At 44.7% G+C, this 144,179-nt stretch overlaps 1 protein-coding gene and 1 pseudogene across 1 annotated transcript; both read right to left on the bottom strand.

The window, feature by feature from the left end:
* Nucleotides 1-11,789: 11,789 nt before the first annotated feature.
* LOC130283113 (ovostatin-like) lies at nt 11,790-109,885 on the bottom strand. Its single transcript, XM_056532299.1, has 32 exons — nt 109,880-109,885; nt 109,608-109,776; nt 109,281-109,365; nt 109,049-109,172; nt 104,834-104,948; nt 101,171-101,286; nt 99,754-99,915; nt 96,005-96,235; nt 93,901-93,958; nt 92,567-92,709; nt 87,618-87,767; nt 81,256-81,423; nt 79,243-79,321; nt 77,587-77,725; nt 75,881-76,112; nt 65,695-65,818; nt 53,461-53,579; nt 51,694-51,745; nt 51,020-51,112; nt 50,196-50,372; nt 48,639-48,720; nt 41,972-42,125; nt 40,550-40,627; nt 38,995-39,157; nt 37,634-37,854; nt 36,382-36,591; nt 33,559-33,683; nt 33,390-33,480; nt 31,101-31,169; nt 26,108-26,210; nt 13,215-13,291; nt 11,790-11,920 (listed from the first exon to the last, which is right to left on the bottom strand). The coding sequence occupies exons 1-31, from the start codon at nt 109,883-109,885 to the stop codon at nt 13,251-13,253; spliced, it is 3,879 nt and encodes a 1,292-aa protein (XP_056388274.1). The 3' UTR covers nt 11,790-11,920; nt 13,215-13,250.
* Nucleotides 109,886-142,055: 32,170 nt separating this feature from the next.
* On the bottom strand, nt 142,056-142,754 carry LOC130283114 (putative olfactory receptor 8G3; annotated as a pseudogene).
* Between the last annotated feature and the right edge of the window lie 1,425 nt (nt 142,755-144,179).

Raw genomic sequence — 144,179 nt, forward strand, 5'->3', positions numbered from 1 at the left:
TTCCAGAGAGAGGAAATCCTGTTAAAGGTAGGGTATGTTCACACAACTGAAATTCTTGTGGATACTACGGAAATATTGGTGCAAAAGCCTCCCGTTGTCTTCAATGGATTCTGCTGCACTGTGCACCCGAAATTTCTCCAGGTTAATATTCCATAATGTAAATGCACCCTTAGAATTAAAACTGGAGTTAGGCAGTGTTAGATTTTAGCAGCAGTCTCTGTGTCTCCATCCAAGTACAATAGAAATAAGGGTGCTGTAAATGGGTGTCTGCGGCCACAGGAGATATCCATAGCCTGGGGCGCCCAACAGGTCTGTGGTATATGGCGTACAAAGTTATACTCATTCAGTGACTGCCGTCTGTTAAATGATCATCTAATCTAACTGTAAGGCAACATAGATACCTGGACAGTGTATATTGAGTTGCCTTAAAGGGGTATTCCGCTGCTCAGCGTTTGGAACAAACCGTTCCGAACACTGGAGGCGGGAGCTCATGGCATCATAGTCCCGCCCCCCTGATTACATCACGCCCCACCCCCTCAATGCAAGTCTATAGAAGGGGGCTGCCCCCTCCCATAGACTTGCATTGAGAGGGCAGGGTGGAGTGTGACGTCATGAGATGGCGAGGCTATGACATCACGAGCTCCCAGTGCCGGCTCCAGCATTCGGAACAGTTTGTCCAAACAGGGGGCAAGTCCTGGGGAAAAAAAAGTGTGGGAACTCACCCAAGATTTCCACTCAAGGCTGGACTCCTGATAATGGGAACAGTGTTCCTGTTGGGGAAAAAGTACAGGAACTTTGTTCCCATGCGTTCCTGCAGGACTTGAGCCCTGGTTCCAAATACTGAGCAGCAGAGTACCCCTTTAATTCAGCATCCTCCGTTAGGTTTCAATAAATCAGCTAATAATTGATAATTGATTATTGATTTAAACTATTGTGGTACTCACACACATCGTGTCACTAATTTGTCACTATATCAGTTATCCATTTTAGAAGCATATTAATAAAAGTTATGAAAGGCAAGCAAGAGAAATAGGGCCAGGCACTGCAAGGGTTAATGCACTAGGTATGATAGCGTAATAAGCCACTGAAAAGCTGAAGTGGTTTAATACTGCAGGTCTCGGGGGGGGGGGGGGGGGGTTCAGTGTCATCGATAGAAGCAATACATGTCCATCAATAAAAAGAGAGAAAAGACACGGCAACTCACCCAGAAGACTTCTGTAACTGGTAAGATTTATTCCGGCATCGGAGCAAAATCAAGAGTGGATAGACAAGCTACAGCATGGGACAGGAGGAGAGTGGGGCAGGTGCAGGGACTGGCAACGTTTCACGTCAATTGACGCTTCTTCCGGCCACAGCGTCAATTGACGTGAAACGTTGCCAGTCCCTGCCAGTCTTTTGGGTGAGTTGTCATGTCTTTTCTTTCTTTTTATTAATAAAAGTAAAATGTTATGTTTTTTTTGGCTGGGGTTTCTAGTTTAGGGTACCCCTTTGGGGGTTTTCCCCTAAAGTTGTTGTTATATTTAGTTATTACCCTTTAACCCCTTGAGGTTTGTTGTTATTGTTGCACCAAGCAGCACACCAATTACTTTGGCCTGCATGTACCCCACAGTCTCCCGCTTCTTCTGACTCCTGGACCCCACATCAATTCTGTCCTGATACCCACCCACATTGGTGTTTTGTGCTCTCTGGTCCCTAAGGCTGCATTCACACCACGTTTTTGCAATACAGTTCCTGTGTCAGGTTTTTGATGAAAAACTGATTCCTCAAAACCGGACTAAACTGTATTAAAACGTGTGTACAAATTTTAACCCATATACAGTTTGAAAAATTATGTTGCATCCATTTTTTAAGAAAAAAACTCATTTTTAACTTTTCACTCCATTATAAATAAAGTTTCACTTGTTTGAGTGAAATTCCAAGAAAAAAAACTGTGCAAAGTCAAAAAACGCATGGTGCAAACCGGATGGAACCGTACGCACATACAGTTCTGTACGGTTCCCATTTACTCCCATGTTAAAAAAAAAATGTATACGGTTTAATACAGTTTTTCACCCGGACCAAAAACCGTAGTAGTCTATGGTTTTGGATATGGGAAATAAAATGGACAAAACCATACAAGACACAAAACGGATGCAACCGGATGCATCTTTTGGCATACGATTTTCAATGGAGAGTCAATGTATTTGGTTTTCAATACAGTTCCGTACGGTTTTCACATTGAAAGCTGTGTTGCTAAAAGGTGGTGTGAATGCACCCTAAGAACGGCCGTCAGGGGTTAATCGGCTCCTAAACCCCTTAAGGACCAAGGACGTACCGATACGTCCTTGGTCCTGCTCTCCTGATATAACGCGGGGTTACACAGTAACCCCACGTCATATCACGGCGGGCCCGGCGTCATAGTGAAGCCGGGACCCGCCTCTAATAACGTGCAGCGCCGATCGCGGCGCCGCGCGCTATTAACCCTTTAGCCGCACGCTCAGAGCTGAGCCGCGCGGCTAAAAGTGAAAGTGAAAGTTCCCGGCTATCTCAGTCGGGCTGTTCGGGATAGCCGCAGCTAATCGCGGCATCCCGAACAGCTGACAGGACAGCGGGTGGGCCCCTACCTGCCTCCTCACTGTCCGATCGCCGAATGACTGCTCAGTGCCTGAAATCCAGGCATGAGCAGTCATGCGGCAGAATCGTTGATCACTGGTTTCTTATGAGAAACCAGTGATCAATGATGAAGATCAGTGTGTGCAGTGTTATAGGTCCCTATGGGAGCATAAGAGATCAGTATAAGAGATCAGTGTGTGCAGTGTTATAGGTCCCTATGGGAGCTATAAAACTGCAAAAAAAAAGTGAAAAAAAAAAAGTGAATAAAGATCATTTAACTCCTCCCCTATTAAAAGTTGGAATCACCCCCATTTTCCAATAAAAAATAAATAAACTGTGTAAATAAAAATAAAAATAAACATATATGGTATCGCCGCGTGCGGAAATGTCCGAATTATAAAAATATATCATTAATTAAACCGCTCGGTCAATGGCGTGCGCGCATTTTTTTTTTAAATTGAATAAAAAGCGATCAATAAGTCCTATCAATGCAAAAATGGTACCGATAAAAACTTCAGATCACGGCGCAAAAAATGAGTCCTCATACCGCCCCATACACGGAAAAATAAAAAAGTTATAGGGGTCAGAAGATGACAATTTTAAACGTATTAATTTTCCTGCATGTAGTTATGATTTTTTCCAGAAGTACAACAAAATCAAACCTATATAAGTAGGGGATCATTTTAATCGTATGGACCTACAGAATAAAGATAAGGTGTCATTTTTACCGAAAAATGTACTACGTAGAAACGGAAGCCCCCAAAAGTTACAAAACGGCGTTTTTTTTTCAATTTTGTCGCACAATGATTTTTTTTCCGTTTCACCGTAGATTTTTGGGTAAAATGACTGACGTCATTACAAAGTAGAATTGGTGGCGCAAAAAATAAGCCTTCATATGGATTTTTAGGTGCAAAATTGAAAGAGTTACGATTTTTTAAAGGCAAGGAGCAAAAAACGAAAATGCAAAAACGGAAAAAACCCCGGTCCTTAAGGGGTTAATATACCTCTCTGTTCCTCACAACCATTTCTCTCATCTCTCTGTATAATTGGTCTGCACAGCATTCATTATCTGCCCTATACTGTCACTTAGTGACAAGGCCATGTAACTGCTCCTAAAAATACAGAACATACCACTGGTGGCTTACAAAACCATTAGGTTCACACCACTTTTTGCAACACAGTTCCCGTATACGTTTTCAATTTAAAAACCATATGCATTGACTCTCCATTGAAAACCGTATGCCAAAAGATGCATCCGGTTGTGTCAGTTTTGCATCCTGTCAGTTTTTTTTCCCCGTGCCCAACCACGGTTTTTGGTCTGGGTGAAAAACCGTATTGAAACATATACGTTTTTTTAATTAAAGATGGGAGTCACTGGGAACCGGACAGAACCGTATGTGCGTACAGTTCCATCCGGTTTGCACCTTACGGTTTTTGACTTTGCACAGTTTTTTTTCTTGGAATTTCAATCAAACAAGTGAAACTTTATTCATAATGGAGTGAAAAGTTAAAAACGTATGTGATTTTTTCTTAAAAAAAAGATGCAACCGGACATAATTTTTCAAACCGTACACGGATTCAAATTTGTACACACATTCTGATACAGTTGGCTGTCCGTGCATGCTGGGAGTTGTAGTTTTACAACAGCTGGAGGCACCCCTGTTTGGGAAACACTGACCTATGCTATATACTACTATATAGTCTAACATGTTGGGAGTTGTAGTTTTTTTGGGGGGCAGCTGCTGAGCCACAGGCTGTATCAGGGCATGCTGGGAGTTGTAGTTAGTAACTAACTGCAACTACCAAATTTAATAAAAAAAAAAAAAACATGAAAAAGTCCCATTAAAACAACAATGGTACTGTTAAAAACTACAGATTGGGGCGCAAAAAATTACACAGGCCCGTATAAGGAGAAATAAAAGTTATAGGGGGTCAAAATAGGACAACATTTCCTTCGCTCATGTGTATCCTGTGATGTTACGCATATATAATTATGCAAATGAACATGGCCTGTATTTTGTAAACAGATTTGTAAATTCCAGATTTGTAAATTACTTCTATTAAAAAAATCTTAATCCTTCCAGTACTTATCAGGTGCTGTATAAAGCAGAGCCAGTTCATTTAAATTTTTTTTTTCTGCCTGACGACAGTGCTCTCTGCTGACACCTCTGTCCATGTCAGGAACTGTCCAGAGCAGGAACAATTCCCCATAGCAAACCTCTCCTACTCTGGACAGCAGTTCCTGACATGGACAGATGTGTCAGTAGAGAGCACTGTGGTCAGACAGAAGAGAAATTCAAAAAGAAACTAACTTCCTCTGTGCTGTACAGCAGCTGATAAGTACTGGAAGGATTAAGATTTTAATTTTTTTATTTATTTATTTATTTTATTTTAAAAATATTTTTTATTTTATTTACAAATCTGTTTAACTTTCTGGCACAAGTTGATTTAAAAAATAAAAATAAAATGTTTTTCATCGGTGTACCCATTTAAACCCCAGCATCCAGAAGGAGGGAGTGGCTGTTCAACAGTTCTCTTCTAGGCTGCAAGGTTTTTGGGATAAATGGACCAAGAGAGACTTGGATGGGTGTGCAGCTAATTCTACCTACCTAATGTAGAATGAATGAGTAAAGACCAGTACATAGGCTGGCATACAATGGGCCATGTAGGACGTGAGTTGATGGAACGATCATATTTGACGAGGTTGTCCAAGAAGTAGGAAATCATCAGCAAGACACATAAAGACACAACAAGCTCTGGTGACCCAGTACAGGATGTTGTCCTGTCCGGTATAAGTTGCTTCGGGCACTTTCAGTGTCTCTGTTCTTGGCCCACTTCTCCAGGGTAAATTGTATTTTGTTATGTTGCCATTTTGTATAATGCACATGTTTATTAGTGTTACTGTACTGTAAGTGATGCAGAGTAAACCAGGTGATCCTGATTCCCCAATGGGATTCCTCCACCTTAAAGGGGTACTCCGCTGCTCAGTGTTTGGAACAAACTGTTCCAAACGCTGGAGCCAGGAGCTTGTGGTGTCATAGCCCCGCCCCCTCATGATGTCATGCCCCACCCCCTCAATACAAGTCTATGGGAGGGGACTTGACAGCCATCACGTTTCCATACCAATTCCGCTTCCTTGGGTTGTTTCTGGCTTGTGCAGAATTGGTGCTGAATTGGTGTGGAATTTCTGCATGCAGAAATTCAGTAGTGTGGAATCCCACAGAAGTCTATTGAGCTTTCATTTGAGGCGGAAATTCCACCCGTGTGAATAGACCCTTATGTAGTGTAGGGGGGGGGGGGAGGAGTTGTTCAGTCTCAGTCTAGTTCCAGCCAGTGCGAGCTGAGGTACAGTGTGGAGAGGAGCTGGGAGAAGATTGTGATAATCTGAGGAGGCCTGAGGAAAAAGTCTACAATCTACAGCCATGCAATTTCCAAGAACCCCATCGCACAGATACAGTCTCAAGCCTGGTGATAAGCTAGATGCTCCGGGGGAATATTTTTCAGTCAGTCAAATGTCATCGCAGGTTGTCACAAATCTAAAGCTAAAGTATAAAGTCTGCAGCAACCATAATACAGTCAAGCGAAGGTAACTACAAGGCAAGGTCCCAACAAGGCAACAGACTCTCAAGGGTTACTCCACACTTCCCCTGTTCTAGTATGTACTGTAAAGAATTTTACCATCATTACTGCTTCAGTAAAAGATAGTTTTCCGTAACCCTGCATCTGTGGTCATTATTGTCCCCAGCGCTTTGCCCAGGAGAACTGTCTAAGCCTTGGATCGTGGTGGTTAATGTTACCCTGGCGTCCCAAATTGTGCATTACATCATCCACACTGTAGGCACCACAAAGCAGATCCATCAAAATTGTCCACAGTGCATTCTTTGCCATAATAGACTTTAGGGCTTTTAAGAATTACACGGCAGAGACTACTCACTCTCATGGAGTCATCTCTTGGACGTAATCCACTTTTATTTTCATTACTCATTCATATTTCATCATGTCATCCACAGAGGTGTTACAGCAGTTGACTCGGACTTTCCTAGGAATCTTATCATGTAGGGTTTCAGGAATCCATGATCCCTTCCTCATGCATGGAGATAAGTATCACCTGGCAGAATATTAGGCCTAATTTACACCATCACACATAACACCATAGCCAATAGCTTAATTCTTCTTATAACAAATTCAATTACCATGAATATGCAAATAGTGGTGTACAAATATAAAGTATTAAATGCTGATTTAGGCTGTGAATTTAGCATGTTAGAACCTTTGTCGAAAGGATTTGAGCTGGAACTTTTTAAAGTCCCAAACATTATTGATCATGTCTGTTACCTCACCATCTATAAATGGCCTTTGTTTTTACTCTATGGTTTCTCTATGACTACGTCATGTAAAACAGCTCCTGTTATTTTCACTTCAATAAATTGTGTGTTATTGATGGATGTGGCTGAGAGGTAAACCGATGTGCCACTTAAATGGGGTACTCAGGCGCTAAGACATCTTATCCCCTATCCTTTGGATAGGGGATAAGATGCCTGATCGTGGGGATCTTGCCGCTGGGGACCTACGTGATCTTGCACACAGCACCTCTTTATAATCAATCCCCAGAGCATGTTCGCTCCGGGTCTGAATACTCACAATCACAGGGGCCGGAGCATTGTGATGTCACGGCCCCGCCCCCATGTGATGTCATGATCTGTCCCCTCAATGCAAGCCTATGGGAGGGGGCGTGACAGGTGTCACACGGGGCGGGGCTGTGATGACACAATGCTCCGACTCCCGTGATATTGACAAGGACTTAGACTGAGGCTGTGTGACCACTTGATGGTCTGGGACTGTGGTAACAGGATGGTTAGGAGCAATTTCCATAAAGGCAGAGGCTTCACAAATTAAAGGGGTTATCCAGCCAAAGACATCTTATCCCCTATCTAAAGAATAGGGAATAAGATGTCTGATCGCAGCGGGCCCGCCGCTGGGACCCACCGCGATCTCTGTGCAGCACCCGCATTTTATGCAGGCTGCGTCTCCAGTCTTGGAAAGCTCTTTGTTTCCGGGACTTTGGACGTGACGTAATGCCACGCCCCTGGCGTGACGGCCTAGGTGTGGCAAGCTATGGCAGGGAATAGCGTACCAAAGACCCACAACACCACTATAAGTTGGGTGTAAGCCAGCAGCCACCACAGGCACAACCTGACCTTTGCAAGGTATTATAAGGTCCTCTCACTTCTTGTAAAGGACCGCTTTAACTGGAGTAAATAGTTCTGCAACATTCAAGTATAACATCTAATCTAGTGTTACCACCAACCATCAAGCTAGCTGTGCTATTCTGAGTGGTACTAACCATAGACATGAATGGAGGGGGCGTGGCGTGACATCACATCCCAAGTCCCGGAAACCTGGAGGTTTACGAAACTGGAGACGCAGCTCCCGCATAGAATGCGGGTGCTGCAGGTAGGGGGGGGGGTTCCCAGCAGGGGGCCTCCCGCGATCAGACATCTTATTCCCTATCTTTTGGATAGGGGATAAAATGTTTTTGCCCGGAATACCCCTTTAACTGTCTTTCACACTGCCGTAATGTCCTGGCAGTACACTGGCCGTTGTAAAATGATAGGAGTATAACGGGAGAAAAATTAGTGCATGCACCGCCTTTTTCTCACACTATACTCCTTTAACACGCTATTATAATCAATGGGATCTGTCGGTACCCTGCCTAATAACGGCTGTTAAAGGCCAAAAAAAAAAGAGCTTAACGGACACATTACGGGCGGGTCACAATGACAGTGTGAAAGTAGCCTAACAAATACATTCCGCAACCATTCCTATAGGGGAACCCACTAAGCACCCCTTACAGGTCAATGTTGTGCAGAAATAAATGTGAAATGTAATATTGTAAAAATAAAAGCACCCCTGATATGGTTTAGATTAGTGTAGTTTTGTCTTTAAAGCCCAATCCTCAGTAAATCTTTAGTAAATCTAATGTCATCCAGATAAGAAAAAGCTATGAAAAGGTCAATTAGCCTTTTTCACCCTATTAACCCCTTAAGGACTCAACCCATTTTCACCATAAGGACTCAAAACAATCTTCGTTTTCGCACATTTGTTTTTTCTTCCTCAACTTCTAAAAATCATAACGCATTAAATTTGGCACCTACAGACCCATGTAAGGGCGTGTTTTTTGTGTCATCAATTGTACTTTGTAATGACATTACTTATATTATAACATAATCTGCGGTGAAACAAAAATAAAATTATTTGTGGGGGGGGGAATAAAAAAAAAAAAGCAATTTTGCTACATTTTAGGGCTTCCGTTTCGATGTAGTGCACTTTTAGGTAAAATGACACCTTATCTTCATTCTGTAGGTCCATACAGTTACAGTGATACCCAATTTATGTACGTTTTATTTTACTGCTATAAAAAAAATTATAACGATATGCACCAAAATTAGTATGTTGACAATTGTCATCTTCTGATCCCTATAACTTTTTAATTTTTTTGCGTATGGGGCGGTATGAGGGCTTATTTTTTGTGTCGTGGTCTGTAGATTTTTTCAGTATCATTTTTGTTTTTATGGGACTCTTTGATCGCTTTTTATTAATATTTTTATGGTATATGAAGTGACCAAAAATTCACAATTTTTTTATGTGGAAGCCATTGACTGTGCGGTTTAGCTAACCGCATGCGGAGGTGCAACATACAATTTTTTTTTATTACATTATTTTATTTAGAAAATAGGAAAAGGGGGGTGATTTAAACTTTTATTAGGTGGTTCTTATTCACATTTATTCTGTTATTTTTTTCCCCCTTTTTACTTTTTTTTAGCACCCTTAGGAGGCTATACCATGCAATCTTTTGATTGCATACACTGTTCAATCCTATGCCATAGCATAGCATTGATCAGTGTTACAGTGAGAACACTTTAAACTCTGTTAGCGGGACTCAGGACGTACAGGTACGCCCAGCGCCCTTAAGGGGTTAAGGTAAGAAAGTTATGCTGGAACTCAAAAATACTGAATTTTTTTTTCTATTAGTTTGTTTATTTATTTTTTAGGTAGCACAAGTACAGCAGGGAAAAACAAGTATACCTAAACTATGAGAGACAGAATGAGGGGAAAGAATACAGGAAATTACATTGTAGGATTTCTAATGAATTCATTGGTAAATTCCTTGATAAAATAAGTATTTGGTCACCTACAAACAAGCAAGATTTCTGACTCTCACAGACCTGTAACTTCTTCTTTAAGAGTCTCCTCTGTCGTCCACTCGTTACTGTATTAATGGTACCTGTTTGAATTTGTCATCAGTATAAAAGAAACCTGTCCACAACCTCAAACAGTCACACTCCAAACTCCACTATGGCCAAGAATAGAGATGATTGAATTTTTGAAAAAATCGGTTTGTCGAATTCACCGAATTTTCCGCAAAAAATTCGGTTTGGTCCGAATTTATTTGTGGGGAATCTCTATTAAAAATGGCTATTTCTGGCCTACAGAGAGCCTCAGTAGTGTAGAACACTTTGCATTGCTGTAACACGCAAAGGGTGTGTGCTGGGTTAGTGAAATAATACTGTTATTCAGTATGACATGCAGATTAGAGGCATCGCTATTAGAATCACTGCTGCAGAGCAGCACAATGACAGAGCCTAGAGGTGGCATCAGTATGAGGAGACCATATAGTGGCTGAATGACACAGCGTGGAGTTGGCTGCAGCATGAGGATACAATATAGTGGCTGTATGACACAGCATGGAGGTGGCAGCAGCATGAGGAGACCATATAGTGGCTGAATGACAGCGTGGAGGTGGTGGCAGCATGAGGAGACCATATAGTGGCAGAATGACCCAGCCTGGAGGTGGCAACAGCCTGACGAGACCATAGGGCCACACAAATGAAAAGATTAAAGATATTATTTAACATTAAAACTGAAGATTTCAAATACATGAACGGAAAAAGTTTTATTTAATGTGCCAGCAGCATGAGGAGACCACATGGCGGTACAGTGACACAGCCTGGAGGTGGTGGAAGCATGATGAGACAATATAGTGGCTGAATGGCACACCCTGGAGTTGGCGACAGCAAGAGGAGACCATATAGCGGCTTAATGACACAGCCTGGAGTTGGCAGCAGCATGAGGAGACAATATACTGGTTGAATTACACAGCCTGGAGTTGGCGGCAGCAAGAGGAGACCATATAGTGGCTGAATGACACAGCCTGAAGGTGGTGGAAGCATGAGGAGACTAGTGGCAGAATGAGCTCAGGCCTCTCGCTGCGATCTCTGCCTGCGCCTGATTAATTTAGGCCTCTGCCACTCCTCTGTACATGTCCTGACACTTTTCTGTCTGACATACTTAGTGCTTATATGAGGGGAGGACAATACTCTCTACTACGTTTAAAACAGTATTTGTCTACAACACCAGCAGGTGTGTGCTTATTATTTGTACTGTGAATATTTTGTATTTTTTTTTTTCATAATAAATCATTTGTCTGGTAAAACAAACCATATACTGTATTGTTCCTGAATAGAAGTGCGAGACTATAGATTTGGGTTAATATTTTTCCTATTTTTAAGATACTGAGAATATTAGATTATTTTTGGAAATTGTATTACAGTGTTTCCCAACTGGTGTTTTGCCACTGGTTATGGATACTAGACTTATGGGGATAGAACATTCATCTAGGGATTTATTCTGATGCCATATTGGGGTTGAGAAAGGATTTTTACTCATAAGTCATGGGGCAATTGGCATCAGCCTCATGAGTTATTTTGCCTTCCTCTGAATCCACACAGTAGGGTTTTTGGTTGAACTTGATGGACTCCAAGAATAAAATAACATTAATGTACAGAATGTAGAAATATAGAATCCCGTCCCCTTCATCCTCCTGTACCCCTTCCCTTCACCTCCTTGGTTTAACTTGATGCACATGTATATTTTTCAACCATATTATGTAACCATAAGTGGGTACCCTAAAAATTGGGGTCTTATCCCCTTTAGCATGTAACCACAGCCGTTCTTTGCTTAGTGGCAATCTCATTGGAGTTTTTTTGTCATTTCCAGTGGATGTGTCAAAAACTGATTATTTTGGTCGCCACCAGTGAATGTTACACCAAGTGTTTTTGACCAATGAAAAGTTCACAGGTTCTTAGTAGAATTAGAGGAAAAACAATAAATAAATGACAAAAGACATAAGATTATGAGATAACATTCAAAGTTTATTCCAAGGGAAGAGGACGTCCTCACAAAGGTGAGAATACTCTGAAAAGAATGTGGAGGATGTGAAGGTGACCATTTGGGAAGTCTGGAAATATCGCTGATCACATGGTTCAACCTAGTAGAAAGAATGGTAAAAGTTATTACAATAGTGGAATCAAAAAGGCATCAAGGATAAGCAAATTAATGAATGAATGGAAAGTCCTAAAATGGGTACTCCGTCCCTAGACATCTTATCCCCTATCCAAAGGATAGAAGATAAGATGTCTGATCGCGGGGTCCGGCACGGCACCTCAGAGCGAACTTCACCCCATGCCGGATGACTGGCGATACGGGGCGGAAGCTCGTGATGTCAAGGCCACGCTCCACTCGTGAAGTCACGGCCGCACCCCCTCAATGCAAGTCTATGGGTGGGGGCGTGACAGCTGTCATGCCCCCTCCCAAAGGCTTGCATTGAGGGGGCTTGGCCGTGACGTCACGAGCGGGCGTGACCATGATGTCACGAGCCACTGGCGCTGCACCCAATGCTCTAAACGAACGCCGAGTGCAGCAGGGAGATCGAGGGGGTCCCCAGTGGCGGGACCCCTGCGATCAGACATCTTATCCCCTATCCTTTGTATAGGAGATAAGATGACTAGTGGCGGAGTTCCCCTTTAAGATGTTTGGGTACTGGGATAGTTCTATATGGTCAAATGTATATGACACCACCCACCCTCTAAATATGGGATTTGGCCATTTCAGACTCATGTGTTTAAATATGCCTTCAATCAAGTATACTGCCCTGAAGTCTTCATAGACGACCAATAGCAGTAGAATGCGCCATACGAAACACTAGTGACTTTCATCATGGAATAGTCATAATATGCCACCCTACCAAAACTCTTTAGCAGGTGTCTGTCCCAGTAGAGCATCCCTGGTTACCTGGACATGCTGGTACTAGTGTTTGGCGCGAATACATTCGCTATATATTCTAAATTATGAATATTCCCTTTTTTCTGCATATTCGCATGTTCCTTCTTTTCACTTGTGGGCCAATTAGAATGATTCAAATACACTTGTCAGAGGTTATCAACAACATCCCTAGCAACCAATAGTAAAGTTGCCCACCCCCTCATTATTTTCTTCCTTGAATATGCGAATATAACGAATATAGGACAAATATTCATCTATATATTCGCAAAATATCGCAAATTCGAATATGGTCAATGCCGCTCATCACTAGCTGTTATTGAAACATAAGAGTAGTAACAATACTATCTTACAGTAATGGACTGAGGACTTTATCTATTCTGGGGGCCTCCCTCACTGCAGTGCACCTTTAGTTTTCTCACAGAGGTTTTACTGTATATTTTCTATACACATTGCACTTAAAAAAAAGTGATTTTGGCTATTGATAAATGAGTTCTTCTGACCAATGTTTCTGAGTGACGAGTCTTTCGTTTTCCCTGCTAGGCACATGGGTGGCGGTAGGAGGCATAGCCATTTTCAGCTGTAGAAATAAAATCAGAGATGTTAACCCAAGATGATACCAAAGTCTATATTCATTTCAAAGCAATAACCCATGAATATTCCTATTCTCGGTAAATGTCTACCCTTTAACGTCATGACATTTTTGGATACAACTTTTTGGTTCATGTGTTACTATATCTTTGTAGTGCTTGGGGCTCCATTTCTCTTATACTGAGCAGAAAGAAGATAGAAGATTGGGCGACCAGATGGAGCCAAGGTTAGGTAAGTAAGCCCCAGCCCCATCTTAATTATTATGTAATGTTGGAATATCCCTTTAAAGGGGTACTCCACTGCTTAGCATTTGGAACAAACTGTTCCAAACGTTGGAGCCGGCGCTGGGAGATCGTGACTTCATAAAATCGCCCCCTCATGATGTCATGTCCCGCCCCTCAATACAGGTCTATGGGAGGGAGCGTGACAGCCATCGAGTAAGGAAATACCTCATATGCGTATGTAAAGTGTTCGGCGAGCGCAGTAGAGGGCTCAGAAGGGAAGGAGCGACAATGGGATTTTGGAGAGTGAGTTTTTCTGAAAGGGTTTTTGGGGGGCATGTCCCATTTAGGAAGCCCCTATGGTGCCAGAACAGTGGACCCCCCCACATGTGACCCCATTTTGGAAACTATACACCTCATGGAATTTAATAAGGGGTGCAGTGAGCATTTACACCCCACTGGCGTTTGACAGATATTTGAAACAGTGGACTGTGCAAATCAAAAATTTCATTTTTCATTTTCACAGACCACTGTTCCAAAAATCTGTCAGACACCAGTGGGGTAATAATCTATCAAAAATTGCACCAAACAAAAGATAAATGAAGTAACAAATTTTATTAAACAAGTAATAATAAATAAAAAACATAAATAGTGAGATCAGCAATAGCCAGAAAGATATATATGAGGATCCAATATAAAAAGGCTCCTAGAACATTGCCATTATTCGTAAAGCATATAAGGCAGTAGAATTACTGTCACAATGTGCATACATGAAAGAGGCAAAAAATATAATTAAAACTAGGAGAAAGGAGACAACGTGGATATATGATCACGAAGGTGTACTATGAGAGCCTGGAAGCCTGGAGGCAGTAATGTAAACCTTTCCCACTAAGGGGAAAGAAATATGTTAAAACCAGGCTCCCACAAGACATCCATGATCACCGCATCATACTCACAGGGAGGATCACCCACAACCCCTACGCCGTTTCGCTACTGTCACGATGCCGGCTGGCAGGTAGTGGACCCTCTGTGCCAGAGAGGGATTGGCGTGGACCGTGCTAGTGGACCGGTTCTAAGCCACTACTGGTTTTCACCAGAGCCCGCCGCAAAGCGGGATGGTCTTGCTGCGGCGGTAGTGACCAGGTCGTATCCACTAGCAACGGCTCACCTCTCTGGCTGCTGAAGATAGGCGCGGTACAAGGGAGTAGGCAGAAGCAAGGTCGGACGTAGCAGAAGGTCGGGGCAGGCAGCAAGGATCGTAGTCAGGGGCAACGGCAGAAGGTCTGGAAACACAGGCAAGGAACACACAAGGAACGCTTTCACTGGCACTAAGGCAACAAGATCCGGCAAGGGAGTGCAAGGGAAGTGAGGTAATATAGGGAAGTGCACAGGTGAAAACCCTAATTGGAACCACTGCGCCAATCAGCGGCGCAGTGGCCCTTTAAATCGCAGAGACCCGGCGCGCGCGCGCCCTAGGGAGCGGGGCCGCGCGCGCCGGGACAGAACAGACGGGGAGCGAGTCAGGTAGGGGAGCCGGGGTGCGCATCGCGAGCGGGCGCTACCCGCATCGCGAATCGCATCCCGGCTGGCAGCAGGATCGCAGCGCCCCGGGTCAGAGGACGTGACCGGAGCGCTGCAGCGGAGGGAGTGAAGCGAGCGCTCCGGGGAGGAGCGGGGACCCGGAGCGCTCGGCGTAACAGTACCCCCCCCCTTGGGTCTCCCCCTCTTCTTGGAGCCTGAGAACCTGAGGAGCAGACTTTTGTCAAGGATGTTGTCCTCAGGTTCCCAGGATCTCTCTTCAGGACCACAACCCTCCCAGTCTACTAAAAAAAAATTTTTCCCTCTGACCTTTTTGGCAGCCAAAATTTCCTTGACCGAGAAGACGTCCGAGGAGCCGGAAACAGGAGTGGGAGGAACAGATTTGGGAGAAAAACGGTTGAGGATGAGTGGTTTGAGAAGAGAGACGTGAAAGGCATTAGGGATACGAAGAGAAGGAGGAAGAAGAAGTTTATAAGAGACAGGATTAATTTGACACAAAATTTTGAAAGGACCAAGATAGCGTGGTCCCAACTTGTAGCTAGGGACACGGAAGCGGACATATTTAGCGGAGAGCCATACCTTGTCTCCAGGGGAAAAAACGGGGGGAGCTCTTCTTTTCTTATCCGCGAACCTCTTCATGCGTGAAGAAGCCTGTAAGAGAGAATTTTGGGTCTCTCTCCATATAATGGAAAGGTCACGAGAAATTTCATCCACAGCGGGCAGACCAGAGGGCAAGGGGGTAGGGAGGGGGGGAAGAGGGTGACGGCCGTACACCACGAAAAATGGGGATTTGGAGGAAGATTCAGAGACCCTGAAGTTATACGAAAATTCGGCCCATGGAAGGAGATCTGCCCAGTCATCCTGGCGGGAGGAAACAAAATGTCGCAAATAATCACCCAGGATCTGGTTAATTCTTTCTACTTGTCCATTGGACTGGGGATGATATGCAGAGGAAAAATTTAATTTAATCTTGAGTTGTTTACAGAGAGCCCTCCAGAATTTAGACACGAATTGGACCCCTCTATCCGAGACAATCTGCGTAGGCAACCCGTGAAGACGAAAAATGTGTACAAAAAATTGTTTAGCCAACTGAGGCGCAGAAGGAAGACCAGGAAGAGGGATGAAATGTGCCATTTTGGAGAATCGATCAACGACCACCCAAATAACGGTGTTGCCACGGGAAGGGGGTAAATCAGTAATAAAATCCATACCAATCAGAGACCAAGGCTGTTCGGGGACAGGCAGAGGATGAAGAAAACCAGCGGGCTTCTGGCGAGGAGTCTTATCCCGGGCACAGATAGTGCAGGCTCGCACAAAGTCCCCAACATCCGTCTCCAGAGTCGGCCACCAATAGAAGCGGGAGATGAGTTGCACAGATTTCTTGATGCCCGCATGACCTGCGAGATGGGAGGAGTGACCCCATTTGAGGATTCCGAGGCGTTGGCGTGGAGAAACAAAGGTCTTTCCTGGAGGAGTCTGCCTGATGGAGGCAGGAGAAGTGGAGATCAGGCAGTCAGGTGGAATGATGTGTTGCGGAGGGAGATCAACTTCTGAGGCATCCGAGGAACGAGAGAGAGCATCGGCCCTAATGTTCTTATCGGCAGGACGAAAGTGAATCTCAAAATTAAATCGGGCAAAGAACAGAGACCACCGGGCCTGGCGAGGATTCAGCCGTTGGGCCGACTGGAGGTAGGAGAGGTTCTTGTGGTCGGTGTAGATAATAACAGGAAATCTTGATCCCTCCAGCAGATGCCTCCATTCCTCAAGTGCTAATTTAATGGCTAGAAGCTCTCGATCCCCGATGGAGTAGTTCCTCTCCGCTGGAGAGAAGGTCCTAGAGAAAAAACCACAAGTGACAGCATGCCCGGAAGGATTTTTTTGTAGAAGAACAGCTCCAGCTCCTACTGAGGAGGCATCAACCTCCAATAGGAAGGGTTTGGAAGGGTCAGGTCTGGAGAGCACGGGAGCCGAAGAAAAGGCAGACTTGAGTCGTTTAAAGGAGTCTTCTGCTTGAGGAGGCCAGGACTTGGGATCAGCATTTTTCTTGGTTAAAGCCACGATAGGAGCCACAATGGTAGAAAAATGTGGAATAAATTGCCTGTAATAATTGGCGAACCCCAAAAAGCGTTGGATAGCACGGAGTCCGGAGGGGCGTGGCCAATTTAAGACGGCAGAGAGTTTGTCTGGATCCATCTGTAGTCCCTGGCCAGAGACCAAATATCCTAGAAAAGGAAGAGATTGGCATTCAAACAGACATTTCTCAATTTTGGCATAGAGTTGGTTGTCACGAAGTCTCTGAAGAACCATACGGACATGCTGGCGGTGTTCTTCTAGATTGGCAGAAAAAATTAGGATATCGTCCAGATATACCACAACACAGGAGTATAACAGATCACGAAAAATTTCATTGACAAAGTCTTGGAAGACGGCAGGGGCATTGCACAGTCCAAAGGGCATGACCAGATACTCAAAGTGTCCATCTCTGGTGTTAAATGCCGTTTTCCACTCGTCCCCCTCTCTGATGCGGATGAGGTTATAGGCGCCTCTTAAGTCCAATTTAGTGAAGATGTGGGCACCTTGGAGGCGATCAAAGAGTTCAGAGATGAGGGGTAAGGGGTAGCGGTTCTTAACCGTGATTTTATTAAGACCGCGGTAGTCAATGCAAGGACGTAGGGAGCCATCTTTTTTGGACACAAAGAAAAATCCGGCTCCGGCAGGAGAGGAGGATTTACGGATAAAGCCCTTTTTTAGATTCTCCTGGACGTATTCGGACATGGCAAGAGTCTCTGGGGCAGAGAGAGGATAAATTCTGCCCCGGGGTGGAGTAGTACCCGGGAGGAGGTCGATAGGGCAATCATAAGGCCTGTGAGGAGGTAGAGTCTCAGCTTGTTTTTTGCAGAAAACATCCGCGAAGTCCATATAGGCCTTAGGGAGACCGGTTACTGGAGGAACCACAGAGTTACGGCAAGGGTTACTGGGAACCGGTTTTAGACAGTTCTTGGAACAAGAGGACCCCCAACTCTTGATCTCCCCAGTGGACCAATCCAGGGTTGGGGAATGAAGTTGAAGCCAGGGAAGTCCAAGGAGAATCTCCGAGGTGCAATTGGGGAGGACCAAAAGTTCAATCCTCTCATGATGAGATCCGATGCTCATAAGAAGGGGCTCCGTGCGGAAACGTATGGTACAGTCCAATCTTTCATTATTTACACAATTGATGTAGAGGGGTCTGGCGAGACTGGTCACTGGGATGTTGAACCTGTTGACGAGAGAGGCCAAAATAAAATTTCCTGCAGATCCAGAGTCCAAGAAGGCCACTGTAGAGAAGGAGAAGGCAGAGGCAGACATCCGCACAGGCACAGTAAGACGTGGAGAAGCAGAGTAGACATCAAGGACTGTCTCACCTTTGTGCGGAGTCAGCGTACGTCTTTCCAGGCGGGGAGGACGGATAGGACAATCCCTCAGGAAGTGTTCGGTACTAGCACAGTACAGGCAGAGGTTCTCCATACGGCGTCGTGTCCTCTCTTGAGGTGTCAGGCGAGACCGGTCGACCTGCATAGCCTCCACGGCGGGAGGCACAGGAACAGATTGCAGGGGACCAGAGGAGAGAGGAGCCGAGGAGACGAAACGCCTCGTGCGAACAGAGTCCATATCTTGGCGGAGTTCCTGACGCCTTTCAGAAAAACGCATGTCAATGCGAGTGGCTAGGTGAATAAGTTCATGTAGATTAGCAGGAATTTCTCGTGCGGCCAGAACATCTTTAATGTTGCTGGATAGGCCTTTTTTGAAGGTCGCGCAGAGGGCCTCATTATTCCAGGACAATTCTGAAGCAAGTGTACGGAATTGTACGGCATACTCGCCAACGGAAGAATTACCCTGGACCAGGTTCAACAGGGCAGTCTCAGCAGAAGAGGCTCGGGCAGGTTCCTCAAAGACACTTCGGATTTCCGAGAAGAAGGAGTGTACAGAGGCAGTGACGGGGTCATTGCGGTCCCAGAGCGGTGTGGCCCATGACAGGGCTTTTCCGGACAGAAGACTGACTACGAAAGCCACCTTAGACCTTTCAGTGGGAAACAGGTCCGACATCATCTCCAGATGCAGGGAACATTGGGAAAGAAAGCCACGGCAAAACTTAGAGTCCCCATCAAATTTATCCGGCAAGGATAAGCGTATCCCAGGAGCGGCCACTCGCTGCGGAGGAGGTGCAGGAGCTGGCGGAGGAGATGACTGCTGAAGCTGTGGTAGCAACTGTTGTAGCATAACGGTCAGTTGAGACAGCTGTTGGCCTTGTTGCGCTATCTGTTGTGACTGCTGGGCGACCACCGTGGTGAGGTCAGCGACAACTGGCAGAGGAACTTCAGCGGGATCCATGGCCGGATCTACTGTCACGATGCCGGCTGGCAGGTAGTGGACCCTCTGTGCCAGAGAGGGATTGGCGTGGACCGTGCTAGTGGACCGGTTCTAAGCCACTACTGGTTTTCACCAGAGCCCGCCGCAAAGCGGGATGGTCTTGCTGCGGCGGTAGTGACCAGGTCGTATCCACTAGCAACGGCTCACCTCTCTGGCTGCTGAAGATAGGCGCGGTACAAGGGAGTAGGCAGAAGCAAGGTCGGACGTAGCAGAAGGTCGGGGCAGGCAGCAAGGATCGTAGTCAGGGGCAACGGCAGAAGGTCTGGAAACACAGGCAAGGAACACACAAGGAACGCTTTCACTGGCACTAAGGCAACAAGATCCGGCAAGGGAGTGCAAGGGAAGTGAGGTAATATAGGGAAGTGCACAGGTGAAAACCCTAATTGGAACCACTGCGCCAATCAGCGGCGCAGTGGCCCTTTAAATCGCAGAGACCCGGCGCGCGCGCGCCCTAGGGAGCGGGGCCGCGCGCGCCGGGACAGAACAGACGGGGAGCGAGTCAGGTAGGGGAGCCGGGGTGCGCATCGCGAGCGGGCGCTACCCGCATCGCGAATCGCATCCCGGCTGGCAGCAGGATCGCAGCGCCCCGGGTCAGAGGACGTGACCGGAGCGCTGCAGCGGAGGGAGTGAAGCGAGCGCTCCGGGGAGGAGCGGGGACCCGGAGCGCTCGGCGTAACAGCTACCCACTTCGTCAGGCTTCCAGGCTCTCATAGTACACCTTCGTGACCATATATCCACGTTGTCTCCTTTCTCCTAGTTTTAATTATATTTTTTGCCTCTTTCATGTATGCACATTGTGACAGTAATTCTACTGCCTTATATGCTTTACGAATAATGGCAATGTTCTAGGAGCCTTTTTATATTGGATCCTCATATATATCTTTCTGGCTATTGCTGATCTCACTATTTATGTTTTTTATTTATTATTACTTGTTTAATAAAATTTGTTACTTCATTTATCTTTTGTTTGGTGCAATTTTTGATAGGAGATTATACTAAAGTGTTTAGCACCAAACGCAATATACTTTTCTGATTGAAAAGCTACTTTGGTCATATATCTTTGGATACACCAGTGGGGTGTAAATTCTCACTGCACCCCTTATTACATTCCGTGAGGGGTGTAGTTTCCAAAATGGGGTCACATATGGATATTTATTGTTTTGCGTTTGTCAGAACTGCTGTAACAATCAGCCACCCCTGTGCAAATCGCCTCAAATGTACATGGTGCACTCTCCCTTCTGGGCCTTGTTGTGCGCCCCAAGAGCACTTTGCGCCCACATATGGGGTATCTCCGTACTCGGGAGAAATTGCATTACAAATTTAGAGGGTCTTTTTTCCCTTTTACCTCTTGTCAAAATGAAAAGTATAGGGCAACACCAGCATGTCAGTTTAAAAAAATTATTTTTTTACACTAACATGCTGGTGTAGACCCCAACTTCACCTTTTCATAAGGGGTTAAAGAAAAAAAGCCCCCCAAAATTTGTAAGGCAATTTCTCCCGAGTACGGCGATACCCCATATGTGTCCCAAAACTGTTGCCCTGAAATACGACAGGGCTCCAAAGTGAGAGAGCGCCATGCGCATTTGAGGCCTGAATTAGGGATTTGCATAGGGGTGGACATAGGGGTATTCTATGCCAATGATTCCCAAACAGGGTGCCTCCAGCTGTTGCAAAACTCCCAGCATGCCTGGACAGTCAATGGCTGTCCGGCAATACTGGGAGTTATTATTTTGCAACAGCTGGAGGCTCCGTTTTGGAAACAGTAGCGTACCAGACGTTTTTCATTTTTTTGGGGAGGGGGGCTGTGTAGGGGTATGTGTATATGTAGTGTTTTTTACTTTTTATTTTAGGTTAGTGTCAGTGTAGTGTAGTGTTTTTAGGGTACAGTCACATGGGCAGAGGTTCACAGCAAGTTTGCCGCTGGAAGTTTGAGCTGCAGCGCAAAATTTGCGCCATCTCAAACTTGCAGCACTCACTGTAAACTTCCGCCCATGTGAGTGTACCCTGTACATTCACATTGGGGGGAGGGGGCAAACATCCAGCTGTTGCAAACTCCGAGCATGCCCTTTGGCTATCCGTGCATGCTGGGAGTTGTAGTTTTGCAACAGCTGGAGGAACACTGGTTTGGAAACACTAAGTTAAGTAATAAACTTTCAAGTGTTTTGCAACCAAACTTAGTGTTTCCAAACCAGTGTGCCTCCAGCTGTTGCAAAACTACAACTCCCAGCATGCATGGTCTGTCAGTGCATGCTGGGAGTTATAGTTTTGCAACAACTGCAACAGCTGGAGGCACTGAGGTAGGAAACGGACAATGTTTCCCAACTAGTGTGCCTCCAGTTGTTGCAAAACTACAACTCCCAGCATGCCCAGACTGCCCAGGCATGCTGGAAGTTGTAGTTCGGCAATATCTGAAGGATCAGATGTTGCCGAACTACAACTTCCAGCATGCTTGGGCAGTCTGGGCATGCTGGGAGTTGTAGTTTTGCAACATCTGGAGGTCCACAGTTTGGAGACCACTGTATAATTGTCTCCAATCTGTGCTCTTCCAGATGTTAGAGAACTACAACTCCCAGCATGCCTGGACAGACTGAGCATGCTGAGATTTGTAGTTTTGCAACATCTGGAAGGGCACAGATTGGAGACCATTATACAGTGGTCTCCAAACTGAGGACCTCCAGATGTTGCAAAACTACAACTCCCAGCATGCCCAGAAAGCCAAAGGCTGTCTGGGCATGCTGGGAGTTGCAGTTTTGAAACTCCCAGAGGCAGCAGTGAGATCGCTTTACGGCGATCTCACTGCTGCCAATGAAGATGCCGCACTGCTGCCGGAAACTCACCGCTGGGACGCATCACCTCCGGGACCGCCTGGAGGACGCCGCTCGCGCCGGGACCGCTCGGGACACCGCATGGCCGGGTAAGTGACGCCGGGGGACGGGTCTGGGACACTTAGCAGAGTGGTGTGTGTCCCGATCCCCGTGATCCGGACTCACACACCGCGCTTCTAAGTATTTTCATAGCGAAACGCTGCTATCAGCTAGTCAGATTTGACCAGCTGATAGCAGCGATAGCTGGGGGGGGGGATGAAACCCCCCGTGGTCGCACGGTAAGATGGCTGGCTATCAGTGATAGCCACCATCTTACCGGGCGCTGCGGGATGCCACGAGTAGCGGCAAAAATGTTCATGACGTACCTGTATGTCATGGGTCGGGAACACCTTGCCACCCATGACGTACAGGTATGTCATAGGTCGGGAAGGGGTTAAGGCTAGGTTTCCATTAAAGGGGCACTCCGGTGGAAAACTATTTTTTTTTTTTTAAATATCAACTGGCTCCATATAGTTAAACAGATTTGTAAATGACTTCTATTAAAAAATGTTAATCCCTCCAGTACTTATCCGCTGCTGTATAATACATTGGAAGTTGAGTTGTTGTATTCAGTCTGACCACAGTGCTCTCTGTTGACACCTCTGTCTGTGTCAGGAACTGTCCAGAGTAGGAACAAATCCTCATAGCAAACCTATCCTGCTCTGGAAAGTTCCTGACACGGACAGAGGTGTCAGCAGAGAGCACTGTGGACAAACAGAAATGAACTATGCAACTTCCTCTGTAGTATTCAGCAGGTGATAAGTACTGGAAGGATTAAGATTTTTTAATAGAAGTAATATACAAATCTGTTTAACTTTCTACCAACTGTTGATTTGAAAAAAATTATTTTCCACTGAAGTACCCCTTTAAGTTTTTCCCATATGCACGGGTACACATTGACAACTTCTCAAAAACGGTTGCCAACGCATTTACTGAGAGTGGGCCCATTGAGTTTGATGTGCTGAATTTAAATATAAATGTATACGCTCAGAAAATGGACCGAACGTATTCACTATTTGATTACGTTCAGGCCATTAAAGGGGTACTCATCCGCTCAGCGTTTGGAACAAAATGTCCCGAATGCTTAGAGCCAGCGTTGGGAGCTCGTGATGGCATAGCCCTGCCCCCCCATGATGTCAAACCTCCAGCTGTTGCAAAACGACAACTCCAAGCATGCACTGACATACCATACATGCTGGGAGTTGTAGTTATGCAACAGCTGGGGGCACATTGGTTGGGAAATACTGAGAGTTTGTTTCTTAACTCAGTGTTTCGCAACCAGTGTGCCTCCAGCTGTTGCAAAACTAGAACTCCCAGCATGTACAGTCTCTCACTGCATCCTGGGAGTTGTATTTTTGCAACAGCTGGAGGAACACTGGTTGCAAAACACTGAGTTAGGTAACAAACTCTGTTTCACAACCAATGTGTCTCCAGCTGTTGCAAAACTGCAACAATCAGCATGCATTGACAGCCGAAGGGCATGCTGAGAGTTGTAGTTTTGCCACAGCTGGAGGCACACTGCTACAACTCCCAGCATACCCTTTGGTAGTCTGTGCATGCTGGGAGTTGTAGTTATGCAACAGCTGGCTGCACACTTTTTCATAGAAAAAAAGTGCCTCCAGCTGTTGCAAAACTACAACCCCCAGCATGCACAGACTAGCAAAGGGCATGCTGGGAGTTGCAGTTGGAACTCCAGCAGTTGCAAAACTACAACTCCCAGCATGCCCTTTGGCTTTTGCATGCCGAGAGTTGTTGCTAAGCAACAGCAGGAAGTGAAGAGGCCTTACCTCCTGCTGTGTATCCTGCCCCGGGCCGCTGCCGCTGCTGCAGCCGATACTGCTGCTCCTGTCGCCGTGACGGCACCAAAGGGGACCCCCGCCGGACGATGGCAAGGTAGGAAACCCCCTCTGGCGCCGATCTCCGCTCCGATCGCTGTCCCCAGCAGGTCCGTGACTGATCGGTCGTTCTGACCGATCAATCACGTGATCGTGAGGTGGCACCTGTACCACCTCACTCCTGGTGGGTAAGGGTGAATGGGGCTGTATTGGACAGCCCCATTCACCCTTTTTTTCCGGGTCACCGGGTCACCAGAGACCCGATTGACCCGGAATAACCGCAAATTGCACGTCTGAATTGACGCGTGATTTGCGGCAATCGCCGATATGGGGGGACCTCAGGACCTCCCTGGGCGATATGCCGGGATGCCTGCTGAACGATATCAACAGGCATCCCGTTCCGGTCCCCGCCCGGTGAGCAGGAGGGGCTGGAAGAACGCAGGGCGTATCCATACGCCCTGAGTCCTTAAGGACTCGGAAACGGGGGTGTATGCATACACCCTGCGTCCTTAAGGGGTTAAGCATCTGTATGCTACAGAGGAAATTCTTTTATTTTTGAATTTCTTTTTTGTCTTGTCCACAGTGCTCTCTGCTGACACCTCTGTCCATGTCAGGAACTGTCCAGAGCAGCATTGGTTTGCTATGGGGATTTTCTCCTGCTCTGGACAGTTCCTGATACGGGCATCAGGTGTCAGCAGAGAGCACTGATGGACAAGACAAAAAATGTTAATTAAAAAAGAAAATAATTTCCTCTGTAGCATACATCTGCTAAAAGGTACTGGAAGGGTAAAGATTTTTTAATAGAAGTCATTTATAAATCCCTTTAACTGTCTGGCATGTTTTCCACCGGAGTACCCCTTTAATATGTAGTTTTTTTGTGAAAATGTCGGGGTCGTGCCCCCTTTTCGGCAGCCACACCCACTATCTCCGGCAGTTTTCTTAGTAAAATCGAGAGTTAGTTTGTTTTTTTTCAATTCTGGCGCAAATTGTGGCACTAATTTTGGCGCTGACAGAATTTCTGGTGCAAAGCGTGTCGGGTTTACAATAGTAAATGTGTACTTCCCAACATTTATCAAAGAGGCGCACGCTTTTCATAAATAGCAAAGTAGCTTATATGTTAACATGTTGATAAATGTGGTCTGGGCTGGCGTGAGATTGCGCAAAAAAAAGCTACTTTTTCACCCAATGTGCAAAAAATTGGGAGATTTTACTACCAAAAAAGAGGGTAAAACCATTGATAAATTCCCTCCATAGTACATACCGTATTTTTCGCCCTATAGGACGCACCGGCGTATAAGACGCACCCAATTTATAGGTGCAAAATCTAAAAAAATTTAAGATTTTGAACCCAATAGTGGTCTTCAACCTGCGGACCTCCAGATGTTGCAAAACTACAACGTGATGACGAGGAAGGAGAGCGCCGGCCATACAGGGGATCCCTGAACGGAGAAGACACCGAGGAGGCTGGTAAGGTCCCTCCCGGTGTCCTGTAAGTACTAACCCGGCTATTCAGTCAGGCTGTTCGGGACCGCCGCAGTGAAATTGCGGCGGTCCCGAACAGCCCGACTGAACAGCCGGGTTAGTGTCACTTTCCCTTCAGACGCGGCGGTCTGAAGGGTTAATACAGGGCATCACTGCGATCGGTGATGTCCTGTATTAGCCGCAGGTCCCGGCCGTTGATGGCCGCAGGGACCACCGCGATAGGGGTGTATTCGCCGTATAAGACGCACCGACTTTCCCCCCCAGTTTTGGGGAAGAAAAAGTGTGTCTTATACGGCGAAAAATACGGTAGCCATCTATTATGCAAGAAATCTTGAGGAAACATGAATTCTGGTGCCGAGATGTTACACAAAAACTCAGGCTGCCTCCTTCTTCAGCACACATCAATGTCCTACGTTCCATTGAGATGGTCTTTGGTATGACAGCTATATATATTTACCTGTTTCATAGTAGTCATACACATAGATGGAGCCGGTCTTCACATTTAGAACCCTATTGCCCATTATAACATTGAACAATAGGTAGGTTGATTCTTTAGAAACCTAGAGGAGATACGGATAAAAGAATATACTCAGCAGAGAACCAGAGACACATGTAGAGGTGGTTCCAGAGAACTCAAGTATTCTGACTTTGCTTTAGATGACATTTCTCTTTGTCACACTGGGCCTCATGTATCAGTCACTAGTGTTGAGCGGCATAGGCCATATTCGAATTCGCGAATATTCGCATATAATATTCTTGTTTTATTTTCGCATATGCAAAAAATTTGCGTATGCGAAAATTAGCATATACAAAAATTTACATAAGCGGAAATTCGCATATGCAAATGTTCGCATATGCGAAAATTCGCACGCCAGTCTCACACAGTAGTATTAGAGCCTTCCTTACACCACACAAGCTGGAAGCAGAGAGGGATGATCACTGTGATGTGTACTGTGATAAAAAAAACAAATATTCGTAATTACGAATATATAGTGCTATATTCGCGAATATTCGCGAATTCGCGAATATGCGAAATTCGCGAATAAAATTCGCTTTGCGAATATTCGCGAGCAACACTATCAGTCACTATATCAGTACCCTCCTAAATGGAAGGTCCTCACATCACCTAACGTTGCAATAACTTGAAGTGCATGGTTGCTTAGTGGTTGAAAGGGGCACTCTGGACCTAAAAAAAAGTTTTTCAATCAACTGGTGCCAGAAACATAAACAGATTTGTAAATTACTTCTTAAACCTTAAACCTTCCAGTACTTATAAGCTGCTGTATGCTTCAGAGGAAGTTGTGTCGTTCTTTCCAGTCTGACCACAGTGCTCTCTGCTGCCACCTCTGTCCGTGTCAGGAACTGGCCAGAGCAGGAGCAAATCCCCAGAGCAAACCCCTCCTGCTCTGGACAGTTCCTGAAACAGACAGAGGTGTCAGCAGAGAGCACTGTGGTCAGACTGGAAAGAACTACACAACTTCCTCTATAGTACACAGCAGCTGAAAAGTACAGGAAGGGTTAAGATTTTTAAATACATGTAATTTACAAATCTGTTTAACTTTCCATTGCCAGATAATTTGAAAATATCTTTCTTTCTCCGGAGTATTCAAAGGTTTTGATAGTTCTGGATCTCAATGTTCAGACGGGCTAGTGCCGTAGCGGGGGGGAGGGGGGTTAATGGGCTAGCAAAAAAAAATAGGATGGTGGGAGCTACCCTTTAAATGAGTACTGTAGCCTAATACAACTTATCCCCTATCAGCAGGATAGGAGATAAGTGTCTGATCTCAGGGGGTCCGAACCCTGAGACCCCCCCCCCAGGTCTCCTGTATGGGGTGTGGCTTGCAAGCCGGACTGACACATTCACCAGGAGATGCAGAGCGGAGCTTGTGGAGTAAGGTACTGAAAGTCCCATATACTTGCATGGGACTTGAAACAAAAACCCATCTTTTATAAGGGTGTAGGTAAGGGTTAATTTAACATATATTTTTATTTGACATATAAGTAATATGTGTACCAGGTATTATTGAAATATCTCCAGCCGTACGGAAGTTATGCGAGAACATACATTTCCCATAGATTTGCATGGGACTTTAAAGGGGTATTCTAGGATTTTTATTTTTATTTTACTATGCTACAGTGGCTGTAAAGTTAGTGTAGTTCATAATATAGTGTCTGTACCTGTGTGTGACAGTTTTCTCACAATTCTTGTGATTTTCACATCAAATATTTATTTTTAACAGCATACAAAATGACTGTTGTCTCAGATTTTTCCCAGGTTGCAATGCGGCCGAGACCTGACTCACTAGTCAGCTGATGACGGGGAGCCTGTCTGCTTCAATGGGTAGAGGGATCAATCTGCAACTAATGCAACAGCTGTAGGCACCCTGATTGAAAACCACAGGACTTTTGAATGGATGCAGCTCATTTATGTTTCAATGGGTGAGGTGGCTGATGTGTGGGAGCGAGGAAAATGGAATTATGGGATTTGTAGTCAAAAAAGAAAAAGTCAAAACGGAAATACCAGTTCACAAAAAGCTAGCCACAGTGTTATGGTAATCTCATAACATAGCCATTTAGCCCCAAGACAAGCGCAGATCCTTCCTAATGTCCATTACTGTCTGCAAGGTACGTGCTAAAATCACCTTATGGTGGATAATCCCTTTAAACAAAAACCCTGACCCTCACAAATGGGGGTAGTTAAGGGTTAAATTAACTATCCTATATTTTAAGTGGACATGTAATTAACATGTGACCAAGTATTATCGAAATATCTCCAGCCGTTTGGAAGTTATGCAGTAACATATATTCCCCATAGACTTGTAAGGCAAATGGGGGTGAGTAAGGGTTAAATTACCTATCCTATGTTTGTTGTTGACATATAAGTAACATGTGGCCAAGTTTCAGGTTAATATCTTTAGCCGTTTGGAAGTGATGCTGGAACATACAACAAAGAACGTGGTCTCAAATGGCTGGAGGTGCTCAACCCCAAATGCGGTTGTGCATTTATACTGGGGGAGCAGATCCTGCCCTTGTAGTCCGTTGCTAGGGGCGATCCCCAGCATAAAAATGCATACAATGGAGGATGCCTGCAGCGGACTACAAGTGCCACAATAGAATCCTACACCAGATAAACGGTGTTGATGTGTAAGAATTAGAACAATACAATACAGGAATTTAGGTGCACTACTGTTGTAGATGTATACAGTGCCATTGGCTATCCCTCAAAGCGGATGTTAAAACTGAGACATTTGCCAGTATATCCTTATATGAAGGACACACCAGAGCCCGCACACCAACGCCAAGGTTTCTCAAATGGCGCGGGACCTAACGCTAAACCTACCTGTGCGTGATAAGCAAATCAGGGGCCAGTGGGCAATTACGGCAGCATTTGGTCGACTCACGGGGGCCTTCCAGGTACCCTCCAGCGTGGCTACAAGCACACACAAACAATGGGAGGAGAGAGGCAAGTTGCAAGCCCCACCTAAGTTGGCTAATATAGGTGCATGGCCTCACAGGTGCTACCCTAATGCTGCCTGCTGCCTAAAGATATTTAAACTCCATATGTTAATGCACCTTGAATATCTTCCAGGCAGCATTAGGGTAGCACCTGTGAGGCCATGCACCTATATTAGCCAACTTAGGTGGGGCTTGCAACTTGCCTCTCTCCTCCCATTGTTTGTGTGTGCTTGTAGCCACGCAGTGTTAAGGGATAGCCAATGTCATTGTATACATCTACCACAGTAGTGCACCCATATTCCTGTATTGTATGATGCTGGAACATACATACATACACACACACATACATACACACATACACACAAACATACACATGCATACACACACACACACAAACATACACACACACTTACATACACACACACACATACACATACATACACACATACATACACACATATACACACATACATACACACACACATACACACACATATGTACACACACACATACACATATACATACACACACATACATACACACAATATACACATACATGCACACACACACATTGAGTTTTTATATATATATATATATATATATATATATATATATATATATATATATATAAACCAGACACAGGCGCAGCACTCCAACAAAATAAGTGATTTAATATCTCATGTCAGCATTACAATGTTTCAGCTCCTCCTGGAGCCTTTTTCAAGCATAGTGATACACAAACCTATGAGGGCTTTTATGCCCATACAAATCATTAGTGCCAAACAATTTCATAAAGTGATCATTAATACAAATCAAATAAAAACTACATAAGTGTAAATATAAATTCATGTAGAAAATAGTGCATACTGGTATATAAAGTGCGCTAGTGCATACTGTGCAGAGTAATAGTAAAAATATTAAAAACACAGCTTGAAAAATACAATTCATAGTTAAATTACATATAACAAGAAGATATGCAACACATGTGTACACAAAACGATTCATAGAAATCCATACATGCTGATACTGAATGCCTCCCCTTCATTGTTCAGCATGTATGGATTTCTATGAATCGTTTTGTGTACACATGTGTTGCATATCTTCTTGTTATATGTAATTTAACTATGAATTGTATTTTTCAAGCTGTGTTTTTAATATTTTTACTATTACTCTGCACAGTATGCACTAGCGCACTTTATATACCAGTATGCACTATTTTCTACATGAATTTATATTTACACTTATGTAGTTTTTATTTGATTTGTATTAATGATCACTTTATGAAATTGTTTGGCACTAATGATTTGTATGGGCATAAAAGCCCTCATAGGTTTGTGTATCACTATGCTTGAAAAAGGCTCCAGGAGGAGCTGAAACGTTGTAATGCTAACGTGAGATATTAAATCACTTATTTTGTTGGAGTGCTGCGCCTGTGTCTGGTTTTTATCTTGGATGGACTCTGATCAAGTCCTTTGGGACGCTGGCACCAATTTTTTGGTTGGACTGGATAAGTAGTGCTGCTTTATTTTTGGGATTATATATATATATATATATATATATATATATATATATATATATATTGTCTAATTTGCATTTATGTTAATAAAATAAATTTTTTATTCAAATACGCTTTTTCTCTTGGTTGCCTCTGTACAGTTCTTCGTCACAATGGGAGAGAAGAAAGGGGGAGGGAATTTTATCATGACCATTGCCAGTATGGGATGAGATAGAGACCTTCCTCTACAGCTCGTAGGGATGGAATACCTTCCCTGCTCAGTATATCTGCTCATTGAATTGTACAGGTTCGCACTATTCTTTTAAAAGATAACCAGCTTGGGGGAAGATGGAGTCTGTGCTCCACATTATAGGCTTCCAATGAAATTGGCCCTAGTCCCTGACATAGGAAATAAGATTCTGGGCCCCATTGGGGACATAGACTGATGTGAATGGTGCTTGGGATATGAGCAATAGGGAATAAGTAAGTGTCTACTCACCGTGTTCAGATACAGGTACAGATGATTGTTCTTGGTTACAGTGTTGGAAACCACTTTTGCATTCACCAACTGTGAAAAAAGGAAACAGGATTATTCATTTTCCCAAATTTTCGACAATTACCAAGAGAGTCACATAAATGGAAGGTACAGGACAAATATATTATACCTTACTTAGGGGTAAGATTAAATGGGTGCATCCGGATCTGGTGCCTACAGGGGGGGGGGGGGGTCACATGGTTAAAGGGGTACTGCACTGCTCAGAGTTTGTAACAAACTGTTCTGAACGCTGGAGCCTGCGCTGGGAGCTTGTGACGTCATAGCCCCGCCCCTCATGAAGTCATGCCCCGCCCACTCAACGCAAGTCTATGGGAGGGGGCGTGACGGCCGTCACGCCCCCTCCCGTAGACTTGCATTGAGGGGGCGGGGTTTGATGTCATGAATGGGGCAGGGCTATGATGTCATGAGCTCCCGGCGCCGGCTCCAGCGTTCGGAACAGTTTGTTCCAAACGCTGAGCAGCGGAGTACCCCTTTAAGTTTTAATTCCAATTCTAGATTACACAGCCAGGAATGGATCTGAAAATAGGACAAGTCTTAGGGCCCTTTTACACGGGCCGATTATCAGCTGAATAGGTGTTTGCAGGAAAGTTGCTGATAATTAGTATAATGAGTCAATGAACATGAAAACGCTCATTTGTTGGGTGCATCCTATTGGGCATCGAATAGAATCATTACATCGAATAGAATCATGTGCTTCCCAGAGGTAGCCTGACTACCATTAGGTACCGAGATGAGATCCTCAGACCCCTTGTGAGACTATATGCTGGTGGGGTTGACCCTGGGTTCCTCCTAATGCAAGACAATGCTAGAACCCATGTGGCTGGAGTGTGTCAGCAGTTCCTGCAAGAGGAAGACATTGATGCTATGGAATGTCCCGCCCGTTCCCCAGACCTGAATCCGATTGAGCACATCTGGGACATCATGTCTCTCTCCATCCACTACAGACTGTCCAGGTGCTTTTGTCCAGGTCTGGGAGGACATCCATCAGGAGACCATCCGCCACCTCATCAGGAGCATGCCCAGGCATTGTAGGGAGGTCATAAGGGCACGTGGAGGCCACATAAACTACTGAGCCTCATTGTGACTTGTTTTAAGGACATTACATAAAGTTGGATCAGCCTGTAGTGTGCCTTTCCACTGTGATTTTGAGTGTGACTCCATATCCAGACCTCCATGGGTTGATAAATTTGATTTCCATTGATAATTTTTGCGTGATTTTGTTGTCAGCACATTCAACTATGTAAAGACGAAAGTATTTCATACGATTAGTTCATTCATTCAGATCTAGGATGTGTTATCTTAGTGTTGCCTTTATTTTTTTGAGCAATGTATAAAATACACAATAGTTAGTGGTTCATTGTACAAATTACACCTTGTATATTCTATTATCACAGCCTGGAAGACTGAAGCCCCCCCTACTGAAGTCCCTGTAATAAAACTTCCCTACTTTCAGGTTTGGATTGCACCAGCTGAATGGCCATCCATATCAATGTCTACATTCTACTCAGATTCAATAGGGTAGTTATGGTTGTGTATAGGTATACACACGGATCTGCTTTGGATCCACACAATATCCCTATGATGATAAGACTACACCAGAAGACCCACAGGAAGTGTAGTCATGAAGAAACTGGAGAAGAGAAGTTGTGGTCTTCTGGTCTGTAACTTAAAAAGGTATTTCCTTTTCTTTCCACAGGATATACTATATACATCTTATAAATGTGAGTTCCACCTTTTGGGACCAGCACCTATTTAAAGAATGCAATTGTCTATAGAGGGGAGGAGGGATCTCAAGGCAAGCAATACAAATCTATGGAGGGGGAGAAGGGATCTCACGACAAGCAATACAAGTCTATGGAGGGGGGAGAAGGGAGCTCAAGACAAGCAATACAAGTCAATAGAGGGGAGAGGAAGGAGCTCAAGACAGCAAAATAAGTCTTTGGAAGGAACTCCACCCACCATTTCTGAAAGAACTGCGAATAAAGCATGCAGAGCAGAAATCTGCTAAATATGCCATATACAAGTCTTATAATGGCCATAAATAGTGCTGCCCCTCATGTACACACACAGAGCAGCCTATCTTGAAAAGTCAACTGAAATGGTCACTTTAGTATAAATTCCTGAAACATGTAATTTGTATAACTCAAGGTAGCAATATATCTGGAACCAACCCATTCAAGACTCAAATGCAGCAATAACAGGTAGTAATAGGCAGGGACTAATATAATGTACCTCTTGTACCGACCAGTAATCTGCTTGGTACCCTGAAAGCATTGTAATATCGATAACCACCATGTTGGTTTGATTTCTATTTCCTCTATAGCTGAGAGAGAGAAAAAAAATTCAAGAGGTAAACATAACATAGTCCAAAATCCAGATATTCTATTAGGGTTAGTAGTACCTGACATTCATCCCAATAGAGAAGGTGTAGGCCACTTTATCCACACAGCTCGAGGAAGAGGTCTTCACCGACACAAGGAAAGAGGAGTTATCCTTCGGCACAGGGACATTGTACTGAATAGTGGTCTGCAAAGAAATGAGGAAAGCATATAACTCTGATCTGGTGCACTGGTCTGTATTCATTGTGCTGCACTATACTCTATGTTGGTGCTATGTCCATTTTATTATTATACATGTGTTTTCTGAGTTTACTGATTAACTAGCTGAGTACCCGGAATTGCCCGTTTTTTCCCATCTTATCCTTGTTGGGGAGGAAAAACAACAAAGAAGGAAGCTTTTGTCCTCATATCCCGTCCTCATATTCCGTCTTTATATCCCATCCTCATATCCTGTCCTCATATTCTGTATTTATATCCCGTCCTCATATCCTGTCCCCCTATCCTCTCCTCATATTTCATCCTCATATCCTGTCCTCATATGCCGTCCTCATATCCCATCCTCATATTCAGTCCCCTTATCCTGTCCTCATATTTTATCCTCATATCCTGTCCCCTTATCCCATCCTCATATCACGTCCTCATGTCCCATCCTTATATCCCATTCTCATACCCCATCCTCATATCCTGTCTCCTTATCCTATCCTCAAAACCCATCCTCATATTCCATCCTCATATCCTGTCCCCTTATCCTGTTCTCATATTTCATCTTCATATCCCGTCCTCATATCCTGTCCTCACATCTCGTCCTCATATCCCATCCGCAGGTGGGGCTGAAGAGTTGTGATGAAGAGATTGTAAGGGAAAAATAGAAGGGGACATGACTGTGGGAGTGGGCATGATTTGCAATGCACAAAAGGGTAAAAAATAAAAGGAGTGTGGCTTAAAAAGTGGGTGTGGCTTTGAAAGATGGGGCGTGTCATTCAGGAAGGGTGTAGCTTGCCAGCCAGACTGACACACTCACCAGGAGGTGTAGAGAGTGTTGAGTAAGGTAAAGGAAGTCCCATATACTTGCATGAGACTTGAAACAAAAACCCCATCCTTCACGTAAGGGGGTTGGTTTGGGTTAATTTAACTATCTTATATTTTTATTTGACAAATAAGTAACATGTTACCAAGTATTACTCAAATATCTCCAGCTGTACAGATGTTATGATGGAACATACCTTTCCCATAGACTTGCATGGAACTTTAAACAAAACCCTGACCCTCACAAATGAGGATTGGTAAGGGTTAAATTAACTATCCTATATTTATAGTGGGCATATAAGTAACATGTGAACCAAATATTATTGAAATATCTCCAGCCATTTGGAAGTTATGCAGTAATATATATTTCACATAGACCTGTATGAAACTTTAAGCAAAAACCCCCAACCCTGCAAATGGGGATGGGTAAGAGTTAATTCATCGATCCTATATTTTTAGCTGACATATATGTAACATATGTGCCACGTATTATCGAAATATCTTTAGCCGTTTGGAAGTGATGCTGGAACATACACACATGCACACATACATACACTGTTATATAGCTATATATATAAAACTCAACATGTGTGTGTGTGTGTGTGTGTATGTATGTGTGTGTATGTATGTATATATGTGTATGTATGTATGTATGTATGTATATATGTGTATGTATGTATGTATGTGTGTGTATGTATGTATGTGTGTGTATGTATATATGTGTATGTATGTATGTATATATGTGTATGTATGTATGTTCCACAAAAACTTTCAAACGGCTAAAGATATTAACATGAAACTTGGCACACATATTACTTATATGTCAACATAGTATAGGTGATTTAACCCTTACTCCCCCCCCCCCCCATTTGCCAGGGGCGGGGCTTATGTTTAAAGTCCCATGCAAGTCAATGGGAAATATGTGTTACTGCATAACTTCCAAACTGCTGGAGATATTTCGATAATACTTGGTCACATGTTACTTATATGTCCACATAAAATATAGGATTGTTAATTTAACCCTTAACTACCCCAATTTGTGAGGGTCAGGGTTTTTGTTTAAAGTCCCATGCAAATCAATGGGAAATGTATGTTCCCATATAATTTCCGTACGGCAGGAGCTATTTCAATACCTGGTACACATATTACGAGTCGAGATATGAGGACGGGATGTGAGGTCGGGATAGGAGGTCGGGTAGGAGGTCGGGATAGGAGGACGGGATAGGAGGTCGGGATAGGAGGTCGGGATAGGAGGTCGGGATAGGAGGTCGGGATAGGAGGTCGAGATAGGTGGACGAGATAGGAGGACGGGATAGGAGGTTGAGATAGGCGGTCGAGATAGGAGGACAGGATAGGAGGTCGGGATAGGAGGTCCAGATTGGAGGACAGGATAGGAGGTCGGGATAGGAGGTTGAGATAGGAGGACTGGATTGGAGGACGGGATAGGAGGACGGGATAGGAGGTCGGATAGGAGGACGGGATAGGAGGACGGGATAGGAGGACGGGATAGGAGGACGGGATAGGAGGTCGGGATAGGAGGTCGAGATAGGAGGACGGTATAGGAGGACGGGATAGGAGGACAGGATAGGAGGACGGGATAGGAGGATGGGATAGGAGGACGGTATAGGAGGTCGGGATAGGAGGTCGAGATAGGAGGACGGGATGTGGGGTTGGGATATGACAACAATATATGAGGACTGCATATAAAGTCAATAGCTTCCTCCTTTGTTTATTTTCCTCCCCAAAAAGGATTTGGAAGGAAAAACCGGGCAACGCCGGGTACTCAGCTAGTATTAAATATAGATGCATTTTCTTATATATTATGTGTGGTTCTATACTTTATTTCTACAAGTTCTTACCTGTGTAAGACAACAGCCTGTCCCATTGATCCCTACAGTGTATTCAGCGGGAACACTGAGCGGTTGTCTCTGGACTAGAAGTCTGTTGTTCTTATTAACTGTTATTTGTGTTTGCTTGTTTTGTGTTGACAATCGTATAATGTGCTGAGCATTGGGGTCAAAAATCAATTTTCCAAAGGTAGAAAGAGCCTGAAGAGCCACAACAGTGTCCTGCAAGAGACAAAAATACATAGATAGATGCATGGATAGATAATATGAGATAGGTGATAGATATATGTGAGGTAGACAGATAGATAGATTCAACCAAAGAATAAGTTGGCCAGCACTATTGATTCCAAACTATTGTAAAAACCTTGCTTGCAGGTGCAGGCTGCTGGGCTAAATATACAGCAACAAGAGAATACAGCAGCACACTGCTAGCACAAAGATATAGATGAAACATGAGTATATAGATAAAACATGAGTATATAGATAGAACATGAAAAGCTATACAGCTGTAATGCAATAGATGAAGATATGAAACTATGAAATTATATAGTTTTGAATTAATAGTGCTGGCCAACTTTATTCTTTGGTTGTATTACACATACAGGGGAGTGGCTACCTCCATGTTGGCTCCTGCACCCCACCCACCTCTATTAGGTGTATATTAGGTGCCTTGGATTTTTCAGACCTTGCAATGCCTGCTGTACTGTTCACACAGAGGCATATTCACAGTGTAGGGTCCGTCCCAGAATGAGGTCACCTTACCGTGGTGGGACGGTCCACGCTATTTGGCGCCAAATTTGCAAGCTAAGTACCTCATAATTTCATAGTTTCATATCTTCATTTATTGCATTACAGCTGAATAGCTTTTCATGTTATATCTATATACTCATGTTTTATCTATATACTCATGTTTCATCTATATATTTGTGCTAGCAGTGTGCTGCTGTATTCTCTTGTTGCAGATAGATAGATAGATATGAGATAGATAGATATGAAATAGAAATTAGATAGATAGATATGAGATAGATAGATAGATAGATATGAATTAGATGGATACATAGATAGATATGAAATAGATATGAGATAGATATGAGATAGATAGAAAGATAGATAGTAGATAGATAGATAGATATTAGATGGAGATAGATAGATATGAGATAGATGGATATGAAATAGATATATATGAAATAGATAGATAGATAATATGAGATAGATTGGTTTACTTATCTCTACTTCTGGATAGCAATAAAATAATACATCTTACCTGTGTAGACCGGAATCCCCCCCATGAATTCTGTTGTCTGATCAGCCAGACTGAGATTTGCGCCATGAATGTCATTTCCTCTTGGGTAACATTGGGACCTTTAGCAATGCTCATTAATATGTAAGCTGTCATCTCCACTTCAGCTGGAGAATATGGGGGGTAGAAGAAGTCAACTGGCTGCACAGGGGGGTTGCCTTCACGTTCCCAGTGGATCATCCCACCTAAGGTTGAGAAGGTTATGGTATGGTATTTCTTGGCTATACAAGCTGCATAAACATGACTGTGCAATATACTTGGAAGTTAATGAGAGTTTATAAGATGTGTAGCAAATAAAAGTGTGGTATCCCAGTGCGGAACACTCTTGCCCACCTGTCCCATCAGGTGGATGTCCCTATATAATGTCTGCTTCGGCCCCCAGCTCCAGGTTTAAATGTAAAGCATTTTGTCGTTTATTCTGAATGTATTCTTCATTGTAAACTGTATTTATATTTCCTGTCATGTAAGATTTAACTGTGTCTTTGAAGGAGGATGCATGGGGAATCACATGTGCACTTTGGCCATTCAGGGCCTCCTGCCTTGCTCCACCCAGGTCTGCCTCAATAGGGAGGAGTTAGTTAGCTAATCAGTATAGTCCAGTCAGAGCTATGTTAGGGATCTCTGTAGCATACCTGCCCCATACCTTTATTGAGGACAGGTTTCATGTCTGCCTTCTAGTCTACCCTTCTAGTGGTTGTCCACCCGCACACAGATCCCGCTGACCAGGTAGTTAGCCAGGTTCAAGTCAGCTTTGGGGACAAGTGCAAAAGAGCTGTCGGGCCCTATAGCAACCAAAGTAATAAAGTGAGTGAAGATTCTCCGGCCACTCCTGTCCATACAAGTTCACCCGTGTGTAAAATGCCATTGGCAGCGACTCTCTTTCTCTGAAGTTTCCTACTTTGTCTCAAGTCAAGTCTAAGTCAGCTCAAGTCTAGTCACGTCAAGGCTAGCTAGTCAAGTCTGTCTATGTCAAGTTCAGACACAAGTCCAAGTCACATCTTAGTTGAGAAGGACTACAAGTCTCAGTGTGCCATTAAGCAACTGTGGTTCCCTGCTGAATCCTTCAGCTAAAGTGCATTCAAATTGAACTGAACTGTCTGTACTATCTTACTGCAATTCCTGAAGTATAGTTACAAGTGGTTTCCCTAAGCTTGCATTTGTGGTATTCCTTACCCAGCGCTGGCACCGGCAACTGCTTTATCCTTGGAGTGTGATGGGTTAACACACCTGGTGTCATGAACTCTTACCATAGTCACAACACCCACCAGTCTACATACACGCCATTAACCCCAGCTCTCCACAAATGTCTACCATAATAAGCTCACCTTCCGTGATGGCCTTTGGTCTTAAAGCCTTGAGAAGACTACATCTACTGTGCCAATCCCGAGCTAGAGTAAAAGCATAGACCATGAGGGCCTGGTTGTACACACTTTGGTTGGTCTTAAGGGCATTCTGAAGACAAGTCAAGGAACCATTCAACAAAGTCGACTGGGGAAATAGAAAACACAATGTTCTAAGACTCTATTATCCAGGAAATTAAAGAGGTACTCCGCCCCAAGACATCTTATCCCCTATCCAAAGTATAGGGGATAAAATGTCTGAACACGGGGGTTACGCCACTGGGGACCCCCGCGATCTCCCTGCTGCAACCGGCGTTCATTTAGAGCATTGGGTGCAGTGCCGGAGGCTTGTGATGTCACAGTCTCGCCCCGCTCGTGACGTCATGGCCAGGCCCCCTCCCATTAAGGGGGGAGTGACCGTGACATCATGAGTGGGGCGTGGCTATAATGTCACAAGCATCTGCCCGTATCGACAGTCACCTGGCACGGATCAAAGTTCACTCCGTGCATCGGATGTCTGGGGTGCCGCAGCCGAGATTGCGGGGGTCTCCATTCGTTTTCTAAAGAGCCTGAATTACTGAGTAGTTTTAATGCAGGCAGACCCTCTGGCATGCAGCTCATCACAGTGGGCACAACGAACAGGTCACCTTTGCTCCATCCTGTGTGGACCGTGCTCCCCCATAATACTGTGCACAATGCCTGGCTGCTGCTGGGTCTGCCCATAGGTTGCATGCACACTCCCTTCCGGCAGGGCCAGCACATGCAACCAAATCCTTTCTCAGCCTACCCCTATTGCCACCATCTAGGATCTAAGCTTGTCATGTCAAAGTGTTATATTGCATGCAAGGGATCTATTACTGTGTCTGACTATGGCTTGTAGCAAGACCTCATCCCTTATCATATGTAAATCACCCTGGATCCAAGGGCACTATAAAAAAAATTAATAATAATTGTAATAATCTTTGTTTTCTTCCCTGTACTCTGTTGCTGTATTTCTTGTGTCTTATCTCAGGCTATTCCAGACCAAAGAAACTCTGCTACTTTTCCTGATGTTGCTCTGTCTCCTGACTAACTCTTCCATTCCTGAGATCTGCCTGTACCCAGACTCCTCTCTTGCCTTATTCCTCGGTGCTTAGCACCAGTGTCTCTTGGTTCGAAAGGCCAAATGTCACTCATACCAGGACCTGGTTGCCCAAAATCCTGATCCCTGTGTAGGGATAAAAGGATTAAAACAAGGGGACCACCCTGTCAGGAGCGGACCAAAGTCAAACCGGTAAGGAGACACAGTCCACAACTGTTGGTTGTTACAGTCGTATTCCTATAAAGCAACATTACGGGCAAACTAAGACCCTGTATTTTGCTTAGCACTTGAGGGGGGTGTAGTTTGGCTTTGCAATAATTTTATTATGTGCATCCTTGTGTGCTCCACTTCATCAGGCTTTGTACTAAGCAGAGCACAGTGTGTTTCCCAAAGTGATTTTTTTTCCTCTGAAAAAAGTATAAACATTTTTTAAATTAAAAGCAGAATAGTCTAAGTTACCCCAAGAGTGTAGTTAGACTCCAGGAGAGCAATGGAAAGGTAAGCCGTGTAGCTGATATCATCCTCCGCGCCTCCTTTCTGTGAAATAAAAACAGAAATTTACAATCTCTTCCAATGATGCAAGACAAAAAGCGGAAGCTTGTATTGTCACTGCAGAATTATTCATTGACTAGCTATTGTCTGTGGCTTCGCTCGCATTGAATTTGGGGTAACAGATCTACTACAAACTTTGAACCCCCGTTTCACCCCTTCAGGGGTGGAATTTTAGAAAACATTAAAACACGTGTTTCTTTATCTCTAATTGTTAGCCTAAAAATAAAGTTTCATGCTTCTAGCTTCAATAATGACGGACTTCCATACAAACTTTCAACCCCTTTTTCACCCCTTTAAGAGTCGAATTTCGAAAAATCCTTTCTTATTCCTCGTCTACGTCTTAAAAACAACACCTGTGAAAAAATTCAGCTTTCTAGGTCCAAGGGTTTAGGCTCGTTGATGAGTCAGTGAGTCAGGCCTTCTCTTTATATATATATATATAGATATCAAACCTGCCCCCCCCCCCCCCATTATAGAGCTGGCTTTTACAACCAAGAACAGAAGGACATCTTCCCATCCCCTAACCATGCCACTCCTCTGTAGAAAGGAGTCCTTTATAGGTTACATGCCAACTAGGATGGGACTAATCTGGTCTGGACCTTCTCTCTCTAAGGGGACTGTAGCAGCCATGGGGCTGTCTCTACGGTATGTATTCCCTTGCCTATGAACCCAATCAGCCATTTGTTTTATAATGTTGGAGGGAGAATTATGTATCACTGCTTCAGATGAGCGAATCCCCAGAAATGGCTGTCAAATTCAGTTCAGATTTGACAGTATGTTATAGAGAAGGGGCTTGTGCAAACAACGAACAAAGATATTCCAGCTCACCACCTCGTAGCCGTGCTCGGATCCCATGTCCAGCAGGACATTCCAATGCGAAAAAAACTATCGATGATCCATCACTTGCAAAACAAAAACAGCTTCATTGAAGATCACTGGACACAGATAAAACCAACCATACCACAGACGCGTTTCGAGCGCATGCGCTCGAAACGCGTCTGATGGTATGGTTGGTTTTACCTGTGTCCAGTGATCTTCAATAAAGCTGTTTTCGTTTTGCAAGTGATGGATCATCGCTTGTTTGTTTCGCTCTAGAGACGGGATACCTGTCAAATGTAGGAGTCCCTGCTCCTGTGCACCGATTGGGGAATTATACACTTTATGTTAACATTCGCTTGACCAGGTGCAGAGTACAATAGCTCCTATCTAATCACTGTCTGTAAAGGCAAATTTGTCATTTAGGATCTGTTATTGTTCGGTGACTTGTCTAAAATACTGCAGTCTATATGACAGATATGAACCAATATGGCAGTCAGTGGTGACTCTTACCAATCTCATGAAGGGATCCCCTGTGGCACTGAAGCAGCCGCTGTCTAGTTTCTGGGAGTTTTCCAGCCAGATCAATGCTTGCTGTTGAATGTTATCATCAATGAAAATGTATTTCTTGCATTTTTCAAAAGTCTTGAAGACATAAGCGGTCAACCTGTAATGTAGAAGGTGTGAACAGATACCATTACTTGTTCTCATGCATTCTGTTACTTTGAAAAGGACGATTTAAATAAGTACTCTAATAGCACTCAGGTCTTTCACCATCTGGTAAAACTGATGGGCCCTTTGGCCCCTTTATCACAGTACCTAAAATATTTAAAGTATATATAGTACTTTAACCCAGCCAACAAAAGTGAATGAGGGTGAAAAAGATTCCCCCCCCCAAACACACATTGATGGCCAATATTAACCATATGCTAAAATATCTTCACTGGTAATATTATTCTGGATAACATTTTAAAGGGGTATACCTGATTTCAAAACTTTATTCTCTATCTACAGGATGGAGAAAACAAGATGATCAGTGGGGCTCCAATCACTGGGACCCCTCAATCTCAAAGCTCAGTGTTCAGCAATAGAAGCCCCATAGATAATAAATGATGCACTTGGGCACACGGTGTAGGTAGAAGTTTTTTGTAGATCATTTTGGTTGGTCTGAATTTGGTGCAATTGTTCCAATTTACCATACTTGATTTACATGATAAATTTGTGCAAAATATTTGTGCAAAATTCTAAATCTCCACACAGTTCTATTTGTACACCTGATCTACACCTCACAGGATTAGTGAACACAGGGATTTTGTTCTATTGCTTTAAAGCTCGGATTCCATTGAGGTTTTTTTGTCCACCTGCAAAAACGCCAGAAAAACTGTCAAAGCTTTTTCCTGCATTTTGTCAGTTTTTCTTGAATTTTTTCTTGCGTTTTTGCTGGTGTGTGGAAACAGTAATTTTTGTACCCTGTGGCAATTTTTTTCACTGCCTTCAGGTACCACACCATGGGTACCACTCACTACTTACCTCTGCAGGCTGTATAGTATACAGGGGAGCATAGTGTACAGTTGTATACTATACAGGAGCCCAGCAAGGAAAGAGTTAACCCATGCTGCTGTTGAGCAGTTCTGTGTTAAGTCTTTCTGCGCTATCCTATATATACAGCTGTCTATAGATGACTGTATATACAGGATACAGTAGGCAGATGTCAACAATTGGAGGCTCCCTGTTTAGAAAATGTACTAACCATTTTTTTTTTCTTCTCATTTTAGATACGTGAATGCGGAGGACTTGTCAGATTCGGTGGATTGCGACGATGAACAGCGTTTTTTTTAAATGTCAATAAAAGGGTTAACCAGGGCTATGGGGGAGTGCTTTAAAAAAAATTTTTTTCAATATGTTGTGATTTTTGCAATTGAATTTTCAGGCTTAGTAGTGGAAGCCGACTTGTAGACAGAATCCATTACTAAGCCGGGGCTTAGCGTTAGCCCCAAAATCAGTTAGCGCTAACCCCCAATAATTACCCCGGTACCCACTGCAACAGGGGTTCAGGGAAGAGCCGGTACCAACAGGCCCGGAACATCAAAAATGGCGCTCCTGGGCCTAGACGACAACAGGCTGGCGTTATTCAGGCTAGGGAGAGCCAGTAACAATGGACCTCGCCCACCCTGGTAACATCAGGCTGTTGCTGCTTGGTTGGTGTGTGGCTGATACTGAAAAAACCACACACTCTTTTTAATTTATTTATAAAAAAAAAAAAAAAAAAGGACAGGGTTCCCCCTATTTTCAGCCAGACACCAACCAAGCAGCAACAGCCTAACGTTACCAGGGTGGGTGAGGACCATTGTTACTGGCCCTCCCCAGCATAAATAATGCCAGCCTGTTACCGTCTAGGCCCAGGAGTGCCATTTTTTATGCTCAGGGCCTGTTGGTATCAGCTCTTCCCAGCAACCCTGTGGTGGTGGGTACCGGGGTAATTATTGGAGGTTAGCGCTAGCTGATTTTGGGGCAAACGCTAAGCTCCGGCTTAGTAATGGATTCCGTCTATAAGACAGCTTCCACTGCTTAGCCTGAAAATTCAATTGTAAAAAATAGGCTGTATACAGGAGCCTGGAGCCGACGGGGAGCGCAGTAGAGCCGAAATGTGCCGCAGGCTTTTACAGTTAATAAATGCGGATCGCAGCAGGTCTCTGGAGAATGACCTGGTTCGATATGCCCATCAGCCCCTTTACTTTAACTCCCATCATGGGCATAGTCTGTCCATGATGGGAGTAGTAGTCTTTACTGTTCCAAAATAGTCACGCAGCCTGGGGGGATGTGCAAGTGCCCTCTCACAGGGCTGCGGTACTACAACTACAGACTCTGTCCCATGATGGGAGTAGTTGTAGTTTAGCAGTGTTGAGGGACGGCTCCTGAATCCCCAGTCTGTCTCGGTAGAACACTTTCCTACATGCCCTTTTTGATAGTGTATTTTTGCTTTAAAAATAAAAACGTATTTGCGCAAAAAAATGTGTCTAAACAAAAATAATGATAAATTAGTATCCACTGTAAATGTGTTCCTGTTACGCCTAGCGCTCCGGGTCCCCGCTCCTCCCCGGAGCGCTCACGGCGTCCTTCTCCCTGCAGCTCCCCGGTCAGCGCTGACCGGGAGCGCTGCTCTGCCATGGCCGTTGGGGATGCGATTCGCACAGCGGGACGCGCCCGCTTGCGAGTCGCATCCCAGGTCACTTACCCGTTCCCGTCTCCTGCGGTCATGTGCTGGCGCGCGCGGCTCCGCTCTCTAGGGCGCGCGCGCGCCAGCTCCCTGAGACTTAAAGGGCCAGTGCACCAATGATTGGTGCCTGGCCCAATTAGCTTAATTGGTTCCCACCTGTTCCCTGCTTATATCTAGTCTCCTCCCTTGCACTCCCTTGCCGGATCTTGTTGCCTTAGTGCCAGTGAAAGCGTTCTTTGTGTGTTATACCCTGTGTACCAGAACTATTGCTATCTCCCCTGACTACGAACCTTGCCGCCTGCCCCCGACCTTCTGCTACGTCCGACTTTGCTTCTGCCTACTCCCTTGTACCTCGCCTATCTTCAGCAGCCAGAGAGGTGCCGTTGCTAGTGGATACGACCTGGTCACTACCGCCGCAGCAAGACCATCCCGCTTTGCGGCGGGCTCTGGTGAAAACCAGTAGTGTCTTAGAACCGGTCCACTAGCACGGTCCTCGCCATCCCTCTCTGGCACAGAGGATCCACCTCCTGCCAGCCGGCATCGTGACAGTAGATCCGGCCATGGATCCCGCTGAAGTTCCTCTGCCTGTTGTCGCCGACCTCCCCACACTGGTCGCCCAGCAAGCCCGACAAATTGCCCAACAAGATCACCAGCTGTCGTACTTGACCACCATGACTCAGCAACTCCAGTCGCAGCTACAGCAGATTCAGTCTCAGCTACAGCAGCAGCAACCATCTCCTCCGCCAGCTCCTGCACCTCTTCCGCAGCGAGTGGCCACTCCTAGCCTCCGCCTGTCTTTGCCGGACAAATTTAATGGGGACTCTAAGTTTTGCCGTGGCTTCCTTTCCCAATGTTCCCTGCATCTGGAGATGATGTCGGATCAGTTTCCTACTGAAAGGTCTAAGGTGGCTTTCGTAGTCAGCCTTCTGTCTGGAAAAGCCCTGTCATGGGCCACACCGCTCTGGGACCGCGATGACCCTGTCACTGCCTCTGTACACTCCTTCTTCTCGGAAATTCGAAGTGTCTTTGAGGAACCTGCCCGAGCCTCTTCTGCTGAGACTGCCCTGCTGAACCTGGTCCAGGGTAATTCCTCCGTTGGCGAGTACGCCATACAATTCCGTACTCTTGCTTCTGAACTATCCTGGAATAATGAGGCTCTCTGCGCGACCTTTAAAAAAGGCCTATCCAGCAACATTAAGGATGTTCTGGCCGCACGAGAGACTCCTGCTAACCTGCATGAACTCATTCATCTAGCCACTCGCATTGACATGCGTTTTTCTGAGAGGCATCAAGAGCTCCGCCAGGAAAAGGACTTAGATCTCTGGACACCTCTCCCACAGTCTCCACTGCAATCTGCGCCTAGGCCTCCCGCCGAGGAGGCCATGCAAGTGGATCGGTCTCGCCTGACCCTGGAAGAGAGGAATCGCCGTAAGGAAGAGAATCTTTGTTTGTACTGTGCCAGTACTGAACATTTTCTGGTGGATTGCCCAATCCGTCCTCCACGTCTGGGAAACGCACGCTCGCACTCAGCTCTCGTGGGTGTGGCGTCTCTTGATGCCAAGTCGGCTTCTCCACGTCTCACGGTACCTGTTCGGATTTCCACTTCAGCCAGCTCTCCCCTCTCAGCCGTGGCCTGCCTGGACTCTGGAGCTTCTGGGAATTTTGTTCGGGACTCCTTTGTGAATAAATTCCGGATTCCGGTGACCCGTCTTGTCAAGCCACTCCACATTTCCGCGGTCAACGGAGCCAGGGTGGACTGTACCATACGTTTCCGCACGGAGCCCCTTCTTATGAGCATCGGATCTCACCACGAGAGGATTGAACTTTTGGTCCTCCCCAATTGCACCTCGGAAATTCTCCTTGGACTTCCCTGGCTTCAACTTCATTCCCCAACCCTGGATTGGTCCACTGGGGAGATCAAGAGTTGGGGGTCCTCTTGTTCCAAGAACTGTCTAAAACCGGTTCCCAGTAACCCTTGCCGTAACTCTGTGGTTCCTCCTGTATCTGGTCCCCCTAAGGTCATTAAGGACTCTGCCTGCCACAGGAAATGCCCCTCCCCCCCTCCCAGTTCCATCAGGCAAGCTTCTGTGTCCCCTCATGGCCCTCGTCCTGGTGTCACACTGCCCCGTGCCAGGTCCCGCCCTCTGCCCTCTCTCCCCATTCCTACTCCTGCGGTTCTGCCTGCCGTTGAGGAATCCCTCCATCCTTTCCCGGTGTCCTCATCCCAGGGGAGGCAGTTACCCGATAAAGAGAAGGGGAGACCTAAGGGGGGGGGTACTGTTACGCCTAGCGCTCCGGGTCCCCGCTCCTCCCCGGAGCGCTCACGGCGTCCTTCTCCCTGCAGCTCCCCGGTCAGCGCTGACCGGGAGCGCTGCTCTGCCATGGCCGTTGGGGATGCGATTCGCACAGCGGGACGCGCCCGCTTGCGAGTCGCATCCCAGGTCACTTACCCGTTCCCGTCTCCTGCGGTCATGTGCTGGCGCGCGCGGCTCCGCTCTCTAGGGCGCGCGCGCGCCAGCTCCCTGAGACTTAAAGGGCCAGTGCACCAATGATTGGTGCCTGGCCCAATTAGCTTAATTGGTTCCCACCTGTTCCCTGCTTATATCTAGTCTCCTCCCTTGCACTCCCTTGCCGGATCTTGTTGCCTTAGTGCCAGTGAAAGCGTTCTTTGTGTGTTATACCCTGTGTACCAGAACTATTGCTATCTCCCCTGACTACGAACCTTGCCGCCTGCCCCCGACCTTCTGCTACGTCCGACTTTGCTTCTGCCTACTCCCTTGTACCTCGCCTATCTTCAGCAGCCAGAGAGGTGCCGTTGCTAGTGGATACGACCTGGTCACTACCGCCGCAGCAAGACCATCCCGCTTTGCGGCGGGCTCTGGTGAAAACCAGTAGTGTCTTAGAACCGGTCCACTAGCACGGTCCTCGCCATCCCTCTCTGGCACAGAGGATCCACCTCCTGCCAGCCGGCATCGTGACAGTTCCACAATACACAAAAAAATAAATAGAAAGTGCAGTGCTCTATCAAAAAGGATGCAATGAAAGTCACTGCACAAATCTTTGCGCAAAAAAATACGCAAGAAAAAGGGGTAAATCTCTCCCATGGTCACTACTCTTCATTCATTGTGAGGACAATTTTATTCTGTTCTTGGTATAAGTGGTGTCCCAGCAGACAGAACTCTACCGATCAGCTTGTTACCCACTGACAATGTGAAAGGAATCCCTTAAAGGGGTACTTCGCTGAAAACATATTATCCTCTATCCAAAGGATAGAGGATAAGATGATAGATTGCGGGGGCCCCACAGCTGGGGATCCCGAAATTTCTGGGCCAGCAGCGAGCGGCGGCGTCTGGAACACCTAAGCTTACTGCTTCCATGTTTTTGACGTCACGCCATGCCACGCCCTCTCCATTCATGTCTGAAGACCCAATGACATCCACACATTTAATGGGAACTCTGTAATGCTTCATTGTCCCGATGGTGGCGCTGCAGGAATTCTAAACACTAAATTCTTTCATGGATTATAGCTGATCACTGGAATACTGTCTCACCCGTGCCTCCCCTGCGAAACAGGGGATGTGAGGCCAATAATGATGAATTTAAATGGCTGCACAAACAATCAAGCAATTGCCCGACTGTTTGAACCATCAAAAGGCTCTGTAAATAACAAATAACCAATCACAGGGACCGGTGCTCATTATCGGAAGCCTGTCAGCTCTGTCATCCTGCTGATACAAACCAGAATATTGCAGTGGAACTGAGCATTTATTTCTCTATTTCTCTATATATCTCTCAAACAGGACATTTTTACAAATGCTTGTACATTGGAAATGTTTAATTTCACATAATGCAGCATGGGACATGGGACATTACATATGGACTACTACAACATTAACAATTATAAAATAATAGCAATAAAATAACACATGGTTTCCCTCAATAAAAGAGCCAAGTAGAACTTACCATGAATTATTTTCACTATACAATCCTCCAAATAGGCCGTAGGCTCCTGACCATACTCGATATCTGAGCTGCCTGTAATAACCTTAAAGACAAATATTATTGAGATGACTGGAGTCTATATCAGTGTTCTCCAACCTATGGCCCACTGGATGTTGCAGAATTACAAGACCCAGCATGCTCTGCCATGGTTGGAGAACAGTAATCTACATAAAAAGGAGCTGATTAATACACTGCTCAAAAAAATTAAGGGAACACTTAAACAACACAATGTAACGCCAAGTCAATGACACTTCTGTGAAATCACACTGTCCACTCAGGAAGCAACACTGATTGACAATCAATTTCACATGCTGTTGTGCAAATGGAACAGACAACAGGTGGAAATTATAGGCAATTAGCAAGACACCCCGAATAAAGGAGTGATTCTGCAGGTGGTGATTACAGACCACTTCTCAGTTCCTATGCTTCCTGGCAGATGTTTTGGTCACTTTTGAATGCTGGCGGTGCTTTCACTCTAGAATCCTGTTCTGAGCCTTGTGCTATTCCGTCTATCTAGGAGTGAGTAAGTCTTGTGTCTGTACCTGGTTTTTTTTTGTATTTAAGATTTTGTCTCCTCCTAGGCTAGTATCCTGATGACTTGGTGGAGAGTATCCGCTGGCTAGGAGCCTATTTGGCTTTTGTATTGATGTCCCTCCATGCTTGGAGGGGGGTGTCTAGTGTGTTACTTGTTCTGAGTCCAGTATGAACAGTGCTCTGTTTTTTTTTTTTTTTTGACCCCTTTGGTTTTCTGGCATTCAGTTTACTTCTTAATATATAGTTTTGTTCATATCATATCTGCCGTTAATCTTGATTCTGGTTTCTGCACGGTATGTTAGTATGCTATATCCTGCTTTGTTTGTATTTATATATCTGTCTGCTGGTTATTGTATTTCCATTATGTTCCTGACTTGTTCCCCGACATGTACAGTTCCGTTTGTTTTGTTAACTTTGACGTCCATGCACTAGGTATTCTATCTTCCCACTAGGGTTATTTACATGTACACTGGTGCTAGGATGTCTTTGTACTCTGTCTGATAGTGTTCTCTTTATGTGATCTGTCCTTGCATTTGGGCCTTACCTTAGACCTGTGTGGGGATCACAATATGATTTCCTGTATTTAGTATCATACCATGTAAAAATCTCTTAGCCACCGCTTTCAGTTCTTGTTCACTTGGACATTATCTTTGGAATCATGTATCTGCTTTTAATTGTTTTTAATATGTTATGTTGATTCTATGTCATTTTGCATTAATAAAATATTTTGATCCGTAAATGCATGTGTTCTCCTGCATAATTTAGATATTTTGGCGTTGGGTCTGTTTTGACTTTTGGGGATTTTTTTTCTTCGTGTGATTTAGGGCGGATGGGCCAGTAGGCAGGGAAAGTGGACAGCTTTAGGGCTTACTTCTCCCTGCTCACAGTTCATGACACTTATGTGGGCAGATTTGATTTAATATGTTGGCAAGAGCTGTATGTACTGCAGTAAATTACTCTTGGTCAGGTACCGTGCACCCTTACCAATGTTCATCAGCTGAATCCCTTTCTGAAGAATCTCGTCTGTGAGTTGTTCTGTGGTACTGAGATAGTCTAGAAGATAAGGAATGGGGGCCATTCGTGCAAGGTTCTGTTCTCCACAGCCATATGGCATCTGGAGCAGGTCCTGAAGGTTTTGCAGAGGGAGACCTATAATATCTCCTGGAAGAAGGGAATAAAAAGTTACAAATAAATAGTTAAACTTTACATGAGGCATTTTTCAGACCACAAGTTGGCTACAAATCCACCAAGTACCACTGGGTCTGTATTAAGGTAGTGATTTCTTATATGCCTTTACATTTAAGAGAAAAAAAATAGGTTTACCTATTTTTCTAAAATAAAATAGCAACCAAAGTTACCCAGCATGTAGAAACCATCACAATGCATATATGGGAAAAATGAAGAAAAGATTAAAGAAAATCACAATAAAAAATAAATAAAAAAAGAGTAAAAAATAGTACGAGGCCCATTGTATGATGTGTGGACATGTAATCTGAAAAGGGGCATGACTAGGGGACATCACTCAACATCACTGCCAGCTATTGACTACTGCAATAACAAGACCTGACTCCAGACAATACATAACAGGACAAAAATGACTATAAGTTAGGGAACCTGGGGAGCAGCTAAGAGAGTAAATGAGGAACACATGCCGGATCCGCAATTACCTGTGTGTGAATACACCTTTTCAGGTAAAGTTCCAAGCGGGTAGAACCCCTTTCACTTTTCATACCTTTTATAGAAAGTGGCGGCAAACCACAGGAACAAGACGGATCCCTTGAAAATGGCGCAAAAATAATGTAACTCACCCAGAACCGTAAAGAAGCCAGAGACTGAACCGAGTACCACATTGGGCGGTTGAACTAATTTCATTGGAAGAGATACATTTTTAGGATTATTCCCTAAAAACAAAAAACAAAACATCTCTGTTTGTACTGTTGTCAATTTCAGAAAAAATGTTTTACTTAAGAAAGGAAAGTTCTACAAGAAAGCCACAGAAAATAGTACAGAAGACTTACTGTAGATTGTCTGGTCCCTATTAACTGCAATGATCCCTAAATGGTACATTGGTTTTCCTCTTTCTTTATACAGACCTACAAGTTCCCTCCATAGTCATAGAGGAAAACAATAAAATGCTAGCTGCCCGCAGCAACCAGTAGGGGGAGCTTAGGAGCTTTCTGCATACTGTTTATACTGTAAATTAATCTTAAAGGGGCTATCCATTAAAAAAAATATTTAAAGGCCAGGCCCCAAATACACTAAAATAACTAACTGATACTTACCTCTGCGATCCCACACTGAACCCTAATATCACTATAACAGTAATTATCTTGGGGGCATAGTTTTATTTAAATCCATTTTTTTGATATTAGAATACACCTTTAAGGATAAAAGTATTACTAACCGTTTTCTGATCTTTCTGTTATCATAATGATTATTGCAAATTATATATAAACATGTTTTTTTAGATTTCTGTTATTACCTTGTAGACAGATGAAGTTGCTAGATGTGACTTCTCTTTTTATTCCTTCAGCCTAAGACAGAGGGGAAGTCTGAATGAAGTAATTGTATTAAAATAGTGGAGGAAATACAATTGTGTTTTTATTTATATACTTTATATTCTTTATTTCTTTATATGAATATGGTGGCAGTCGTAATTCCTTAGTATGCTAGAGACAGCAGGCACTTGTGGTGTGTCCCACTGAGGGTCCTTACAAAATACTGTGGTTGGGTGCCATATGTTACTTTATTGATTTTGTTGTTTTCTAATATTTGCACTGTTTAATGCAATCTATTCTAGAAAATTGTGACATGTATCTGTGTAACAGGCAAGGTTGAGAACTTGGAAGGAAAACCATTAACACACAGTAGAAATCTTCCAGAAGAGAGAGCAGAGTTTATTCTATGCCAGCCTCTCTACAGAGAGGTGTGTAGTGCAGGGTAACATGGAGTGGCAAGCTCCAGCTAAGATTTTGGTCCAGTACTGGCATGAGGGTAGATAAAACCATGTGCAGAATCTTTCTGAGGTACAAACCCCCCCCCCCCCCCCCACACACACACATGCATAAACACACACACTTTGTCCGTGTATAGTGATGTTAATCATGCTCTGAAACATAAAGGAAAAGAGGGGCCTTTTGTGACCACATGAATGCTGCCTGTGGCCACAAAGGTGATTGGCAGAGCGTTGAGCTAATGGCTCTTCACTCTATCAAGCTGTCACATTTAACTGTAAGTGTGTCTTTAGGACGATCTTGCAGTCAAACACTGACTGACTGACTGATGCCAGCCCTGCAGGGAAGGGGATCCTGTGCAGCTATCACACAGGTCACCCCCCCTCCCCCCAAGGCTGACCCTGTTCAGGCCTAAGTTTGCATACAGGAGTGAGAGAAGAAGCGAAGGCTGTTGAGGTAAGCTGTACAAAGACTCCATACTTCTTTCTAAGTATCTAAGCATCTGGTAAGGCCTAGTGCAGCCTGGTAGCCACATGAGCCTGGTAGCCATGAACTTAATAGAACTGCGCCCTGCAGTTGGGAATTGCAGTATCAATGAGACAAGCAACAAGTGTTTCTGCCTCTGTGAAACAAGCAAATGTGTTTTTCTGTATCTCAGAGCTATACTTGGACTAGCAGACCGCACATTCTTGCCTCCAAGCTCCCCTTTGTCTCTGCCCCCCCCCCCGTTACATTACCATCAGGGGTACCCCAAACACTATCGGCCAGGACACATACACTCAATCTGTACACCAGTGGTCTGATCTACAAATTGTGTTGGCTGTCTGGTCATGCTTTAAAGGGGTACTTCACTGGCCAGCATTCGGAAGTAAATGTTCTGAGTCCTATTTTCACACTGTTGGGGTCGACCACGCCCCCTTGTGACATCACGGCCGCGACCCCTCAATGGAAGTCTATGGGAGAGGGCGTAATGGCCGTCACGCCCCCTCCCATAGACTTGCATTGCGGGGGTGTTTCCGAGATGTCACCAGGGGCATGGCCGATCCCCTGAAGCGGGAAAACCGTGTTCAGAACATTTACTTCCAAACACTGGCCAGTGGGGTACCCTTTTAAGTTGTAGTTTGGAGGGCCACAGTTTTGAGACCACTGCTGAAGATCATAGCTGGGTGCAATATTGCTAGTTACATGAGTATATGTGTGGGCATTGATGTGGATAGTGATCTGAATCAGGTTTCTTGACAGGCACACCTGACAGCAATCAGAAGAGCACCAAAAATGTAATCTATGTTGGTCACCTCAACAATGATGCTTTGTATGACAGTATCTTTGCGGGGAGGCTGGGTAGGGTCATTGGGTCCATTACATTTCTGGCCAATGAAAGTTGTTTCAGCCTTCAAGTTAAAAGTGATGACCCCTAGTGGAAGGAAAGGAAAAAAAAAATTGTTAAAGTGGCTATAGTATGTGAGAAATGTAATGCAATCACTTCACAAAGCTATCGAAAAAGGTTTCCATTAACATTTCGGGTGTCCCCTGCTTAATAACTTTACAGGCATCTCCTGTCTCAAGCCTTTATGTCTTTTAGCTGCTGTGATCTTCAGAAGTCCCTTAGACTGTGAATAGAGAACACTGTTTAATTTACCCAGGGGAAATTGGACCTCCATCCCCATGATCGGTGCGGGTCACATCAGTCAGTTCTCTGCCAATCAGAGGTTTTTGGATAGGTGATAACTTTTAATCTTGGGATAATCCCCTTTTAAGTACAATGTTGGTGCGGCAGCAGGATACACTTTTAACACTCCCAGTAACTCCGTAGTCCACTGCTACAGTAAGCGGTCTACTGATTTGCCGATAGTCCCATAGATTTATTTGCATGAGGCTTCTGGAAATTGCATAGATCATTGGTTTTAACAGTGGGCTATGGAGTTGCTAGAAGTTGTAGGCTAGGTTCACACTATGGAATTTCTGGTGCAGCAGAACCCCATGGGTCTAAAGGGGTACTCCGGTGGAAAACTATTTAAGTTAAATCAACTGGTGCCAGAAAGTTAAACAGATTTGTAAATTATGTGCAAAAATCAAGATAAGCATGCACTCACCGCCGGTAAGCTGCTGCGGGCTCTGAGTCGGGGATCACCACGGCATAGATGTAGACGGTAAGGGGCGCTCAGAGGCTACGCCTGCTGTTTCAGACGTAGGAACGTCCTTCTTCCGGCCTCCTTGAGGCCGGAAGAAGGACGTTCCTACGTCCGAAACAGCCGGCGTAGCCTCTGAGCGCCCCTTACCGTCTACGTCTATGCCGTGGTGATCCCGGACTCGGAGCCCGCATCAGCTTACCGGCAGTGAGTGCATGCTTATTTTTGTTTTCGCACATATCGATACTTTACCTTGTGCGTGCACCCCGCAGGTGCTGCTTATATATTGAAGTGAGTCCGGACGCTCCTAGCGGTTACCTCGTGGTATCGTATGTTTGCTTTTTCCACCTATTTGGTTTGCTACCTGGTGTGCTCTCTCCTTCTTGGATTTTCTATGGAGATTTGTAAATTACTTCTATTAAAAAATCTTAATCCTTCCAATATTTATCATCTGCTGTATTCTCCAGAGAAAATGCTTTTCTTTTTGAATTTCTTTACAGTCTGACCACACTGCTCTCTGCTGACCCCTCTGTCCATGTCAGGAACTGTCCAGAGTAGGATAGGTTTGCTATGGGGATTTGCTCCTACTCTGAACAGTTTCTGACATGGACAGAGGTGTCAGGAGAGAGCATTGTGGTCAGACAGAAAAGAAATTCAAAAAGAAAATAACTTTCTGTGGAGCATAAAGCAGCTGATAAGTACTGGAGGGATTAAGATTTTTTAATAGAAGTAATTTACAAATATGTTTAACTTTCTGGCACCAGTTGATTAAAAAAAAAAAAAAAAAGTGTTTTCCACCGTAGTACCCCTTTAAGTGGAAGGATGGGAAAACGGAGTCATCTTCTTTATAACTTAAAGGGTACCTCTCATCAAATAAACTTTTGATATATTTTAGATTAATGAATGTTGAATAACTTTCCAATAGCATGTTAATGAAAAATATGCTTCTTTCTATTGTATTTTTCCCGATCAGTCCTGTCAGCAAGCATTTCTGACTCATGCTGGAGTCCTAAACACTCAGAGCTGCCAGCCTGCTTTGTTCACAGCCAAACAGGCTGTGAACAAAGCAGGCTGGCAGCTCTGAGTGTTCTCCTTTGTGAACAAAGCAGACTGGCAGCTCGTAGTGTTTAGGACTCCAGCATGAGTCTGAAATGCTTGCTGCCAGGACTGGTAGGGAGACCCCTAGTGGTCATTTCTTCAAAGTGGAAAATTAAATAGAAATAAGCATATTTTTTAATAACATGCAATTGTGAAGTTATTCTGCATACATTAATCTATAATATATCAAAAGTTTTTTTGATGAGAGGTACCCTTTAATCTATCAATGTAATAGATGTTACCAACCACACAATATGGACATGACACAAATGTAGTCCCCTCTATAAGGAGAGCCACTAACAAGCTCCTCCTGCTATGGCGGATCAAATCCATTAGGTATCACATGGTCACTCATTTGAATGGCTGCAATTAGTACTAGACACCTCCTGTAGTGGCTGCTGTAGAGAGAGTACAGACAGTCACAGCTCACCCTGCCAGGTTTATATTGAATGAGTGCTTGTCAAGTTAAAGGGGTACTCCACTGGAAAACTTTTTTTTTTTTTAATCAACTGATGGCAGAAGTTAAACAGATTTGTAAATTACTTCTATTTAAAAATATTAATCCTTTCAGTACTTATCAGCTCCTGTATACTACCGAGGAAGTTTTCTTTTCTTTTTGAATTTATTTTCTGTCTGACCACAGTGCTCTCTGCTGACACCTCTGTCCATTTTAGGAACTTGATAGTAGGAAAATGACCTTTAGCCAGGCGTTCGGTGATCCAAAGAGATCTCCAACAACCAAATCATGGAGGTGAATATAGATTCAAGCTTTATTAGTATACAACAACGCGTTTCGGGGTTAGCATACCTCTTCTTCAGATTGACAGATTTGTACGGTACAGTGCTACAGAGGGCTTTTTATACACACAATGATTGAAAACAAAATGGTGGCAGGGTCACAGGGTCAAAGGGAGAGGTGCAGCAATAACGATGGAAAATGCAGAAAAACTGGAAATTGGATGTTTAGTTCAACTTTTGTAATTCTTACCTATACATGGGGATAACAGTAACTTAAAATGAAAGGAAAAGAATGAACTTTATTAAGTAATATGAGAGAGAAATGTGTTACTTAGGCCGGTTCATATGCTGAATGGAGGCTTGGTGCGCACTCACCGTTAACGTAGCCGTGCGCTCCATGGCATGTAAACAGTAGCCGCATGTGTCCGTTCTGTTTGTAACCAGAGCGGAGGTGCAGCGTGTAGGTTACCAGGGACACGTCGCAAAGGAGCGGGTCCCTGGAAGTGTTGTGTTGCAGAGCGAGCGCACGGCTTAGCGCTGCTCTGTATGCGGCACATAGAAAAGAACTGCATAGCGAGTGTACAGTGATCCCTCAACTTACAATGGCCTCAACATACAATAGTTTCAACATACAATGGTCTTTTCTGGACCATTGTAACTTGAAACCAGACTCAACATACAATGCTATGGAATCTGCGAAACGTGTCAAGGGCTGGGAGAACCGACCAATCAGAATGGACATTTCACTGGTAAAACCCCTGTATTCCTAAAGTGCATGCACTGACTGGTGTCTGGTAGCGCCCCCTACAGTATAGGGAGGCATTACATGTTCGGTACTCTTTACCTGTATTACTGAAGCTTATGCACTGACTGGTGTCTGGTAGCGCCCCCTACAGTACAGGGATGTATTACATGTTCGGTACTCTTTACCTGTATTACTGAAGCGTATGCACTGACTGGTGTCTGGTAGCGCCCCCTACAGTACAGGGAGGTATTACATGTTCTGTACTCTTTACCTGTACCAGGGTTAGCTGCTCCTTTGGACATCAGATGAGGGCGGCGCCATTTTACTTTTTTTTAGGACACTGTGTGTACTGTACCGGACCCTGAAGAAGCTTCTTTCCTTTACATAGACCAGTGTTTCCCAAAGAGGGTGCCTCCAGCTTTTGCAAAACTACAACTCCCAGCATGCCCGGACAGCCGATGGCTGTCCGGGCATGCTGGGAGTTGTAGTTTTGCAACAGCTGGAGGCACTCTGGTTGGGAAACATTGAAATAGACAGTGATTTACAGCTCCCAGCAGATCTTATTTACTTTTATATGTAAGGATTTGCTTTATTTATATTAGTTATCTACTTATTTTTGTTTAATCTTCACTTTTTCCTATTTTTGGATGACATTTTGGTGGCTTCAGAACCAATTACCAGGTTTCCATAGAGTTCTGGTCTCAACATACAATGGTTTCAACATAGATTGGTCGTCCTGGAACCAATTAATATTGTAACTTGAGGGACCACTGTACAGAGGGAAATTTTGACAGGGGGCCATTTGTATGATGTGAAGGAATGAATGTTTTAAACAGAAAGAACTGTCATAAGTTTGTCTGGGCAAAAGAAAACATAGATCAACAGGTGGAGTATATGAAGGAACGTGATCTACCTTGATATAAGGTGCATATATACATGGAAATGAAAAGAATGGTCATGATGTAAAATACTATAAAAATATAAAAGAACATAGGCAGCATATAATTGAAGACAGAGGATAAATAGTATATAAATGTATGTAAATAAATAAATATTACAGTATAATTAATATATATATATATATATATATATATATATATAAATAACAATGAATATGTATATAAAATAGAAATATAAATATAAGAAAGAGTGAATTATAAATACATATAAGAATGTGTAAAACTGTATAAACCACATATTAATCCACAATGGCTGTGCGGAAATAGTTATTTTATTTTTACCTTGTGTATACTATGAGTGTCATCTATACATATATATATTTTATATTTGCGGATTAATATGTGGTTTATACAGTTTTACACATTCTTATATTGTATTTATAATTCACTCTTTCTTATATTTATATTTTATATACGTATTCATTGTTATATATATATATATATATATATATATATATATATATATATATATATATTAACCCCTTAAGGACCCAGCCATTTTACACCTTAGGACCCGGCCATTTTTTGCACATCTGACCACTGTCACTTTAAACATTAATAACTCTGGAATGCTTTTAGTTATCATTCTGATTCCGAGATTTTTTTTTTCGTGACATATTCTACTTTAATATAGTGGTAAAATTTTATGGTAACTTGCATCCTTTCTTGGTGAAAAATCCCAAAATTTGATGAAAAATTAGAAAATTTTGCATTTTTCTAACTTTGAAGCTCTCTGCTTGTAATGAAAATGGATATTCCAAATAATTTTTTTTTTATTCACATATACAATATGTCCACTTTATGTTTGCATTATAAAATTGACGTGTTTTTACTTTTGGAAGACACCAGAGGGCTTCAAAGTTCAGCAGCAATTTTTCAATTTTTCACAAAATTTCCAAACTCAAATTTTTCAGGGACCAGTTCAGGTTTGAAGTGGATTTGAAGGGTCTTCATATTAGAAATACCCCATAAATGACCCCATTATAAAAACTGCACCCCCCAAAGTATTCAAAATGACATTCAGTCAGCGTTTTAACCCTTTAGGTGTTTCACAGGAATAGCAGCAAAGTGAAGGAGAAACTTTACAATCTCCATTTTTTACACTCGCATGTTCTTGTAGATCCAATTTTTGAATTTTTATAAGGGGTAAAAGGAGAAAATGTATTGTTATTTTTGTAGCCCAATTTCTCTCAAGTAAGCACATACCTCATATGTCTATGTAAAGTGTTCGGCGGGCACAGTAGAGGGCTCAGAAGTGAAGGAGCGACAAGGGGATTTTGGAGAGTGCGTTTTTTTAAAATGGTTTTTGGGGGGAATGTTGCATTTAGGAAGCCCCTATGGTGCCAGAACAGCAAAAAAAAAACACATGGCATACCATTTTGGAAACTAGACCCCTTGAGGTACGTAACAAGGAATAAAGTGAGCCTTAATACCCCACAGGTGTTTCATGACTTTTGCATATGTAAAAAATAAAAATAAAATTTCACAAAAATGTGTGTTTCCCTCCAAATTTCACATTTTTGCAAGGGTTAATAGCAGAAAATACCCCCAAAAATTGTAACCCCATCTCTTCTGAGTATGGAGGTACCCCATAAGTTGACCTGAAGTGTACTATGGGTGAACTACAATGCTCAGAAGAGAAGGAGTCATATTTGGCTTTTTGAGAGCAAATTTTGCTCGGGGGCATGTTGCATTTAGGAAGCCCCTATGGTGCCAGGACAGCAAAAAAAAAACACATGGCATACCATTTTGGAAACTAGACCCCTTGAGGAATGTAACAAGAAATAAAGTGAGCCTTAACACCCCACAGGGGTTTCACGACTTTTGCAAAAAAATTCACTAAAAGGTGTGTTTCCCCCCCAAATGTCACATTTTTGCAAGGGTTAATAGCAGAAAATACCCCCCAAAATTTGTAACCCCATCTCTTCTGAGTATGGAGGTACCCCATAAGTTGACCTGAAGTGCACTATGGGCGAACTACAATGCTCAGAAGAGAAGGAGTCATATTTGGCTTTTTGAGAGCAAATTTTGCTCGGGGGGCATGTCGCATTTAGGAAGCCCATATGGTGCCAGGACAGCAAAATAACTCCCACATGGCATACCATTTTGGAAACTAGACCCCTTGAGGAACGCAACAAGGTGTAAAGTGAGCATTTACCCCCCACTGGTGTCTGTCAGATCTTTGGAACAGTGGGCTGTACAACATTTTTAATTTGCATAGCTCACTGTTCCAAAGATCTGTCAGACACCTGTGGGGTGTAAATTCTCTCAGCACCCCTCATTACATTCCGTGAGGGGTGTAGTTTCCGAAATGAGGTCACATGTGGGGTTTGTTTTTTTTGCGTTTGTCAAAACCGCTGTAACAATCAGCCACCCCTGTGCAAATCACCTCAAATGTACATGGCGCACTCTCCCTTCTGGGCCTTGTTGTGCGCCCCCAGAGCACTTTGCGCCCACATATGGGGTATCTCCGTAGTTGGGAGAAATTGAATTACAAATTTTGGGGGGATTTTTTCCCCTTTACCTCTTGTCAAAATGAAAAGTATAGGGCAACACCAGCATGTTAGTGTAAAAAATTTATTTTTTTACACTAACATGCTGGTGTAGACCCCAACTTCACCTTTTCATAAGGGGTGAAAGGAGAAAAAGACCCCCAAAATTTGTTAGGCAATTTCTGCCGAGTACGGCGATACCCCATATGTGGCCCTAAACTGTTGCCTTGAAATACGACAGGGCTCCAAAGTGAGAGAGCCATGTGCATTTGAGGCCTGAATTAGGGATTTGCATAGGGGTGGACATTGGGATATTCTACGCCAGTGATTCCCAAACAGGGTGCCTCCAGCTGTTGCAAAACTCCCAGCATGCTTGGACAGTCAACGGCTGTCCGGCAATACTGGGAGTTGTTGGTTTGCAACAGCTGGAGGCTCCATTTTGGAAACAGTGGCGTACCAGACGTTTTTCATTTTTATTGGGGAGGGGAGGGGGGCTGTGTAGGGGTATGTGTATATGTAGTGTTTTTTACTTTTTATTTTATTTTGTGTTAGTGTAGTGCAGTGTTTTTAGGGTATAGTCACACGGGCGGGGGATTACAGCGAGTTTCCTGCTGCGAGTTTGAGCTGCCGCGCAAAATTTGCTGCATCGCAAACTTGCAGCCTGATACTCACTGTAAGCCCCCTGCCCATGTGAATGTACCCTGTACATTTACAGGGGGGGGGGGGGGGCCTCCAGCTGTTGCAAAACTACAACTCCCAGCATGCTTGGAGTTGTAGTTTTGCAACACCTGGAGGACTACAGTTTGCAGACCACTAATACAGTGGTTCCCAATCTGTGCCCTTCCAGATGTTGCAAAACTGCAACTCCCAGTATGCCAAAACTGTCCAGGCATGCTGGGAGTTGTAGTTCTGCAACATCTGAAGGGCCAGATGTTACAGAACTACAACTCCCAGCATGCCTGGACAGTAAAGGCATGCTGAGGATGTGTAGTTTTGCAACATCTGGAAGGGCACAGTGGTCCCAAAACTGTGGACCTCCAGAAGTTGCAAAACTGCAACTCCCAGCATGCCCAGACGCCAAGGGCTGTCTGGGCATGCTGGGAGTTGTAGTATTCAGGGTCCCAATACAGCAATGCATGTCGCTTTACGGCGGCGTGTATTGCTGTAAAGAGCCCGACCGCGGCTGAAGATCTACTCACCTGTCGCCGCCGTCTTCACGCCGGGATCTGGGTCTTCAGGGACGAGGTAAGTACCAGGGCTGGTCCCCAGCACTCCCCCGTCCCCCGCCGCGTCCTCCGGTCTTCCTCCCGTCCTCTCCGGACTTCAAGGGGCGGGTTAGTTAACCGAAGAATCGCAGGGGATAGGAGGAGGTGGCAGGCTTGCCACCTCGCTCCTAGGCTCCAGCATGGTCCTGGCTGTCTGTGACAACCAGGATCATGCAAAATTACCGGGCGGTCGGGTCCCAGAGACCCGATCAGCCTGGTATCGCCGCAGATCGCAAGGGCGATTTCCCTTGCCATTTGCGGCGATCACCGACATGGGGGGCCTACATGGCACCCCTCGGCGTTTGCCCTGGATGCCTGCTGAAGCATTCAGCTTCAGCAGGCATTCGGTTCCGATCTCTGCCCGGCGCGCGGCAGGGACCGGAAAACGCCAGGACGTACGGGGACGTCCTGGGTCCTTAAGAGGTTAATTATACTGTAATATTTATTTATTTACATACATTTATATACTATTTATCCTCTGTATTCAATTTTATGCTGCCTATGTTCTTTTATATATTTTATAGTATTTTACATCATGACCATTCTTTTTATTTCCATGTATATATGCACCTTATATCAAGGTAGATCACGTTCCTTCATATACTCCACTTGTTGATCTATGTTTTATTTTGCCCAGACAAACTTATGACAGTTCTTTCTGTTTATTACATTCATTCCTTCACATCATACAAATGGCCCCCTGTCAAAATTTCCCTCTGTACACTCGCTATGCAGTTCTTTTCTATGTGCCACATACAGAGCAGCGCTAAGCCGTGCGCTCGCTCTGCAACACAACACTTCCAGGGACCCGCTCCTTAGCAACGAGACATGCGGCTACTGTTTACATGCCATGGAGCGCACGGCTACGTTAACGGTGAGTGCGCACCAAGCCTCCATTCAGCATATGAACCGGACTAAGTAACACATTTCTCTCTCATGTTTCTTAATAAAGTTCATTCTTTTCCTTTCATTTTAAGTTACTGTTATCCCCATGTATAGGTAAGAATTACAAAAGTTGTACTAAACATCCAATTTCCAGTTTTTCTGCATTTTCCATCGTTATTGCTGCACCTCCCACTTTGACCCTGTGACCCTGCCACCATTTTGTTTTCAATCATTGTGTGTATAAAAAGCCCCCTGTTGCACTGCACTGTACAAATCTGTCAATCTGAAGAAGGGGTATGCTAACCCCGAAACGCGTTGTTGTATACTAATAAAGCTTGAATCTATATTCACCTCCATGACTTGGTTGTGAGATCTCTTTGGATCACCGAGCGCCTGGCTAAAGGTCATTTTCTTACTATCAAGTTCACCAACAGGATCTCAATCTGGACCCATCCTGAAGACCTGCGGGCCTGCACGGATTCCTTCACTATTACCTCAGACCGAGGTTACATGTGTATATAATATACGCTCCAGGTGAGCGGCCATTCATCAGACCCTCCACTTGTCCCCACTTCATGTGGGGTCTGAGTCAATATTTAGGGTAATGCACTAGGCACCTCCTTGGGCCTTTTCTCTTTTTTCTTTATTTACATTTTAGGAACTGTCCAGAGTAGGTGGAAATCCCCATAGTAAATCAATCCTGCTCTGGACAGTTCCTGACATGGACAGAAGTGTCAGCAGAGAGCACTGTGGTCAGACAGAAAGGAAGTTCAAAAAGAAAAGAACTTCCTCTGTAGTATACAGGAGCTGATAAGTACTGGAAGGATTAAGATTTATAAATAGAAGTAATATACAAATCTGTTTAACTTTCTGGCACCAGTTGATAAAGAAATATGGTGGATTTGAGCTCAGGAAAAAGTAAAAAAAAAAAAAAAAAAAAGCGAATCATAGGGAAAAAAGTAGTAAACACTGTGGAAAACTACACTTCACTCTTAGTAAATCAGAAACAGTATATTTATTCTGGACGTCAATATGATTAAAAGGGTAACCATGGTAACATGCTTTTCTATTATTGGATAACCTTAATAAAAAAAAAGTCAAACTTTTGCTAACAAAATCAGTATGCTTAAAGGAGTAGTCCAGTGGTGATTCAGTGGTGAGCAACTTATCCCCTATCCTAAGGATAGGGGATAAGTTGCAGATCGCGGGGGGTCCGACCCCTGGGGCCCCCCGCGATCTCCTGTACGGAGCCCCGACAGCCCGCTGGAAGGGGGCGTGTCGACCTCCGCACGAGGCGGCGGCCGACACGCCCCCTCAATACAACTCTATGGCAGAGCCGAAGCGCTGCCTTCGGCAATCTCCGGCTCTGCCATAGAGATGTATTGAGGGGGCGTGTCGGCCGCCGCCTCGTGCGGGGGTCGACACCCGCTATCTCGGCGGAGAGCCGGGGCCCTGTACAGAGAGATCGCAGGGGGCCCCAGCGGTCGGACCCCCCGCGATCTCAAACTTATCCCCTATCCTTAGGATAGGGGATAAGTTTTTCACCACTGGACTACCCCTTTAATTGTCTTATTGATCACTTTAGATATAAATATATATATATATATATATATATATATATATATATATATAATGGGAAAGGGGGGTAATTGAAATTTCTTTTAGAAGAGGGGCACTTACATTTTTTTGTTATTATTTATTTTAATTTTTTTATTATTATTATTATTATTGGCTGTGCTATTACAGTCTCCTGGGACAGACTGTACAAGAGTGGCGATCAGCGTCACAGGGTAGGGAGGAGACCGTCAGCCGCCATTTGAATCAGTCGACCACGATCACACTGTGGGGGGCTCTGAGGAATCCCCTGCACCTACCAGTACCTTCATTTTTATCCTTTAGATTGGTCACAGCAGATAAAGAGTTAATGATGGATATCAGTGTGATTGTTGATATTTGCCTTTAGCGGTGAGTCCCAGCTGCTTCCTAGACAGAATGCACTGCTGGGTCTACATGTATGTCCTGTTGTTAGGGCCCAGGCGGCGAGGGCATACATGTACACCAAGTGTGGTCTACAGGGATGAAAATGTTTTCATTAATTTGATAAATATCACACCCTTTCTCGATAGACCCCACCTCTTTGTCAAGAAAGGTGCAAAGGTGTCTTAAACACCTAATAAATGTGGCACAAGTTTTTTGGCATAAAGTGTCTGCAAATTCTGGCACATTTTGCATTAGCAAATCTTCCTTAAAGGGGTACTCGGCCCCCTAGAGATCTTTTCCCCCTATCCAAAGGACCCCCGCAATCTCCCTGCTGCACCCGGCGTTCGTTTAGAGCGTCGGGTTCAGCGCCCGAGGCTCGTGAGATCACGTCCGTGCCCGGATTGTGACGTCACGGCCACGCCCCCTCAATGCAAGTCTATGGGAGGGGGCATGGCTGTGACATCACGAGCCTCCGCCCTGCATCGCCAGTTATCCGGCACAGAGCCAAGTTCACTCTGGATGTCTGGAGTGCAGCAACCGAGATCGCAGAGGTCCACAGTGGCAGGATAGGGGGTTAAGATGTCTAGTGGCGGAGTACCCCTTTATGTCTACCATTATAAAGATAGTTTCATATAGACTAGGCTAGAATATATATTTTTTCGCAAGTAACAACTATAAAACTGCCCCCAATAAAAAAAAAGGGAAAACCACAATTACATGCCCCCCTAATGAACAAGAATACAATCACAGCAACATTTCCTTATATGGAAAAGACATCAACCAGTGTTAGGCTGGGTCCACACTACGTTTTGTCCCATACGGGAGCGCATACGGCAGGGGGGAGCTAAAAGCTCGCGCTCCCGTATGTTACCGTATGCGCTCCCGTATGTCATTCATTTCAATGAGCCGACCGGAGTGAAACGTTTGGTCCGGTCGGCTCATTTTTGCGCCGTATGCGCTTTTACAACCGGACCTAAAACTGTGGTCAACCACGGTTTTAGGTCCGGTTGTAAAAGCGCATACGGCGCAAAAATGAGCCGACCGGACCGAACGTTTCACTCCGGTCGGCTCATTGAAATGAATGACATACGGGAGCGCATACGGTCACATACGGGAGCGCGAGCTTTTAGCTCCCCCCTGCCGTATGCGCTCCCGTATGGGACAAAACGTAGTGTGGACCCAGCCTTATACTGCCCCCTATACACACTAATACAACCACTAGCTCGGAAAGTTCTTACCTAATGATATTGCATTAATGTTCCAGGTGTAGTAGGCTCGCTGTCCGGAGCAGATGCATGTATTCTGTTTTCCTTCTTGGAGTGTAGCTGAGTAATTTATAGAACTTAGTAAAGTTACTTGAACCTAAGAACAGAATAAAGAGAGGTGTATGACCTTCAACTTGGCAAGTATAGTTCAGAAAAATCCAGCTCGCTCCACCAATGCGCCCCCGACACGGATCCGCACCCAGCCCGGTGCACATAGATTCAAACAAGAAGAGGAGATGATCCAGCGTGGGTCAATAGAAATCCAGACTTTATTAGAACTCACAGTAAAAGCAGTAAAAGCAACCAGCAGATCAGACGCGTTTCAGGCGCATGCGCCCTTCGTCAGTGATGTCATCCATCTGCACAGGTGTCAGTTAAATACCGACCAGGTAGTGGGTGGAGAGTTAACCACCAATTAATCTACACTTGGACCGCTGACAACAGTGCAGAGGAGGATACTAATACAAAACATGGACAAAATGTTAGTAAAAGTACAAGAAGCTAAAAACAATACACTAATATGCAATTTTGCACAAATGGCTTGTACAACACAGGAACATAACATGGTGATATGAAAAAAAAAAACATAAAATGTACACCAGTTATAATCCGCTGTGAAAATGGAACAAACGTGTGTGTGTGACTGCGGCGCTAATAATGGAACAGTACTTATCAGCTACTGCATGATCCAGAGGATGTTGATTTGGTCTTTTCATTCTGACCACAGTGCTCTCTGCTGACACTCTTTTTATTAGAAAAATACAAAACTTATCAAATACAAAACACAAAGCAAGCTTAACCAGCTATAACATAAATAAGAAATACTCTAGAACCAAAAACAAAACCTCATAAACAAAACCCTGCCTAACCGGCCAGCCCAGCTTTACTGAGATACTAAAATACTAAGATATTAAAGTATGCCCAAAATATCTAATCAAACACTCACACACTTACCGAAAATGAACATAAGAAAAATAAATAAATAAAATAGCACAACTTGGCTTGTCAAAATATAAACATAAAAGTTATCATTATCCGACTATAACTCAAAACCATCCATACTTGGGAACACGCAACAAGAAAACTAAACAGAAACGTAGCAAGCACACCTCAAAAAAAAAAAAAAAAAAAAAAAAAAATTTTTATTTTTTGTACATATACATACATACAAACAAAAACTATAATAGTAATAATAATAATAATCATCAAAATAATCATATCACACATACATTCACTTACAAAACGTCCAAATTAACTGGATCCTCTATCCGGGACTAATGAAAATACCAAAGAAAACATAAAACAGACCAAATAACTGAAATAAACTAAATAAACCACATATCAACACAGCAACTGGTCCGGCTACCATAACGCTGAAACAATATGAAACAATATAGATATAACACAATATAGGTACAAAATTACTAAATATACTATATAAATAAAATATAATATAAACAAAATATATGCACTACAGAAAACCCCTACAAAATCAATAGAAAACCCTAGGAAAAACCCTACACTAAAACTGTACCCTCACCCACACCACCCCTCCTGTACATGGGTCAGAGTCCATACCGTTCTTACAGTTCACAAAGTCCAGTCCTTAACTGACCCATGTCAGGTCCCCCAAAGATGAACACCACCACCCACAAGCACACCCTCCCCACCTAGCACTCCTCCCAACCAACTTATACACAAACTTATACAAACTGAACCACAACCCACTTTAGGCCCAAGTTTGGTCGCCTGTAAGCCCTTCATACCATATCAGCTTAAAAACAAAACAAAAAACTAGCGTGTGCATGCATCAGCCCACCACCAGGGAGAAGGATGGCAGACTTGATACATTCAAAATAATTTTACACTCTTTCCCTAACTCCCCCTACAATTCTCCCTAATCCTATCCCTTCATTCAAACTAACCCTGTTCTCATCCTATCTCTGTCCCTCTGACACTGTCCCCAACCAAAATAAAGGTACTCTACCCAAAAGATCTAGTACCTAGGGCACATCAAAAGAAAACCCTCTCCACAGGAGAGAAGCCCTACTGGTACCAAGACTGCCATACTCCAAAGACCTGATCTTCCCAAGGTCACCGGTGATGTTCCTACAGACCTCCACCTCGGAGAGGATTTTCTGTTGGGTCGACACTAAACACCGTGCATTCCACGTGTAGTACCTAACCACTAAACTGACTAAGAATAAAGTGCCCCGATCTCGGCCACCCAGGTTCCTGAATGCCCCATAAGCCCACTCCTGATAGGTAAGGCCGGCAAGTTGACTCCAGCCGATGGAAGCGCCCACCCTGTTGTAAACTCCTATATTAAAGGGACAATGAAGCAGGAAATGGTCCATGCTTTCCAGCGTGTCCCCACACTCTTCTCGGGGACATCCCCGGTCATCAGAGTTCCTACACTTCAAATTGTCCCTCACATATAGCTTCCCCTGAAAGCAGCGCCAGGCCAAGTCCCAAAACTTCTGGGGGATCCTTTTCATGTTTAAAAGGTACAACCCCACCCTCAGATCCCGACCTGGGCAGTCCCTGAGCGCCAGAGGCTTCTGGAAGTGGGTCAACAGAACCCGTTTGTCAAGGAACTGCCTTGACTGGGTCCTGATCTCCCACACTCCCAGACCCCACCGACGTATCCCCTTCAGAGTCGGGGTAGCGTAAGCCGGAAGATATCCATGGGGCGTACGGAGGTCCTTCACTTGCCCTCCTGTCTCCCATTCCTGGAAGAAAGGCCGAAACCATTCCCTACAGGAGAGTACCCACGGAGAAGCCCTCTCTGACCAGAGGTTTGAGATGTTAGCTTTCAAGAAGGTGTTGGTTAAGAACACCACAGGGTTTACCATAGATAAACCCCCTAGTCTCCTCGTGCGGTACGTAACCTCCCTCTTGACTAGGTTCATCCTGTTCCCCCATAACAGTTGGAAAAACAGACTGTAGACCCTAGTGTAGTAAGCCTCTGGCAGGATACATACGCTGCCCAGATAGATAAACAAGGGGAGCAGGTACGATTTGATCAGGTGTACCCTTTCCCTGAGGGTCATAGACCAACCCTTCCACTGGTCCACCTTCTGAGTGGCATCCTGGAGCTTACCATCCCAGTTTTTGGTGGGATAATCATCCTGGCCGAATATGATGCCCAACACTTTTGCTGACTCTTGGGGCCCTGGAAGGGTGTCCGGGAGATCAAACGTGGGATCTCCCCCTCCCAGCCAGAGACTCTCACACTTATCCCGGTTGATCTTAGACCCGGATGCCTCCGAGTAGCGGTCCACTTCCGACATCACCACATCGACCTCCTCTCGCGAGGACACGAAAATGGTGACATCGTCAGCGTATGCCACCACTCTCTGGGCGACATCCGGCTCCGCCAGGTTCATCCCGACTCCCGCCAACGGCCCACAATCTACCCTCCGGACGAAGGGATCGATTGCGAACACGTATAATAGCGGGCTCAAAGGACAACCCTGACGGACTCCGGACCCCACCTCAAAAGAGCGGCCAGACCAACCGTTCACCAGCGGGAAACTCTCTGCCCCTGCATACAAGATCTTAAGCCAATTGACAAAAGTACTCGGTAAGCCATATCTCAGGAGGACGGACCAGAGGTACTCGTGGTTCACCCGATCAAACGCTTTGGCCTGATCCAGGGACAGCAAGTACCCCTTCCAGAAACCCGCACTACTCCTCTCCACTGCCTCCCTGACACTAAGGACCGCACTTAAGGTGCTTCGGCCTGGAACAGAGCAGTGCTGAGCTCCTGAAAGGAGCCGGGGTGCAAACTTCACCAGCCGATTAAACAGTATCTTGGCCAGAAGCTTCCTGTCCGTATTGAGAAGAGCTATGGGCCTCCAATTCTCAATATGGCTGGGATCTTTACCCTTTGATAGAAGAATCAGGGCTGACCTCCTCATTGACTTCGGCAGAGTGCCCGAGGAGAGACACTCATTGAATACCTCAGTCAAGAGGGGAGCTAAAGACTCCTTAAAGGTCCTGTACCACTCGGATGTTAAGCCATCCGGACCCAGCGACTTCTTAGGGGCGAGCCCCTCGATCGCCAGTCTCACTTCCTCTTCCCTGATTCCTTCTGCCAAAACATCAAGAGAGGGGTCTACCCCTGGCTCAGGAATGGTTTCAGCCAGGAAAACCGACATCTTGTCTCGATCTAGATCCTTCCTCCCCAAGAGGTGCGAGTAGAAGGATCTGACGACCTCCAGGATCCCTGATCTGGACCGATTCAGAGATCCCGTACTATCGATCAGTCCTGAAATGACTTTACTACTCACTGACATCTTACAGTTTCTGTAAGGGTCGGGCGAGCGGTACTTCCCGAAATCCCTCTCAAAAACCAAAGATGCGTGCCTATCGTACTGACACCTCATCAGCAAGGATTTCACTCTGGAGATATCCTCTCGGCTACCTCCAGTCGAGACGAGAAGCTCGAGTTTCCTCCTCAGACCCTGATACAGGCGATACCTGTTCAGGGACCTGAGGCTCGAGAGCTGGCGGAAGAACCCCGCAACCCGCTTCTTGAATATCTCCCACCACTCTGACTTACTACTACATAGGCCCAGTAAAGGTACCTGACTCTGAAGAAAATCCTCAAAGGACTGTCTTATCTCCGCTTCCTCCAGGAGGGACGAATTCAGCTTCCAATAACCTTTTCCCATCCGGGGGGTCTCTGAAACATTCAGGGAAAACAAAATCATACAGTGGTCGGAGAACTCCACCTCAACCACGGACACTGCGGAAGAGACGGCTTCCTCCTTTAAATAAAACCTATCTATCCTAGACCTGCGACTACCTTGATGATAGGTGAAACCCGTGTGGCCTGAGGGGCTCCGGATGTGGGCGTCCTCTAGGCGAGCTTCTCTAGCTATGCTAATCAGTGCCACACTATCGCAAGTCAGCGGACCATTGGAGCCTCTCCTATCTTGGGACCTCGTGACATTATTGAAGTCCCCTCCAAAGATCACTTGCCGACTCGTAAAAAGAAAGGGCTTAATCCTCATAAAGAGATCTTTACGGCCCCGCTTAGTTTGTGGGGCGTAGATGTTAATGAGCCGGAGCTCTTGTCCCTTCATGAAGACATCTAAGATCAGGCACCTCCCCATTTCTAACTCAATAACCCGTCTGCATTCAACAGGAGCGGTAAAAAGGACCGCCACCCCACTATACGGCTCAGCCGCAAGAGACCAGTAGGAGGGACCGCGCCTCCACTCTCTTCTGGCTTTTACCAGGGAGGCTAAATCTGACAACCTGGTCTCTTGCAGATACAAAATGTCGGCTTCAACACGGCCGAGAAAATCAAAGGCTGCGAATCTAGCCGTATCAGACTTTATGCTGGCACAGTTAATAGATGCCAGTGTCAGTGGGGTGAGTGCCGCCATCCTGGGTGATTGAGTTAGATGGCCTCACCCTTTAAACCTTCTTCCTCTCCTTCCCTCCACCCCCATCTGAATCGGAGGAAGACCCTTTGCCTCTTTTTAAACTCAGGGATATATCCATCCCAGGATCTTTACCTCCAGCATCTGGTGTTACCTCTCCCCCTGAGGAAACTGCCCCAGAGGAAGGAGGCTCGGCACCTCCTGGAGGCCGCACTGCCTCCGGACCCTCGAGAAGAGGAGGGGAGATGGTATCCCCAAGGGCCTCATATCGATTTGAAAGGACGATCAGAGGGTCAGAGACTAAGTTGTTCCTTCTATGGTCTGAGGCTACAACTGAAGAGGAGGACGGCGCTGCCTTACTCTTACCCTTCTTCCTCCTCTTCTTCTTTTCCTGGCCACCATTTACTGTCTGCCCCTCCTTCTCCTCCTCATCCACAGTTTCGGATTCAGAGGCATGACTGGAGGAAGGAGCATCTTGACATTCTTCCCTACGCAGTCTCCCTATCTCCTCATCCAGTTCGGCCCCACCCAAAGCCTCAGAGTTATTCTGACCTCCTTCTGAGCCAGTGTCTGGAGTGGGACCCCGAGCTACCCCTGGCACCTGGGCATTCTCAAGGGCCCTCTCCAACCTGCGCTTCTCCTCTCGCCTCCGCATAGAGGGGGTCTTATGTTTTTCCTTCACTGGCTTTGGTGCCCCCTCTCCTCCACTAGTCCCCTCCCCCGCTGGGGCAACCGTTAGGCTCTCCCCAGCTGGGGCGGTCACAGTGTTGGAGAACGAGCGTGGACACCGGCTGAACGGGTGACCTAAGTCACCACACAAGTTACACCGAATCTGCCCACAGGTGGCCGCCAGATGACCCACCCCACAGCAGAGGGCGCATATCTGCTGAGTGCAGTTGGCACTAAAGTGGTTTGGGTCACCACACCTGTGACACAGCCTCGGCTGCCCCTGGTAGAAGATCTGAATCCTGTCGCGTCCCAGAAAGGCGGCCGAAGGGATGTGGGTGACCGTGTTCCCTGAACGCCTGAGACGAACGGAAAACGTCCAGGCCCCAGACCATATATTGTGCTCGTCAAAGTTCTTCCGGGGGACGTCCGTCACCTCCCCGTACCTGCCCAGCCAGGTCATAATGTCATAACAAGAAAGTGACTCGTTACGGGTCAAAACGGTCACTTTCTTTACCATACTCTGGCGAGATACTGCTTTTACAGCGAAATCTCGCCATCCGGGCTCGTTTTTCATCAGCTCATAATTAGACCAAAAGAGATCTAGTCCTTCCGGCCTAACAAAGCTGACGTCAAACTCGGAGGAGCCGAAGGGGTGAATCAGGGCAAAGATGTCCCCAGCCCTGAAACCCATCTGGAAAAGAAGCTCCACCACCTTGCCCCTTTGGGGGCACGCATCTTCGCCTTTCCAGACCAAACGGGCCACATTCCTGCGACCTACCTCCTGCCCGTGTGTCTGGAGGGACCATACGGTCTCCCCATTCCTCTCTCGGAACGCTCCCAGACCATGTCTCTCCACCCAAAAAGACAGGTCCATCTCCTTTCCCTCTACCTGGAGCGTCCTTTCTCCTCTCTTTAGTGCCTCCAGGAGACGCCGTTGCAACTGACCTTCACCAGATGCAGGAGGTAAAGATCCTACTGAACCCCCAGCCGCCACACTTGCATAACTCCTGACGACCGGGGGGGCAGCCGGACCAGACACCGTCCCTACATCCCCGCCTAGGCCACCTGTACTGCCACAAAAGCCACTCTTATTCCTACCATCCACACCACTACTACTACTACTCTCATTCACACAACTACTCCTCCCATCTGCACCACTACCACTCCTCTCATTTACACCACTACCACCTCTCCTATTCACTCCACTATCACCACTCTTAATCACTCCACTACCACTCCTCCCATCTGCACCACTACCACTCCTCTCATTCACTCCACTATCACCACTCTCATTCACACCACTACCACTCCTCCCATCTGCACCACTACCACTCCTCCCATCTGCACCACTACCACTCCTCCCATCTGCACCACTACCACTCCTCCCATCTACACCACTACCACTCCTCTCATTCACTCCACTATCACCACTCTCATTCACACCACTACCACTCCTCCCATCTGCACCACTACCACTCCTCCCATCTGCACCACTACCACTGCCACATACACCCCTCTCATCCACAGCACTACCACTCCCATCTTTCACACACCTTGTATTAACATTGCTTTTATTGACAGTATTTTTGGGATCAGCAGCTGCTTCACCCACTACCTCTGGGCTGGCCTGGACATGCTTTAGCTTGGCCTTTTTGTACATTCTCAGGTCGCCGGCGGCTGCCATTGTCGGCGACGCTGACTCCTCCTCCATTCGAGATGTCACCGCCGACATCACCTCCCGAAGCTGAGGCTGCCCCTCCAGGCGCACCTCCACCACTCCTCCTGCCACTGATGTGCAGGGACTCCCCTCTCTCACAGGGGAGATCCCTGCAGTGCCTGCGCCACACACACTGCGCCAACCGCACAGGCTCAGCAGCAGGTTCTGACACCTGGACGCTCCCCCCCCTCTCAGGGGAGTGCCCCGCAGCACCGACACTACTAGCAGCGCCCAGGGGACCGCCCCCCAAGCAGAAGATCTCACCACACACCTCAGGCGCCTGGACACTCCCCCCCCTCTCAGGGAAGTGCCCCGCAGGGCTAGTAACATTGCCCACAATACTCAGGGAACCGCTCCCCTTGCAAACTGCCGCATAACTATTGCCCACTATTAGCCTGTCCTGCTCTTCCCTACCAGCAGGACGCGTGACTGTAGCACCCGCGGCCATGTTGGATGCAGCACTGTACCCCCCGTTCTGGTCCCGTTCCACAGCAGAAGCGGGATCTGGCAGGGTGGGGGGCCCAGCAGCCTGAACCAACTTTTCAGGTGGCCCAGACTGCTGGATAGGAGAGAAAACAAACTTTATCTGCTCCTCAGCCTTTTTCTTCTTCTTCTTCTTCTTCCTCTTCCTCTCCTCAGGGCCCAGGTCCTGGCCAAAACTGAAATTTTCCAGACGGGTGGGTGACTCCTGCATCACTATGGCCCGCAGGAGCCCCCCACAGACCAGTCCACTGTCACCGCCATCATTACTGTCACTTTCCTCAGAGGTGGCTGGTAGGGCGACTTGGGCAGGGTTGATGTAATCCGCACTCGGGGTGACAGAGGTCTTAGGGGTACACGGGGTATCACACACATCCCCCTCACTCTCATCACCCTCACTGCCGCCATCTCCCTCACCACCTTCCTCCATCTTCTCCTCCGTGACACACAAGCACTCTTCCTCCCCCTGACTATCCTCTTCCTCCTTCACAGGGGTCCGCATGGTTTTATAGCGGTCTTCATTCTTTAATTTTTCTTTAAACATGCCTGCTCCCTCTACAATCAGCATTCGGGCTCTCACCACCTCCTGCTCCTCTGCCTTCAGCTCACACACCCTGGCAGCAAACTTAGCCCTCATAGCCTTGGCAGAGTTATCTGTTTGGTAGCGAGCAAACTTCAGGTCTTCCCTTATGATTTTCAGCTTTTTCCCCAGCTGCTCATATTCTACAAGATTTGCCTGCATGCGGGAACCGAAAGTAGCTAGCGACTCCCTGGGACCCTTCACCCCCCATTGCTGGGGTTCCATAGTATCAGACACAGTCCCCGAAGACATAACCATAAGCTTCTTACCGGACGCCTTGCGGTTTCCAGCGAAGGACGGGGGAGTGAGCTCCACATTACTGCGGAGCCTGCTGGATCTTCTCACCCTGTCCTTGGAATCGGCCGTAGCTCTCTCACTCCCACCCCCCTCCGGCCTAGTTCGAGTGGTGGAAGTCTGGGGCTCCATAGCAGGAGGCTCTCCCAAGGAAGCTGCCACCCTCCTGGGGAAAAGGCTGTAGGAAACACTGCTTCAATCCTCTCTCTCTGGAAGTCAGACACACCCAACAGCTGCTGTGTTCCACAGGAAGTGCTCTCTGCTGACACCTCTGCCCATGTCAGGAACTGTCCAGAGTAGGAGCAAACTCCCATAGTAAACAGTTCCTGACATGAACAGAGGTGTCAGCAGAGAGCACTGTGGTCAGACAGAAAAGAACTACTCAACTTCCTCTGGAGCATACGACAGCTGATAAGTACTAGAAGGATTAAGATTTTTAATAGAAGTAATTTACAAATATGTTTAGCTTTTTTAGACCATCTGATTTTAAAAATAATTTTCCAGCTGTTTTACCCCTTTAACCTGTTGGGGACTTAAATGGGCACTGTCACCAACTTTATTTTTTGATATGTTATAGTACTTATGTACTACAACATATCTCTAATATACTTTTATTATTTTTTTTTTTTTTTCATTAAAAAGGTTTAATTTACATTTAAAAATCGGCTACTGAAAAAGGACTGATTTTGGAGTGGCAATCAGTCCTTTTTCAGTTAGGCTGCACCCGCTCCCTGCTAGTGCCGTAGCAGCGGGGGGGGGGAGGGGGGGGGGGGGGGAAGGGCTAGTAAAAAAAAAAAAAATAGGATGGTGGGAGCTACCCTTTAAGGACCAAGGAGCCCCCCCCCCCCCACACACACACACACACACTTTTCCCATTTTTTTTATCTAATAATAGAATAAATAATAAAAATATCACGTAAATCTCAGAAAAAAAGCCCTACAGCTGAGAATTTGAATGGGCTTACAAATACGTGGAAACCGAGCCTAAGTCAAGAGAATAACCCCCCACCAAATTCCACATACCTTTACACACTGCACCAGATAGTTGGACACGGAGGCGCTTAGGACAAGTGTTTCTCCTCTAATAAAGGAATAAGGCAGAGACATCTCTACAAAGAACGGGAGGAACGTGGTGAACTTAGATGGACCCTTCGACATCCCAAACCCGTTCTTCTCAGAGGTGCAGATCATGGAGCCCTTCCACTCAGTAATGGAGTCAGGAACCTTCTGAGATAGTATGCCACGGCCACTAGAACTGAAGAGCATAGAGTGATATCTACTGACTGCCCTTGGGGGAGGGGGGGGGGCAGGAACTGAGATACATCATTAAATTTAGATACATAACAAATAATGACACAGTAAAACAATATACACTCACAAATCGGCCTATCATAGTGATATTTAGGCTATGTTCTGAATATTTATATGAATGGCTACAACAGGGACACGTTTATCATTGTCATTCGCTTCTCCTGGGCTTCCAAAGTATGCCAAATAAATTTGCGCCGGATTACTATGGGGTCCTATGGGAGGTACTGTTGGGGAGATTTATCAAAACCTGTGCAGAGGAAGAGTGGTGTAGTTGCCCATAGCAACCAATCAGATCGCTTCTTTCATTTTCCACAGGCCTCTTTAGAGGCCTGTGGAAAATGAAAGAAGCAATCTGATTGGTTGCTATGGGCAACTACACCACTCTTCCTCTGCACAGGTTTTGATAAATCTCCCCCTGTATGTCTATATAAATGGCATATGTTGCAACATTCCATTGGAGGTAAACATCAGGTCGTCTTCCTAAGGCTATGTTCATGCGGCGGAAATTCGGTTATTCCACTCAAATTCAGCTTTACAAAAAATTTCCGTTTTTTTCATATTTTTTTTTTCTTTGCTGCAGAATTTTTAGTTTTGCGGAATTTCGCAGTTTTGCCGACTTCAATGGGATTCTGCCCCTGATTTCCGCAAAATTTAAAGAAATGTTTACTGTTTCTTCAGAATTTCCACTGTGGAATTTCCACAGCAGATATTCTGCCATTTGAATGGAAAAGCGAAATTTCCATTTATTTCAATGTGCAGTAAATTTAGCGAAATTTAGGAGCTGAATTTTTTTTGCCAGAATTTGGCACAGAGGGGAGATTTGTCAAAACCTGTCCAGAGGAAAAGTTACCGAGTTGCCCATAGCAACCAATCAGATCGCTTCTTTTATTTTTCAGAGGCCTTTTTTTAAAAATGAAAGAAGCGATCTGTGACAGAAAATACAAACAAGGAGAGCGCTCCTAGTGTGATAACGTATTGTAAAGAGGAGATGGAAAACAAGCAGAAATGCTCACCGAGTATAGTTGTACTGCGACCAAGTACAACTATGGTGAAAGCGTAGAATAACCCCTCAACGGGCGAAGAACGGCAGCCGCTCCTGGCAACACAGGTGAAGCACTCAGACGGATCCCTCCAAGGAACAGCCCAGGATAAAAGCAGCGCACAAGACTTCAAAGGTAAAATGGTTTATTTACCCGGCATGCAACGCGTTTCGCTGGATGACCAGCTTCATCAGGCATCAAATGCCTGATGAAGCTGGTCATCCAGCGAAACGCGTTGCATGCCGGGTAAATAAACCATTTTACCTTTGAAGTCTTGTGCGCTGCTTTTATCCTGGGCTGTTCCTTGGAGGAATCCGTCTGAGTGCATCTCTGACAGGAGGCTCATGAGAAGTATTATAAAGAACCTTGTCTACTTACTTCGCAGATACCATTGTCCACACCCAGGTGTCTGTAAAGTTTTTTCGAACCGTTACAATTGCTTCGGGTGCTTTTGATGAAGAAAAAGCAAGTTTATTTACTGGTAACGCCCCGTCCTTTGTTGTTAACGCCCCAAATGCTGGAAAAATAATAATAATAATAATAATAAAAATATTAATTACATTGTACTATAGAAATTGCAGTCCCTGACTTGGTGCATTATGGATCTGATTTTCAAAACCAGGGGCAATTTTTTTTTTTATTATTGCTCCAGACAATTTTCTTGCCCATACAACTGAATAGTTCATAACATTCACTTAAAATACTATACAGAATAATTTTGAAATTGTATTGCATAACTTATTGTGGTGTCCCAGCACCAGAGGCTGTCCCGTGGTTTTGGACTGGCTCGGGCAGCTTGGCCGCACAAGGTGTTGGACCCACTAAAGTTCTGTTGTGGGATTAATTGTATATGTACTATAATATCAGAGTAATGTATTTTCCTAATTTAATTTCATTATTGTTCTATGTATATATGTTTTCCATGTGATTATGCATTTAAAGGAGTACTCCACCCCTAGACATCTTATCCTCTATCCAAAGGATAGGGGATAAGATGTCTGATCGCGGGGGTCCCGCCGCTGGGGACCCCCGCAATATAGCATGCGGCACCCCCGCGATCAGACATCTTATCCCCTATCCTTTGGATAGGGGATAAAATTTCTAGGGGTGGAGTGCCCCTTTAAGGGTGTTACCCTTGAGACCCTGCAGTGAACCCAATGTGACCCTGCCTGCCAATAAGACCCCAAAGGTCTCCCCTGTATAGTGAGGTGCAGGGGAGGAGTTAGACAGTCTAGTTCCAGTAAGGCTCCTGAGCAGCAGCTTGGCTCAGGTGTGCTGTGTGTCGTGTGCTCTGAGGAGAGGCCTACTTCTACTCTAATCTCCATACTGGTCGTCCTGCAGGAAAATACTCACGTGTTTGAAATACATGCCCTTGCAGAGAAAGCTACAGTATATTTGCAGGACCCTAGCTACCAGAATTTATTTATTCAACTACTACAAGTCTCAGAACGGCAACAGGACTCCCAAGGGGTTACGCTGCACTCTCGCCCCAAAGGCCAGTTGTCTATGCAATTCCACCTGCATCTGCTCAGTAAAGACAGTTATCTGTAACCTGACATCGGTTTGTTTATTTGTTCATCGTGTCCGGCCCAGGAGAAGCTGTCCCTTTGGACTGTGGAAAGGAAAACAGTGCCCTGGCGTCAAAACGTGAACAGGTATTTCTTTCTAACACTCACTGGCACCATCTCTATCACATTATCCCTAACAAATCCCCATAGCAGGATAGGTTTGCTATGGGGATTTGTTCCTACTCTGGACAGTTCCTAAAATGGACAGAGGTGTCAGCAAAGAGTACTGTGGTAAGACAGAAAGGAAATTCAAAAAGAAAAGAACTTCCTCTGGAACATACAGCAGCTGATAAGTACTGTGAAGGATTATGATTTTAAAATAGAAGTAAATTACAAATCTGTTTAACTTTCTGGCACCAATTGATAAAAAAAAAAATGTTTTTCAGTGGAGTACCTCTTTAAACCCTAAATAATTTAACCATACGACCGAACAATACAACTGTAATGTAAAATGATCCATATTTACCTGGATAGATAACTTCGTTCTGTCCGCACACTACAGGCTTTCTCACAGTGACATCGGTCCCCACAACTAGGCCTATACTCTGGATAAAAGACCAAAAGATGGAGAAGTGAATCAAGATACAAGGAAAGATTTATCAAAACTTGTGCAGAGGAAAAGTGGTGCAGTTGCCCATAGCAACCAATCAGATTGTTTTTTATTTTTCAAATGAAAGAAGGGATCTGATTGGTTGCTATGGGCAACTGCACAACTTTTCCTCTTCCCAGGTTTTGATAAATGTTCCTGATAAAAATATAGCACAAAAATTCTTACAGAACTGTTATTATTAATAGTATTATTGTTATTTTACATTAATTTCTTCTGAGATATTGCCCTGTGTTCCATGCTTCCATTTTGACAACAAATTCATCCTTAGTGGTAGATTTTTCTGTTGAATGATTTTTTTCCCCATTGAATGCTTTTTATGATTTTACCAGATGGTATATTGTTTTTGCTTTGTTTTAATATTTATAAAAATAAAACCATTTTTGACCCCTAGAACTTTTTTTTTACTTTTTCATTTATGTTGCCATGTCATGGCTAGTATTTTTGCATATTAAACTGTATACCGTATATACTCGAGTTATACTCGAGTATAAGCCGACCCGAATATAAGCCGAGGCCCCTAATTTCACTCCAAAAACCCAGGAAAAGTTATTGACTCGACTATAAGCCTAGGGTGGGAAATACATCATCCACCCATGTCATCATCCAGACCCCCGTCATCATCCCCCCTTCATCATCACCGCCTGTCAATCCCGTCATCAGTGGTCTTCAACCTGCAGACCTCCAGATGTTGCAAAACTACAACTCCCAGCATTCCCGGACAGCCATCGGCTGTCCTGGCATGCTGGGAGTTGTAGTTTTGAAACCTCTGGAGGTCCGCAGGTTGAAGACCACTGCAGCCTTCGTCATCATCCAGACCGCCCCCCCCCCTTTAGTTTTCTACTCACCTCCCCTCAGTGGGAAGGAAGGGTGAGCTGGTCCGGGACATCTGTGCTGCAGGGACCGTCCGGTGGGGAGGGTTAGTCGTTCCGGGCTGTCCATTTTCACCGAGGGGGCCCCTCTTCTCCACGCTCCGGTCCTGCCCCGGAGTAGTGACGTTGCCTTGACGACGACGCACAGGGACGTTCATTTGCAGCCTGCGCATGAACGTCCCTGTGCGTCATCGTCAAGGCAAAGTCACTAGTCCGGGGCCGGCCCGGAGCGGAGAAGAGGGCCTCCCGGTGAAAATGAACAGCCCGGAACGACTAACCTTCCCCACCGGACGGTCCCTGCAGCATAGATGGCCCGGACCAGCTCACCCTTCCTTCCCACCGAGGCGAGGTGAGTAGAAAACTAAAAGGGAGGTCTGGATGATGACTAAGGCCGCAGTGGTCCTCAAATTGCGGACCTCCACAGGTTTCAAAACTACAACTCCCAGCATGCCCGAAGGTCCCTTTAAAGGGGTACTCCGCTGCTAGACATCTCATCCCCTATCCAAATGAGATTGTCCTAGGGGATAAGATGTCTGATCGCGGGGTCCTGCTGCTGGCAACCAATAATTAATTGTGTCGGTATGACCAGGTTGTTGGGTGAATAAGGCTGGGACGGGGAACTAAACCCCAAAATATCATACAGCTGTGGAAGCCCACATATCCCATTCATAATGGAACAGGTAGAGAGGGTCTGTGTGCCCTACTAACGATATAGCTGGTTGAACTTTATGGCTGCCTGAGCTTTGGAAGTTGCCCAAATACAATACAATACACCTAGATATCACATAGAACAGTGGTCCCCAACCCTGTCCTCTAAGCCCACCAACATTTAGTTTTTTTTTACAGTTCTTCCATTGAAATAGAACATGAAAACTCCAAATTCTAGACTGTTGGCTGGCCTCAGGGACTGGGTTAGGGACCTCTGAAATGAAGCACATGTACAGTATACACACCAACCAACAATGTCTTAATACAGTCTATAGAGGACAATGCTACTCACCTTAAGGTTATTATAGGTGTCTCCTTCAGAATTACTACTCACAGGAACATAATAATTTCCACCATAAAATATCTGTTTGTTGGGATCCTCACAGGGGGGTCCTGACTCCTCAACGTTGAATTCCCCAACTTGATATCCATAGAACCAGCTCTGCAGGGAGTCATATACCTGAAGGCGAAAGGTAAAACAGGTGGATGAAAATATAAAGACCACGGTACAAATAAGAAGAGGGAAGAACTGGAGAGTCCTTTATGACTAGTTCCAAGTTTGGGAATATACAGAACTGTGGGAATATGTATAATGTAAATGAAAGCAGCTTTGTCATGGAACATGTTGCCTGCATTCTATAATCCCTATTAAGGTACCAAATCTATCAGCTAGATTAAAGAACAGCTAGAAATTATTTCTGGCACTGGGGGATCTGAAGTATCCATGCATTGGACAGGCTATCCATTGGTTTTATTGGGCAACACATGTTGCTTCATTTCTCCTGTAGGGGTGCTGTAGAGCTATGGAACACTTTCTGCCAGGTCAGGTCTTTACACAGATTACAGCCAATTGCTGGGGATCCCAACAGCGGGAAATCTTGTGATCAGATGATTATCACGGCTTTATTCTAGAAATAAGGGATTGTGCAGGGGTGTAGACGACCCCTTTAAGAACTACCTTTATTTCAAGTATGACTAGTCTGCCTATTGCCTAAAATTCCTGATATGTGACCAAGAAAGATCAGTAACTGTATTTTCTGTAAATTTAAAAGGGTACTCCAGGGAAGTATATATGTTACAGTTAAAACTAGTTTTTAGTTAAAACTAGTTTTCCCTAGTGAAAACTAGAATTGACTGCTAGAATTGACTGCTGATCCCCAGTAAAAACAAGTTTTGACTGAATGCCTTTGTGAAAACTCGAATTGACTGCTTTTTCCTAGTTAAAACTAGTTTTTAATAAACTCCCTTGTTGAAACACCAGTTTTAACTAAACGCCCACTTACAAACTGGAATATTTACTGAACGTCTTTGTACAAACTAGAATTTACTGGTAATAAAAAAACATTTACTGCTAATAAAAAAACAAACTGTCTGCCGCTGAATGTGTAGCGTTGCGCCTGGTAAGATAGTGGCTGACAGACAGCCATCTTGCCTCGGGACCAGTCCCCCCCCCCCTCCCCACCCCACTATGATCGCTGCACCGCGCAGGGGCCAACAGGGGAAAAAACAAAGAAGAGCCACAGGAGTTATGTATATTGGAGGGCAGGGGGGTGATGGAAATTGCTGCCTGCTATGGAGAAACTGTTGCCTAAAATGGGGGAACTGCTGCCTCCTATGGAGGAACTGCTGCCAACTATGAGGGAACGGTTGCCTACTATAGGGGGACTTCTTCTGTCTACCTAATGTGGAGGACTTCTGCTGATTACCTAATGTGGGGGACATCTGCTAGATAGATACCTAATGGGGAGGACTTCTGCTGCCTACCTAATATGGGGAGATATCTACTACCTACAACCTATTATGGAGACTAACTACCAAGCTAATAGGGGGCCACTTACTACCTACATAGCTTATATGAGGGTTTTCATTTATGGGACTGCTATCTAGGGGATTTACTTTTACATTCATTATGTTTTGTTTTTTTATATAAAAAAAAAAGCTCTTCCCTAATAAAAACTGAAAACAAACCCTTTTTCCTATAAAAAAAAAAACAAAAACAAAAAAAACATAACATTTAAAATGGTATCGTAAGTGGTATCGGCGAGTACTTAAAAAAAAGTATCGGTACTCATACTCGGTCTTAAAAAAATGGTATAGGGACATCCCTGATAACTAGATTTATTTGGCATGACTATCTCTCTTTCAAGTAGAGAATTTCAAATCTAGAAAAATAAAAAAAACACTGCATGTATCAACAAAATTTACTACTTATACAAAGTACAATATGTCACAAAAAAACAACCTCAAGCAGAAAAAAAAAAGAAAAAAATAAACCTGTCAATTCTAGTTTTTACAAAGGCATGAATTCTAGTTTGTACAAAGGCATTTAGTAAAAACTGGTGTTTCAGTATAAACCGGTTTTGGCTAGGAAAAGGAAGTCAATTCTAGTTTTCACAAAGACGTTCAGTCACAACTAGTTTTTACTGGGAAAAAGCAGTCAATACAATTTTTTTCACAAAGGCTTTTAATCAAAACTAGTTTTCACTGGGGAAAAATAGTTTTAACTAAAAAATAGTTTTATCTGTAACATATATATATATATATATATATATATATATATATATATGCTCCAAATAACAAGGAAATGTTTCCTGTAAACCATCCTGCATGATACACATGGCTCCTGTTGCCCCTGTTGTCTTCTCTGGCTGCTTGATATTATTTGCCATTCTTCCTTTGCCTACATCTCCCAGCAATTATTGCAGCTCTGCTCTGCCAGCCAGTTCACTCTCCCCCCACCCTCCTGCTCTGAGCAGCAGAGAGAGGTTCAGTGTCTGATTGGCTAAGGCTGCACACACCTCCCACTAAAAAGAGCATGACTCATCAGTGCAGGGCAGAAATCACATGGTCTGTGTCTCTCAGGAGGGTGGGGCAGCTTTCAGAGAGGGATTTGGACAGCGACATGGATAGCTGGATGATGTCATTCCCTAACATCATGCACATAAGGGACAATCAAAAAAGGGAAAACTGTTCTATATAGCTAATGAATAATATTAAAATAGGTTGATAATATGGAAAGGATGGGCTATGGGTTTAGTTCCCTGGAGTACCCCTTTAAACATTTTCCTCCACTTCCACCTTCCTATATAGGAGCCATTTAGTGATGAGCGGCATAGACCATATTCGAATAAACAATATTTTGCGAATATATGGACGAATATTCGTCATATATTCGCAAAATTCGCATATTCGTTATATTCTAATTCAAACTTTTTGCGCACATGCGAAAATATATGCGCATATTCGCAAATATTGAGCCCTCCCTTCTTTAACCCCTTAAGGACGGAGCCCATTTTCACCTCTAGGACGAAGCCCTTTTTTTCAAATCTGACCACTGTCACTTTAAACATTAATAACTCTGCAATGCTTTTAGTTATCATTCTGATTCTGAGATTGTTTTTTCGTGACATATTCTACTTTAACATAGTGGTAAATTTTTGTGGTAACTTGCATCCTTTCTTGGTGAAAAATCCCAAAATGTTATGAAAAAATTTAAAATTTTGCATTTTTCTAACTTTGAAGCTCTCTGCTTGTAAGGAAAATGGATATTCCAAATAATTTTTTTTTGGGATTCACATATGCAATATGTCTACTTTATGATTGCATCATAAAATTGACGAGTTTTTACTTTTGGAAGACACCAGAGGGCTTCAAAGTTCAGCAGCAATTTTCCAATTTTTCACAAAATTTTCAAACTCGCAATTTTTCAGGGACCAGTTCAGGTTTGAAGTGGATTTGAAGGGTCTTCATATTAGAAATACCCCATAAATGACCCCATTATAAAAACTGCACCCCCAAAGTATTCAAAATGACATTCAGTAAATGTTTTAACCCTTTAGGTGTTTCACAGGAAAAGCAGCAAAGTGAAGGAGATAATTCAAAATCTTCATTTTTTACACTCGCATGTTCTTGTAGACCCAATTTTTGAATTTTTACAAGGGGTAAAAGGAGAAAATGTATACTTATATTTGTAGTCCAATTTCTCTCAAGTAAGCACATACCTTATATGTCTATGTAAAGTGTTCGGCGGGCGCAGTAGAGGGCTCAGAAGGGAAGGAGCGACAAGGGGATTTTAGAGAGTACGTTTTTCTGAAATGGTTTTTGAGGGGCATGTCGCATTTAGGAAGCCCCTATGGTGCCAGAACAGCAAAAAAAAACACATGGCATACCATTTTGGAAACTAGACCCCTTGAGGAACATAACAAGGAATAAAGTGAGCCTTAATACCCCACAGGTGTTTCACGACTTTTGCATATGTAAAAAAAAAAAAAAAAAAAAAAAAAATGTCACTAAAATGTTGGTTTTCCCCCAAATTTCACATTTTTTAAAGGGTTAATAGCAGAAAAGATCCCCCAAAATTTGTAACCCCATCTCTTCTGAGTATGGAGGTACCCCATAAGTGGACCTGAAGTGCACTGCGGACGAACTACAATGCTCAGAAGAGAAGGAGTCATATTTGACTTTTTGAGAGCAAATTTTGCTCGGGGGGCATGTCGCATTTAGGAAGCCCCTATGGTGCCAGAACAGCAAAATAACCCCCACATGGTATACCATTTTGGAAACTAGACCCCTCACGGAATGTAATAAGGGGTGCAGTGAGCATTTACCCCCCCCCCCCCACTGATGTCTGACAGATCTTTGGAACAGTGGGCTGTGCAAAACTTTTCATTATCACGGACCACTGTTCCAAAGATCCGTCATACACCTGTGGGGTGTAAATTCTCACTGCACCCCTTATTACATTCCGTGAGGGGTGTAGTTTCCAAAATGGGGTCACATGTGGGTGTGTTTTGTTTTTCCGTTTGTCAGAACCGCTGTAACAATCAGCCACCCCTGTGCAAATCACCTCAAATGTACATGGTGCACTCTCCCTTCTGTGCCTTGTTGTGCGCCCCCAGAGCACTTTGCGCCCACATATGGGTTATCTCCGTACTCGGGAGAAATTGCGTTACAAATTTTGGGGGGTGTTTTTCCCTTTTACCTCTTGTGAAAATGAAAAGTATAGGGCAACACCAGCATGTTAGTGTAAAAATTATTTTTTTACACTAACATGCTGGTATAGACCCCAACTGTTCCTTTTCATAAGGGGTAAAAGGAGAAAAAGCCCCCCAAAATTTGTTAGGCAATTTCTCCCGAGTACGGCGATACCCCATATGTGACCCTATTATGTTGCCTTGAAATACGACAGGGCTCCAAAGTGAGAGCGCCATGCGCATTTGAGGCCTGAATTAGGGACTTGCATAGGGGTGGACATAGGGGTATTCTACGCCAGTGATTCCCAAACAGGGTGCCTCCAGCTGTTGCTAAACTCCCAGCATGCTTGGACAGTCAATTGCTGTCCAGAAATGCTGGGAGTTTTTGTTTTGCAACAGCTGGAGGCTCCATCTTAGAAACATTGCCATACAATACGTTTTTCATTTTTATTGGGGAAGGGGGGTGGTAGGGGGGGGAAGTGTACGTGTGTATATGTAGTGTTTTACTCTTTATTTTATGTTAGTGTAGTGTAGTGTTTTTAGGTTACATTCACACTGGCGGCGGATTACACTGAGTCTCCCGCTAGGAGTTTGAGCTGCGGCGAAAAATTTCCCGCAGCTCAAATTTGTAGCGGGGAACTCACTGTAATCTGCCGCCAGTGTGAATGTAGCCTGTACATTCACACGGGAGGGGGGGTCAAAACTACAACTCCCAGCATGCACTGACAGACAATGCATGCTGGGAGTTGTAATTTTGCAACAGCTGGAGGCACACTGGCTGGAAAACCTTGAGTTAGGTTCTATGACCTAACTCAGTATTTTCCAACCAGTGTGCCTCCAGCTGTTGCAAAACTACAACTCCCAGCATGTACTGATTGCGGAAGGGCATGCTGGGAGATGTAGTTATGCAATGGCTGGAGGCACGCAAGTACAACTCCCAGCATGCCAAGATAGCCTTACGCTGTTCCTGAATGCTGGGAGTTGTAGTTTTGCAAGATTTAGAGGGGTTCAAGTTGTAAATCACTGTCCAGTGGTCTCAAAACTGTGGCCCTCCAGATGTTGCAAAACTACAACTCGCAGCATGCCCAGACAGCAAACTGCTTTCTGGGCATGCTAAGAGTTCTAGTTTTGCAACATCTGGAGGGCTACAGTTTGAGACCACTTAGTGATCTACAACCTGAACCCATCTAAATATTGCAAAACTACAAGTCCCAGCATGCCCACACAGCAAACAGCTGTCTGGGCATGCTGGGAATTGAAGTTTTGCAACATCTGGAGGGCCACGGTTTAGAGACCACTGTAAACTGTGGCCCTCCGGATGTTGCTAGGCAACAACTCACCTAGCAGGACCCGGAAGTATTGCTGCCGCCGCCACCGCCACACGTGGGGGAGGATCGCAAACGGGGATCCGGGATCCAGGTAGGGACCTTCGGCGCTGACCTTCCCTGGACGGTTCACCCGTTTTGCCCGGACACCGATAGGTGGGCAAAGTGGGGGAACCGAACTTTAAACCCCCCCCCCCCCTCCCCTGGTCTGCTATCGGTCGGTCGCTCGGCCGACCAATAGCAGGGATAGGAGGGGTGGCACCCCTGCCACCAAACTCCTATCCCTTTAGGGGAATCGAGGGTGTCTCGGTCAGGATTCCAGTGTTTTTGAAAGCAAGAATGGCCCATAGACGTACTGCTTCAGGGGTCAACCCATCGTCTGATTTGAGAAGAAATACACTGGAATCAATCACTTTGACTGCACATAAGGATCCTGGAGATGCTGATATTTGTAGGTCAACACTGGAGGCTGGAGGTCCAATCTCTTTAGAGAAAGTTAGTGAAACCTATAAAAAAAAAAAAAGGAAGAAGATCTTATCAACGCCATATTAGAATAATACACTGTCTACACCTACTCCGATAAACAGTCAGACTAAAGAGAAAAATAATGAAACAAATGCAAGCTCAAGCTATGCATATGACGTTTAAAGGGGAACTCTGGTGGGAAAAAAATGTATTCAAATCAACTGGTGCCAGAAAGTTAAACAGATTTGTAAATTGCTTCTATTTCAAAATCTTAACCCTTCTAGTACTTATCAGCTGCTGTATACTACAGATATACTACAGAGAAATTTGTGAAATTCTTTTCTGTCTGACCACAGTGCTCTCTACTGACACCTCTGTGTGGATATTATGGGGGATATGATTCTAATTTGGACAGTTCTCGACACAGATAGGGGTGTCAGCAGAGAGCACTGTTGTCAGACAGAAAAGAAATTCACAAATTTCTCTGTTTTATACAGCAGATGATAAGTACTGGAAGGATTAAGATTTTTTATTAGAAGTAATTTACAAATCTGTTTAACTTTCAGGCACCAGTTGATTTGAAAACATTTGTTTTCTACTTGTTTCCACCGGAGTTCCCCTTTAAATGAGTTGTCTATTTTAGAAAACACTATTCAAGTAAAATGTTTTTTTGTACAACTGTAGTGCCCCCACAAAGAGAATTGAGCATTACACCCCTTGAAGGGGTACTCCAGCACTTAAAAACATATCCAGTGGATAGGGTATAATTACTAGTGATGAGCTGCAGAGGTCATATTCGAATTCACAATATTTTACGAATATATATTGACAATTATTTGCCCTACGGTCACAAAATTCGCATATTCGCTATGTTTGTTCACTTTTTTCCATGTGAAAATTTGCATGGAAATTTGCATAAAAATTTGCATGTAAAAAAAAAGAATATTCGTCATTACAAATATATAGCACTATATTCTAAATATGTGCAAAATCGCGAAATGCCGATATTCACAGTAAAAATTTGCATTACGAATTTGTGCTCAACACTAATAATTACCTGATGATGGGAGGGACTAACCTGGCTGTCCCCGTTGATTGGCACACATTTCATACAGTGCTGTACTCGAGTATCTCCAGTACTCCCGGTTACGCCGAGCGCTCCGGGTCCCTGCTCCTCCCCGGAGCGCTCACGGCGTCTCTCTCCCTGCAGCGCCCCGGTCGGTCCCGCTGACCGGGAGCGCTGCACTGACATGGCCGTCGGGGATGCGATTCGCACAGCGGGACGCGCCTGCTCGCGAATCGCATCCCAAGTCACTTACCCGTCCCGGTCCCCTGCTGTCATGTGCTGGCGCGCGCGGCTCCGCTCTCTAGGGCGCGCGCACGCCGGCTCTCTGAGACTTAAAGGGCCAGTGCACCAATGATTGGTGCCTGGCCCAATTAGCTTAATTGGCTTCCACCTGCTCCCTGGCTATATCTGCTCACTGCCCCTGCACTCCCTTGCCGGATCTTGTTGCCTTGTGCCAGTGAAAGCGTTTAGTGTTGTCCAAAGCCTGTGTTACCTGAACTCCTGCTATCCATCTTGACTACGAACCTTGCCGCCTGCCCCGACCTTCTGCTACGTCTGACCTTGCCTCTGCCTAGTCCTTCTGTCCCACGCCTTCTCAGCAGTCAGCGAGGTTGAGCCGTTGCTAGTGGATACGACCTGGTTGCTACTGCCGCAGCAAGACCATCCCGCTTTGCGGCGGGCTCTGGTGAACACCAGTAGCCTCTTAGAACCGGTCCACCAGCACGGTCCACGCCAATCCCTCGCTGACACAGAGGATCCACTACCTGTAAGCCGAATCGTGACAGTAGATCCGGCCATGGATCCCGCTGAGGTGCCCCTGCCAAGTCTCGCTGACCTTACCACGGTGGTCGCTCAGCAATCGCAGCAGATTGCCCAACAAGGACAGCAGCTGTCGCAGTTGACCGCCACGTTACAGCAACTTCTGCCTCTGCTACAGCAGCAACCATCTCCTCCGCCAGCTCCTGCACCTCCTCCGCAGCGAGTGGCCGCTCCTAGCCTCCGCTTGTCCCTGCCGGACAAATTTGATGGGGACTCTAGACTCTGCCGTGGATTTCTGTCTCAATGTTCCCTGCATATGGAGATGTTGTCGGACTTGTTTCCTACAGAACGGTCTAAGGTGGCGTTCGTAGTGAGCCTTCTTTCAGGAAAGGCCTTGTCTTGGGCCACACCGCTCTGGGACCGCAATGATCCTGCCACAGCCACAGTCCAGTCCTTCTTCGCTGAAGTCCGTAGTGTCTTCGAGGAACCAGCCCGAGCTTCTTCTGCCGAGACTGCCCTGCTGAACCTGGTCCAGGGTAATTCTTCAGTGGGAGAGTACGCCATCCAATTTCGTACTCTTGCTTCCGAATTATCATGGAATAACGAGGCTCTCTGCGCGACCTTTAAAAAAGGCCTATCCAGTAGCATCAAGGATGTGCTGGCCGCACGAGAGATTCCTGCCAACCTGCAAGAACTTATCCATTTGGCCACCCGCATTGACATGCGTTTTTCTGAGAGACATCAGGAGCTCCGCCAGGAAAAAGACTTAGATCTCTGGGCACCTCTCCCACAGCATCCTTTGCAGTCTACGCCTGGGCCTCCCGCCGAGGAGGCCATGCAAGTGGATCGGTCTCGCCTGACCCAGGAAGAGAGGAATCGCCGTAGGGAAGAAAATCTTTGTCTGTACTGTGCCAGTACCGAGCATTTCTTGGTGGATTGCCCTATTCGTCCTCCACGTCTGGGAAACGCACTCACGCACCCAGCTCACGTGGGTGTGGCGTCTCTTGGTTCAAAGTCTGCTTCTCCACGTCTCACGGTGCCCGTGCGGATTTCTCCTTCAGCCAACTCCTCCCTCTCAGCCGTGGCCTGCTTGGACTCTGCTTGCCATAGGAAGTGCCTCTCCCCCCCTCCCAGTCCCGTCAGGCAAGCCTCAGTGCCTCCTCATTGCCCCCGTCCTGGTGACACACTGCCCCGTGCCAGGCTTCGCCCTCTGCCCTCCCTCCCCATTCCCACTCCTGCTGTACTGCCTGCCTTTGAGGAAACCCTCCATTCACTCCCGGTGTCCTCGTCCCAGGTAAAGCAGTTGTCGGACCAAAAAAGGGGGAGACCTAAGGGGGGGGGGTACTGTTACGCCAAGCGCTCCGGGTCCCTGCTCCTCCCCGGAGCGCTCACGGCGTCTCTCTCCCTGCAGCGCCCCGGTCGGTCCCGCTGACCGGGAGCGCTGCACTGACATGGCCGTCAGGGATGCGATTCGCACAGCGGGACGCACCCGCTCGCGAATCGCATCCCAAGTCACTTACCCGTCCCGGTCCCCTGCTGTCATGTGCTGGCGCGCGCGGCTCCGCTCTCTAGGGCGCGCGCGCGCCGGCTCTCTGAGACTTAAAGGGCCAGTGCACCAATGATTGGTGCCTGGCCCAATTAGCTTAATTGGCTTCCACCTGCTCCCTGGCTATATCTGCTCACTTCCCCTGCACTCCCTTGCCGGATCTTGTTGCCTTGTGCCAGTGAAAGCGTTTAGTGTTGTCCAAAGCCTGTGTTACCTGAACTCCTGCTATCCATCTTGACTACGAACCTTGCCGCCTGCCCCGACCTTCTGCTACGTCTGACCTTGCCTCTGCCTAGTCCTTCTGTCCCACGCCTTCTCAGCAGTCAGCGAGGTTGAGCCGTTGCTAGTGGATACGACCTGGTTGCTACTGCCGCAGCAAGACCATCCCGCTTTGCGGCGGGCTCTGGTGAACATCAGTAGCCTCTTAGAACTGGTCCACCAGCATGGTCCACGCCAATCCCTCGCTGACACAGAGGATCCACTACCTGTAAGCCGAATCGTGACACTCCCATAGACAATGCATGGGATGCGTGCCAACACAATAGTCCATGAAGCGGGGACAGCTGAGGCCCCATTCTGGAAATCATAGGGAGTTCCTGTTTTCCTGGTGCCCAGCACTCGTCCCTTGTGGTCCCTCCTTGGCCAGCTGCTACCACACCGGGAACACTTGGGAGTCATCTGGTCCCTCCTGGGGTGGGAAAAAGGGTGAAACCCAGGTGGTACTTAGATTATGGGGTGTGGCCTAACACCAAACCAGTTGGCAACCAAATGTGTCCACACCCTTTGCCAAATACAGATTATTGAGACAATCTTCCCTAAAAGCAATGCCATGAAGGCACAATATGGCAGCAAATGGAGTGCCGACAGCTTCATAATACTCATCATGTTCTTTATGTTACCAGTATCCACCCTATTCTTACTGCATCTAATATCACAATGTGGACAGTATGTACTGACAGCTACTCTGCCTATGTATAAAATTGTACATTATGTTGTGTTTCTGAGTTGGCACAAGCAGTTTGCATTCAATTGAAAAAAATAAAAATAAAAAAGAGAGAGAGTAAAATGAGTTCATTTACCAAATCTTCTTTTTTTTAAACTTTTTATTTAAAGGGGTACTTTACCCCTAGACATCTTATCCCCTATCCAAAGGATAGGGGATAATATGTCTGACTGCAGGGGTCCCACAACTGGGACGCCCGTGATCTCTGTGCAGAACCCAGCATCCATTTAGAATGCAGGGTATGGGCGGAGGAGGTCGTGACGTCACGGACATGCCCCGCGTGACGTCACTTCACACCACTCAATGCAAGTCTACGCCAGGCTACCATGCCCCCTCCCATAGACTTGAATTGAGGGACGTGGCATGACATCACAAGGGGCATGTCCGTGACATCACAACCCCCGCTGCCCGCTCCAAGCGTTTGGAACAAAATGTAAAGTTCATAATAGATCCCGGTCTGACCCACCTCATTTTTGAAGCAGGCTTCGACATTCAATGACTTGGTGTCTGCGATGAGCTCTTTTCGTAGAATCGTGTAAACTATGAGATCGGTTCTGGAGGCAATTTCTGAAGTTATCGGGAGAATGAAAGAAAATGTACCATTCACACCTGTAAGGCAAGAAGAAGAGACCATCGTAAATCCACATGGGGGTTATCACAGCTCTTTTTTTCACTAACATTGGAGTGCACTATCTATCTGTGAAGACTTAGGTTATGGATGCACCCTACTCATAAGGAAACCTTATTTGCAGAAATTTATTTTACGACTTTGCCATCTCAGGTTTGGGATCCTTTTAACTTCTGCCTTTGACATGTGGATACTGCCTGTTGCCTTTTTGTACTGGTTCCTTTGTCCAAATTCTAAGATGCAAAGCTGCTGCCCTGCCTCCCCCAAGTTTGCTAGACTGGAAAGAGCTAGTCAGTGTCTAGTGAGGAATTGAGGAGAGTGGAGGTCACCTCTAGACCTCTGCTGTGGACCTGTACCTCCCCACATGAGGACAGGCATTAAAAAATCCAGTTGCAAGCCCTATTCTATTCCAGAGCGACAGCACCCTTCACAGGATCCCATGTCTTTCATTCCAGTCAGTAGCAAGTCTGCAGTGGGAAGAGCCAAGAGAGCCCACAGACCCCAATAGCAAAGAAGAGGATAACAGGAGATAGAAAGCCTTAAGCAACTCTGGCCCATAAGTCTACAATCTAAACCCTGGCGGTAAGCCCTAATTCCAGATTCCTATGGGGAGAGTAGAGTCAGTGTTGGTCAGCTCCTAAGTCTCATACAAGCTGTACAATCAAATCCAGAGCAGTCTAAACAAAATTTAGCAAGCAAGAAGCTAGTTAGTCAGTAAGGACTACTAGTCCCATAGTGCCCTTACGCAACTGTGATCCCTGATGCATATGCCAGCGAACTTTGCCCTACTGTGGAACTGTTCCAGTAAACTTTTGCAAGTTCCTGAGTAAAATTAGTAGTTTCCGTAACACTGCATCTGTGGTCGTTATAACCCAAGCGCTTGGCTCAGGAAGCTACTACCCTTGGAGCGTGGAGGTTAACACTACCCTGGTATAACAAACCTTATTTGAATCGATTTGCCACCATGCATAGGTTTCAGATGGTGAATGCCACAATATTTTTAAGGCCTTCAAAAATTTGAGGTGGAAAGATGTACTCTGCAGCCCTATAAACTTCAGCAGTGGATTAAGCTGCAAACCTGAAGACCTAAGGCATATCCACCAAACATCCCTTGGCTATGCTAATAAATCCTAAAACAAAAAATTATATATGACACACTGTAAATAACTCACCAGTAGTTAGGGTAACTTCTTGTTGTCCAGACTGAACAATCCGTGATCTTGACATTGTCTGTTAAGATGTACAGCATAATATTTATATCATAATACGAGATCCAATAAACCCCCAAATAATCCTTATTATGTGTAATGCACCAATGCCACCTACAATTTTGGCTTTGGGCCAAACGTGGGAGCAGAGTCCAAGTATTCCCCTAGTTTTAACCCTGTATCCTGCTCCAGGATGCAGAAGGTAGACTTCTGCTGCAGGGGAAATACCAGGTCGCAACTGCAAGAGTGGTCCCAGTTAGGTGGCAATTTGCCTGGCATGCCCGAATTCCCTGCAGCCAAGCAACGGCATAAAGGCAGGTGAGGCAGGCTGCTGCTTTAGATGAAGGCAATGTAGCAGAGCTGAGTTGTGTCAAAGCATAGGTGAGCCAGTTGAGTTGCAAAGCTGAGTGGCTCAGATGCAGTCTGGTGGTGTAAGCTTGATCAGAATTAAAATGCTGATTGACAGACCAGGAAATCCATAAGGTACAACAGGATCAGGCAGTCAGGAAACAGGTACAGGTCAGACTCAGATAAAAAGAACAGGATACGGACACCCTCGCTATGCAGGTACTTTACTACTGGTCAGGCACCTGACAATGAATGGAGCACAGTTATATAGGTGTTGCCTTGCAGGGATTGGCAGAGGAAGAGAATAAGGAGCATCCAATGTCTCTATAAGAAGTGCGACAGTGCAGGAGAAGAGGATGCACGGAGCTTACAGCAAGGGAGGGAAGAGCTCAACCACAGTACTGGTAAATGGTGGTATACAGCAAATGCCAGCTGACTGCAACATTTGGCATTACATTATCACAACAAAGCAAATATGTATACACATAGCCTGCTCTACAGAATCCATGTAGAAGAGGTACACTAGAGCTGGCTTCTAGTGCTATATAGCAATTCAAGGGGTACTCTGGCTCTAAGACATCTTATCCTCTATCCAAAGTATAGGGGATAAGATGTCTGACCGCTGGGGACCCCCTGCAATCTTGCATTTAGCTCCCACCTCTGGGAGCTGCACGCCCAGCGGCCAGCTCAGAATCTGCCGGGTGATGACCACGGGGCCGGAGTATCGTGACGTCACGCCCAGCCCACGCTATGCAAGTCACGCCCCCTTCCATAGACTTGCATAGCGGGAGCGGAGTTGTGATGTCACGATACTCCGGCCCCGTGGTCGTCATCAGGCAGATTCTGAGCTGGCAGAGCGGCGTGCAGCTCCCAGACGTGGGTGCTAAATGCAAGATTGCAGGGGGTCCCCAGCGGCGGGACTCCATGGTCAGACATCTTATCCCCTATCCGTTGGATAGGGGATAAGATATCTTAGGGCCGGAGTACCCCTTTCAGGACAACCTTGAGGTTCATGGAGCCACAACATGGTTGCAAGCGCGAATGTGTATCCCCATGTATACTAACTCCCATCAATATGTCTCAAGACTTTTCACTTTAAAACTGAATACATAGTTGCTCTATAAGAATAACCCTTTTTCTTGTGGACCCAAGACCTCCATGTATTACAAGGATGTAAAATGCTTCTGCTGCTAACTGAGACTATGTCTTCAAGGGATTAGGACAACCCTTTAAAAACAACATAAAAATGAGAAAAAGAAAGTAGCCAGCACTCACCATTCAGGGGTCTTTAATGCATCGGTGCAAATATATAACTTCGGCGGGCAGGATGTTAGGAGCGGTGAACTGGCACCTCAATGAGGGCAGGTGCATGAAGTGTAGCACTAATTTTGGATGAATGTGTAAACTACTAGTGGTGCCTTTGCTTCTTACTTGAACCCTTTAATAACAACTGCAGTGTCATGTAGCTCATGTAAATGTCTTTATCAGGACATTCTGTCTATCCGCCAGATTAGCCGTAACACCCTACACATTGCTACATGATAGCTGCTAAATCCTAAATTAACTAAGTGATCCCAATTATTCTAATAGGCTACAAATAATACATAAAACACCACATCTTTTTCCTCCAACCTCAAACCCTTGAGACAAATCTTCTAGGATAGTCTTTTACATTCCATCGCCCAGATTCTGTTACCATTTCTTTTAGCACAACACTCACCATATAGTAGAAGACGGCTTTAGTTGCTCCAACACCAATCCCATCAGAACTCAGAAGGAACTGAACCTCAATCTTCTGATTTTGACCACATTTTAGTGTGCCCTTTGGAGGAATAATCTGCAGGAAGCTTCCCGTCTCTGAATAGAACCGATAGACGGTGTATTCAGTGACCGGATAGTCAGAACCTGCCCAATATGGCCGATAGCACTGCTCTGTATTCGGGTAACTGGCCTGTCAAAAATATGCATAAAAGGTATAATAAGGACACCATTACACAAAAGCTCTACTCATTATGTTTTTCCCAAGCATAGATGGAGGGGTCCGGAAAACGATTTTTCACCCTACCATATTGTTGTTTTACAAAATTGCAAAAAGTCTTCTGGCTATATAAAAGTGTTTAAAGCGCACCTGTCAGATCCCACAAAAAAATAAAAAAAAATATGTCACTCAGTACCTAATCCTGACCATGTACATAAAAATTTAAAGGGGTACTCCACCCCTAGACATCTTATCCCCTATCCTTTGATGTCAGATCGCCGAGGTCCCGCTGCTGAGGACCCCCGGGATTGCCGCTGCGGCACCCCGCTGTCATTACTGCACAGAGCGAGTTCGCTCTGTCCGTAATGACGGGCGATACAGGGGACGGAGCAGCGTGATGTCATGGCTCCACCCCTCGTGACATCACGGCCTGCCCCTTAATGCAAGTCTATGGCAGGGGCGTGACGACCGCCATGCCCCCTCCCATAGACTCGTATTGAGGGGGGTGGGCCGTGACATCACGAGGAGCGGAGCCGTGACGTAACGATGCTCCGGCCCCTGTATTGCCCGTCATTACATGCAGAGCGAACTTGCTCTGTACAGTAATGACAGCGGGGTGCCGCAGCGGCAATCCCCGGGGTCCTCAGCAGCGGGACTGTGGTGATCTGACATCTTATCCCCTATCCTTTGGATAGGGGATAAGATGTATAGGGGCAAAGTACCCCTTTAAGCCTCTATCATAAAAAAAATACATCTTTTCATTAGCTCACCATATTAGAAATGATTTCAGGGGGAGGAGGTGTGTCCCTCCCTTGTGGTGGGAGGGGATTGACGTGTGGTGGGAGGGGACATGTCCCTCCATGTGGTGGAGGGAGGTAATTGGTGGGCCTCGCCTGCTCATGCAGTCTTGTCCATGACTCATGGACAAGCCTGGGGCTGCTGCAGGATTGGTTAGTGTTCCTGTAGGTATGGGGACCCCTAGTGGTGGGATTTTCAGGGTCTTTCTTTATTAAATATTTAAAAAAAAATGTAAACAACCATATTACAAGTTATTGGATCTGACAGTGCTCATTTAATGTCCCTTAAGGCCGTGATTTATTAAAACAACCTTGGAACAATACCTTGCTCCAACTAGATAATCTCTGGTCATATGGGATTGTGGAGTTGGAATTATGGCATCATGGGGAATTGTATCTCATTTGAGACCTCCAAGAGCTTTCTCTGACCACAACACCTGCTGTACTCCCCTGATGAAGCAGTAGGGATGAATAATACCTATTTACATTGGCTATCTGTATACCATTTGGGAAGGTATTATTTATCATGTACTAACTTTTTGCACCTAGGATATCTATATATATATATATATATATATATATATATATTCAGTGGTCTAAAATTTTGGCCATCCAGATGTTACAAAACTTCAACTCCCAGCATGCCGTGGTCCAGGGGGAATAGCTGGATGTTGTATATCTGGATTTTTCCAAAGCCTTTGATACTGTGCCACATAAAAGGTTGGTGCATAAAATGAGAAGGATTGGGCTGGGGTAGAATATGTGTAAGTGGATAAGTAACTGGCTCAGTGATAGGAAACAGAGGGTGGTTATAAATGGTACTTATTCTGATTGGGTGACTGTTACTAGTGGGGTACCACAGGGGCCTGTCTTGGGTCCTGTCCTATTTAATATATTCATTAATGACCCTGTAGATGGGTTGAATAGTAAAGTAGCAATCTTTACAGATGATACTAAACTCTGTAAAGCGGTAAACACTATAGAGGACAGTGCACTGTTACAAATGGATCTGGATAGGTTGGAGGTTTGGGCAGGGAAGTGGCAGATGAGGTTCAACACTGATAAATGTAAGGTAATGCACATGGGGAGGAAAAATCTGGGACAGGGTTATATATTAAATGGGAGAACACTTGGGAAGACTGACGTGGAAAAGGACTTAAGGGTTTAAGTTAATAGTAATCTTAGCTGTAGAGACCAGTGTCGGGCAGCTGCTGCCAAGGCAAATAAAATCATGGGGTGCATCAATAGGGGCATAGATGCCCACGACAAGGAAATAATTCTACCGCTGTACAAATCACTAGTCAGACCTCACATAGAATACTGTGTACAGTACTGGGCACCAGTGTACAAGAAAGATATAGTGGAGCTGGAGAGGGTTCAAAGACGGGCAACCAGGGTAATACTGGGAATGGGAGGACTACAGTACCCAGAAAGATTAGCAGAATTGGGGTTATTTAGTTTAGAAAAAAGAAGGCTTAGGGGCGACCTAATAACTATGTATAAATATATAAGGGGGCCGTACAGAGATCTCTCCCATGATCTATTTATACCCAGGACTGTATCTATAACAAGGGGGCATCCTCTACACCTAGAGGAAAGAAGGTTTCTACACCAGCACAGACGGGGTTCTTTACTGTAAGAGCAGTGAGACTGTGGAATTCTCTCCCGGAGGAGGTGGTCATGGGGAACTGTGTAAAAGAGTTCAAAAGGGGTCTGGATGCATTTTTGGAGAATAATAACATTGCTGGTTATGTATACTAGATTTATAGGGACAGAACGTTGATCCAGGGATTTATTCTGATGCCATATTTGGAGTCGGGAAGGAATTTTTACCTCTAGTATGAGGGTTTTTTGCCTTCCTCTGGATCAACTCAGTAGGGACTCATTAGGGATATAGGTTGAACTTGATGGACTCTGGTCTTTTTTCAACCTTATGAACTATGTTACTATGCTGGGAGTTGAAGTTTTGCAACATCTGGAGGACCTAGGTTTGAGACCACTGTATTAATTGCTTGTGCCCTATGTCATGGCCCCCTCCTCCACATTCTAATAGTTTTATATGTTTTTATTGAGATAGTGATTTTGTATGATAATATATAAATGATATAACTTGAGATGCTGTAATAGGTATAGCTGTTTAAGCAGATGACAGACAGGCAGGCTTGATTTAGAGCAGTGGTCTACAGAATGATTTAGAGAATAGATTATCCAGTCACTACAATCGTTTAAAGAGGTACTCCACTGAATTTTTTTTTTAATTACTTCTATTTAAAAATCTTAATCCTTCCCGTACTTATCTGCTGCTGTATGCTCCAGAGGAAGTTCTTTTCTTTTTGTCTGACCACAGTGCTCTCTGCTGACACCTCTGTCCATTTTAGGAACTGTCCAGAGTAGGAGAAAATCCCCATTGCAAACCTATCCTGCTCTGGACAGTTCCTGACATGGACAGAGGTGTCAGTAGAGAGCACTGTGGTCAGACAGAAAGAAAATTCAGAAAGAAAAGAACTTCCTCTGTAGTATAAAGCAGCTGATAAGTACTGGAAGGATTAAGATTTTTAAATAGAAGTAATTTACAAATTTGTTTAACTTTCTGGCACCAGTTGTTTCCCCGTTAAGGATTTACGAGCAAACCTTCCCAGTTCTGATAGCATCTATTCTCACACAAAGTGTCCTTAGTTGATATATAACACCTACTTTGATTGTAAAGTTTGGTTCCAAGAAACTGGATGTGTCTAGATCGTATTTTGCTCCTCCATCGATGCCTGTTATTATTTTCTTAGTATCCCAAACGCCATCAATCTGTAGTTCCACCTCTTCCTTCACTAGAGGAAGACCATTTTCATCCTTTAGGAAAACCTGAAAATCAAAAACATCCAAAGACTTGTAATGTATCGTATTTTTCGCCGTATAAGACGCACTTTTTCTTCCCCAAAACTGGGGGGAAAAAGTTGGTGTGTCTTAAACGGCGAATACACCCCTATCGCGGCGGTCCCTGTGGCCATCAACGGCCGGGACCCGCGGCTAATACAGGATATCACCGATCGCGGTGATGCCCTGTATTAACCCTTCACACGCGGCGATCAAAGCTGACCGCCGCGTCTGAAGGGAAAGTGACACTAACCCGGCTGTTCAGTTGGGCTGTTCGGGACCGCCGCGATTTCACCGCGGCGGTCCCGAACAGCCCGACTGAATAGCCGGGTTAGTGCTTACAGGACACCGGGAGGGACCTTACCTGCCTCCTCGGTGTCTTCTCCGTTCAGGGATCCCCTGTATGGCCGGCGCTCTCCTTCCTTCGTCATCACGTCGTCGCGTACGTGCGTCGGCGTGCGTAACGACGTGATGGCGGTGACGGAGAGCGAGGATAACCGCCCGGCAGCAGAGACGTTCTGGAGCGACGGGGACACGGCGACAGCGATGGAGTGACATCCAGGGCAGCGGTGACGGGTCCGGAGCGGCGTGGACATGTGAGTATTACCTCCTATGCAGTGGTCTTCAATCTGCGTACCTCCAGATGTTGCAAAACTACAACTCCCAGCATGCCCGGACAGCCAACGGCTGTCCGGGCATGCTGGGAGTTGTAGTTTTGCAACATCTGAAGGTCCGCAGGTTGAAGACCACTATTGGGTTCAAAATCTTTATTTTTTTTAGCTTTTGCCCCTAATAATTGGGTGCGTCTTATACGCCGGTGCGTCCTATAGGACGAAAAATACGGTAAGTTTTACAACACCCTGTAATATGATCCAAAAAAACCCGTAAAATAATACACATGCTGATGATGTGCGGTGGATGTAGCTCGGGCCAGATAAAGAACGTAGGATCCTGTGCAGACGTGTATCTTACTTCCACACAACTACAACGTAAATACGGTTTCAAGTTCATTATTCTACACAATTTAAATATAAAACATATCTGAATATACTGATGACATAAAGTATTTTGGGTAATGCACTAAGCATGCGGGACATGCCTCTCTTCTTTAGGTCTTGTATGGAAAATATTTTGTGTCAGAAAATGGAGGACATTCCCAAAATTTTTGCATTTCAAAACTTTCCAACACTACCCTTGTTGTCCCCTACTGGCCGTCCCATGTACCCATCCAGAAGGTATTTACCCTAACAGAGTATGGAAGTCCTCTTTTATAAAACGTGTTCATATTCTCATAGTCAAAGGAGATACTGGCAAGTTGGCTGGTCACCCACAGATATTGGGTCTTCATGACTTGGATGCCTGGAAGAAAAAATCGTAAGTCACTTGGTGACCACTTGGTTATTTTGTAACCTTTTTTTTGGGCAGTAGAGGTGATGCATTGATTATTGGGCACTAGTGCTCGTGAATGCCCAGACTATATTGAAGGCTTAAAGGGGCATTTCAGGAAAAAACTTTTTTTTATATATATATATATATATATATATATATCAACTGGCTCCAGAAAGTTAAACAGATTTGTAAATTACTTCTATTAAAAAAAATCTTAATCCTTTTAGTACTTATGAGCTTCGGAAGTTAAGGTTGTTCTTTTCTGTCTAAATCCTCTCAGATGACACCTGTCTCGGGAAACACCCAGTTTAGAAGAGGTTTGCTATGGGGATTTGCTTCTGGGCGTTTGCCGAGACAGGTGTCATCAGAGAGGATTTAGACAGAAAAGAAGAACCTTAACTTCAGAAGCTCATAAGTACTGAAAGGATTAAGATTTTTTAATAGAAGTAATTTACAAATCTGTTTAGCTTTCTGGAGCCAGTTGATATATATATAAAAAAAGTTTTTTCCTGGAATACCCCTTTAACGTAAAAGGGTCGTCTAGTTAAAAAAAAAAAAAACCACATGTACATACCCCCTATTTTGAGTTATTGAAGAAAGGGGGGGGGGGGGGGGTTGCCATCTAGTTAGGTTCTTCATCTCTTGGCCAGAGTAAACACTGGTTACTAAGAGCATCTAAATTAATCTAAATGGACACTGTGCACTGTGTAATGCTTCATTTCCCCAGTTTATTGTCAAGGGAAGCTTCTGACAAGAAGGGACTAATTATAGCATAAGCCCCCTTAAAAGTTTAAAGAGTACCTGCCACCATCTCCATTGCTTTACATTATGCTGCTGGTATGTTGCCCTCTTCATTACCTGCCCCCCGCAGTTTTTCTTTTTCATGTTCACACATTTTCACCTTCATAATCCTCTTTCGAAGCTTGCTCACTGCCTGTTAGCTTTCTCAGGCTGAAGGGGGCGTTACCCGGCAGGTGTGACTTCAGCTGAAGCCTGCCGAGTAACACTTCCACCCTTCCCTCCCGCCTGTCTGATTGACAGGCAGGGAGCTGCGCTGTGCTCGTCAGTGTCCCGACTGCACTATGAGAGCTTGTACTCATGCCAGGCCGGCATGAGTCCGAACTCTATGAGAGACTTGCGGCTGGGACATGTAGGGAGACCCCTGGTGGTCAGTTTTTACAAGTCAAAATAAATATATAAATATACTTTTTTTTTTTTTTAATGACATGGTATTAGAAAGTTTTTTTTAATACATTAATTAGCAACATATAAAAAGTTTTTGTGATGACAGGTACTCTTTAAGATGGGAGGCCACCCCCTCCATGAATCAAAAAGGAGTGTGGCCCTGTAAGAGCAGCTCAAACTCTGGTGGACTCTTATCATTCATTTGAATGGAGACCATTAGAATTATGCAAATGTACGGTAAGAGTTGTCCAAATCCAAATCTACCCAATCTGTCGTCTTGTAGAAGCCCTCCTGCTTTCCAGATGTTCCAATTCCCCAAAGAGAAGTCAGGAATGAGAATTGGACTGTATGTACAGAAAGAAAAAAGCTACCTGGCACTGCTGCGTGGCAAAACCTTGTATGGTGACCCCTTCAATAGACACTATTTGGCAGTGGCTCTGTAATTCACAGGTGGTAGAGGTGCAAAACATGTTGTAGCAGTAGACACGATGTTCATGAAAAACAATAGAGAAAGAGACAAGCGCACTCACCACGTATATTGCTTCATCTGTGCTGTTTATTGGAATTCATCCAGATACAGAGGCATAGGAGCCGGCCCCGGGAGCTCGTGACATCATAGCCCCGCCTCCTCATGACATCACACCCCACCCCCTCAATGCAAGTCTATGGGAGGGGGCATGACGGCCGTCACGCCCCCTCCCATAGACTTGCATTGAGGGGACAGGATGTGACGTCATGAAGGGGTGGGGCTATGACGTCACGGGCTCCCTGCATCAGCTCCAGCGTTCGGAACATTTTGTTCCAAATGCTGAGCAGCGGAGTACCCCTCTGAATAACTTTTTTTTTTTTTTTTTTAAATCAACTGGTGCCAGAAAGTTAAACAGATTTGTAAATCACTCCTATTAAAGAATCTTAATCCTTCCAGTACTTTTTAGGGGCTGTATACTAAAGAGAAATCCAAAAAAGGAATGCATTTGCTCTGATGTCATGACCCCAGTGCTCTCTGCTGACCTCTGCTGTCCATTTTAGGAACTGTCCAGAGCAGGAGAAAATCCCCATTGCAAACAAATGCTGCTCTGTACAGTTCCTAAAAGGGACAGCAGAGGTCAGTAGAGAGCACTGTGGTCATGACATCAGAGCAAATGCATTTCTTTTTTGGATTTCTCTTTAGTATACAGCCCCTAAAAAGTACTGGAAGGATTAAGATTTTTTTTTATAGAAGTGATTTACAAATCTGTTTAACTTTCTGGCAACAGTTGATAAAAAAAACAAAAAACAAAAAGTTTTCCAAGGGAGTACCCCTTTAAGTGTACCACTGAGACATTATGTACGTATCTCCAGCAGCATAGCTAGAAAGAGCAACCAGAGCATGTGTCCAGGTAGCTAAGTCCAGGGGGACGCTAACAAGTCATCTTGCTTAAATGAAAGAAAGCCACAATAAAGCTCTTCTCATCCTTCAAGACTAAACCACTAGAGATTTGTTGAGCTGTGCATTGGTTCATGATCCATTCACCATTTAAAGGGGTACTCCGGTGGAAAATGTTTTGTTTTGTTTTTTTCAAATCAACTGGTGCCAGGAAGTTAAACAGATTTGTAAATTACTTCTATTTAAAAATCTTAACCCTTCTAGTACTTATCAGCTGCTGTATGCTCCAAATATACTACAGGGAAATTTGTGAAGTTCTTTTCTGTCTGACCACAGTGCTCTCTACTGACACCTCTGTCCGTCTCAGAAACTGTCCAGAGCAGGAGAGGTCTTCTATGGACAGTTCCAGACACAGATAGGGGTGTCAGCAGAGAGCACTGTTGTCAGAAAGAAAAGAAATTCACAAATGTCTCTGTTTTATACAGCAGATGATAAGTACTGGAAGGATTAAGATTTTTTAATAGAAGTGATTTACAAATCTGTTTAACTTTCAGGAACCAGTTGATTTGAAAACATTTGTTTTCTACTTGTTTCCACCGGAGTTCCCCTTTAAATACATAGGCCCCATTTAGGGTAAATAAGGCCTGCAGGGGCAACAGAGAATCCTCTGAAGGGGTCCAGGCTTTGACACAATAATGGGCCCCAAGGGTCCAATAGAACACAACCCCATTGAAAGCATAAATGAGCCATTAGGCTTTACACAATGAGATGTCCTCCGTTTGCCATCATAGGAATAACGATGAACTGAACACGTTCTGTATAATGGGCCTTAGAAACCTTTTGGCTGGACAGATATCTGGATTTGTTCCCAAGGGGTGAGAGCCAGGAATGTTATTGTTGTTGGTACTTTTTTGGGTGTAAAGTATTTTAAAATAAACAATAAGTGTGATCAGGAAAGAAGCTAACCTGTGCCATTCTCTGTAACTGTAACAGATAAATTAAGGTAGGTCTGGGCTCCAGAGAGTTCCATCTGAATGTAACTTAGGTCGATCACACCACGGTAGGTACCATCTGAGGCCAGCTGTAACACGGAACATAACACATACAAAGGGTCAACAAAGTCATCTCGACATTGGAAAGTTCGAATTGACTCATTACCTGTACACAATAGAGAACTGTCATCTTATTGGTTTGACCAGTATTTATGGGAAAGAACATTGTGCATGCCTGACAGAGTGATTGGGAATTCTGAGCTATAACATTATGCCAAGTAGAGCACAAAAGCACCGAGCCGTCACTTTACCAACGACACCCAAAGTAGATACAAAGTACGAGGACACGTGTTGATTGTTAGGTTGATAAAGTAAGGGTCTTTGGGGCATAAGATTCTATTGATTATTTTTACATTAAAACAAAGTGCCCATCTTAGTCTTTTTCTACCACTGGATAACAGAATAAAGTCCAAGCTCCAAATTAGACTGTGCAGGGGAATCTAGATACATTTTGACTGGGTTTACATGTAGTATTTCAGTGAGTACCAACCAAAACCAAGAGTTGATCCAAAATACAGAAAAAAAGATGCAAATCCTTCCATATTATTACAGTGATCCCTCAACTTACAATGGCCTCAACATACAATAGCTTCAACATACAATGGTCTTTTCTGGACCATTGTAAGTTGAAACCAGACTCAACATACAATGACAATCTGGAGAAAGACAGTCCAGATCTGTGAAACTTGTCAATGGCCGAGAGAACTGACCAATCAGAATGGGCAATTTACTTGTAAAACACCTGTATTACTGAAGTGTATGCACTGACTGGTGTCTGGTAGCGCCTCCTACAGTACAGGGAGGTATTACATGTTCTGTACTCTTTACCTGTATTACTGAAGTGTATGCACTGACTGGTGTCAGGTAGCGCCCCCTACAGTACAGGGAGGTATTACATGTTCTGTACTTTTTACCTGTATTACTGAAGTGTATGCACTGACTGGTGTCTGGTAGCGCCCCCTACAGTACAGGGAGGTATTACATGTTCTGTACTCTTTACCTGTATTACTGAAGTGTATGCACTGACTGGCTGTCTGGTAGCGCCCCCTACAGTACAGGGAAGTATTACATGTTCTGTACACTTTACCTGTATTACTGAAGTATATGCACTGACTGGTGTCTGGTAGCGCCTCCTACAGTACAGGGAGGTATTACATGTTCTGTACTCTTTACCTGTATTACTGAAGTGTATGCACTGACTGGTGTCTGGTAGCGCCTCCTACAGTACAGGGAGGTATTACATGTTCTGTACTCTTTACCTGTATTACTGAAGTGTATGCACTGACTGGTGTCAGGTAGCGCCCCCTACAGTACAGGGAGGTATTACATGTTCTGTACTCTTTACCTGTATTACTGAAGTGTATGCACTGACTGGCTGTCTGGTAGCGCCCCCTACAGTACAGGGAGGTATTACATGTTCTGTACACTTTACCTGTACCAGGGTTAGCTGCTCCTTTGAACATCAGGTGGGGGAGACTCCATGTTACTTTTTTAGGACATTGTGTGTACTGTACAGGACCCCGATAAAGCTCCTGTCCTCTACATAGACCAGTGTTTCCCAAGCAGGGTGCTCCCAGCTGTTGCAAAACTACAACTCCCAGCACGCCCGGACAGCCTTTGGCTGTCCGGGCATGCTGGGAGTTGTAGCTTTGCAACAGCTGGAGGCTCCCTGCTTGGAAAACACTGACATAGACAGTGATTTACAGCTCCCAGCAGATCTTTCTTACTTTTATATGTAAGGATTTGCTTTATCTATATTAGTTATCTACTTATTTTTCTTTAATCCTCACTTTTTGCTATTTTTGGATGACATTTTGGGGGCTTCAGAACCAATTACCAGGTTTCCATAGAGTTCTGGTCTCAACATACAATGGTTTCAACCTACAAGGGTCGTCCTGGAACCAATTAATATTGTAACTTGAGGGACCACTGTATTATTGTTGTTGTTATTTTGTTTATTTGAGTATAGTTGAAGGTATGTATCCTAAAAATTCACACAACCAAATGTAAAACCATATAATTTTTTTTACATTTAAAAAAAATATATAATTCCTCAGTTACAATAACTCATATTCTAGAATGATGGTACCTCCGGGACCATCCATCCATTAATTGTCATCAATCAAAGTTAAGTATTACTTATTCTTGCCACTAAAGGTGATTAATTGCCAGTAACCCAAGAAGTATTGGGAGTGGTAAGTATTAATAACATTAAAATATAATAAATAAATATATATTATATTTTATATAGATATAAATAAATTAAATATAAATAAATCTTACCCCCCCCCCCCCATATCTAGGATCCGCCATATATTTATAATCCCACGGACTTAACAACAAGTTGAGGTCTCGTCCAACATCCATAGCACAGTTTATCATATCTTAAGGGGGTATTCCGGTGAAAACCTTTTTTCTTTTAAATCAACTGGTGGCAGAAAGTTAAACATATTTGTAAATTACTTCTATTAAAAAATCTTAATCCTTCCATTACTTATTAGCTGCTGAATGCTACAGAGGAAATTCCTTTCTTTTTGGAACACTGATGACATCACGAGCACAGTGCTCTCTGCTGACATCTCTGTCCATTTTAGCAACCGTGCATAGCAGGTGCATAGCAGGTGTATAGCAGGTGTATAGCAGGTGTATGCTAAGGGCAGCATGGTGGCTCAGTGGTCAGCACTGCTGCCTTGCAGCGCTGGGGCCTTGGGTTCAAATCCCACTAAGGACAACAATAAATAAAGAGTTTTTATTATTATAATGACGTCAGCAAAGAGCACTGTGCTCGTGATGTCATCAGAGAGAATTCTAAAAAGAAAAGAATTTCCTCTGTAGTATTCAGCAGCTAATAAGTACAGGAAGGATTAAGATTTTTTAATAGAAGTAATTTACAAATCTGTTTAACTTTCTGGCACCAGTTGATTTAAAAGAAAAAAAATTTTCACCGGAGTACCCCTTTAAACCTTCTCAGCCTAGGTGAGGCCTTAAAGGGGTACTCCCGTGGAAAACTTTTTTTTTTTTTTTTATTAAATCAACTGGTGCCAGAAAGTTAAACAGACCTATTATAAAGTCCATTTGGTTCCTGGTTCATCACATTCTCCATTTATTATGGACAATATAACGATTATACCATTAACCAATTCAACCTCTCTTCTCCAGCACATATACTATGGACATTTTATTTAATTTTTTTTTCTATGTCGGTTTCACTCCTAGTTTTGGCTAAAAATACCTGATTTAGATACTATGTTAACCCAACTGTAAGCGGAAATGCATCAACATTACTCACATCCTCCTATGTCTTCTTCATAGACCATCACTGTGATAGTGTTAAACCCACTAAAGCAGGCATAGGCAACCTTCGGCACTGCAGATGTTTTGGACTACATCTCCCATGATGTGTTTCCAGCTAAAATGCTGACAAAGCATCATGGGAGATGTAGTCCAAAACATCTGCAGTGCTGAAGGTTGCCTGTGCCTGCACAAAAGCCTCCAGCTCCTCCTCCTCCCCTCTCACAGCATTCAGTCTCATACAAACAGTGAAGAAAAGATCCTGCAGCCTGCACTAAAGCCTCCAGCTCCTCCTCCTCCCCTCTCACAGCATTCAGTCTCATACAAACAGTGAAGAAAAGATCCTGCAGCCTGCACTAAAGCCTCCAGCTCCTCCTCCTCCCCTCTCACAGCATTCAGTCTCATACAAACAGTTAAGAAAAGATCCTGCAGCTGCATCCCCCTCCTCTCCATTTTTTTATTTTTTTATTTTTTTGTCTAATACTCTAGAACTATTTTGGTTAACTGAAGAGGTTACTGCAGGCAAGGTAATAGAAACTACAAGCTACTGGGAACCAAGGAAATTTTGCATATGAAAGAACATATGGAAAGCTTTTATAATGTTATAGTAGCAATGTATGCCAAAAAAATTTAAATACATAGACCAGCTTCTGTAGCATTGTTTTTTTTCCCACCCATGTGCCTCCAGCTGTTGCAAAAGTACAACTCCCAGCATGACCGGACAGCCAAAGGCTGTCCGGTCATGCTGGGAGTTGTACTTTTGCAACAGCTGGAGGCACATGGGTGGGAAAAAAACTGCTGTGCAGAGTACTTGTTACATTGTTGCATTCTCTCTTACGTTTGCTTTCTTATAATAGCAGACTCCGTTTTTATCCCTGTAGCAATTGTTCACCCGACCATACGTTGGTGGCCTGCACCATTTTATTGAGATTGTTCCAGGCACTGGTTTTCCATATGTGTACCTAAAATAGCATATGCAGCAAATATTACTCCAGTACTTTACATGGCCTCCTATACTGTAGCATTTATCCTGTTTTATACTTATTTATGTTAGTATTTTCTTTCCATACATTGCAGAGACGTTCAGTTTTAGGGTCTCATCCAGAATAGATAAAGTGCTTGGTGCATCCAACGTTACATCAAATCTGGGTAACACTAAAACATAATAAAAAATAAAAAAAAAAAAAGGATTAAAAACAGAGCTGATGAAGGTGTAGAAATAGAAACCTGTTCAGAAACCATCGTACAGAACATATAACTCAAGCCATGTAGACAGTAGCCGCTTTACACCATGCTTTATACTTCAGTTACACTAGAATGGCTAAGGATCCAACTCCTAGCTGTAATGTCCGCGCTCCGGGCCGACACAAATATTGCCGTAGATGGCTAAGACATACCATATTCTTCTACCGTAAACCATTGATTCACAGCATTGTTAGATGCTCTCTGGGCAGTTATATAGTAGGATCCAGGTGCAGCATCATCTACCAGTAGGAATTCCAAAGATACAAGACCATTTTTTGACTTCTTATCCAACCATTGGACTAAGCGGCTCCCCGATGGATCCTGCAGCAAAGATTATGTGAGTCCATAATGAGATACAAGTCAGAAACCAGACAACCAGATTAAATCAATTGGTTTACACATGTCAAGTGGTTGTGTATCCTACCACCATCTTGGTAGGAAAAACAACAACATGGCATGTGTAAACCAATTGATTCACTATGGTGTGGGGTTCCTCAAAAAGGAACAATTCGAGTGATCAGATTTATTGTTTTTTTTTTTTTTTTTTTTAATGGTTATTAAAGGGGTTCTCCGGTGGAAATTTTTTTTTTTTTTAATTACCGTAACTGGTGCCAGAAAAAAAAACTGAATTTATCAGCTGCTGTATGCTCCAGAGGAAGTTGTATAGTTCTTTCCAGTCTGACCACAGTGCTCTCTGATGACACCTCTGTCCATGTCAGGAACTGTCCAGAGCAGGAGAGGTTTGCTATGCGGAATTGTTCCTGCTCTGGACAGTTCTTGACATAGACAAAGGTGTCAGTAGAGAAGCACTGTGGTCAGACAGAAAAGAAATTCAAAAAGAAAAGAACTTCCTGTGGAGCATACAGCAGCTGATAAGTACTGGAAGAATTAAGATTTTTAAATAGAATTAATTTACAAATATGTTTAACTTTCTGGCACCAGTTGATTTAAAAAAAATGTTTACAACCAGAGTACCCCTTTAATTATATATATTAAACTGCCACATTTCTGTAAAACAGGAAGCCATTGACAGAATGGATTTTGTCACTCTCCTCGATACCTTGGTTCAGGGCTGTGTTGCAGTATTGATGGAGGATGTAGTGATATTATCTAGTAATAGAATATGCATTCACTTTTTTGTATATGCTATATAGTAATTTGTATGTTTTTGGAGTGCTGGAGGAAACCCATGCAAACCCAGGGAGAACATACAAACTCCTTGTAGATGTTGTCTTTGGTGGGATTTGACCACAGGAACCACTGGGTCACCATGCTACCATGACTTGAAGATTTTGTGTCCCAATGCAAAATATTTAATGGGACCCCCAACTGCATGATGTGCCATATCTATCTATCTATCTAAAAAAAAAAAAAAAATAGAAGCAGCACATCAAGTAGAATCAGGTGATAGTCAGTATGGGGTGCTCGCATAATTGGAGCCTGGGTCCACCAGTTCCTTAATCCAAATAGGCGAAATAGAATGCAGCACACCACTGTTGCAGTCAAAACAAATAGATTTATTCCATAGCGTGCAGAGGACTACGTTTCACCGGTCTCACACCGGCTTGATAAATATATATATATATATATATATATATATATATATATATACATATATATATATATATATATAGTGGCAGTGTGGCAAGGAAAGGGTGTATTTCCTTGGCTCACCCTGCAGAAGCTCTCACCTGCTTCTTAAGTAATGAGGCAGGAGGGAAGGGAGGTGTATATGAGATGGAGACTCAGTCTAATCTGGGCTCTTCCTAGGAGACAGCATGTGGGCTGTAGGGAAGAGACAGAGCCTGCTGAGGAGTGCACAGCCCGAGCTATGAGTGGCTCAAAGAGAGTGACATGAATTGTGAGTAGAAGGTTGCAGGGGACATATGTTTAACCGGCTGAGGGAAGCTCAGCGGTTGTTAGTCAGGACAAGCTGATCTGTTTAGTCAGTGACCAGATGGTCTAGAATTTTGTTTTGTTCCTGCTTTTTGTTTATTTCTTTCCCTGCAACCTGTCTAATAAAACTGGCAAGGTGCCAAATTTGCATTATAAGCATTTGTTTGCTGGTTTATTGAGAAGAAACGCATCCTGTGGCGTGGTCCAGGACGATCCCAGAGCTAATCCTCAAGACGGATCGTCACAATATATATATATATCATACAATAGAGAGTAAGAAGGAGCGGCAACTCACCGGTTTTGCTGCGTAAAATCTTCAATGCTTTATTTCTTTCATGTTAAAATCAAAAACACAATAGCGTGGTGGGGAAAGGGAGGACAGGAGAGGACGGCTGTAGCTACTTTGCGCACACCTGGCGCTTCGTTAACCGGTGAGTTGCCGCTCCTTCTTACTCTCTATTGTATGTTGCATATTCAGGATTACAAGACACTTATCTAGGACCTGAGATCTATTTGCGAGAGCAGAGCACCCTCGGATAGCAGCCTTTACCCAGCCTCTATATCCACATCTCACTATCCGTTTTCCACGCTATACAAGTAGTTTCCGACTCCACATTGTTCTATTGTCTATTGTCTGCCTGGTTGTCAATATATATATATATATATATATATATATATATATAGGTGTCTTTAGCTATGACATTTCTAGTTTCATAAATATTGAGGGCGATGAGATGGTCAGTAATGACATTCTATTTTATGAGATTTCTGCCACCAAGCAGGTAACATACCAGTTCATACATAATACATCGTATGGTAAATTGATTTACTTACCGTCAAATAAACCACAGAATACTGCAAGAGAGAAACAACATAATTTAGCATACATTTTACAGGGGGCTATTTTCCTTTATAACTAGCAGACAGTATCTCTCCAGGCATAGAACCAACAGACATGGGGGATGCAAATAGAAGGGTCAAGCAGTGATGCCGACTGATCATCTCACAATGAGGCCGGATTCAGGCAATAGTTATATAGAAATATTTTTGTGACTGTATGATGGATATTCTGTTCTGGCTGCGATAAAAGATACTGTGGTTAATTTTTTATAAAAAAAAAAAAAACAGCTTGGTACAAAACCTACCTCAGCATTAAAGGGGTTATCTGGCTATTTAATTTCATGTTTAAGGTGCTTGGGCTGGGCTTCAAAAAAATTTAGAATCCATATGCTCCCGCCACAATGCCCCCCAACCAACTGCTGTCCTGACAGTGCTTGATCCCCACTGTACACCATTTCCTGGGACTTTTCAATTCAAGAGTGTACCTGCTCACCCCATCCCTGACCACACCGGTGACCTGCCCCAGTCCTGAGTAGATACCTTGACCAAACAGAAACCTTGTCAGAAGAGAAGCTTAGATGGATTCTGACCGGTGGGTAAAGATTTTTTACATTTTCTTTATCCCAGTCAAATACGTAATTGCTGGACAACCCCATTTAAATAATACAATGTGAATTCTTTAATTAGGACCATGCACCTCTGATCACTACAGGTAAAGAACAACTGTCACCTTCGTGAGAGGTGAAGAGGGGGCAAACACCAGCAGTAAGGCCATTAGGAGATAACAGATGCTACCTTGTGAAACAAAAATAGAGAAACAGAAACACAGCTGCACATCCACCATTTGTATTTTGATCTACTTGCTTCTCAGCATAATTTCAAAAACTAACAGGTTGTTAGTATACATTTTGATCAAAAAGTACAAGCCCACTCGCCACGTCAAGGCCACCTGTGATGCTTGGTCTGTGGGGTGGTGTGGCCCGCAGCCGGGGGCTTGGTCAGGCAACAGTTGGGCTGCCCCACCACTGGGTCATTCCCCCCTGTGTGCTTGGTGTCGTGGAGGCAGTGGTCGCCGGTTAGGGACACACTCTGACTAGGTGGCCTTGACATGGCGATTAGGCTTGTACTTTTTGATCAAAAATGTATACTAACAACTAGGGATCGACCGATTATCGGTATGGCCGATATTATCGGCCGATAATCACGATTTTGGGCATTATCGGTATCGGCAATTATCTTGCCGATAAGCCGATAATGCCCCGTCCCCCGCACCGCCCCCACCGCACCGCGACCGCCACCCCCTCGACCCGCCGCACCGCACCTCCGACCCACTGCACCGCGTCGCACCCCCCACCGTGATGCTAGGCGGTATACCGGTATGGATTTTTTCCCATACCGCTATACTGGTCGGGCCCCTCCCCCACCCTCCGAGTGAATAAAAAAATTAAACTTACCCGTAATGGGGGTGGTCCAGGCCATCCTTCCTTCATGTAGTGTCCGGGGGCGTTCCGGGTGGAGGGTGGTCCGGTCCGGGCTGTCCTTCTTCTCCCACGGTCTTCTTCTCCACTCCGGGCAGGCTCCGGCCTAGTACGCTGCATAGACGCCGCTACGCCGTGACGTCAGGTGCGTCGCTGCGCACGGGCGTCACTGCGCAGCGACGTCTATGCAGCGTACTAGGCCGGAGCCTGCCCGGAGTGGAGAAGAGGCCCGCCGGAGAAGGACAGCCCGGACCGGACCACCCTCCACCCGGAACGCCCCTGGACACTACAGGAACGATGGATGGATGGCCCGGAGCACCCTGGTCGGTAGGGGAGAGAAGCGGGTGGTGGCGGCAGCGGCCTATGGCCCCGCAAAAGCCACTGCAGATCATTGATTTAAAGCACCCGCTTTAAATCAATGATCTGCAGCGGTGTCGCAGAGGGTTAAATAGCCGATAACTTATACCGGAATATCGGTATAAGTTATTGGCTATCGGCCCTAACCTGCACCGATTATCGTTATCGGTATTTGCCCTAAAAAAACGATATCGGTCGATCCCTACTAACAACCTGTTAGTTTTTTAAATCATGCTGAGAAACAAATAGATCAAAATACAAATCTTGGATGTGCGGCTATGTTTCTCTATTGGTGTTGGACAGATGGTACCTTTACTTACTGTGGTTCCAGTTTGTAAAGTTATATGCCAGTTATTATCCAATCCAGGCAGTCAGAGAGGCCAGCCAAGTCTTAGCAGCATGCTTCCTCCCAGCCTTGATCCACACAATTGACATACAGGGCTCCATGCTGGGAGTGGATCGGGGCGAGGAGTAGTCAGGGAGGAGGTAAGGAGGAGGTTGGCTGCTAAAACTTGGTCGGCCTCTCTGACTGTTCGGCCGAATTAGAAAACAGTCACATTATAACTTTGCAAACTGCAGCCACAGTAAGTAAAAGGTTTTGTCTTTCCCATCTCCTTATACTCTAACTACTGATGTCTGCACCTATGTTCCTTGTATGGAGGAGTTGCGCTGATTTGGATAAGATTTTAATGTGTCCCAGTCAGTTGAAAACATGACATGTCCCACTGACCTTTCAAAAGTTTTTCCAGTCAGGATTTCTGCCCACCGGTCATCAGAATGCACAGCTCAGCACTTCACTACCCCATTTGCTGACTCTTCCATCTCGCTGGAGCTTGCACAGTCTACGTTTTTTTAAACATGGGACTCTAGGTATGATGGATTCTACTAGGGGCCTCACCAACAAATACCACTGATGGACATTGTTAGATACAATGTGAAAGTAGGGAACCGCGTAACAAGAGACTCACCGTTTCATTAACAGGGAGCAGCTTTTGGTTTAGGGAGACCAGATTAAACAGAACTATAGAGAGAAGTTTGGATATTAGTATCACTTTTTAATCACAGTACAAAACAACTAAAAGTAAACTACAACTGGTACTGGAATTCTCCATTGTGTTTATACAATAGTAAGACTCCAAAATCATATTCCCTGAAGAAGCAACTTGACAGTGAAATGTATGTTGAGCATTTCCCAATGTACAGAATACCTCCAACAGAAGGCCCCAACATAATTCACTGTATACGCAAAAAAAACTTTAAAAAAAAAACGATGTTAACACAATTGACCTTAAGGTCCTAACTAGTGAGCCTGCAGGACCTTCACCTCCAGCGTGGGGAGACGCAGGCAAGCTGGGCGGTACAGGTGCAGAGGTGAACGTACCACGGTCAGGGAACTTCTGCGCACGAGTCCTTTTCTTATGATCGCGACTCGTTCAAAAAACTTCAGTGAGAGTGGTATGGTTGGTCCAGCGTAGCCTGCGTCTTCCCACACGGGAGCTGAAGATTGCACGGGTCCCTATTTTAAACTTATGCTTTAATGGATTTTGCCTATGAAGGCAACTTTGCCACGTGGAAAAACGTGGACATCATTGGGGCATAATTGCTCAAGAATTACCTCCAATAAAGTGTCTGCCACTGGAAAATGTAGTACAACATGGACAACCAGTCACTTCGTGGAGGCCATGTGGCCTCCCCACTGGCCATCAGTCACTGGGAGGGGCTTCCATTGAAGACTCTCCCTAGGGCAGAAACTGGTCTTCTAGTAGCAGAAATCTATTTCTAGCATATTGTTGTGCCCCCTTTGCTATACATCCTACATAACACAATAGAACAGGACCTGAATGTCCGGATACTTGGGTCTCACGTAGGAGCTGTCCATGAAACAAAAGTTCAATACCTTTCTGTCCTGGTTTGTAGATAGGCTTATCCATTTGGACCAGATAGATATTGCTGATCACAGTGATGACCACAGAATACCTTTTTAATATCTCCACACCTTCTCCAGAGACCGAAAGAAGAATGAGGACGGGAACATTAGCTTGCACTACAGGGATCTAGGAGGATGAAAAAGAATATCTGGTCTAGAAATAAAGGATTTATTATCTACACAAAAATATATGGTCATTGCATGGGATTAGAAAAACATGGTTGGATATTCTTCAACAAACAGCGCCCCACACTAGTCTGTGGATTGTTTGTGGTATAGCAGCTTAGCTCTACTGAAGGTAATGAAAGAGGGTAATAAGGAGTATAACCCATTCACTTACATTCTCATCCATTTAAAATTTATTTATTTGCTCTCTACTGCCACCTCTGGAGAAAAGTTTTACTGTATTTAAAGGGGTAATCCTGGGAAGTAAACCCATAGCCCATCCTTTCCCTCTCACCAACCAATTTATTTGTCTAAATTTCATTCATTAGCCATATAGAGCAGTTTCCCTCTTTCAGCTGTCACTTACATGCAGGGAGTGAGAGAAAGACGTCATAATTAGATCCACCTTGTCTTTGTGCAAAGCCCTCACTGAGACAAACCCCCACCATCCTGGAAGACAAACACCACGTATTTTCTAGGGGTCTGGCTTCATAGCAACACCTTCCCCTCTCCTCCCTGTGTGAGGATCTTGCCAGCAGAGAACCCCAGTGTCTCCGGTAAAGATAACCCTGCTCTTTTACTGCTGTAGATCTAATCACTGACTGCTGCCATTCAGAGCATAGCATTATTTATTGCTGGGGGGAAGGATAGTTTGAAAGAAAAGACTTGTACAGTGTGCGCTGCTCGCTGTGTGTTTACAACTACACAGCATGCACACAGATAGTAAAAGCGATTGGCTGGCAGCCATTACACAGAGCTGCACTGATTGCTGGGAGCTTTAGTTTGGGCTGCAAGCAAGGAAACATAATATTCAGTAGACAACAGGGGCCACAGGAGTTGGCAAAATCACAAGGATAACTACAGGGAACACAACACAGAACAGGTATTGTGGTGGCTTTGGGACATTTTTATTTTTCTTAACTTCCCCGGAGCAGACCTTTAACCTTCTGGTATTATTTAGAATTCACTAGAATCTTCTAGTATATAGATGGGTTTAGTCTAACTTTTCCAGGCTTTGTTGTCTTAAGGGGTAGAGGAGGACTCTGGGCCACATGGTCTCTAGGATAGTTGCTGATGTTGAATTGCTGATGCTTACTCCTACGTCTGCATGCTGTTAGAGTCATTGCCCAAGTGACCGCTCTGCTCGGGATAAAGAGTGCAGGCGCTGCTGACTCTCTTTGAGGATGGGTTAGTTGCCAGGCCCTGTACAGGAGATCTCAAGGGGTCTCAGCAGTCAGACCCCCTACTTATCCCCCTATTGATAGGGGATAGGTTTATTTCCCAGGAATACCCCTTTAACAAGTCTTTCACCCAATAGTTTGGTACAGGACTCTTACCTGAAAGTTATTACACTTGAAGTATTTAGGAGGGGAAACATTCTCAGAAAATATGGGGGTATTGATCGCTCCATATTGAAGGATGACATTGAGTTGTAGGGTTTTATTATAGCCTTGGAGATTCATACAGGCATTTCCAATCTCTCCACTGTTCAGCTTTGCAGGAATGGACAGTGCATATTGGCTGCAGGGACACAAAGAAAACAGTCATAAATGTTCATACCAATGCTCCAACAATAGTTAAAGGGGTACTCCACTGCCACTTGGAGCTGGCAGCGGGGGACACAACGTCATGGCCACTCCCTTCGCGATGTCACACTAAGCCCCCTCAATGCAAGTCTATGGGAGGGGGCGTGCCAGCACGCCCCATCCCATAGACTTGCATTGAAGGGGCGAGGTGTAACATCACGATCAGCGTGGCCATGACATTACAACCCCCGCCACCCGCACTCAGCGTTCTTAACAAATGCCAGCTGCTGCACAGAGATCGCAGGGGTCCCCAGCTGCGGGACTCCTGCAATCTGACATATTATCCCCAATCTTTTGGCTAGGGGATAAGATGTCTAGGGGCGGAGTACCCCTTTAACTAATAATACTACCTATCAATACTCCTAGCAATGATCCTACTAATACTACCAGTACTCCTACCAATAATTCTACCAACAGTCCTACCAATACTCCTAAAACTGATCCTTTCAATAAGCCTACTAATACTGCTACCAATGTTCCTGCCAATACTTCTACCAATACACCAACCAATACTGATACCAATATTCCTGCCAATACTTCTACCAATACTGATACCAATACTCCTGCCAATACTTCTACCAATACTGATACCAATACTCCTGCCAATACTTCTACCAATACTGATACCAATACTCCTGCCAATACTTCTACCAATACTGATACCAATACTCCTGCCAATACTGATACCAATACTCCTGCCAATGCTTCTACCAATACTGATACCAATACTCCTGCCAATACTTCTACCAATACTGATACCAATACTCCTGCCAATACTGATACCAATACAACTATCAATGCTCCTACCAATACTCCTACCAATACTGATACCAATACTCCTGCCAATACTTCTACCAATACTGATACCAATACTTCTACCAATACTGATACCAATACTCTCCAAATGTTGCAAATTTTTTCGCAGAGGCCTCGAAATGTCGCACACCAATACCAGTAATCTGTTTACTTACAAAACTTGCTCAATACAACTTCACAAAAGCAAAAATTTCACATGTGCACCAAATTTATCCCACTGCATGGTGAGACTTTCGATAAATTAGGCGCACGTACACGTAACTTGAGCCTGGTAAGTTAGTTTTAAAATGATAAACACACAATGATACATCTCCCCCAAATACAGACTAATAAAGAAAGCCATGCTCTGCAGCCCCTGACAAAAAGGATCTGGCCTGAATGCCTAATATTAAAGTGTTGCATGAAAATAATCTAAGAGTTATAAACAGATGAAAGATAGATGGATAAATAGATAGATAGATGTGAGATAGATAGATAGATAGATAGATAGATATGAGATAGATAGAGATGAGATAGATATGAGATAGATAGATATGAGATAGATAGATATGAGATAGATAGATAGATAGATAGATATGAGATAGATAGATAGATAGATAGATAGATAGATAGATAGATATGAGATAGATAGATATGAGATAGATAGATAGATAGATAGATAGATATGAGATAGATAGATATATAGATAGATAGATATGATATGATAGATATATAGATAGATATGAGATAGATAGATAGATATGAGATAGATAGATAGATAGATAGATAGATAGATAGATAGATAGATAGATATGCAAACTATTTAAAACCATATTCTTTAGTTTTATAAGAAAGCCTTCTCCTTCCTGGTCATATGTTCATGTTCTTACGGTTCTGATGTTCCTGCAGAGAGGAGACCCAGGAGGAGCCCGGCCCGGAGGAGGCTTCCCGGAGTCATGCTGGATCACTGACTGGTGACACAATACTTCTCTATTATATACAGCCGCACTACAATGGGTGACACCTGTCCCTGCTCTGTTTCATCTTGTTGGAGGGAAGATAATTGCAGAGCGGCACGCCCAATATGTCCTGGAAGAATGAAGTGGTGAAAAAGTGTCTCCTTGGGGGTGACATGATAACCTGACCATCTGTATGAGAATTCTACAGCACACGAAGAAGGTGGTAGTGCAGACTGAGAGTAGTAGTCCTATAGGAATGTCACATGGCAGGGTGGTGTAACTAATTTTACAGAAATTTCTGTGCAAATCCCATAACAGCACGGTCTATGTAGCAGAGTCTGGAATGTTACACTTTTTAGGCAGATGAGTGAAAAGTTGGTCACTGTCCATTGAAAAGTTGCTTTTACAGCAGATATACTAACTGGAAAGTTAAAGGGGTACTCCGGTGGAAAACTTTTTTTTTTTAATAAACTGGTGCCAGAAAGTTAAACAGATTTGTAAATTACTTCTATTAAAAATTCTTAATCCTTCCAGTACTTATTAGCTGCTGAATATACAGAGGAAATTCTTTCTTTTTGGAACACAGAGCTCTCTGCTGACATCACGAGCCCAGTGCTCTCTACTGACATATCTGTCCTTTTTACGAACTGTCCATAGTAGGAGAAAATCCCCATAGCAAACATATGCTGCTCTGGACAGTTCCAAAAATGGACAGAGGTGTCAGTAGAGAGCACTGTGCTCGTGATTCAGCAGAGCTCTGTTTTCCAAAGAGAAAAGAATTTCCTCTGTAGTATTCAGCAGCTAATAAGTACTGGAAGGATTAAGATTTTTTAATAGAAGTAATTTGCACATCTGTTAAACTTTCTGGCACCAGTTGATAAAAAAAAAAAAAAAAAAAAGTTTTCCACCGGAGTACCCCTTTAATGTGGTATACTAGTGAAATGACGTTACAAACTGCTACTGCAAAGTTCCTGATGTTCATTTTATTTTAGATGCATAAGACCAATAAACATTTCAGGGGAAGAGCGCTTTAATTACATTAGTTTTTACATATGTATAATTAAGAATCATAAACCATGTGTTAATAAATGACAATACGATCCCTGTCTAACCCCTCTCAGAATGCCCCCCGGCCTACGTCTCACAGTAGAGAAAGCGTGTAATTTGTAATAAATCATGTTCTGTACAATGGATGAAACATTTATTGCTTTACATATGGGGTTACATAATAGTCAGAAAAAAAACGAGGGATGTTGAAGTCTCAGGAGCTGGTGAACCCTCTAGTACAGGGGTTCGGCGGGGGAGGTCGCATCACTATTAACTCCCTGCGGCCCCGTGTTAAGTTTAAAAACACAGGGGCCGCCGGGACATAGCGCACGCCGGGATGTCACTGACGTCCTGTGCGTGCGCCCATGGAAACGAAGGCGCATTGGACCGGAGGATTGAGAAGGAAGGAGACGCGCGCTGGCCAGCTTGGTAAGTGACCAGCGGATCATCTTCGGTGCTCCGACCACCGGTCCCGAGACCTACTGCTATAGCCGGAGCGGAGGTCGGAGCACTGAAGTTGGCAGTACACTGTATATGGCTAGAGGCTGTATGTCTGTGGGGGAACACTGCCTACATCAGTGGTCTTCAACCTGTGGACTTCCAGATGTTGCAAAACTACCACTCCTGGGAGTTGTAGTTTTGCAACATCTGGAGGTCCGCAGGTTGAAGACCACTGGCCTGCCTAATGTGGGGGAACACTGCCTGCCTAATGTGGGGGAACACTGCCTGCCTAATGTGGGGGAACAATGCCTGCCTAATGTGGGGGAACAATGCCTGCCTAATGTGGGGGAACACTGCCTGCCTAATGTGGGGGAACACTGTCAACCTAATGTGGGGGAACACTGCCTGCCTAATGTGGGGGAACACTGCCTGCCTAATGTGGGGGAACACTGCCTGCCTAATGTGGGGGGAACACTGCCTGCCTAATGAGGGGGGAACACTGCCTGCCTAATGTGTGGGAACACTGCCTGCCTAATGTGGGGGAACACTGCCTGCCTAATGTGGGGGGAACACTGCCTGCCTAATGTGGGGGGAACACTGCCTGCCTAATGTGGGGGGAACACTGCCTGCCTAATGTGGGGGAACACTGCCTGCCTAATGTGGGGGAACACTGCCTGCCTAATGTGGGGGGAACACTGCCTGCCTAATGTGGGGGGAACACTGCCTGCCTAATGTGGGGGAACACTGCCATTGTTGTGAAAATGACATGAGAGTGGCACTTGCCAAGGTAAAGCCGCACATTTCTGAACTGGTCTCTGAAAGACAACAGCAGAAGTAAATATTCATTATGTTTTTGTGTGAAAATCCTGTTTCCATGGTTTTGTTCTTTGTTCTTAATGGTTTTGTTCATTTTGTGCACCTACTTATAAATATATATTTAGATATATACCTCCTATGTTTGGAATTTGAAAAAATCGCATTTAATTTTCCAATTAAGAAGGGTTTGGTGAATGCGCATATGAAACTGGTGGGGTTCAGCACCTCCAACAAGGTTAAGAACCACTGCTGTAGTACGATCACAAATTGGCCTGTTACCATGGACAATTATGGTTACATCATACGAAATAAGCAGGTGTCTAATAGAAGTCAACTCCTGTTACCAAGGGTAGTCCTGAAATAAATCATAAAACATCAAGTATTTCACTACTGAGAACTTTAAAGGTAGACAAACCAGAAATGCTGGTGTGAAGGAATATTGGGATATTTTTAAGCAACATATGATGTATGTGAAATATTAGTTATCAGAGCAGAATATTTAGCTAATTTGATGAAGTTCCTATTGACAAATGCCCATCACAATTATACTAGTTGTTTGTGTTGATCCAGAAGGCCAGATTCTCGGATTGTTCACTGGAGATGAGCGAACTTCTCCAAATTTGTTTCCACTTTGATGTTAATTTAACGTCAAATCCCATTTGTGCAGGAGCAGGGACTCGCGTCAAAAGGCAGGAGTCCCTGTTTCTATAAACTGAGCAGTGAGGTATTATTATTATTATTATTATTATTATCAAGCTGACAAGGATGGCTAGCTGGATGCTTTCTTGCATGTGCAGTGACAGGCGTATTGCAAGCTTAAAGGGGTACTCTTGTGCTTAGACATCTTAGACATCCCGTAGGCTTGCATTGAGGGGCGGAGTGTGACATCACACAGGGGCGTGACGTCACATACCGCCCACCCTGTAGTCGCCAGTCGCAAGATCACGGGGGCCCCCAGCGGGCATCTTATCCCCTATCCTTTGGATACGGGATAAGATGTTTAAGCACCGGAGTACCCCTTTAAAGGAAAGTAATGACTACTGGATAGCAACACTCTTAGCCCCTTGGTGTAAAGCTAAAATAGGGGAATATTTTCACCTTCTGAGAAGGAGGCTAAATTGGATTTTTATAAGTAGAAGCTACCCAGCCAGCTCGCCACTGCTTTCCAACATCTGCTGAACGAGAGCCCAGTCTCCGCTCTCCGCTGAGTCAACGCTCCACTCCCTCTGCCAGCACTACTCCTGCGGCATCTTCACGTTGGAGTACATAATGATGAAGTATTCCCTCCTGACATGAATCATCCTCAAAAGGATGTAAACCACTACCTGAAGAACCAGGTAGAAGCCTACCTTAGCAGTGTCCTTTCTCTGACAGACATCATGAGCTCAGACCCCATTTACTTCTGGGTCGCCATATTAGACCACTGGTCAGAACTTGCCCAGTTTGCCATTGGTGTTCTGTCTTGTCCATCCTCTAGTGTATCATCAGAGAGAGTGTTTAGCACAGTAAGCGGCACTGTCACCGTAAAGCGAACAAGATTATCAGCCAGCAATGTGGAAAAACTAATATTTACCAAAATCCCTATGACAGATGCCACTGATTAGACAGTACAACCACCACCCCTGCTTTAGGCTGGATACTATTAGTAACACCAGCCCACCACCTCCTGCTATATGTTGGCTATTACTAATAAAACCAGTCAGCCACCTACTGCTGTACACTAGTTATTGCAATAAGCCACCTACTGCTGGCTATTAGTAGTAACACCAGTCCACCACCTCCTGCTGTCTGCTGGCTAATTCCAGTCAGCCACCTCCTACTGAATGCTGGCTAATACAAATCCGCCACCTTTTACTGTACACTGGCTAATGCCAGTCTGCCACCTCCTGCTATATGCTGGTGAGTACAGGCTAGCCACCTTTTCCTGTATGTTGGCTACTAATGGTAACACCAGTCTGCCACCTCCTGCTGTACGCTGACTAATGCCAGTCTGCCACCTTCTGCTGTACACTGGCTAATGCCAGTTAGCCACCTCTTGCCTTACACTGGCTATTACCAGTCAGCCACCTTCTGCTGTATGCTGGCTAATAACAGTCAGCCACCTCCTGCTGTATGCTTGAACCACTAAAAACACCAATTCTCCATCACCCCACTTCCAGCCTACACATACACAAGTCATCATCCCCCCCAAAGAATTGATAATTTTTTCCTGCTTTTCATACAAAAGCTATTTCTTCTTCACAATTTTAGGACACCAATTATGTTGCTACATTAAAAAAAATTTATCATTTTTGGAACGCTTAGAAAAATCCATGACGTCTTCCGATACCTCCATGTGCATTTTTACTTTGGCAGGCATCTACCAACAACCAAGGATACTTTTGGTATTTTGTTAAGTGTACGCCATGGGCCATGCTATTTAGCTAACTTTAAACTTTAATAGTTCAGACATTTATGCACGCAACGGTAATACATATAATTTTTTTTTATTGCATGATTTTATTTAAATAATCGTAAAAGGGGGATTGTTTTAACTTTTAATGGCGGGGGGCTTATTTACATTTATTCTCTTGTTTTTTTAGCCCCCTTAGGAGGCTGTACCATGCAATCTTTTGATTGCCTACACTGTTCAATGCTATGCCATTCCATACCATTGATCAGTGTTACCGGCGCTCTGCTGCTCCTGCCTGTAAATGGAGCAGTAGATCGCCATTTGGATGAAGAGGAGGCAGGTGAGGACCCTCCCTTCGTCCAGTAAGCACATTGGGACATCGCGATAGTCCCGATCAGCTCTGCTGAGCGGCCGGGATAGTTTTACTTTCAGTTTAGATTGCCGCATCTAAAGGGTTAATGTCGGGCATCGGCCGACATTGCTATGGGCAGCCGTGGGTCCTGGCTGCCCATAGCAACCAGGACCCACGGGGTTTAACCTGTTCTCCTCTCGTGAGAACTGTTTAAACCCCATTAGCTGGACGTACAGGTACACCCTGAGTCCTTAAAGACTCGGGAACGAGTATGCCCTGTATGCCCTGTATGCCCTGCGTCCTTAAGTGGTTAAAGACAGAATTAGTGATTGACAATGTGGCCTATTTGTTGGAGGCATGCCTGACATTAGCTATACCTAGGCTCAGAGACTTACAGCTTACTCAGGAAGGTAGCAGAGCTAGGCTGGCTAGGACAAGGCTAGATTCAGACTGAATTGGACAATATTAAGTTGCACCCTGTTAGCCAGAAGGGAAGGGTGGACTTGGGACAGGATCCTACATTTGTTGATCAGGAGTCCACCAGTGGCTGGATCAATCATTCAGCTGGACAAGGCAATGCGAGGAAAAAACATTAGCACTCTTCAAGTTGATGCTTAGACTTGTTCTGCAAGCAGAAAAATACATTGTATGCAGAAAATACCCTCTACATAACGGTACAATATCTAAGAAATTTATTTGCACGCTTCATATTAGCTCAGCCACCCGACTAGTCTCAGATTAGCAGTTGTAGATGCATTACTGGGCCACCCAATAAACTTACCATTTCACCTTAATATTGTAATCACTTCCATTCATCATCATTAAAGTTACACAAAGTTTTATTCTTTTCCAACAACTCAGTAAAAAATTTTTTTAATTCAGTGTTACTGAAGGTATTTATTTGTGTGTAAGATTTTACTTTAGGTACAAATAAATTGCCATTTTGTGAATATTGGTAAGTTCTGGTGAGGATTCCCTTTGTTTTTTTCTTATATAAGACTTAAGGAAAAGCGTGTAATTCCCTGAGGCCGTCTACTCATCTACATATAAGATGGAACATAACAGGGGGCATTACTTTGTGTGTCACGTTTTAGCAAAAGTAAGAAAAGTCTAGTGTTTTATTGGGAATCATTTTAGATTGTACTAAGATACAGAAACATTTGTCTGAAAATAGAATTACAGTATTAATACAGATCATTAAATTGCTACCCATCAAGGACAGCCATATTTTAGGCCTTGAGTATCTAGCTATTTTGTTGTTTTTTTATTTTTCCATTGCAGGATTCCTAACTTATTTTAAGATGTATTTATTTTATTACTTGTTTATTGCTTTTTGCCAATACAGCTTTATAAAGGCACTATTTTAAGGTACAGTCATGGCTGTAAATGTTGGCACCCCTGAAATTTTTCTAGAAAATAAGGTATTTCTCACAGAAAATGATTGCAGTAACACATGTTTTGCTATACACATGTTTATTCCCTTTGTGTGTATTGGAACTAAACCAAAAAAGGGAGGAAAAAAAGCTACTTGGACATAATGTTACACCAAACTCCAAAAATGGGCTGTACAAAATTATTGACACCCTTAACTTAATATTTGGTTGCACACCCTTTGGAAAAAAAATCACTGAAATCAGTTGCTCCCTATAACCATCAATAAGCTTCTTACACCTCTCAGCCGGAATGTTGGACCACTATTCCTTTGTAAACTGCTCCAGGTCTCTCTTATTGGAAGGCGCCTTTTCCCAACAGCAATTTTAAGATCTCTCCACAGGTGTTCAATGGGATTTAGATCTGGACTCATTTCTGGCCACTTCAGAACTCACCAGCACTTTGTTGCCATCCATTTCTTTGGGCTTTTTGATGTATGTTTGGGGTCATTGTGCTGCTGAAAGACCCAAGATCTCAGACGCAAACCCAGCTTTCTGACACTGGGTGTCACGATGCCGGCTGGCAGGAGGTGGATCCTCTGTGCCAGAGAGGGATTGGCGTGGACCGTGCTAGTGGATCGGTTCTAAGTCACTACTGGTATTCACCAGAGCCCGCCGCAAAGCGGGATGGTCTTGCTGCGGCGGTAGTGACCAGGTCGTATCCACTAGCAACGGCTCAACCTCTCTGACTGCTGAAGATAGGCGCGGTACAAGGGAGTAGACAGAAGCAAGGTCGGACGTAGCAGAAGGTCGGGGCAGGCAGCAAGGATCGTAGTCAGGGGCAACGGCAGGAGGTCTGGAACACAGGCTAAGAACACACAAGGGAACGCTTTCACTAGGCACAAGGGCAACAAGATCCGGCGAGGGAGTGCAGGGGAAGTGAGGTATATATATGGAGTGCACAGGTGAACACACTAATTAGAACCACTGCGCCAATCAGCGGCGCAGTGGCCCTTTAAATCGCAGAGACCCGGCGCGCGCGCGCCCTAGGGAGCGGGGCCGCGCGCGCCGGGACAGGACCGACGGAGAGCGAGTCAGGTACGGGAGCCGGGGTGCGCATCGCGAGCGGGCGCCACCCGCATCGCGAATCGCATCCCGGCTGGAGGCGGTATCGCAGCGCACCCGGTCAGTGGATCCGACCGGGGCGCTGCAGTAACGAGAGTGTAGCGAGCGCTCCGGGGAGGAGCGGGGACCCGGAGCGCTCGGCGTAACAGTACCCCCCCCCTTGGGTCTCCCCCTCTTCTTTGAGCCTGAGAACCTGAGGACCAGACTTTTATCCAGGATATTGTCCTCAGGTTCCCAGGATCTCTCTTCAGGACCACAGCCCTCCCAGTCAACCAAAAAAAAGGTTTTCCCTCTGACCTTTTTGGAGGCCAGTATCTCCTTCACAGGAAAGACGTCCGAAGAACCGGAGACAGGAGTGGGAGAAATAAGTTTAGGAGAGAAACGGTTGAGGATGAGTGGTTTAAGAAGAGAGACATGAAAGGCATTAGGAATACGAAGAGAAGGAGGAAGAAGAAGTTTGTAAGAGACAGGATTAATCTGGCACAAAACTTTGAAAGGACCAAGATAGCGTGGTCCCAATTTGTAGCTGGGAACACGGAAGCGGACATATTTAGCGGAGAGCCATACCTTGTCTCCGGGAGCAAAAATGGGGGGAGCTCTTCTTTTCTTATCAGCAAACTTCTTCATGCGTGATGAAGCCTGTAAGAGAGAATTTTGGGTCTCTTTCCATATGGTGGAAAGATCACGAGTTATTTCATCCACAGCGGGCAAACCAGAGGGCAAGGGAGTAGGGAGGGGGGGAAGAGGGTGACGGCCGTACACCACGAAAAATGGGGATTTGGAAGAAGATTCAGAGACTCTGAAGTTATACGAGAATTCGGCCCATGGTAGAAGATCTGCCCAGTCATCCTGGCGGGAGGAAACAAAATGCCGTAAATAATCACCCAGGACCTGGTTAATTCTTTCTACTTGCCCATTGGATTGAGGATGATAAGCAGAAGAAAAATTTAATTTAATCTTGAGTTGTTTACAGAGAGCCCTCCAGAATTTTGACACGAATTGGACGCCTCTATCCGAGACGATCTGCGTGGGCAACCCGTGAAGACGAAAAATGTGTACAAAAAATTGTTTTGCCAACTGAGGCGCAGAAGGAAGACCAGGAAGAGGAATAAAATGTGCCATCTTGGAAAATCGATCAACGACCACCCAAACAACAGTGTTGCCACGGGATGGGGGTAAGTCAGTAATAAAGTCCATACCAATCAGAGACCAAGGCTGTTCGGGGACAGGCAGAGGGTGAAGGAGACCAGCAGGCTTCTGGCGAGGAGTCTTGTCCCGGGCACAGACAGTGCAGGCCCGCACAAAATCAACAACATCCGTCTCCAGAGTCGGCCACCAATAGAAACGAGAGATGAGTTGCACGGATTTCTTGATGCCCGCATGGCCTGCGAGATGGGAGGAGTGACCCCATTTGAGGATTCCGAGGCGTTGGCGTGGAGGGACGAAGGTCTTCCCTGGAGGAGTTTGCCTGATGGAGGCTGGAGAAGTGGAGATCAGGCAGTCAGGAGGAATGATGTGTTGCGGAGAGAGCTCTACTTCCGAGGCATCCGAGGAACGAGAGAGAGCATCGGCCCTGATGTTCTTATCGGCAGGGCGAAAGTGAATTTCAAAATTAAACCGGGCAAAGAACAGAGACCACCTGGCCTGGTGAGGATTCAGCCGTTGGGCAGACTGGAGATAGGAGAGATTCTTGTGATCGGTGTAAATAATAACTGGAAATTTAGATCCCTCCAGCAGATGCCTCCATTCCTCAAGTGCTAATTTAATGGCCAGTAGCTCTCGATCCCCGATGGAGTAGTTCCTCTCCGCCGGAGAGAAGGTCCTAGAAAAAAAACCACAGGTAACAGCATGCCCGGAAGAATTTTTTTGTAGAAGAACCGCTCCAGCTCCTACTGAGGAGGCATCAACCTCCAATAGGAAGGGTTTAGATGGGTCAGGTCTGGAGAGCACGGGAGCAGAAGAAAAGGCAGACTTGAGCCGTTTAAAGGCGTCTTCCGCTTGAGGAGGCCATGACTTAGGATTGGCATTCTTTTTGGTTAAAGCCACGATAGGAGCCACAATGGTGGAAAAATGTGGAATAAATTGTCTGTAATAATTGGCGAACCCCAAGAAACGTTGGATAGCACGGAGTCCGGAGGGGCGTGGCCAATCTAAGACGGCAGAGAGTTTGTCTGGATCCATTTGTAGTCCCTGGCCAGAGACCAAGTATCCTAGGAAAGGAAGAGATTGACATTCAAACAGACATTTCTCCATTTTGGCATAAAGTTGATTGTCACGAAGTCTCTGAAGAACCATGCGGACATGCTGGCGGTGTTCTTCTAGGTTGGCAGAAAAAATCAGAATATCGTCCAGATACACAACAACACAGGAATATAAGAGATCACGAAAAATTTCATTAACAAAGTCTTGGAAGACGGCAGGGGCGTTGCACAGGCCAAAGGGCATGACCAGATACTCAAAGTGTCCATCTCTAGTGTTAAATGCCGTTTTCCATTCATCCCCCTCCCTGATGCGGATGAGATTATAAGCACCTCTTAAGTCCAGTTTGGTAAAGATGTGGGCACCTTGGAGGCGATCAAAGAGTTCTGAGATAAGAGGTAGAGGGTAGCGGTTCTTTACCGTGATTTTATTAAGACCGCGGTAGTCAATGCAAGGACGTAGGGAGCCATCTTTTTTGGACACAAAGAAAAATCCAGCTCCGGCAGGAGAGGAGGATTTGCGGATAAACCCCTTTTCTAAATTTTCCTGGATGTACTCAGACATAGCAAGAGTCTCTGGGGCGGACAGAGGATAAATTCTGCCCCGGGGTGGAGTAGTGCCCGGGAGGAGGTCAATAGGACAGTCATAAGGCCTGTGAGGGGGTAGAGTCTCAGCTTGTTTTTTGCAAAACACATCAGCAAAGTCCATATAGGCCTTAGGGAGGCCGGTTACAGGGGGAACCACAGGGTCACGGCAGGGAGTACTGGGAACCGGTTTAAGGCAGTCCTTGAAACAAGAGATACCCCAGCTCTTGATCTCCCCCGTGGACCAATCCAGGGTTGGGGAATGGCGTTGGAGCCACGGTAGTCCAAGGAGAATTTCGGAAGTGCAATTGGGGAGGACCAAGAACTCAATTTTTTCTTGATGAGGTCCGATGCACATTAGAAGGGGCTCCGTGCGGTAACGTATGGTGCAGTCCAATCTTTCATTATTAACACAATTGATGTAGAGGGGCCTGGCGAGACTGGTTACCGGGATGTTGAACCTGTTGATGAGAGAGGCCAAAATAAAGTTTCCTGCAGATCCGGAATCCAAGAAGGCCATAGTAGAGAAGGAGAAGGTAGATGCAGATATCCGCACAGGCACAGTAAGGCGTGGAGAAGCAGAGTAGACATCAAGAACTGTCTCACCTTTGTGCGGAGTCAGCGTGCGTCTTTCCAGGCGGGGAGGACGGATAGGACAATCCTTCAGGAAGTGTTCGGTACCGGCACAGTACAGGCAGAGATTCTCCATGCGGCGTCGTGTCCTCTCTTGAGGTGTCAGGCGAGACCGGTCAACTTGCATAGCCTCCACGGCGGGAGGCACAGGAACGGATTGCAGAGGACCAGAGGAGAGAGGAGCCGGGGAGAAAAAACGCCTCGTGCAAACAAAGTCCATATCCTGGCGGAGCTCCTGACGCCTTTCGGAAAAACGCATGTCAATGCGAGTGGCAAGATGAATGAGTTCATGTAGATTAGCAGGAATTTCTCGTGCGGCCAGAACATCTTTAATGTTGCTGGATAGGCCTTTTTTAAAGGTCGCGCAGAGGGCCTCATTATTCCAGGATAGTTCAGAAGCAAGAGTACGGAATTGTATGGCGTACTCGCCAACGGAAGAATTACCCTGGACCAGGTTCAGCAGGGCAGTCTCAGCAGAGGAGGCTCGGGCAGGTTCCTCAAAGACACTACGAATTTCCGAGAAGAAGGAGTGTACAGAGGCAGTGACGGGGTCATTGCGGTCCCAGAGCGGTGTGGCCCATGACAGAGCTTTTCCAGACAGAAGGCTGACTACGAAAGCCACCTTAGACCTTTCAGTAGGAAACTGGTCCGACATCATCTCCAAGTGCAGGGAACATTGTGAAAGAAAGCCACGGCAAAACTTAGAGTCCCCATCAAATTTGTCCGGCAAGGATAGTCGTAGGCCTGAAGCGGCCACTCGCTGCGGAGGAGGTGCAGGAGCTGGCGGAGGAGATGATTGCTGAAGCTGTGGTAGTAGCTGCTGTAGCATCACGGTCAGTTGAGACAGCTGGTGGCCTTGTTGCGCTATCTGTTGTGACTGCTGGGCGACCACCGTGGTGAGGTCAGCGACAACTGGCAGAGGTACTTCAGCGGGATCCATGGCCGGATCTACTGTCACGATGCCGGCTGGCAGGAGGTGGATCCTCTGTGCCAGAGAGGGATTGGCGTGGACCGTGCTAGTGGATCGGTTCTAAGTCACTACTGGTATTCACCAGAGCCCGCCGCAAAGCGGGATGGTCTTGCTGCGGCGGTAGTGACCAGGTCGTATCCACTAGCAACGGCTCAACCTCTCTGACTGCTGAAGATAGGCGCAGTACAAGGGAGTAGACAGAAGCAAGGTCGGACGTAGCAGAAGGTCGGGGCAGGCAGCAAGGATCGTAGTCAGGGGCAACGGCAGGAGGTCTGGAACACAGGCTAAGAACACACAAGGGAACGCTTTCACTAGGCACAAGGGCAACAAGATCCGGCGAGGGAGTGCAGGGGAAGTGAGGTATATATATGAAGTGCACAGGTGAACACACTAATTAGAACCACTGCGCCAATCAGCGGCGCAGTGGCCCTTTAAATCGCAGAGACCCGGCGCGCGCGCGCCCTAGGGAGCGGGGCCGCGCGCGCCGGGACAGGACCGACGGAGAGCGAGTCAGGTACGGGAGCCGGGGTGCGCATCGCGAGCGGGCGCCACCCGCATCGCGAATCGCATCCCGGCTGGAGGCGGTATCGCAGCGCACCCGGTCAGTGGATCCGACCGGGGCGCTGCAGTAACGAGAGTGTAGCGAGCGCTCCGGGGAGGAGCGGGGACCCGGAGCGCTCGGCGTAACACTGGGCTGTACAGTGCGACCCAAAATCTGTTGGTAATCCTCAGATTTCATGATGCCTTGCACATATTCAAGGCACCCAGTGTCAAAGGCAGCAAGACAATCCCAAAACATCATTGACCCTCCACCATATTTCACTGTAGGTACTGTGTTCTTTTCTTTGTAGGCCTCATTCAGTTTTCGGTAAACAGTAGAATGATGTGCTTTACCAAAAAGCTCTATCTTGGTCTCATCTGTCCACAAGGCATTTTCCCAGAAGGATTTTGGCTTACTCAAGTTAATTTTGGAAAAATGTAGTCTTGCTTTTTTATGCCTCTGTGTCATCAGTGGGGTCCTCCTGGGTCTCCTGCCATAGCGTTTATTTTCATTTAAATGTTGAGATAGTTCGCACTGACACTGATGCTCCCTGAGCCTGCAAGACAGCTTCAATATCTTTGGAACTTGTTTGGGGCTGCTTATCCACCATCCGGACTGTCCTGCGTTAACACCTTTCATCAATTTTTCTCTTCTGTCCATGCCCAGGGAGATTAGCTACAGTGCCATGGGTTGCAAACTTCTTGATAATGTTGCGCACTGGGGACAAAGGGAAATCTAGATCTCTGGAGATGGACTTGTAACCTTGAGATTGTTGATATTTTTCCACAATTTTGGTTCTGAGGTCCTCAGACAGTTCTCTTCTCCTATTTCTGTTGTCCTTGCTTAGTGTGACACACACAGACACACAATGCAAAGACTAAGTGAACTTCTCTCCTTTTTATCTGATTTCATGTGTGATTTTTATTTTGCCCACACCTGTTACTTGCCCCAGGTGAGTTTAAAGGAGCATCACATGCTTGAAACAATCTTATTCATCCACAATTTTGAAAGGGTGCCAAAAATTTAGTCCAGCCCATTTTTGGAGTTTGGTGACATTATGTCCAATTAGCTTTTTTTTTTTTTTCCTTTTTTGGTTAAGTTCCAATACACACAAAGGGAATAAACATGTGTATAGCAAAACATGTGTTACTGCAATCCTTTTCTGTGAGAAAAACTTCATTTTCTAGAAACATTTCAGGGGTGCAAACATTTATGGCCATGACTGGACATGTAATGTGTGTTTTTTTTTATTTTCTATTATTTTTTTGTAGAGGAAAATGAAAAAAAAACTGCAATTCCATCATTGTTTTTTTATTTTATTTTTTATGTTTATAATACTTTCACAACATAAATTGTGTAAAATTGTGTTAAATGTTTATACTTTCACCACATAATGGGGAAAATGTTTTTGCATTTCGAGACCCTTTTTACTTTTTTTTTTTATCAATGTACACTTATGCAGGCCTACATTTGTGGGACAAGTACATTTGTATTAGTGTTATTTTATATATGATTTAGGAATCCTAATAAATGTTAGTCACAATGGATGCTCGACCACCATTCCTTCTAGTTAGTGGTACATAACATTGAGGAGTCAGAGCTTCTTGCAAAGAGAAGTAATATTTATTAATATATTTTTTATCTACTCTCTTTACATATGAAAACTCTTATTTTGCTGGCGGTATAGTACAAATTCCTACCTTGGGTTGTAGATAACACTTGGGTACTGACCGACTGAGTGGCGCTAAAAATACATTCTTATTGGCCAGGATACAGGGTGATTCAAAAACGACGGTGCAAACATATAGCCTCAGTATTCATAAACAAGATAATAATATACAAATTTATTAACATGAAAAGACGCATTAACTATAAACTACAAATGTTTCTAATCATTTCTATTGGGGGCAGAGGGTCTAGGTGGTTGTCCAGTTCTGTACAGACATGGCCAACATATGCACCAATATGGACTCCACTGTGTCAGTATTGCGTTATTATAAGTTGGTCACCGGGAAGTAACACTGAGCCCTTGATGTAGCCCCCCACAGAAAGAAATCACAGGGGGTTATATCTGGCAATCATAGATGTCAGCGCAACATTGTTGATCCAACATTCTGGCAGAGATTAGTTCAGATGTCTATGAACATCCAAATGGAAAAGTTGAGTCGACCATCCCGCTCACTACATTGGGCAGATCTTCCTCAAAGCCATTCCTTTCAACACAGGTGTCACAATACAGCCAAGTCAGATTCATAAATGTGATTAGCAGCAGGGGCCATATTCGAATTCGCAATATTTCGTGAATATATTGACGATTATTCGTCTATGTTCGCGAAATTTGCATATTCCCTATGTTTGTTCCCTTTTTTTTTCAATGCGAAAATTTGCATGGAAAATCCGCATAAAGATTTGCACAAAAAAACCTGAATATTCTTCATTACAAATATATAGCACTATAGTCTAAATATTCGTAAAATCGCGTAGTGCCGATATTCATGATAAAAATTTGCATTATGAATATTCGTGCTCAATACTATTCATAATGTAAACTCAAGACACTATTCCGGTTGAGGTTGTCATTACTAATATATTTTTTTCATTTTTCTATGTTCATTTAGGATGATATCAGGGAATGAAACAAGGGATGGCTTCTTGTTGGCTTTTTATGAATATCCCAATCTACATGTTTAGTTTTTTTTTACATTTTCCTGTTCATAGTTTTCCTCTGCCTCTTGGAGAGCATGCTTCTTATAGTGATTATCTTCTTAGACTTAAAGCGTACCTGTCATATCCAACAAAAATAATTTTTTTTTAAAATATATCACTCACTACCTAATCCTGACCATGTACATCTAATTTTTATGTGTCTAGCACCTTTATTTCTTTTTTTATTACACTTTTAATTTAGCTCACTAGTCTGAATTCCTCTCAAAAGGAGGGGGCGTGGCCTCACTGTGCAGGTCTCCGCCCCCTCCCTCAGTATGCTGTCTGCTCACATCTCCCTTAGCATTAGAAAAACTACAACTCCCAGCTTGTCCTCACTGACAGTAGCGGGACACAAGCTGACAGTGGGAGGATTTTTCCTCCAGCTCTGAGCCCTGCGCTCACAGCTGTCAATCAAGGAAGTGTGTCCATGACATAGGTGATGACTCATGGACACAGCAGGACTAGTATGTGTCCAAGCAGGCGGGGGGGGGGCAGTTGTTTGACTGGCTCTTTCAGTATGAAAGTATTGGTTATACATTCTTTACAACATATCAAAAGTTTTTGTATCTGACAGTTCCCATTTAAGTCTTTACACCCTCATGTATTTTTTCTTGTGCAACTTGTCCTTTCTGGACATTTGTTTGACTGCTCTCATCCTCCCTCTGTTTCTCCTAACATTTCTAGGTCTTAGATCGATCTCTTTCTTGCAATGTCTTGTTGACCGTCATGTCACTACATCTGCAATCCTCTGCTTTACAATCTCATCTTGAACAAGAAGATCTGTGTTCTCCTGGCTGTGGTTAGTTGGTTTATCAGCATTATTGACCCCCTCCCGGTCACCACAGTACTTTCCCTTTTTCCATTCTGTTCCTCTGGGGAAACTGACCACTTCTTTTGTGACCTTTTTGCCTATGTTAAAAGACTCTTGTGACGTCTACAAAGTGATGTCTATTTTTTTTAGTGAAGGTGTTATTCTTGGTATGATATCTTTTGCTTGCATATTATCTTCCTATACTTATATGATATTTTTTATAGTAAGGATGAAGACGTCACAGGCAAGGTGGCCTCCGCCTGCTCGCCCCATCTTGCAGTCATCATGATGCTCTCTATCTTAGTCTGGTCTGTGTCTACATCACACCTATCTCCGATGATCATTCGAAACGTAAAAAGGCTGTAGCTCTTTTTAACACGGTTCTGATCCCGATCCTTAATCCAGTTTTGTACAGCTTTAGAAACCAAGATGTCAAATTAGCCATTCAAAAAATGTTTGCAGGAAAATGTAAAATATTTCAATTGAATCAGTAGAAACAAAACATTTGTGTTCTTGCCGAACATGTCCCACAGTGTGCTCCAGATCTTAACAAAGCATAAAGCATGGTTTCCATCATGTCAGCCTTGCAGGTGCAAGAATTAATGTACTGTAATACACGAGAACAAAGGCACTGGCAATTGTTCAATTTCTAGACATCAATCAGGATGACTGCTGCAAGATCTGTTAGGTAAGGCAAGATTCACACTGCCGCTGTGCTACAACCTGTTCAGGGTCTGTTCCACTCCTTTTTTTCTGTGCTGGATGGGTCAGAGTAGACCTGACACCACCGAGTCCTGACGGATCCCATTGACTTCTATGGGGTCCATTAGGTGTAACTTTTTTTTTTTCTGCTCACCTCCCTCCTTACAATGTACTGACCAATGGTGCTCCCTTTAGCGGAGCACACTGGCAGTGAGAACAAGCCCTTGGTGTGCCCTTTGCATGAGAGCTCAATAGACCAAAGTGTCTTGCATTTGAGTTTATTCTGATGGTGATCTATAGGGTGCACTGTCAAACTTTGTAAAGGATCTTCGTACTAAAAAAGATTTTCTGTACATTTTTTGGGATCAGAGCAAGATAAAAGCCAGCTTAGACTATCTGGACCAATCACCTGCAACACCATCAATCACACCTCCCAATGGCGGGACATTTAAACAGGTGCATGCAACCTGACCACTCTTTTTCCTGCTGACAGGAAGCTGATCCTGACTTCCTGGTTTTTCCCTTGCTTGTTCTGTTTTCTGATTTTGTACTGTGCTGTCCTTCTCGTTTGGACTCTCTAGCTTGTCCCTGGTTTCTTCTGTGTTCTGTGTGTTAGAGAGAGAGCCAGAGATACCCAAGTACAACCCTTCGGCTCTCCCATAGAGGGCACCTTCCGACCCATGCTCCATGGAGGAGGAGAGCAAGAGCCCTGGGTAGGAGATCATGGGGGTCCCTCGTACCCCCCACAATCTGACACTTAACCCCTATCTTTAGATAGGGGATAATTTTTCTAAGCTGGATAACCCCTTTAAGCCTTGTGCACTTAGTAGGTATAGGAACTGTTAACCAATTAGGGGCTGCCGTTTTGTTCAAATCATTCAAGTAGGTAGGGAGAGTGGATCAGAGCAAGTATAGGTCTGCACTGTTTCCTATCTAATGTGACAGCCTCCTAAAAAACAAAAAAAACAAAAAACATTTAGGAGTCTTGTTCATCACTTATTGCCTATATACACTGAAACAATTCATGCATCCTGCTCCTTCTCTGGTGGATTCCAATGAATTTTACAGCAGTTTTAGGAGTCTACAGAGCTGTAAAGAGGTGAATGACTTGACTATAATTATAATAAACAATTCTACCACCTAAACCCAACACCTGTCATTACTACAAGAAGTCATTCTACGGGTGAGAATCTCTGCCATTAACTTTAGTGGGTCACATTTCTTAAAGAACTTTTTGCTGAAACAAGTATATTTGTGTAGGGTGACTCATTCTATTATAACTTTTATGACAGTATAGGGCATAGTATCTTCCTTTCCCTGGGATGACTCTGTACCAAGGGTTTCCAAATGCTTATTGTGAATTTAGGCAAACCCATAAGAACCCACAGATCTTACCAGATCGTTGAAGGCTACACTTACAAGCTCCTGATGTCGTAACCAACCAAATTTTTTCTTTAGAAGTTTAGAGGCAATCATCCATACTCTCATAATGGTAATGTGAGATGTGCGTAAGATAAAGGACTCCACTGTTAGAGTGAGTGGGCTGGTTAAAATGTGGAAAAAACATGTGATATCACTCCTCATGCCGAAATCTGTGGGATTCTGTCATGTGAGTCATCATAAGCTTCTGTGAAACATTCATCTTATATTGCTCTGGGATTTTCTAATAAAAAAAAAAACGTAGTTTAAAGACGATCCTGGAACAGGAAGAAAAATCAAGGAGGTCATCTCTTTGCCGACTACTCTCTGTCGTAGATATGTCAGCTTCCAGCCAAAACAACAGCATTCAGTTATTGTGGGAGAATGAAATGGACACGGGGACATATCAAAAGTTCTGATCAGTCTGGGTCCCAGTGCTGAGAACAAGCTGGGAGAAGTGTGCGGCACTGCTGTTCACACCCTGGCTCATAGCAATCCATGTCTCCCTGCTCTATAGACTTATAATGGAACAGCGAGACAAAGATTGTTACAAGCCAGGGAGTGAACAGCAATGCCCCGCAATTCTCAACATTGAGACCCAGACCGATCAAAACTTCTGACATGTACTGTGACAGGGACACTTTACGGAAACCACTATGTATATTACATCAAAATGAAGGATACAGAGTAGAGAGATTTCATCACCAGAGAAAATAGCACATTACAAAAGAGGAACCACTGAACACTTAAAGGGGTTATCCGGGAATCAAAAAACAGGGACAATTTCTTTCAAAGACTGCTCCCTGTCTGTCTCCAGGTTGGGTGTGGTTCTGCAGCTCAGTTCCATTGAAGTGAATGGAGCCAAGTTGTAATACCACACCCAACCTGGAGACAGACAGGGAGCGGTCTTTGAAGGAAATATGGTCTGTTATTTTATTCCTGGATAACCCCTTTAACACTGCACCATCTGCTGTCAGTTAAACATACTTCCTCCAGCATTTGATAAATGTGCAGCTGTTGCTGATATTTCAACACCGCCCCCCCCCCCCCCCCCACCCACCTTCTAAGGCATGATTGATAGGACTCCCCCTTTTTGTGTATAGAGGAAGATCTCTCCATGAAGTCAAGCGGGCAGGGAGATGCTGGGGGAGTGCTGGCCTCCTTGACTTTTTATCCAGACTTATCTTTAAATTATTTTAGGTTCCAATGAGGGAGGCTGGACCTTTTTTTGTGCTGCCCGTGGTTCGGGCACCATGAAGCTGATAGCTTATTTCTTTATAATAAGTGTCTTTGTTTATATAATGCAGCATATTCCGCAGCACTGTACATAGCTTATCATCACTCCCATCAGTCCCAGTCCCCAGCGGGGATCACAATCTTAATTAATCAGTATGTACTCATAGGAAAACCATGCAAACACTGGGAGAATATACAAACTCCTTGCAGATGTTGTATCTTGGTGGGATTTCAACCCATGACCTTAGTGCTGCAAGGACAACTCTGAATATTTATGATCCTTTATTAAACTTTTTAAACAAGCTTTGAGCTTGATAACTAGTGTCATCTTATTGGGGAACTCTGCTTTCACCCTGATGAGACATTGGGAAATTTCACCTCTGAAATCTGGAATTTTTGGATTATAACGCAGACTGTAACAGAATTGGTACAATATGATTAATATAATGGATTTATAGAGTTATTTGTAATAATTCTTTATGTAAACTGCAAAATTGTGCATAAAAGTGTACAATATTTCTGAGAAATGCAATGTAACTGTTAATTAGCTGAATTTTATAATGGAAAAAAATATATGAAATGATGGATTAGCCTGATCAGCTAAAATTAAATGATGGATTAGCCTGATAGGCCTGCTTTTAAGCCAAAAGACACATAGTCACAGACATGGCAGCAGGCCACCCCGCCACCCCCCACCCCCCTATAGCCCGACACTGGAGTTCCATATTCTCCGGAATGGTGATTGGTCAGTCTTGGCTCCTGGTGGGGAGTATGAAATTGTTACATTGCAACTTCATATTCCCCGCCAGGAACTGTGATTGGTCGGCACCGACTGACCAATCACTGCTCCCGGTGGGGAATATAAAACCACAAACCCATTCTGCAAACCCCGTCCTATTACTACAGAGTGGCTGCTATAGAGGGAAATGGCTGCCTCAGCATTTCATCAGCACCCCGCAAACCAATCGCGGGGTGCTGATGGTAGCCATGGCAACCGGAGTACGACAATGGCCTCCATTGTCATGACTACAAAAGCCGATCACATCCTGCCTCAGGGAGAATCTAATCAGCTGTACTATGCCTGTCAGTGTATCACGTTGCACATTTATTCATTTAATTTTTTTGCACAACTGCGACGAGAGTAAGAATCACACAAAATGGTGTTCTAAAGTGTTTTTTTTTTTTTTTGCTTATGTGCACCAAATTTATCAACCCCCTGTAATAGTATGATAAATGTGTCGCACATAAGCAAACCCCAAGCAAAAGAAAAAAAAATACTTCCAGATGAATGTCCCACATTGAGTTTTGTTGCTGCTTTTACAGTGTATGTCAGGAAGATACTGGTAATAATGACTTCTCGTACATATTGTGGCATACATATTGGGGGTCTATTCATTTTAAAAGACTGAACGTAGTCAACTAGTGACACCATGTTCAGTCTATTTCCCAAAATAATAAAACATTTTCAGCCTACTACACTCTTGACTCCCGCAAATAAAGTAAATATTCAGGAAAGACACCCAGACACCAGTGCTGAAAATCTGTGATTTTTATTTTATATACTGTACATGTTACAAATATCAGTCTGAACTAGAAGTAAAGATATGTATTCTTTACCTTTTCCCATGGCTCGAAATAAACCAAAACTGGTGTCACAAAATAAAAGACTTTGAGATTCTCTCTTAGTATATATGTGTCTATGTGGGGCCGCCCAGTGGCTGTGATGTGAACTGCAGCCTGTTGATGGGGTATTCAAGCATGCTGCAATATTTAGAATTTTCATCATGAAAAATTGTAATCCTTAACTAAATTTAAGGAAAGGTGATGGCGTACACAGCTGTATCCTGCAAGATAGAAGGGAAGAGAATTTGGAAAGCAAGAATACAGTGAAATACAAAGAGTGAATTTGTGAAGCACAAATGCAATGTGGCCTGTATCGCTGATTTATAGCTAATCATTATCTTTCTATTTAAAAAAGGAGTATTTTCCATCTCAGCTTGTTACCCCCCTATTAAAGGATGGGCATAACAAGCTGATCCATGGGGGTCTTAACACTGGGACCCCCACCGATCCCAAAAACAGAGACATATTTGCCCCTGAAGTGGAGCGCACTGCCTGTGTGTGTGGCCACCGCCCCATTAAATCTCTATGAAACGAGAGCCAAATGCAGGGTCACCACTGCGGGTGAGGAGTCAATACTGCTGCTGCCCCTGCCTACCCACCATCTATAAACAGATGTCTCCCTATCTTTGGAGGGTGGACAAGAGCAGCAGTGACTCTTTATTATTATCACATTACGGATCCACAAGGTAAACAGTGCAAACAAAAAAATTCCAAATGGCAAAATTGCTGATTTTTTATCACCAAAAAATGTAACAAAAAAAAATTTCAATAGTGCACTACCTACAATAATGGATCCAACACAGCAGCACATAAGCTTATATCTAGAACATATGAAAACATGCCCTTCTGCTTCACCAATTTTAGCCAAATTTAATAGGGTTGTGTATTTGCCCCTTATATGTTATTACGTTACATTTGAGAAAATCTATCAAGGGGTTTTTAAATTATCACAAAACATACATACGCACATATGAATGTTGAATAATACACCTCACTTTGTGCGGTCAATACAATTGGTATTGTTATGAGTTTACTGACTCGTAGAATACAAATAACTTCTCAGTTTTACCGTATAATGAGCTTAGAAAAAATATTGTCCCACAAAATTGCTCAGGTCTTTTATTAACACCTGGAGTTTGAAATAACTCCGGTTCTGGCCATTTATGCAGCGCAAACATGAAAAAGATGGGGAAAAAACATCCAAAACCCAACAGCTGACCCTTTACTCTGCACTCATTATTGTCCCGACCTGCGAAAGTGGAGACCAAGTCTCTTAACCATGTCATCCCCACAACTCCTGCTGCTAAACAATTTCAAAATATGTTTCTATTAACTTCTGAGAGTCCATTCATTCAACAGCCTCCAACGGCTTCAGAAAGAACCAAGATTTCTCCAGCAGGACAGCAAAGGAACAAAAGGTGCAGTTTCACCATTCCAAGGTGGAGAAAGAGTCAAGGTAGAAAGTAAGAGTTCAGGCAAAGGATAGTACCTTGTGACTCCCAGAGGTTCGCAGAGACTTTCCGAGTAGAGCATTCTAAAGAGCAGCAGAAGCTTTGAGGGGAGCGCACCTCAACCATTAGTCGTGATGCACCTAGACCCTACAATTGTTCGAAAATCAGAAGCCTCAGGATTAACAAAGCATCTGTTTCTTTATTCTGCACAGAACTTTCTTCACCTCCTGGTTTTTCAAGCTGTAAATGAGAGGATTGAGCATCGGAATGACCCCTGCATAAAAAACAGCAAAAACCTTGTCCTGCTCCATAGAATAGCTGGACTTTGGTCTCATGTACATGCCAAGGACCGTTCCATAAAACAAGAGGACAACTGTGAGATGTGAGGAGCAGGTGGAGAAGGTTTTGTGTCTTCCTTCCTTAGAGTGAATCTTCAAGATTGTTGCGATTGTGTACATGTACGACCCCAAGGTCATTACAGATGGAACAAAGCAAATGAAGGCACTCGGTCAAAGTATTACCATCTCTATAGTACGTGTGTCACTACAAGAAATCAACATCAGAGGCTTCATATCACAAAACAGGTGGTCTACTTCATTTGTCCTACAAAACATACAAGATGATGTGAGAATGGTGTAAACTGTCCCATCAAGGAGTCATATACTCCAAGATATCCAAAAACAGAACCGTAGATTCATGAAGTAAGAATAATGTAAAGGATGACATATGGCCAGATAGCGATCATAGGCCATGGCAGCCAGGATGAAATATTCGGTCACCATAAGTGCTACAAAAAGGAATACATGGGTGATACAACCATTGTAGGAGATGACATTGTTCCCAGTTAAAAATATGTCTAATAATGTTGGTAAAACCATAGTGGTGAATAATGTATCTAATACAGACAAGTTACATAGGAGCATATTCATAGGACTGTGAAAACTGGTATCAGAGCAAAACAAACCAGTTGTTATTGAATTTCCAACAAAAGCTGCCACATAGATGAACAGAAGTATACAAAATAAGCAAATTAATTACAATGGGAAGATGCTGTGTGTACATAGAACATTTATTCTATGGGAATATGAATAAGAGGTTTCAGCTATTAAAGGGGTACTCCGGCCTTAAGACATCTTATCCCCTATCCAAAGGATAGGGGATAAAATGTCTGACCACAGGGATCCCGCCGCTGGGGACCCACAATCTTGCATTCGGCACCCACCTCTTTGAGCTGCACGCCACGCTGCCAGCTCACAAATTGCCAGGTGCCAACCACGGGGCGGGAGTATGGTGACGAATCTGCCCCCGTGTGACGTCACGCCCCACCTTTGGAAAGGGGATAAGATGTCTTAGGGCTGGAGTATCCCTTTAAGTATAATATAGTCTCTTGGGAACAACAACTATCAAGATAGCTAAAATGTATTCTAATGGTTTAAATTAAGTTCTCATTGATACGTTATTTGTTAAAACATATTCAGTTATATAAAGGTATATAAAAAGTTACAATTATTATTAAAAACCAACGGATTCAAAACTAAGGGATTAAATGGATTTACAACAAAAATAATATTGCTGTACCATGTGTAACCTACATTAGCTAAAGCACCTGTTGTCATTTTGTAATAAAGCGTGTGTTACGCCGAGCGCTCCGGGTCCCCGCTCCTCCCCGGAGCGCTCACAGCGTTCCCCTACTCGCAGCGCCCCGGTCGGACCCGCTGACCGGGTGCGCTGCGATAATGTTCCTAGCCGGGATGCGATTCGCGATGCGGGGCGCACCCGCTGGCGCGCGACGGTTCTTTGCGATTTAAAGGGCCGGTGCGCCACTGATTGGCGCATGGCTTTTAATTAGTATGTTCCCCTGTGCACTTCCCTATATTGCCTCACTTCCCCTGCACTTCCTTGCCGGATCTTGTTGCCATTGTGCCAGTGAAAGCGTTCCTTGTGTATCCCTAGCCAGTGTTCCAGACCTCTTGCCGTAGCCCCTGACTATGATCCTTGCTGCCTGCCCTGACCTTCTGCTACGTCCGACCCTGCTCTTGTCTACTCCCTTGTACCGCGCCTATCTCAGCAGTCAGAGAGGTTGAGCCGTTGCTGGTGGACACGACCTGGTTGCTACCGCCGCTGCAAGACCATCCCACTTTGCGGCGGGCTCTGGTGAAAACCAGTAGCAACTTAGAACCGGTCCACTGACACGGTCCACGCCAATCCCTCTCTGGCACAGAGGATCCACCTCCAGCCAGCCGAATCCTGACAGTAGATCCGGCCATGGATCCTGCTGAGGTCCCGCTGCCAGTTGTCGCTGA

This window comes from Hyla sarda, chromosome 7 (genome assembly GCF_029499605.1).
Source record: "Hyla sarda isolate aHylSar1 chromosome 7, aHylSar1.hap1, whole genome shotgun sequence".
NCBI lineage: Eukaryota > Metazoa > Chordata > Amphibia > Anura > Hylidae > Hyla > Hyla sarda.

Coding starts and splice junctions, on each gene's coding strand:
- LOC130283113 (XM_056532299.1), bottom strand. Junction 79,322..81,255: donor ACACCTATAATAACCTTAAG/GTGAGTAGCATT, acceptor TCTTTTATCCAG/AGTATAGGCCTAGTTGTGGG. Junction 39,158..40,549: donor AGTCTAACTACACTCTTGGG/GTAACTTAGACT, acceptor CTATTTCCCCAG/TCGACTTTGTTGAATGGTTC.